This window comes from Phacochoerus africanus, chromosome 14 (assembly GCF_016906955.1).
Source record: "Phacochoerus africanus isolate WHEZ1 chromosome 14, ROS_Pafr_v1, whole genome shotgun sequence".
In the NCBI taxonomy this organism is placed as follows: Eukaryota; Metazoa; Chordata; class Mammalia; order Artiodactyla; family Suidae; genus Phacochoerus; species Phacochoerus africanus.
Window position 1 is genome coordinate 38,999,741 of NC_062557.1, and position 143,464 is coordinate 39,143,204.

At 45.2% G+C, this 143,464-nt stretch overlaps 2 protein-coding genes and 2 long non-coding RNA genes across 7 annotated transcripts; all 4 read right to left on the reverse strand.

The window, feature by feature from the left end:
* Nucleotides 1-19,107: 19,107 nt before the first annotated feature.
* On the reverse strand, nt 19,108-47,800 carry LOC125115104 (uncharacterized). 2 transcript variants are annotated; one of them, XR_007131982.1, is made up of 5 exons: nt 47,675-47,800; nt 46,727-46,809; nt 44,395-44,529; nt 23,341-23,512; nt 19,108-19,709 (listed from the first exon to the last, which is right to left on the reverse strand). It is a non-coding gene; the product is annotated as an uncharacterized LOC125115104 (long non-coding RNA). The 2 variants fall into 2 exon arrangements; XR_007131981.1 differs by having other exon boundaries at nt 46,727-47,790.
* Nucleotides 47,801-49,523: 1,723 nt separating this feature from the next.
* Nucleotides 49,524-90,195, reverse strand: HEATR6 (HEAT repeat containing 6). Of its 3 annotated transcripts, XM_047757245.1 has the most exons (21): nt 90,177-90,195; nt 89,445-89,668; nt 86,940-87,047; nt 84,399-84,539; nt 83,798-83,913; nt 82,864-82,978; nt 80,404-80,505; nt 79,048-79,185; nt 76,916-77,217; nt 75,701-75,878; nt 68,741-68,947; nt 68,269-68,368; nt 61,725-62,080; nt 60,035-60,157; nt 59,589-59,675; nt 57,205-57,339; nt 55,984-56,106; nt 55,171-55,295; nt 54,030-54,126; nt 52,771-52,975; nt 49,524-50,535 (listed from the first exon to the last, which is right to left on the reverse strand). In XM_047757245.1, the coding sequence occupies exons 2-21, from the start codon at nt 89,661-89,663 to the stop codon at nt 49,964-49,966; spliced, it is 3,549 nt and encodes a 1,182-aa protein (XP_047613201.1). In that variant the 5' UTR covers nt 89,664-89,668; nt 90,177-90,195; the 3' UTR covers nt 49,524-49,963. The 3 variants fall into 3 exon arrangements, with proteins under 3 accessions (XP_047613201.1, XP_047613202.1, XP_047613203.1); XM_047757246.1 differs by lacking the exon at nt 90,177-90,195 and having other exon boundaries at nt 86,891-87,047; nt 89,445-89,461; XM_047757247.1 differs by lacking the exons at nt 83,798-83,913; nt 86,940-87,047; nt 89,445-89,668; nt 90,177-90,195 and having other exon boundaries at nt 84,399-84,466.
* A 3,412-nt stretch (nt 90,196-93,607) lies between these two features.
* LOC125114656 (uncharacterized) lies at nt 93,608-98,251 on the reverse strand. Its single transcript, XR_007131868.1, has 3 exons — nt 98,104-98,251; nt 94,840-94,940; nt 93,608-93,807 (listed from the first exon to the last, which is right to left on the reverse strand). It is a non-coding gene; the product is annotated as an uncharacterized LOC125114656 (long non-coding RNA).
* Nucleotides 98,252-108,658: 10,407 nt separating this feature from the next.
* LOC125114655 (WAP four-disulfide core domain protein 18-like) lies at nt 108,659-111,299 on the reverse strand. Its single transcript, XM_047758054.1, has 3 exons — nt 111,155-111,299; nt 109,078-109,226; nt 108,659-108,902 (listed from the first exon to the last, which is right to left on the reverse strand). Exons 1-3 carry the CDS (start codon nt 111,249-111,251, stop codon nt 108,870-108,872), a joined length of 279 nt encoding a protein of 92 aa, XP_047614010.1. The 5' UTR covers nt 111,252-111,299; the 3' UTR covers nt 108,659-108,869.
* Between the last annotated feature and the right edge of the window lie 32,165 nt (nt 111,300-143,464).

Here is a 143,464-nt window from a genome sequence, read left to right on the forward strand (position 1 = left end):
TCTACCCTCGCTGCTGAGAAGGTGAGGTGGAGAGGAAACCAGGTGGATGAGGTTCGTGCCCGTCTTGTTTTCCTTGCTACCTTTTGTGATGGCTTTGGAGCAACTCCTGTGGCAACAGGAGACTTTCCCCTGGGTCCAAACTCCAGCTCCTCTGATTACTGGCTGTCTGTCTTTGGGCAAAGTGGAATCTCATCCCAATGTCCTCATCTAGTAAGAAGAAGATGATAACGTATGGTCTGCCTACTCCACAGGGGAGGTGACAGATCAAGAAATCTGTCTATGCAAATGCTTTGGAAGCCACAAACCTCTGGATAAATAACAGGTTTTATTAATAAAAGATAAAAGTGCCAAACTTCGGCTGTACCTATTAGAACTCCTTATGCTGCAAGTGACAGAAAACCTAATTCAAACTGGCTTAAACCACATGAGGATATTTTGGCTTCCATAACTGAAAGGGGCTGAGGGGGGATGGATATAGGTGAGATTTAGATTCAAACAGTGTCACCAAGGGCCAGAGCCTCCCCATCTCCCACAGTGACCACAGCCCCCATATCTTAACCAGATGCCATCCAGAGGAAGGGTGGTCCTCTTTCCAGCAACTTTTGTTGAAGAGAGATGGGGAGAGAGGAGTGAGGGACCCTTCTCCTTCCAGACATTTCATTGGCTCTCTTTAAAGGATAAGATATGCTGATTGGCTGATGAGGATCAAGGCCCATCCCTGGATATGGGGGCAGGATCATGATGCCAATCAAACCACATTTGGAGGAGTCATTTTATCAGAAGAGTGAGTGGATGCTGAGTTGCAAAAACAATCTATCGAGTACAGTCTGCCCCCTTCGCCTACTCAATATCCACACTCACCCATAGCCCCATAAATATGCCTTCAAATACACCCACTCTTTACACAAATACAAGCAACCTCTTTTCCTGAAAGGACAAGCCAGTCTGGTTCTCCGGAACAGAAACTCATAAATGGAATTTGTGTGGTCCTGTGTGGTCCAGTGAGGCTAAATGGTAAATTGAATCACTGTCACGCACTCAGTAAACAGTAATGGAGAGACCAGGGTAACACAGTACAGGAAACAACTCTCAGTCTCACCTACCCACAGCCCATGTCATTTCTACCAGAAATCACACAGATATCCTGCCCCAGCAGCAAGTATCTATCTCCCCCAGTCCTGGCCTCTGGAAGACTCCCCTTTGCCCTTTGCCCTCTGTGGCTCCTGCTCATCTCTTTGGGAAAATGTCTTCCATGAATTGTCCTTCATGGACCATATGACATGTGCATCGTGGAGGATGGCCCTTCTCGGGGATGCAGTGTTTTAGTGGCTCACTTCCTACGATGTGAGTTTAGGCACCTGGAGATCAATCTCACAGACCACTGCGAGCCAAGTTCGAGCCTTCTGTGGCAAGATGACGCCCTTAAAAAGTTAGCGGGATCCCACTTTATCCGCTTCTGGCTAATGCCATGGTTAGTAATGACAGTCAGAGATCTTTTACTTTTGAATGGATCAGGTTCAGTTTAATCTGCTCTTTCTTGGAAGACCTTGCTGAAGAAGTTATCAGCATACTCCAAAATTTGAAATTTTTGTTACAATATCCTTTCATCTTAAAGCCTTGGGAAGCACACAGTCTGAATCTCAAGGCTTAAGAGGCAACAGGTTAACCAGCTGTTTACTCTGACTTGAAAAAGAATTACTAACTTCTCCTATCAGTTCTTTCCCTTCACCCACATGCCTCTGCTTAGCCTTGCAACATCCCACTTCTGGCATTAGATTCTGTATCTGTTAGGAATCTCTTGGTTGCAACTCAAACTAACTTGGGCAGAAAAGAAATTTAATGTGGGGGGCTAGAGAATTGAAGGAGACCGGTAATCATGGTTGGGAAACCTCAGCAATGATCCCCTTGGAAGAGCTGCCAGGCCAGTGCTTAAGGCACTGCAGCCAATCCCTGCTTATTTATTTGCCCTCTGCTCAAAATTCCAATCCCAGGGAAGGAATGTCAGATTGGTCAAGCTTGGGTCACCTGTCCACCTCATGGCTAGGAGTAGGTAGGACCTATTAGACTCTGTTTGGTGCAGAAGAGATGATTCCAATAAAGGAAACTAGGGTGCTGTTAGGGAGAAGCGATGCAGAGAAGTTCAAATCCTGCAAACTCCCTGTGCCTAGCAACGTTGATCATATGGCACTGTGGCTGCTATTCCAATTCAGTCCTGGCAGGTGGATCAAAATGAGAACAAAGTTGGATACGACGCTTAGAGGAAACCAAATGGCAGTTAGGTGAATGCCAAGGACAGTGAGTGCTCCCAACCAACACTTGTCCTTTGATGTCATCTTCAGGGACAAAATCTCACTTACTCAGGCTCTTAGGGGTTAAAATGTAACAAAACAAAAACATGCTTTAATTGATGTCTGTTCATTGCCGAAATTCGTATCTAAGGAACAAATACAAATGTAGCTGGCTGTCAGCTTATATGATATAAGCTCAGAAGCTAGTGATTTACTCTTCTTATTCACTCATTTAATCAATAATTTAATAAATATTTATTAAGCAGTTTCTTAATCCTGGGCACTATCTAGGAGCTAAGGAGATACGAACGTGGATGACATAGTCTCTGTCCTCAGAGGCTTAATACTATTGTGGTTGATACAAGCAGCAGCAATACTTCGGTCTATTGGAAGGAATGGTTCAATGTGAAGACTCCGAAGTCAGACATAGGAAAGTGCAGCACTGGGTTTAAATCCCAGCCATGTGATCTTGGGTAAGTAACTTAAGCTTCCAAACCTCAGTTTTCTCATTTCTATAATGGGGATAATAATAGTTCCTAATTCAAAGGGTTATTATTCTCCTCCAATTGATTAATAGACTCAATGTAATCCCAATCAAATCCCAGCGTATTTTTTAAATGGAAATTGATAAACACAATGAGCCTGAAATATATATTGAATACAAAGGGTCAAGAAGAGCCAAGACAATCTTGAAGAACAGAGCAGGAAGGATCAGATTTTCATATCACAGGCCCTGTTGTAAGGCTACAGTAACTCAGACTGTGTGATATTTTGGCCCAAGAATAGACAAATAGACTAATAGAATAGTCTAGAACCAGACCAACACATATAGGTCACTTAATTTATTAATTTATGACAAAAACAGACAGTACTGCAGAACAGTGGGGAGAGTTTTTTTTTTTTAGGAACAATATTCTTTGTGTCTGGCTTATTTCATTTAGCATAATGTCTTCAAGTTTCATCCATATTGTAGCCTATGTCAGAGTTTCATTCCTTCTTAAGGCTGAATAATATTTCATTGTACATATATATGTTTTGTTTATTCATTCATTGGTTGATGGACATTTAGGTTGTTTGCCTTTGGGGTATTATGAATAATGTTGCTTTGAACTCTGGTGTACAAATATCTGCTCAAGTTCCTGCTTTCAATTTTTTTGAGTATATATTCTGAAGTGAACTTGCTGGACCATATGCTAATTTCATGTTTAATTTTTTTGAGGAACTGCCATCCATTTTCCATGGCGACTGCACTATTTTACACTCTTGTCAGCATTGCACAAGGTTTCCAATTTCTCATCATCTTTGCCAACACTTATTCTCTAGCTTTGTTTGTTTTTGTTTTTGATAATGGCCATCCTAATGGATATGGTCCAATTTTTAAATTTACTTACTGTACTTCTAAATAAGTGTCTCACTTCAGCTCATCATAGTCACTGGTCACTATCCTATGAAATTTAACAATTAACATTTAATGGGTGCATGTCATAGGCACTGAACTGAGTAATTTATTATCTTATTTAATCCCCACAGTGATTCTTTGGCAAACTTTTAACTGAAAAATAACATATATAAAGGAAAGTGCACAAATCATAAGTGTGCACTTATGACTGATGCACAATCATAAGATTGATGAGTTTTCACAAAGTGAATACAGTGATGTAACCAGAACCTAGATCTAAAGCTAAAACATTACCATCATCCCAGGATTTCCCTTGGTTCTCTCTCCCAGTTTTACCCAGTCCCCCACTGCCCACCCACCCCCAAAGAAAGCAATGGGAATTAATACACTGACTTTTAGAAACCCATGGATTAGTTTTGCCTGTTTTCGAATTTTATAAATGGAATCATAGAATACAAATTCTGTTGTGTATTGCTTCTTTTCCTAAGTATATGTTAAGAGATTCATTCATGTTTCACACATAATAATAGTTCACTTATTCTCTGTTAACCTAAAACAATAAAATAGCTAGTTATTTAACCAGCATAACAGGTTTATTCAGGAGCAGCAAAGAATGGCAATTTGGGACATGCAACTATGGCAGACCACAAGCAAATCCAATAAAGCCAAGCAGAGGAAACCCTTTTATAGAGGAGAAAGGGGAATTTGGGAGGGGCTGTTATAAACAAAAAGTCCATTGGTGGAAACTGGGAGTTGGAAGTATGATGGCTTTTCATTGGCTGGGCTCTGACAGCTCTCATTGGCTGAGCTATTGCCAGTCAAGGAGAAAACCTTTCTCCTGCTGGTGGTAGTAAAGTAGTATCACTTCCTGCTAGAGATGCAAAATACATCTCTTCCTGTTGGGATCTGTATTGAGGTGGAGAGGTACATATGTGAAGCCTCCCCTTCTGACCTCCTGATCCCATTTTTGTGAGGTTTCCCTTTATTAATTTTCACATCTTATTGCTAAATAGTATTCAAATTTATAATTATATCACAATTTATTTATCCATGCTACTGTTGAGGGAGTATTTGGTAGTTTCCCATCTTTTGGTAGTTTCCCATCTTAGGCTATTACTAATAGTTCTGCTGTGAACATTCTTTTGGTAAATATCTTTTGATGAACATCATCAAAACATATGTACACACAATTCTCTTGGGTATTTACCCACCACTGAAACCGCTAAATCATAGGATATGCATATGTTTAGCTTTAGGGCTACTTCCAAAGGGGTTGATAAAAACAGATATCTACCATAGAATATGAGAGGCTGAGAAGCTCTAAACACTTGCTCACATTAGGTATCATTTCTCTTTTCCATTGTAGCCATTTTGGTGAAATGCTATGGCCTGAATGTTTGTGGCTTCCTCAAATCCTCATGTTGAAACCTAATCTCCAATGGGATGGCATTTATAGATGTGGCCTTTAGGAAGTGATTAGGTCATGAGGGCAGAGTCCTCATGAATGGGATTAAAGGCCCCAGAGAGATTCTTTATCTCTTCTAGCTGCGGGGGTCACAGCTAGAAAGCACAGTCTGTGGACCAGAAAGTGGGTCCTTATCAAACATTAAATCTGTGCCTAGACTGTGGGACTTTGCAGCCTCCGGAACTGTGAGAAAAACATTTCTGTGGTTTATCAGCCACTTAGTCTATGGCATTTTGTTACAGCAACCCAAATAGACTAAGACTGTATACATAGTGGCATTGCTTTGTGTTTTTAATTTGCATTTATTTGATGAACAGTGAAATTGAGCCTGATTTTCATATGTGTGTGGGCCACTTGGATATCTTCCTTTGTGCAGTATCTGTTCTTTTGCCTATTTTTCTATTGATTTGTCTTCTCTCATTAAATATGAAAGTTCTTGGTATAGTCTAAAAATGAGTCCTTTGCATATTGTGTATTGCAAATATCTTTTTCTCACTTGCCTTTTCTCTCTTGTAACTATGTCTTTTGATGAGGTCAGGTTTTAAATTTAGTCCAATTTATTGTTTTATTTTAATGGTTAAAACCTTCCATGTGCCTGTTTAAAAATCTTTCATCTTCCAAGGTCATGAAGACATTTTATGTTTCATTCTAGAATATTTTATCAGTTTTTCTTTTACATTTAGATGTATAAGTCATCTCAATAAATTTTTGTGTCTTGCATGAGATAGAAATTTGAGATTCATTTTTTTCCCAATTGAATTACATTGCAAATTGAGCCTAGTCCAAATACTAATTCCTTTCTGAAATATGTCTACAGAATACTAGTTAGAATTAGCTGATCAATTAACGTTTAAAAATTAATTTGCTAGATCTTTTTTGCGCATCTAGTATTTGCTAGTTTAGCTCGGTTGGTAAGGAAAGGCCTCTCAGAGCTGACACTTGAGCTCAGACCTGAGTAATGAAACAATTAAAGTGGAGCTGGGAAAAAAAAAAAAATTCCTGGAAGAGGAAACGAGTCAGTAGGTAGGTCAAAGCTTGATGTGTTCAAGGCACCTGACAGGAAGGCTGCTAAGGCTGAAATACAATGTTCAAGAGAGTGAGAAGCACACGATCATTCTTTCAAATGTGAGATCACAGGAGAGGGAACCAGACTGGCATCTCCAAGGGACAAGGGAGCAGTGTCCACCAAAGTGCTGAGGGCAATGCTCTCTGTCAAGAGTGAGGGCACAATCAAGACATTTCAGGCTCACAAGAACTCAAATTTTCCCTAGAAAGCAAGCTTTCTTGGGACTTTCACACGGTGGTCTACTCCTGCATGGCGAGGACAAGAAGAGGATGCCAGGGGCTGACCCGGAAGACCGAGGAGGGCGCACAGCTGTGAGAGCAGCGCACCTCCCCCTGGGGAGACTGCGCAGGCCACGGCAGGCTTGGAAGAGGTTTGTGAGTATTTTTTGCTTCTGCCTGTGCCCCTTCCAATCCCTGCTCCACAGTGTTGCTCGGGTAAACTTTGCAGAATTTGAGGTTTACTTTCTCCCCTCAGTTTAAAATCCTCCAATGGTTCCCCATAAATCTCAGAATCAAATCCAACTTTCAGCGTGATGGGAAGGTCCCTTTGCTGTGGGCCCCCCCGCCTGTCTCTCACCGCTCTGGATGGCGGCTCACACCCTCAACCTTTTAGGGACTTCTTACAGCTGTGGGCCATTCCGGAGCTTTTGTGTCTGCTGCTCTCTCTTTGCAAGGAAACTCTTCTTCCGCTCTTTTCCCTGGTAGAGGCTTCCTTATTTTTCAAACCTCATTATCTTGGGGGGCACGTCCTTGGCCACCTTGTGCGCCCCTCCTCCCCACTTCTGGTTTCAGTCTCTTGGTTTTACCCCGGATTTCTCTGTGTTACTCACCTCTGGTACCAATCTGTGTCTATTTAATTGTTTATTTATTCTCTGTTCTCCTCACTAGATAATTATCTCCTTTTGAGAATAGTAGAATATTTTCGTCATGGTCGAAGTTTCCAGAAAGGCTTCTCTTTCGTCATCCTGCTTAGGTTAAAATTTCTGCCACATCGCTTGCTCTGCTGTCTCAGGAACTGTGAGTCTCGGTTTCCTCACTTGCAAAGCAATGTGGTCTTTTTGCCTGTAGCACCTGGCACAGAGAAGGCACTCAGGAAGGTGTATGGAATGAATCCCAGCTGATGGGCAGAGTTCCGGGGTGGGAACCTCTCAGGAGGGGAGGGAGGATAACTCTTTCCAGTCAATCTTTTTCTTTTCCTGCTTTATTTTTTTTTAGGGCTGCACGCACGTCTGTGACCTACACCACAGCTCACAGCAACGCTGGATCCTTCACCCACTAAGTGAGGCCAGGGATCCAACCCGAAACCTCACGGTTCCTAGTCGGATTCATTTCCGCTGCGCCACGATGGGAACTCCCACTCTAGTCAATCTTGATTCCTCCCCTCCCAAGGAGGAGCGCTCAGCCTCCTCTCCAGGACCATTAGGCCCTGGGGGTTGTGAGGAAAATCTCAAAAATCCAGCTTGTTTTTTGTTCATCCTTATCCACGTGTTGACCTAAGGAATTCAGGATATCTCAGAGAGCAAAAATTTTCCAAATATGTCACTGTCTGACTATTCTGATGAGGCTGTATAAATATGGTGTTACCTTCGGAGCCAAATTTCCCTCCATGTGGATATCTTAATGAAGGACCACCAGGATGGGCAAAGGCATCAGGAACCCATTCTGCAGATGGAAGACCTCATGATCTTCTCCAAGATCCTCAGAGCCCATGAACTCATATAAGTTGTCACATATCTGCAAGAGGAGGTCCCCGGCTCCCAGGGGTCCCTTCTCCAAAAGTGAATATTCTCTTTTTATTCTTGTGGTGGAAGCAGCGTCCACATAGGACTTCTCTACTCTGAGTTTCTAGAAGCAAGAGAGTTGACCCACCTCAATGTAGTCACAAGATCTGTAGGAGAGTCCATTACGACTGTGAGCTGGTACATAGCAACATTACAACAGCCAAGACAACCAACTCAAATGCCCATCAATGCATAAACAGATAAACAACATGAATGCAGAAAAAGGAATGAAGTACTGACATGCTCCAACATGGGTGAACCCTGAGGACATTATGCGAAGTCAAAGAAGCCAGACACAAAAGACCACATGTTATATGATTCCACTTAGATGAAATGTCCAGAGTAGGCCAACTTCTAGAGTTAGAAAGTAGATTAATGGTTGCTTAGGGCTGGTGGGGACAGTTGGGAGAAATGGTGCCATGGCTGCTAATGGGTAGGGGGGTTCTTTTTGGGGTGAAAGTGTTCTAATATTGATTGTGGTGATGGTTGCACAACTCGGTGAATATACTAAAAACCATTGAATTGCACACTTTAAATATGACTTGTATCCCAATAAAGTTGTTAAAAAGGATAGATCTAGAAAAGAGTTGGGGGGGGGTGAGGAAAAAAGAATTGCTTTTGCTATCTAAGTGTTTTCCCATGTTATCTAGTCTTGCAAACAGTCACCTTGCAGGAGAAGAAGCAAGCTCTTAACAGTGGGTTTAAGACAAATGTCTGATCATTAACCCTTCCTCCCCTACCTCAGCAGAGAATAGTCAGATATCAGAGTAGGCTGTAGCTGGGTAGCCTTTAAGACTCACTTTTGAAAACTCTGAGCTTCTCTATTTCCTTCTTTCTTCTTCTCCTTAGGGACTCAACTGTCATATGGGGAGACCAAGTGGACCAGACGTTGGCTTACAGAACTGGGACAACCAGTCTGTCTGGAAAGTTCATTGGGTGCAGCACTGATTCTGGGGACTTCAAGTGCATGTTGAATCATGTGCTTGTCAAATTCAAGGTTGCCCTGCAGCTTTTCTCTCTGCAGGATGCTGGTCCCTTCCTGGAGAAAGCTTGTGGTCAAGAAGGGAGATTGGCCAATTTGTGTCAAGAAAGAGCTCAGGGATGCAGGTCAAGTTCCTGCTTTCTTCTCGATGAGGTATTCAACTTGAGGCTGGCCAAGGGATGTCAGCTATGGAGGTATGGCCCTAACCTTTTCACGTATGCCACCAAATTCAACATGTAAAACAAACAACCGATGCCATTCTCTGTCAAACTGCACACTGAGATTGTACCCCTCAAAGCAACGTGGGTCCAATTTACTCTAAGAGCTACAAGGCATAGGGTGAGGCCACACTCAAGCCATTGCCAAAGGAAGCAACAGAGTCTGCTGGAGTATTCCAGAACTTTGTCTTGATTAAGACAGATGTAGTGGGGCAGGAACAGCTGGATACATATACTCATGCAGGGCAAACCAGGGTTAACCATTAGTACTTTAGCTCCTGAAGACAGTGTCACACTATGGTTGTCAGGGTAATAAATGCTGGCTGGTTTCACATTACTTTGAGTCTCTTGATCCACTCAAATATGCCACCAAAAATTCTAGTTTTGACAAAGCCGAGAGCCACAGATTACCTACTTATTCCCTAAAGTCCCCCTCTGATTAAGATCATAAGGTAAAATACTGGACCCCCAGTTAAATTTGAATTTGAGAGAAACAAGTAGATTTTTAGTGTGAGCATGCCCCATGTAATAATGTTTATGTGAAATTCAAATTTAATTGGGAGGTTTTTTTTTTTTTTTTTCTTTTTCAGGGCCGCACCCTCGACATATGGAGGTTCCCAGGCTAGGGGCTGGATTGGAGCTGTAGCCACTGGCCTATGCCACAGCAACGCAGGATGCAAGATCACGGCAACACTGGATCCTTAACCCACCGAGCGAGGCCAGGGATCCAACCTGCGTCCTCACGGATGCTAGTCAGATTCGTTTCCACTGAGCTACCACAGGAACTCCAAAGTCTTCTACTTTTTATTTGCTAAATTTGGCAACGGTACCTCTGATTTCCTTCTAGTCACCACATAATGATAAATGCAGCCCCACCTCAGGGCCAACATCTTGTAATGTGCGCCACCTAGTGGTACATGAACAACGAGGAAACCAAGAAACAACTTGAAAACAGGAATCCAGAAAACCGACAAGGAACAACTAACTACGCTTTACTTTTTAAAATTCTTAAAAAAAATTTTTTTTTCTTTTGACTTACTCTTTTGGATGTGGTGTCTGTAATCCTATCAACAGCTTTGCATGTCCAGCGACTATCCGAAATCCCTGGTAAATCAGCCAGTGTTGAAGCAGCAACTCTCACTGGGCTGAGGCCTTGCCTCCTCCATGAACACCTAAAGGCAAATACACAGCCTTGTCCTTGATCTGTTGCGGCTCCTAACATTCCTAGTAGTTGCTTTACAATAAGCACGTGGCATCCAGCCACATCACTCAAGTACAACAAATGTCAGGCTGGTGCAATTTTATTAAACATAACCAGGCCTGTAGGGAGACTTGAGGAAGTTTGCTGTTTCACCAAGAGGGTATCGGCTAAGTGCCAGAGGGAACTGGCCCCATCCAATGGGCTGCTGGCAGCACACTGCAATCACCTGAGTGTTTTTAAAATTACCAGTGCCAGTGCCTCCCCCTCCTCTCTTCCCTTTTCCTCCTTCCCCCTCCCCCTCCTTCTCTTTTTCTCCTTCTGTTTAAATTGTGTGAGTTTATACCTCCAAGTAGTATTACTTTCTAAAGTAGTGCAGCAGGCAGGACTGAAGACAATAAGAGATGGGCACTGAAACTGGACTTCACATTTTTTCTTTTTAGGGCGGCACCCTCAGCATATGGAGGTTCTCAGGCTAGGGGTCGAATCAGAGCTACAGCTGCTGGCCTACGCCACAGCCACAGCCACGCCAGATCCGAGCCGTGTCTGCAACCTACACCCCAGCTCATGGCAGTGCCGGGTCCCTGACCCACTGAGCGAAGCCAGGGATCGAACCTGCATCCTCATGGATACTAGTCGGGTTCGTTACCGCTGAGCCACGACAGGAACGCCTTGGCTTGAAAACTTGAGATGTTTTACGGACATAGTCTCATCCTCAGCATATCCACTGAGACCATCTCTGTGTTCTTTAGTTTTACAGAGAGGGCTGAAAGCTAGAGGTGCTTCCCTGGCTCCAATTCAGTTTCTGTGGTTCTGTGATTTCCCAACAGATACCCATTATGAGATGGTGTAGAAACGCCATTGGCACTTTAGCCCAGGTGAAAATTCTGAAGCTCAGTTTGTTCTTTGAGTAGGTTTTAGAATAAACTGGAGGGTGAGAGAGAGTTTGGGGATGGAAATTTAATTTCAAATACTCTCCAAATTGACAAGGCGTCTCTATAGTTACCACAGTAACAATGATGAAAACAAATACCTGCAATTTCTGGAGGCTCTCTTATTGGCCAGACATTGATCAGGATGCTTCACGCATATTATCCTTTTGAACTCAGAGCAACCCAGGTGGCCAGGGACTACATCCCCATATCACACACGAGCAGACTGAAGCACAGGATTTGCAGCTCCTAAGAGGACACAGGTGGTGAGCGGCATGGCTGTTTTTCACACCCAGCTTTGTCTGACTGCAAAGCCTTTGCTCTTCCTGCTCTGATATCCTGCCAAGACTGCAATGCATAGTTCTGCAGATTTCTTTCTCCTCTGGGCTCGGGCTTGTGATGGAGAGTCCTCTGCCAAGTCACTCACATGTCAATGACACTTCATTGCCAGCCTCAGCCACCCAGCATTATAAGGCCCTTGAAACCAGACTTTAAAAAATATTCACTTCCTTTTGGCTGTCTCAAGAAGTCAAAAAGCAGTTTCCATTTCTTAAGGCACTTACCTCTGGGTAGCTCACCTCGGGGGGGCCTTACTGGGGCTTTGGTAATGATATTAAATCCTCTCTAAGGCTCTATGGAGCCCTCCTTGGAAGGAGGAATAGGAAAACAAACCACGATTTGTGAAAGGAATAGAGGAGCTATACCGACCCAGAAACCGTCTTTCAGAACCAATCCATTGCTCATGTTTTAAGGTCCCTCACACTATCACCTCCTCCGGGAAACCTTCGGGGACCCACTCCCTCGACTTTGGCCCTGGCTCTGTTCTCCTTCTCACACTCCGCGGTTAGACGTTTTGTGGGAGTGTGTGCACTCACACCTCTTTCTTGAGACAGCGAGCTCCCTAGGCGGAGCAGAGTGGGTCCAGACTGGCTCAGCTTCCGCACCGAGTCTGGAGTATCCAAAAGGATGGGGTCCCGGGGAGCAGAGTAGGCAGTGTGTTGGAAGGAGGTGCCCCTGCTGGACTCTACTTGGGGAGTCAGGATCACCTGGATTAGCCACTGGGGAAGGCTTTGAAAATCTTTGTGGCGTTGTGGTACGGTCAGCCTTGTCCATGTCACATGTCACAGCCTGTGGTTTCTCTGGTCCCCTTCAGCTCCTCCTCTGGGACCCCATAACTGTCATAGGACTTGACACACTCAACCTTTCATTCAGCAAGTACTTCTTGAGAGCCTCTTAGGACCGGGCACTGTGCAGGGTGCTGGGAGACAATGGTAAATAAAATTATCAAATAAAATTCCTGCCCCCATGGACCTAACAGACACAGGGGAAAGGCTCATACTCACCTGGACCAAACTGTCTCCCCAGTACACCGGGAGCTCCCTCAAGGTACAGATTAGGTGGTATTTACTTTTAACGTTTTCATTTTATTTTACTTTTTAGTTTATTATGTAACTCACACACCATAAAATGCACCCTTTTAAAGTGGACAGTTGAGTGGTTTTAGCATATCCACAAGGCTGTGTAAGCATCACCACTACCCAGTAGCAGAACATCTCATCCTCCTGGCAGTGAGTCCCGTGCCCATTAGCAATCCCCTGCCATTCCCTTCTCCCAGTCTCTGGAAAATGCTAATCTCCTCTCTGTCCTGTGGGTCTGCCCTTTCTAGGCTTTTCATGTAAATGAAAAGGGATCATGCAATAACGTGGTTCTCTGGAGTTCCTGTTGTGGCTCAGCGGAAACGAATCTGACTAGCATCCATGAGGACGCAGGTTCCATCCCTGGCCTCGCTCAGTGGGTTAAGGATCCGCGTTGCCATGAGCTGGGGTGTAGGTCGCAAACGTGGCTCGGATCCTATGTTGCTGTGGCTGTGGTGTAGGCTGGCAGCTGTAACTCTGATGCAACCCCTAGCCTGGGAACTTCCCTATGCCTCGGGTGCAGCCCTGAAAAGACAATAATAACAATAATGATAATATTAATAATGCGGTCTTCTGTGTCTGGCTTTCACTTAGGGTGCTGGTTCCAAGGTTCATCCACGTAGTGGCATGCATCAGAGCTCTATCCCTTTTTATGGTCAAGAATATACCACCTTCTGCTTACACAACCATCAGGGGCTGGATGGTTACAGTTACTTCTGCCGTCTGTATCTCTGAGTCTCTCGCCCTGGTCTCGCTCTCTCCTGCCTCGCCCTCCTCCATCCCTCCCCCACCGCCTCCCGGTTCCTGCTCTCCTCTCTCAGATGCTTGTTATCCCACACCCGACCGCGGTGTGGACACTGGGAGGCAACATCTCATAAAGGTCTGAGATAAACGGAAAGGCACTGTTTAAAAATGTTTAAATACATGCTTAATGTTAAAATAGTTTTAGATGTATTAAAAAGCTGCCGAGATTGTACAGTTGCCATGCGCCCATCCCCCAGTTTCCCCATTGTTAACATCTTATGGTGACATTTGTTCCACCTAAGGAGCCAGCACTGCTTCCTTGCTATTAACTTCACTTTATTCGGATTTTGCCACTTGTTCCGTCACGGGCCCTTTCCTGCTCCAGGATGCCATCCAGGACACCACCGTGCATTTAATTATCATCGTCTCTGATCTGTGACGGTGTCTTGGGAGAACAGGTCAGGCTCTTGGTAGAATGGCCCTCAGCTGGGGTTTGTGTGGTGGTTTTCTCATGGTTAGATGGGAGTGACAGGTCTTCACAGAGATGAATGAAGGCATCATTTTAAAGGTGCTCTGGAAAGCTCTGGAACTAAGAAGTGAGACCAGATCTTTCAGGATTATTCAGAAAAATCAGGAAAACTTTACTTTGGAGACCTTCAAATGTGGCAGAGTATGGATGGAGTCCCTGGTCTTTTTTCAAAGAGAGTTGTCTGTTGCTTATCTTCACGGTGGTGAAATGAGCCTTTATCTGACATATAAATACCACTTGACATGTATTTCTTCTTTTTGGGGGGGTCTTTTTAGGGCTACACCTGCGGCATATGAAGGTTCCCAGGCTAGGGGTCCAATTGGAGCTGTAGCTGCCGGCCTACGTCACAGCCACAGCAACATGGGATCCGAGCTGCATCTGCCACCTACACCACAGCTCACGGCAATGCTGGATCCTTTTAACCCACTGAGTGAGACCAGGGATTGAACCTGTGTCCTCATGGATGCTAGTTGGGTTCGTTAACTGCTGAGCCACAATGGGAACTTCCCCTATTTCTTCTTTTTTAAAAATAAAGAGTTGCATTACTTATCTAAGGTCCTCTCTTGCTTTTTCTTTTTTTTTTTCCTGCCACATTGGCAGCATGTGGAAGTTCCAGGCCATGGAATGAACCTGAGCCACACAGCAGCGACCAGAGCCAGGGGTGAAAACTCAGGAGCCTTAACTCTCTAGGCCATCAGAGAACTTTCAACATGTGTTCTTTCTCTCCTGTTGCTCTACTGTGTGACCGTGACCCTGAGGCAAGCCCTCTTTCTTGGTGTCTGTAGGATTAGGAGGTTCAAACCAATGCTCTCCAAGCCCTCTTCCCACTGTGAGATGATCCATGAGTCCCCTGAATATCCAGCAAGTTCCACAGTTTGGCCTCCTGTTCTTCCATCTCAGTCCCAGGCTGCTGAATTCTGGTGGCATTTGTCCCCAGAGGATGTGCCCACCTCAGTCCCATTTTAAAACCTTCCTTGCAGACAAACACACTGAAAAAAACAAACCCTAGCCCTTGGCCCTGTGGACCTCCACTTTAAGAAGCCCCGTGAGCATTCCAAAGCAGACGTGCCCAGAGTGAGACCCTGTCCGGGCCTCCCTGCTCCCCTGCTGACACAGCACAAGGGCCGGCGTGAGGAGGGTCACAGGCAGATCCACACACCGCACGACGCTGGACACTCTTTCACCCCAAGGGGCTGTTTTGGTTCAGCAGCTCCTGTGGCTCGAATAAGTTAATCACTGATGACGAGAGATTAATTTGTAACTGGACAGCAGACAAGATAGTTCAGGTTCCGGCGGGGTGGCACTGAACTGTGGCGTGGGCATTTCTCAGAAGACGCCTGCTCTGCAGCTTGGTGCACAGGCTGAGAACTTCAGATCCGCACCAGTTGCTAGAGGCCACTTGATCCAGAGGGAGGGAAAATGTGCCGAGAAGGCTCCCTTCCTGTCCATAGCACAGTCGCTGGACTTAGAAAACCTGCCCAGGCCACAGCCAGCTCAGTAGAAAAGTCCAGTTAAGAGGGAGCGTTGGCTGGCCAACCCAGCTGAGGCCCGTTGACCAAACCGTGTGGGAGGGGAGGAGAGGAGGGGACAAGTAAGGAGAGAGGAGGCCATGGAAAGATGCGGAAGGATGGATGGGAGCCTGGGGCAGGGGTTTAGGAGAGAGAATTCCTACAACCTGAAGCCCCAGCATGTGGACTGCAGCCACTGCAGGGCAGGCAGGTCTTTGAGGGTCTGCCCGCCCATCCCGCGTGCATCCCTCTGTCATTCCCACCTCAGCCCCTGCTCCCCACTCTGTGCCCAGAGAAGACAGGTGAAGACGGACCCGGGGCCTGACCCTTGCACTCCAGACATCATTACTAGATCAAGTAAGATGACCCTTTCCTGCCATACTGGATACACATGGCCTTAGATGTTGGCTGCGGGTGCTGCCATTTTGCCAGCTTCAGCCTTCTCTGACTTCTAGCCAGGATAGTTTGGGATTTTTTTTTTTTTTGCCATATTTATATACTTGCTGAACAATTTTAAAGAAAATTACAGATGTCAAGGTGTCATGGCATCTCACACCTTCATCTGTGTGCATCTCAATAAAAGGTGTTCCTGGAGTTCCCGAGGTGGCACAGTGGAAACGCATCTGACTAGGAACCATGAGGTTGTGGGTTCCATCCCTGCCTTGCTCAGTGGGTCGGGGATCCAGCATTGCCGTGAGCTGTGGTGTAGGTCGCAGACGCGACTCAGATCCCGAGTTGCTGTGGCTGTGGTGTAGGCTGGCAGGTGCAGCTCTGATTCAACCCCCTAGCCTGGGAACCTTTATAAACTGTGGGTGTGGCCCTAAAAAGCCCCCCCCCGAAAGTGTTCTTTTACAAAACCATAATGCCATTATTGTACCCCAACAAAATTAACAAAAATTCACTAATCATTACATAATAAATGTTCAAAATCCCCACAATTTGGGATTCTTAAGTCCAACCTATTTATCAAGGAAGGCCCTGGCAATACTGCCCTGATGGCTCTAGGCCAGGAAGGCTATTCCATGAGGCCACCGTCTCATTAGAGAAAGAAGATAAAGAGAAGGTCAATGGAATCAAAATAGGAACGAAGCCATACGTTCAAAGGAACTTTTCTTGGGTTGCTAAGACGTGGGCTACCTCCCTAGAAGGTTCTGGGAGCTCAGCTGAATAGTGGGTGACTTGTGCTTGATTTTCCACCAGAAGCCTGGTTCCTGTCATCGCGGTTCATTCCCACCGCCCTGGCCCACCAGCGCGGCCATGCAGGGGCCTGTCTCTGTTTTGTTCATGCTGTTCCTTCGATCTGGAATCCCCTTCTCTCCTTTCACTTTGGTCAAGACACAGCTGAGGCATCTTTTCCACCAGAAAGCCTTCCAGGAGCCTTCAGGCTGGCCCTCGGCTCCTCCTCCTTGGTATCGAAGGTTCCTTATACCCACTGCAACCACAGCTGTGGGTTCTCAACCCTGACCTCACCCGGGGCACCTTGTTACACATACAAATCCTGCATGGCCGGATCGCGTGGCCTGAGCTTGGGAAGCTGCATTTGTATTTGTCTTCCTGTGTTTTCTGGATGCCAGGCCAGGGTTGGGGTGTCTTTTCTAATTTCTATCCTGTGGGCCTGAGCACAAGGCTTAGGTCATGAAGACTGCCTGTTTCTGTGTCCAAACTGCCCTCTAGCCTGGTAGGAAGAGCTGCAGAAGTGCAAGGCACAGGCCCTTTCATTCACATAATTTCCATCCACCCCCAGCCCCTGCTTTGTATCTCACACTCTGTGAAGGGGATCCGAGAGCACACAGCAGACAGTGGAGTCAGGGAGACAGAGATGAAGCAACTTACCTGCAAACTTCTCACTGCAAAGTGCAACGTGAACCTGATAAAGGAAAAACAGTGTTCTGAGAACATCTAACAGGACTCCAGCGTTAGCTGGGAGGCCGGGGAAGGCTGAGCTGAGCCCCAAATGAGGGGTGGTGGAGGAAGGGGAGGGGAGGGAAGGTGGGGAGCAGTCCCTGGGTTTTCCCAGTGTGCCTTTGGAAGCCAACTGGATGGACTCGGGGTACAAGCCCCTGCAGAAACTAAGAAGGTCTCCAGATGGAGCTGCTTCTCACACCCACCCCATGAGCTCGCCTTCATTTCTGCCTTTCTGCTGTGTCCTCTTGCCATGAGCCTCTGGGAGACGATGTAAGCAGACCTATTTCTCCAGGCTGAGGGCTGCCTGCTAGCATCAACAGTGCCTTTGTCAGTTCCCAAAAGGTGCACCTCCCTGTGAACTGATGTCATCTCATGCTGGACACTCGGCATGGCTAGTGGAGGGCAGGCAGCCTCCAACCTCCCCGCTCATTCGTGGAGCATGCTTGTGCAGTGAACGACTTGGACAACCGTCTGTGGTGGCCTCGCTGTAGTCTTGAGCAGAGTGTTCTGGCTTCTCGGCTCCCCTTGTAGCTACAAGATTCCTTTATTCCAGGGGGAGACAATTATATCTCAGAAGATGGCCATGGCTCTGGACATTTAGACAAAAATTTGTATGTATTTTCTGGAGGACTGGGGTGTTTTTATTTTCTAAACTGAAAAGAGGATTCTTTTAAATATGATCCAAGAACATTCTTCATATGGTAATTCACACAGTCTGGCTGATAAGCCCCAGACTTGGCATGAGGTTCAAAGCAGAAATTGTGTTCAGATGAGACACACAGATGCTTTCTGAACTGATTTGCTTTTAGCTGCTGACACTGGGATGATTTTGGCCTTTGAGTGGCAGTGGACCTCAAAAACCTGGTAAAGTAAGATATTTTTTTAAAAAGTCCAAACTACCCAGAATGAATGGAAGAATCCTTGTTATGCTTGGGAGCTGGAAAAAGCAGCATGTTCTGGTGGACGATAACTCTCATTGCACGCTAGCCAAGCTGAAGCGGCCCTGGAGAGGCACCTCAGCCAGATCTGTCCTTTTACCAACAGGGAGCCTGAGGCTTGGAGAGAGAATGGCTTAGGTCACATGGCGAGTGGCAGAGCCAGGCTGACCCCTGACACGTGCTTCCTTCTGCACCTGAACCTTGCTGATGGCCAGCAGTTCCCAGTGTAAGGACAGGACTGGCTATGTGGGTGACCGTGTGTATGCGAAGGGGAGAGGGGGACACGTGGGCTGGAAGACAGGGTGTCTCACCAAGTCTGCTGTGGCCCATCCTCTTTCCGACATTGGAAGCTGCTTTTCCTACTGAGGAGGAGTTAGGGATAGGTGTCAGCTATGGGAGAGGACGCCAGGGGTAGTGTGGGAACTGGGAAGGAAAAGAGGAAAATGGATGTTCGTCTCACAGATGCCAAAGGATACACAAGTGGACCACGTGCCACGTCACTGTTCACAAATGACGGTGACATTGATTTGTGATTTGGTGGGGGAGGGTTGAGTGTCAAGGCGACATCCTACCTTGGGTCCCGCATCTTTCACTGTCTAACGTGGGTGAAAACACTTTCAGCTGTGAAGGTAAGATGAGCTAATGGGTGCCTGGCAGCTAGAGGGTGCTCAGGAAGTGGTAGCATCTCTCAATAGAGATCCTGCTAAGGTAGGGGGGTTTTCTGCTTCAGTTCCCCTAACAATACCCTCAGGTGGGGGGTATGCCTCTCCCCCACCTCACAGATGAGGAAACAGAGAGGGTAAGTTCTGCCCAGGTCATATGGCTCAACAGCACTGAAACTGGGCCCCCCCTGCTTCTGCACCATTTCCACCAGGCCGAGCTAGCTCCGCTTAGACCCAGTGTAACTTCCGTGGGCTTCAGCTGGCACTTCCTCTCCTGGCCTCTGGGCCCTGCCATCCCTCCCCAGTGGACACGTGAGCACACACGGTCACTGAACTCGAGTGCATCTGAGGTGTGATGCCTTGTGCATAAGCTCTGATTTGGGAGACAAGTGTGCTGGCAGCTCAAGCATTTGAGAACGCCGGAAATGAGAGTCCCTTTCCCAAAGACGCAGGATCAGTGGGCATTGTGGGACATACCTGGGTTGGTTTCCTTTTTCCACCTTGTTTCCCACAGGCCCGAGCGCCAGCAGCACGCCAGGACCTGTTCTGAGTCCAGCTTCAGAGGTCAGCTCACACATCTCCAGCGGAGGCTGCTCCTCTCAGGCCTACGGGGCTCAGGGACCCCCTTTCCTTTGCTTGTCTCCTGCTTCCTCTGCTTCTGATGAGGCAGCGACAACAACCTAGAACGAAGACCTTCATCATTTCTGTTGTGAGACTGGCCTACAGACTAGGCAACTATGAGTTTTTCATCAATAATCATTTCTCTAGCAAATTACAAGATCTAACTATTAAAAAATAAAAGGTAACATTTCCATCTCCTGTGAAGGGTTTAGGTGAATACGGTTAAGGAAAATTCTGAAAGTCAAACCATCTAACTGTGGGGCACGGAGTTCCCATCGTGGCTCAAGTGGTTAACAAATCTGACTAGGAACCATGAGGTTGCAGGTTCGATCCCTGGCCTTGCTCAGTGGGTTAAGGATCTGGCATTGCCGTGAGCTGTGATGTAGGTCGCAGACACAGCTCGGATCTGGTGTTGCTATGGCTCTGGTGTAGGCCGGCGGCTACAGCTCGGATTCGACCCCTAGACTGGGAACCTCCATATGTCACAAGTGTGGCCCTAGAAAATACAAAAACAAAAAACAAACAATCAAACAAAAAAACCCAAAAAACAACAAAACTGTGGGCCACATGCAGGAGTCCTGACCAGGCTAGGAGTGAGGAGACCTACATTTTGGTTCTGATTCCCTCTGGCTGCCTGAGAATCTTGGGAAAGTTTCTTAACCTCTCTGGGCCTACATGATTTGCTAAGGACTCTTTCAGGCAAATAGTTTATGGTTATAAACAGGGAGAGAATCCTCTCAATAAGGCAGTTTCTTTGTGGTGCTGAGTTTCACACATTCACTATGGCCAAGGATATTGATGAGTTTAGAATATTCTCTTGGTTGGAGAGTGCTTTACAATTCTGGCCCTAAGTCTGTGGGTTTGGTAGGCCCATCAAGCTGTGCAGTCATATGCATTTTATATTTTAAAAGCAGTTCCCATTTGCTTAAAATAAAAAACTTGAGGTGAAATGGTGTTTCCACTGAAACGTGGCCTCAGAACTACAGGGTCAGACCATGTGGTTCAAACTCCTCAGCTTGCAGGTGTGAAGGCCCAGAGTCAGGAAGGAGGTACCCCAGGACTCCCGGCGAGTTTGGGCTGGAACTAGAACCCAGCTGCCGTCATGCCCAGTCTAGTGTCCGTGTCCTCTCTCTGTGCACAAAACTGAACAAAAGCCAAAGGAAGAGTAAAGAATTATATCTTAAGAACAATTTTATGCATGTAAATATAGGCCCAGAGATTTTTATTTATATTTTCAGTTTAACACGCATCAGAACCCTGCCGTCTTCAAACACCACTGTGGACATTTGATTTGCATTTCCTGAAGCCACCCCGGTGAGCAACTCTGAAATAAATTAAAAAGAGTGGTCAAGCCTGAATGCACACCGAGGTTTCCATGTGCTCAGCTCAGCAGATTCAGGTATGACCCCTACAGAGCTTGGACTCTGAACTGGCACTAACATTCTCTACGCTCAATGACCATTTCACACAATGAATTCATCTGTGTAATTGTGCTTAGCTGTCCCAAGATTAACTCCATGTTTGCATGAAGATCAAAATGCTTACTTTTAAAAGTTTGGTTTTCTTCCATTTCTGTCTTATCTGGGGAGGTGTTCATGCCTGGAATTTCTTGGGCTTTTCTTTTTTAAATCTCCTCTAGGGATCGGGAATGTGAGGGCAAGAGTGTGTGTGTGTTGGGGGGGCTGCATTTCCTTTGGTTGTTCTTTTTTTGAAATAACAACTGGCAACCATTCTTCACTGTTTGGATGTCCTCTTGTCAAAGGCAACCCTGGAGCTGGAATCTTAAAGTAGGTCACGGTGTTCTGGATTGCCTCCCTCCAGATCCTACGTCAGTTAGGATTCTAGAATTCTGCTTTATTAAAATGTTCCTCTTTGGGTTGTAACTCACGTGAAGAGAACACATGGCAAGCGTGCATCTTGGAACACTTACGCATGTGCATGTGCTCCTGTGGTGCTTAGACCTTCGGGTATTGTTTGCTGCCACTTGGTAGTGAAATATCTGTTCTGAGTTTTTTCCAAAGACTGTGGCATCCGAGTGGGGAGGAGGCCGACACTGGGAGCTGCTGGAAGGTGGGGGTGGGGGGGTGGGGTGAACCTGATTCAAGTCGAAAGCATTTTCGTGTGCTCATCTTACCTCGCTTGCACCCTAGCCGCAAGTTCTGGGAGGCACGTGGCTCTCTGGCTCGCCATGGGGCTCGCCAGGGAAAAGGGAGATGTTTGAATGGGGCAGGGTGTCTCCACTTAATCATTACCGCTGCTGACATCACTGAAATCCGGGTAATTCGGATCGTCCGCATGGGCACCACGATGAGTGGAAAGGAGGCCGGATCCTGAGCAAGTGATGATGAGGCAGAGGATGGACAGAATCCAAAACCGAGAGGGGGCAGTGGGCTGGCTTGTATTTCATTTACTATTGCTTAAAGGGTCCAAGCTGGCCTGGCTCTTTCAAAATAACGTCAGGAGAGGAGTGGTTGTGTTTTCTAGCACCCCACTGGGTGCCCAGGACACGAGGGAGCCTTGAGAACAAACAGAGTCTTCTTTGAAATAGGAAGCCGACTATTGACTTACGCAAGTAATGCTCTAAAAAGGGCTTTCTAAGTTGAGCTGCAGCTCCTGAGCTTTGGACTGACCCCTAGATTTGTCTCAAAATGTTCCTTCCGGAGGAAGGAACGTCCTGAGGCTCTCAGATTGAGCAGTGGCTCAAACAACAATTTAAATCAAGTAGGGCCTCCACCGTCTCCAAGTCGAATCCGCCCAGGCAAACACCCTCAAGACAGCTTCCCAACAAAGATGACTATCACCTGAATGGGCATCACCACTGGATTTCCAAATGCATTTGGTGAAGTTTAAAAAAAAAAAAAAAAGTTTTGAAAATGAAATTCACCTTTAAATCCCATGATTTTTCATCGTAATCACTTCTTTACATACCCTCGACTCTCTCTCTCTCCCTTCCTTCATCACGCTCCTTTGGCGAAACCACAACCTTGCTTAGATCTGGCTTCCTGCTCCCTTAGCACCTGACCCCATGTAGCTGAACAAGGCTCCAGAAAAACCCACACCAGGCTGGTGGCTCCCACTTTAGATTCACCTCACACCTGGAGGGCTCCAGGCCATCATCCTCTGCATCCCGGGTCAGTACATATTGGCACATCCCACTCAATCTGTATTTGCTGAATGAATGGATTACATAAATACATTTTATTTAGGGTCATACTGATGCTCTTGATGCCAGAGTTGTGCTTGTCCAAGTTTAAAAGCAAATTTTATTTTGTAAAGTTTTTTTTTTTTTTTTTTTTAAGTGAGGGGTTCCTGCTGTGGCGAAATGGGATTGAAGTGTCTCTGCAGTGCCAGGATGTAGGTTCAATCCCCAGTCTGGCACCGTGGGTTAAAGGATCCAGCATTGCCCCAGCAGCACCTTAGGTTGCAACTGTGGCTCAGATCCGAGCCCTGGCCTTGGAACTCCATATGCCATGGGGAGGCCAAAAAAGGGAAAAAAAAAAAAAAAAAAAGGTGAGCACTGGTCTTGGGTCCAGAAGACTTGTGCTCCTGCTGCTTACTAGCTGGGCGACTCTATGCGTGTCTCACTTCCTCCCTGTAGTCGGTCTCTGTGAAGGAGGCAGCTGGACCAGGACACCAACAGATGGAGAGTCTCTCTAGATGTTGGTTGAATGAGTGAGAGGAGGTCCCTACCTTCTGCCGAAGTGCACGAATCCGTGGTTCCTCCTTGAGCCAAGCAAGCCCACGGCGGGGGGTCAATCAGGAGAGCGAGACGTGAGGTCACTGACATTTCAAGGAACCCAGAAGAAACACTTGCAGGAGGACGCTTCTTTTCTTTATTGATCCACGATTTTAGTTTCTGGTCCTAGAAAGGGATTCCAAAGTAAGCAAACCTCTCATGCTAAAAGCAAACAGTGACTTAGGTTTTGAGCAAACTTTAGATGGAGGGCAGTGGGGAGATGACACTGGACTGGGATTCGGGGACCCGGATTCTAACCCAGCTCTGTCACTGACCCTCCATCTCACCCTTCTCTCGGGCCTTGGTGTTCTCATCTGTATAATGAGTGAATTTAAGTGTCCTAAGCTTTTATCTGGCCTCCGCCATTTCCCAGCACTGGTGGCATCTTTTCTCCCTTTTAAACTTGTCTGGCCTGTTTCAGGTCAGAACTGGCACCGCATCAGCAAGTTTATGGTTTTACAAGCCTCCAAACATACTTTGCAAATAAATGATGAAGGTGTTGGAGTCCTGCATGGAAACACCGAGGGCTCGAACAAGCGTGGGGCTTTGGAATTGTAAGAGGAATGGAAAGGCAGTGGTGGTGGAAACACCTGTCCTTGACCTTAAAATCAGCTGGACAAGTAGCCACAGAGTGAGGGAGACCCACTGGGGCTAGGAATACTGTCCAGCACCCTCCCCCAGGATGTGGTCTAGTGGGCAATTTGAGAGCTGCCTGGGCAAATCATTACAAACAAATCAAAATCTCCAGAGAGAAGATCAGTTCAATGATCTTTCAATTTTTTGGATTCCTTTAAGGCATCTGTTGTTGGGCTAGGACATTTTAATAACTCTTAAACCTTTGCTAACCTGTCCCTTTCTCCCTGATAACACTTTCCCCTCTGCCCTTACTCTTTATCAAACAGAGAGAAATAAGGGCTCAAGCTCAGAATCTTTACTGGTCTAGAATGTAATAATATTGTTTTACTCTATTGCATTTGGTTTTTTGCTCTATTGCGTTTATTTTTGCAGTTACTTTCCATGAATGGAAAGTGATATTATTTTTCCATGTAGAGAGTTAAAATTTTATTCTAAAATACATGTATTTAAGTTAAAAAACTGAGTGGAGAAGTTCCCTGGTGTCCCAATGATTAAGGATTTGGCATTGTCGCTGCTGTGGCTTGGGATTGACCCCTGGCCTTGGGAATTTCTGCATGCTGCAGACGTGGCCAAAAAACAAAAACAAACAAACACAAAACCCGAGTGGGTTTCAATAAAATTCTTAAGTAAAAGTGTGTGTTCTACAGAGATACAACACAGGGCAGATTCTCCAGGGGTTTGGTCAGTGGCACTCCCCAGCCCAAACTGGCACCATTCAGAGAGGTGAGGTTCCTCTGACATAACAATAGTGCTTATAATACCATTTAGATTTACTGGTTAAATCAGCTTTTGGTCTTTTTTTTTTTTTTCTTTTCAAATAAGTGTTTACCTTTTCCTGATAACTACTGTATAAAGCGTGGAACTATGCAAAAACATGTAGAATAAAAGAAGATTTTTTTAAAACACATGGAACAGAATGAAAAATCACTGGTATCTCTGCTCCGAAATAACCACTCGATACGTTGGAAAGGTTTTCTTCCTCAGTGCCCAAACATAGCTGTTATTATAATGTATATACTATATTTTTGTGCCCATTTTATTTCCTTAACATTATAACCTAAGTGTGTCTGCACACCATTCAAAACTCTTCATATACATTTTACTTATTTATTTATTTATTTATTTATTTATTTATTTTTTCTTTTTAGGGCTGCACCTGTGGCACACGGAGGTTCCCAGGCTAGGGGTCTAATCGGAGCTGTAGCTGCCAGGCTACGTCAGAGCCACAGCAATGCAGGATCCGAGCCGAGTCCTCGACCTACACCACAGCTCACGGCAACGCCGGATCCTTAACCCACTGAGTGAGGCCAGGGATCGAAACTGCAACCTCGTGGTTCCTAGTCGGATTCATTTTCGCTGCACTGTGATGGGAACTCCTCTTCATATACATTTTAAATGGCCATAAGGTCTTTAACACAGAGAAGCCCCATAGTGGATTTAACCATTCCCCAACTATTGGACATCTGGGTGATTTCCAGTTTTGTCCATTAAAATGTGGTGATGGATAGCTTTATGCATTTCATTTTGCTTACATTTGGGATGGTTTCCTTACAGTAATTCCAGAAGCAAGCATTCCTAGGTGGGAAGATTTTTAAGGCTTTTGGGATACAGATTGCTAATTTTTTCCAAAGGCGTGGGACCTGAAGGTACTCAGACCTGATCCCACACGATGGGACACACTGGGGCTTGTGTATATAAGGTGGGCTTTTTATTGGAAAGAGTTCAGACTTGGCCATTGTGGGCCAGTTACCCAATTTCACTATCTCCTGCTGGTGCAGGTCTGACCAATCCTTCCCCAACAGCAAGTGCTCCTATTTCCATGTAATGAACTCCACCTTAAGTGATTCCCTCTCTGTGTAGAGATCAACAACTGTTTTCTGGAAAATTACTTGTCGCAACAGCCTAACATGTTTTTCTTCGGCTCAGCTATGAGAGGTTTGATTAAACATCTTGACTTTAGGGAAGATGTGTAACAGGCTCCCCCTCTTCCTGGGTACCCGCCAAGTGCCTGCCGGGACCTGCAGGTTTAGCATCTCACTAAATCCCAGCAAACAGATTTCCCCAAAGTCCACTACATAGAACACTGGCTCTGCAGGAAGCAACTTTGCATTCCTTGCAAAGAGGACTCTGTTGCTTGGAAAAGGCTGTGTTCATCAAAGTTAAATGGAGTCTTTTAACAGGTTTCTCAGAGCTTGCTTAGTCTAATGTTATTCTAGAATCCCTAAGATGGGGGTGTGATATTCAAGATTTGCCAAGCTCACTCAACAAGGAAGCCCATCCTCATGCATCTCCTGGGATTGATGTTCCAAAGAACACAGTTTGAGAATTGCAGCTCTCAACAACCTTGCAAGACGATGTCTATCCCGAGTTCCCATGGTGGCGCAGTGGTTAACGAATCTGACTAGGAACCATGAGGTTGTGGGTTCAATCCCTGGCCTCGCTCAGTGGGTTAAGGATCCGGCGTTGCCGTGAGCTGTGGTGTAGGTCACAGACGCAGCTCGAATCTGGCGATGCTGTGGCTGTGGTGTAGGCCGGTGGCTACAGCTCCGATTAGACCCCTAGCCTGGGAACCTCCATATGCTGTGGGAATGGCCCTAGAAAAGGCAAAAAAAAAAAAAAGATGTCTATCCTTATCATTACAAATGAGAAAGCTGGTGCTTAGATAAGTGGACCAGGGTTGCACAGCTAGTAATTCGTGGATTTAGGATTTGAACCCAGAGCCACCTGACCTTAAGCCTATGTTCTGTTCCATTATCCCCTGTGGAGCCTGGGATGGGGATCAGAGCCCAGAGTGCCTCTTACCCAAGTGTTGGGCACATGAAACTGAAGGGTGAGCGTTTCATCAAGATCAGGGTCTGGAGAGACTGCCATACTGAGTGCACTGATCATGGAGACTGGCCAGTGGAAACCGATGCCGCCCTAATAAACCATGGAAATGAGGAAAACTTCTGGTTAGAAGTGTGAGGTGGAGAGTGAGAAAGGAACGCTATTCTACTTGAGGGCTGCCCAGAAGACCCCCTGGTTATCACCCAGCAGCTCTTGACTGTGTAGCTGCTTCATGCCTCTCATTACAAGCCTTTCCCTTGTCTCCTGTCTCCACCACAGCCTCGGCTTGGACCATTTCCTGCAGGGGCTCAGCTCTGACAGCTGCATGCCTACTGCAGGTGCACTCTTCTGGCTTCAGAGGTGTGGAAGAAAAGGACCCTGATAACACAACAGTGTCACATGCAAAGCACTGCCATTGCATGCAGTCAACAGAGAGTCACAAGCCAGGCACTGTTCTAGGCTTCAGGTATGAGTGAACTATCCGGACACAAATCCCCTTCCTGATGGTATAGTCATTCAAGTGTAGAAAAGGGACAATGAGACAGTAAGCCAGAGAAATAATAAAAATGTGAGACAGTGATAAACAATAAGGGGAAAGGGGGGCGGGGGACAAGTACTAGGTGGAATGTTGGGGACTCACTGTTTGAATAGGGATGGACAGAGAAGCCTTACTTTTTAATCCCCACAGCAAAACTTTGAGCTGGGATGGGATCCCACATTTGTTGCACATCTGGTAGATGCCAAGCACTGCACATTTACATATTATATATATGTATTTCTTTTTCAATTTACAGATGAGTAAAATGAGGCTCAGACAAGCTAAGTACTTTTTCCTTGGTCACACAGTAAGAGTATGGAAGAGCCGCAGTTGGCAGTGGGTTCTGATACTGAAAAGCCCAGGTTCTCTCTGCAGCCCCACACACTCCTCCTGAAACAGCTGGGCCAGGCATCATTCACTTCCTTTAGAGAAAAGGAAACAGAGGCCCAGAGAGCCTCAGGGACCTGCAGAGCTGGGACTGGAATTAATGTCACCTAATGCCTATTCCAGTTTCCTCACCACTTCAAAAGACTGCCCAGGGTAATGTATACTGACACTGTCCTTTGTACTTTACTGGGGCACAGAAAGAAATAAAAGACTCAGGGGCTTGTTGAGAACTCTCATGCACATTAAATGACAGAAGCTGAGTTAATGAGAAGGGATAGTGGCTAAATAACTCAGTTACTGCTTTGTTTATTTACTGCTTTTTTTTTCCCCCCAGTTTTATGAGATCTAATTGATAGATATAGCCCTGTGCATGTTTTGGATTTTTTTTTTTTTTGCCTTTTCTAGGGCCGCTTCCACGGCAATGTGGAGGCTCCCAGGCTAGGGGTCTAATCGGAGCTGTAGCCGCCAGCCTACACCACAGCCACAGCAACGCGGGATCCGAGCCACGTCTGCGACCTACACCACAGCTCACAGCAACGCCAAATCCCCGACCCACTGAGCAAGGCCAGGGATCGAACCCACAACCTCATGGTTCCTAGTCGGATTCGTTAACCATGGTGCCACAACAGGAGCTCCAACCCTGTGCATGTTTAAGGTGTGAAACATAATGATTTGCCTTACATACCCTGAGAAATGATTTCAGTTGAGTAAGTTTGGTGAGTATTATCCTCTCGTATGAATACAACATTGAAGAAACATTTTTACCTTGTGATGAGAACTATTAGGATTTACTTCCTTAACTTTCATTTACAACATACAACAGTGTCCATTATTTTTATCATGTTGTATCTTATATTCCTAGTACTTATTTATAATTGGAAGTTTGTTCCTTTTGACAGCCTTTGGCCAAGTCTCCCTCTCCCTCCACCTCTGCCTTGGTAACCACCCATCTGATCTTCTTTTCCATAATTTTCTTTTTCTTTTTTAAAAATAGGGCTACACTCACAGCATATGGAAGTTCCCAGGCTAGGGGTCTAATTGGAGCTGCAGCTGCCAGTCCATGCCACAGCCACAGCAATGCCGGATCCGAGCTGCATCTGTGATCTACAACCACAGCTCGCAGCAACGCTGGATCCCTAACCTACTGAGCAAGGTCAGGGATTGAACCTCCATCCTCATGGATACTAGTTGGGTTTGTTACTGCTGACCCACGACGGGAACTCCTTTTCTACGAATTTGTTGAAGTATAATTGACCTACAATACTGTGTTAGTTCTTGATATATAAGACAGTGACTCAATATTTCCATACATTTCAAAATGATCCCCAGGATAAGTATAGTTGTCATCTGTCACCATACAAAGATATCACATAATTATTGACCATATTCTCCATGCTACATTTCCTACCTGTGATTCATTTATTTTGTAATTGAAAGTTTGTACCTCTTAATCTCCTTCACCTTCTTCTCTCCTCCCCCACGTCCTCTCCTCTGGCAACTATCTGTTTCTTCTTTGTATCTATGACTCTGTTTCTGTTTGGTTAAATCTGTTCATTTGTTTTGTTTTTTAGATTCCACACATAAATGAAATAATACAGTATTTGTCTTTCTCTGTCCAACTTATTTTACTGAGCATAATACTCTCTAGGACCATCTAAATTGTCACAAATGGTAAGATTTCATTCTTTTTAATGGCTGAGTAATATTCCTCTGTGTGTGTGTGTGTGTGTGTGTGTGTGTGTGTGCGTGTGTGTGTGTGTGTGTGTGTGTGTGTGTCTTTATTCATTTGTTTATCCATGGGCATTTAAGTGCTTCCATGTCTTGGCTATTGTTAATAATGCTGCAATGAATATAGGGGTGTATATACGTTTAAAACTACTGTTTTCATTTTCTTCAAATCCATACCCAGGAATGGAACTGCTGGATAGTATGGCAGCTCTTTTAATTTTTTGAGGACTCTCCATACTGTTTTAGTGGCTGCGCAGTTTACACTCCCACCGACAGTGAATGACGATGCTCTTTTCTCCACATCTTTGCTAACACTTGTTACTTGTCTTTTTGATGAAAGCCACTCTTACAGATGTGAGATTGTGTATCACTGTGGTTTTGATATGCGTTTCTCTGATGATTAGTGATGTTGAACATCTTTTTATGCGATTACAGGCCTTGTATATCTTGTTTGGAAAAATGTCTAGTCGGATCCTCTGCCCATCTTTAAATTGTGTTGTTTTCATGCTGTTGAATTGTATGAGCTCTTTGTACATTTTGGATATTAATCCCTTGTCAGATATATCATTTGCAAATATCTCCTCTCATTCAGGAGGTGGCCTTTTCATTTTGTTGACAGCTTCCTTTGCTGTGTAAAAGCTTTTTAGTTTGATATAGTCCCATTTGTTTATTTTTGCTTTTGTCTTCCTTTCCAGAGGAGACATATAAAAAAAATACTGCCTATGTTTTCTTCTAGAATTTTATGGTATCAGGTCTTATATTTAAGTCATTCATCAATTTTGAGTTTATCTTTGTGTATGGTGCGAGAAGGTAGCCCAGTTTAAATTTTGCTCATCCAGTTTTCTCAACGCCATTTATTTAAGAGGCTGTCTTTTCCCCATTGTATATTCTTGCCTCTTTTGTCATAGATTAATTACCCATATAAATATGAGTTCATTTCTGGGCTCTCTATTTGGTTCCATTGATCTATGTGTTTGTTTTTGTGCTAGTACTGCATTGTTTTAATTACTGTAGCTTTGTATCATAGTTTGAAACAGGGTGCATGAAACCATTTTTGTACTTCTAAGATTAATTTGGCTATTCAGGGTCCTTTTGTGGTTCCATACAAATTGCAGAATTATTTGTTCCAGTTCTGTGAAAAATGGCATTGGCATTTTGATAGGGATTGCATTGAATCTGTAGATTGCCTTGGACAGCATTGCCATTTTAACAATATTCTTTCCATCCATGAGCATGGTATATCTTTCCACCTGTGTCATCTTCAGTTTCTTTCATCAGTGTCCTATAGTTTTCCAAGTATTTTTTTCTTTTCTTTTTAGGGCCACACCTGCAGCCTATGGAAGTTCCCAGACTAGGGGCTAAATCAGAGCTGCAGCTGCTGGCCCACACCACAGCCACAGCAATGCCAGATCTGAGCTGTGTCTGGGACCTACACTACTGCTCATGGCAACACTGGATCCTTAACTCACTGAGCGGGGCCAGGGATAAAACCTGAGTCCTCATGGATACTAGTCAGGTTCATTACCACTGAGCCATGAATGGAACTCCACAAGTATGTTTTAATTATTTATTGATCACCTACCATGTGTCAGACATTGTGCTAGGCACTGGGGATACAAAGGTGAATAAAATACTCATGTGTCTCATTGGAAAGGGTGGTATTCTTGCATGTCTAAGTGTATGCATGCAGGGAGAGGTGGGGGATAGACCTGCAGGGATAGAGCTGTCCGTGCCACATGGATCCTGAGGGGTAGGGCGTAGGACTGGTTAAGAAAGGCTTCCTGAAGAATATGGCTCCTGAGCTGTCAGGGAGGCTGAGAAATGCTGCCCACCCCCCAACCCCCACCAAGACCCACACACACTGCAGTGTTTGCCTGGGAAACAGAACAGCAATCAGTTCTTGGCAGAACCATATAAACTGCACAAAAACCAGCTCATGATTTATTATAAAAATTCAGATAAAAGTAAAAATCTAGGAGTTCCTGTCATGGCGCAGTGGTTAACAAATCCAACTAGGAACTATGAGGTTGCAGGTTTGATCCCTGGCCTTGTTCAGTGGGTTAAGGATCCAGCGTTGCCATGAGCTGTGGTGTAGGTCGCAGACGCGGCTCAGATCCTGCATTGCTGTGGCTCTGGTGTAGGCAGGTGGCTACAGCTCTGATTAGACCCCTAGCCTGGGAACCTCCATATGCCTCGGAAGCTGCCCTAGAAAAGTCAAAAAGACCAAAAAAAAAAAAAAAAAAAAAGGTAAAAAATCTAACTTCCACAAAGATCTTCTAGGTTTGCTTTCTAGATTTTTATAAATACACCAAGAGCATCTTATGATTACACCCAGATGCCTTCTGGGATGTGGTTTAGTCTTGATAATTGCCATGCCATATCAGTGAATGTAACGTGATGTAAACTTTTAGGAAAAATAAAAATTTTCAAAAGGGTCCCCAGGGAGTTCCTGTTGTGACTCAGCAGGCTAAAAACCAACTAGTATCTGTGAGGATGCAGGTTCGATCCCCGGCCTCACTCAGTGGGTTAAGGATCCAGCATTGCTGCAAGTTTTGGCCTAGGTTGCAGATGTGGCTCAGATCTGGCCTTTTTTCCTATGTCAAAGTTTTCATGGTCTCCTCAGTGCCAACAGACTAAAATGAAAATCTCCCCACCACAATATCAGAGCCCCTTCCTTTCAACTGGCCGTGCCTTAGATTTCCCATGTTCTGCTCTGGAACATTGGTCACTAAAACAAGTTCTGTGTCCCAAGAAAACCTCCGGTCCCCAAACCCCCTTCTCTCCTTCCCCTTCCAAGCCATCCCTAAGCCATCATCTTTGCCAGCTGTGTTTCACTGTCCCACTTCACCCCCATGCTACCCAACATATTCTGCAATGCTGAACTCAAGTCCCACCTCCTTCTAGCTTCTGGAAGCCAGCACTGGGCTCTGGCATTAAACAGCCTGTGTTCTAACTCCAGTTCTGTCCCCAACAGAGTGACCATGGATATGTTAGACTTTTTGAGCCTCAGTTTCCTAATCTGTAAAAAAAAAAAGTGGGGGGAGAGGGATATTTACTTCACAGTTTTATTTTTTAAAGATTAAATGAGACAATGTGAGGGAGTTCCCATCATAGTGCAGCGGAAACGAATCCAACTAGGAAGCATGAGGTTGCGGGTTTGATCCCCGGTCTCGCTCAGTAGGTTAAGGATCCGGTGTTGCTGTGACTGTGGTGTAGCCAGCAGCTATAGCTCCAATTAGACCCCTAAACGGGGAACCTCCATATGCCATGGATGGGGCCCTAAAAATGGCAAATAATAATAATAAAAATAAAATAAAATAAATAAATGAGACAATGTGAGTGAAAGTGCCTAAAATACAGGAAATAGTCAAGAAATATACTGATTATTGATGGCATTTCCCTCTTGGACAAGATGGAATTACCCTCCCTTTTCTAGAGCATTCTGTAGAGCTCTTCCACTCTTGCCTGGAATGAGAGGTTTCAGTGCTTGTGAGGTGGGGTCAGAAGCTCATTGTACTCATCTTGGTATCTGTCCTGATACCTTTAGCATAATAGTTGCTCAAAAAGCAGAGTTAAATGGAACCAACTCTGTGGGTATTCCTCTCCTTTTTTTCTGTGACACTCATTTCAATGGCCTCCAAGTCCAAGGTGAGCACAGCTGCCAGACTTTTTGGGGGGCTCCAGCCCCACCTGTCTGCTCAGGAGACCTCTCCACATAAAGGTCTCATAAACACCCCAACTCCCTGTACATGCTCTTCCCACAACCTCTAGTAGCGTGTGGTTCTCAATGGAAGCTTTTGGTCATCAGGGGATGTCTGGCGGTGTCAGGAGATGTGTTTTTTTTTTTTTTTTTTTCCAGGGCTGTGCCTGCAGCATATGGAGGTTCCCAGGCTAGGGGATGAATCAGAGCTACAGCTGCCGGCCTATACCACAGCTACAGCAACACAGGATCAGAGCTGCATCTGCAACCTACACCACGGCTTGAGGCATCATGAAATCCCTGACCCACTGAGTAAGGCCAGGGATCGAACCCAAATCCTCATGCATACTAGTTGGATTCGTTTCCACTGAGCCATGACAGGAACTCCTGGTGATGTTTTTGGTTGTCTTACAAGAGTGGAGGGGGTTCTTGCTGGCACCAGTAGGGATCGGGGACACTGCTAAACATCCCATGGGCACAGGACAGACACCGTAATGAGGAATTATTGCTTCCTAAATGTCAGCAGCATCGAGGCTGGGAAACCAGAACTACAGAGCATCTTGTACGTATGGCTGAGACCATGGCACTGCTCTGCTCACACCCTCTCCGGGCTCCTGTCTTCTTCAGAGGAAAATTGGCACTCTTCGCACCTCCCCCTTCTCTCTCTAACAGCTTTATTGAGATTATAATCCACATATAATCCATCCTAAAGTGTAGACTTCAATGGCATTTAGTACTCAGTTGTGTTCTCATCAGTGCCATTGGTTTTAGAATTCTTTCCATCATCCCTCCCGCCAACCTTCCCCCACCCCGGAGCCATCAGCTCCCAGTCTCACTTTCCCCTCCCAGTCCCAGGCAACCGTCAGCCGACTTTCCATTTCTACAGACTTGCCTGTCCTGGACATTTCATATGAATGGAATCAAACAGTAAGTGTGTGTGTGATTCCTTTGCTGCTGACTTCTTTCACTTAGCATGATGTTGTCAAGGCCCAGTCCCGTTGCGGCATGTATCTCTATAGCGTTCCCGTCTCAATGGAATATTACTCTGTCCTAGTGATTTACCACATCTCATTTATCCCTTCCTCAGCTGGGGGACATTTGGGCTGTCTCTACTCGGGGGCTGTCCTGAACAGAGCTGTATGAACATCCGGATACGAGTGTTCTTGTGAGCATGTCTTCATTTCTCTTGGGTGTGTAGCTAAGTTGCTGGGTCATAAGTGACTCTACGTTTAAACTTTTGAGGAGCTGCCAGCCTGTTTTCTCCCTCTTTCTCTATGGAGCCACATCCGACCAACCACCACAGGCTGTGGCTGCTCCTCCTGCACATGCGCCCTCCTCCCTCTCCGGAAGCTGCCCTTCTGCTTCCCACCTGGACTGCCATGGTCCAGGCCTCCTCACTGGGACCCCTCAGCTGCACATCAGTCACAGGGAGAAGGAGCTTCACCACCCCAGGGCCCAGGCCACAGCCCAGACCACTTACTGTAGCCTCTGTGGAGAGTGACCCAGGCATCGGCCTTTTGAAAGCTCCCCAGGTGGTTACATGACAGACGAGGGGGATGGGGGAATTGTGGTGCCTCCTTCCCACCAATCGCCACCTGCCACTTGAGTGCCTTTTCTAAAGCAGATCTGACCATGTTACCGGCATTCATCTGGAAACCGCTCTCTGGCTCCCTCGCCGTGAAACCCGAACGCCCCAGGATGCCTGCCTCCATCTGGCTGCCTCCTGGTCTCGCCTCCTTTCCCCTCCCAACTCAGGGTGCTTGCTAGCACACCCAGCCACGCTGAGCCACACGCACTTTCCTCCCTGTGCCCACTCGCCACACCTCTGTGCCCCTTCCCAAAGAAAAAGGAATGTATACATGTATGTGTAACTGGGTCACCATGCTGCACAGTAGGAAAAAAAACCAAAAAACTGTATTGGGGAAATAACAAAAACAAAAACAAAAGAGCCTTTTCCCACCTTTTCCTCCTCCTCTGTGAAGTGTTCCCTGACTGCCTTCCCTGTGGACCCGGCTCAGAGCTGAGCAAGTCTCTCTTCTGGCAGCCTTCCCTTCCCACACTGACAGTCACATTGTGCACCCTGCTCTCGCGGCTGTGAGCTCCTCCAGGCCAGGGCTGCTTGGTCACTCATCTTTGTATCCTCAGCCTGTAGCTGCCTGATGCACAGAAGAGATGTCTGTCTGTGTTGGTGGGAAGGGGGATGAATGCTGGGGTGAAGGGCTGAAGGCCTGCTGGTCCACGTGGGGCCAGGGACCAGGGAGACAATCCTACCAATTGCCTAGCGGTACCCTCCTGGGTCCCAGGAATAATCCTGGGCACCAGCAGCCCTGCTCAGCACCCCCACCTGGACCATACATCCAACTGCATTTCCCAACTTGAGCCTGGTGTGTTTCATTTCTCTAGCCATGGGCCTGGTACCAGCAGGTGTTGGCAGGTAAGTGGGCACCAGATGGGACAGTCCTTCTGCAGCTAAAGGCAAAGTGCCCCAATGCAGAGATAAATCATACAAATCCACTTTCAAAGGCCCTAGTGGGGTGGAACGTCCCATGTCCTGTCTTTGGCCATGAAACTCCAGGCTCGAGAAGTTAATTGCCCTGTTCTTGAGAAGCTATAAAGAGCTCAGCACATCAACTGTCAGCAGAGAGCACAGACTGAAATGTCCCTCTGGGTGGGGCGCCAGGGGCCCTGCCCGCTCAGCTTTCCTGGCCCTCTGCTCCTGGCACAGGCTGCGCTGTCTCTGGGGGGACTCGCTGGAGGCTGCAGGTGCTGGAGGCTTCCAGGGAGCAGGTGCCCTGTAAATAACCGGGCTTCTTTCTGCTGCTTGGCCTACACTGATGCTGCTTTACGTCCCTGAATAAGAGGAGCATTGAGCAGGGAGTCTGGCTCTGCTGTCAGCCACGTGACTGTGGTGATGCGCTTCCCTCTCGAGTTCATGGTTCTGTGCCTGTGGACGCAGACGTTACCTAGTCAGAAATCGAACCTGCACCACAGCAGTGACCCAAACCACTGCAGTGACCATGCCAGATCCTTAATCCACTGCGCCACAAGAGAACCTCTGGTTCCCTTTGAGGTAAAGGGTGGGGTTGGCGTGAACTGGGTGGCCCTGCAGGCTGCCGTCAGCTCCAGGGTCACAGTTCACCCCACCTGAGTGCAAAGCTGTATGAAGTCTTCCTCTCAGGGCCTGGGTTATCAAGAAAACCACAGCTGGCAAAACTGGATCCAAATATAGCAAAAAGTAACACTTGAGAGTAACTCCTCTTTGTATTTTCATTTCTCCTATACCTGACCTCTGTATACTCCAGAGGACAGCGGTGCAGGAGGAACAGCGTGGGCCAGCGAGCTTCCCAGACGTGAGCTCAGTTCCCGCTCTGCCCCTGACTGGCAGTGCCATCTGGGGCAGGTCACCTTGCCCTCTGGAGGCCTCAGTTTTCTGGCTGTAAAATAGGGGTATTAACACCTCCCCAGTTTATTCACAGACCCTGGCTTACAGCCAAATGTAGGCGTGGCCTGGCACCAGGTTGGCAGGGGGGGAGGGGGGAAGATGGGTGGGGGAGACATGACACCAACTCTCAAGGAGCTCCCAGTCCAGCCGGAAGACGGCACATAAATGGGCGGCTGTGATCCAGTGAGGTCAGTGATAGAAGGATCACAATGAAAAGAAAGGTAAGAGCTGGCCTTGGGTTGGGTCTCCTCGGCGCTTGTCACTCTGCTAGGCGCTTGCGGCATTCAGTCCTGTGCCCACCCTGCGAGCTGACACCATGAACATCCCCCTTCCGCAGTGCTCAGGAAAGGGGCCCAGAGGACACGGCGCATGGGTCTGCCGAGGCCTGCGCTGGGCAGAGGGGCTGGTCAGGCGCAGTCTGCGGGCGGAACGAAGGCCGGGGCACAGGAGCCCAAGTGGGGGCTGGTGATGATGGAGGAGGGGGAGCAGCCATGAAGGCCCTTGGGAGCCATATGAGGGGGCTGATGAAGGGCCCAGAGAACCAGCTTGGTGGCTGGCAGTAGTTGGAGGAATGGGTTGAGCCCGAAGCCCCACAGACCTGCCAGTGATGGAGTGCCCTCCTGGAGACTGTTGTTGCTGTTTCAGGAAGAGGTAAGGGCCTGGGCCGAGGGCTGGAAGTCAGCGGGGACAGATGGCCAGAGCGGTTGACTGTGGGCCATGGGGGTAGAGGGTGATCAAAGCCCCTGAGTCGGGTACCAGGCAGCCTCCTGGAAATGCAGAGCTCATGTCCCAGCATCAGCTCACAGTCTCATTCTCAGAATGACCACTGACCCACCCCTCATCTTAGCTGTCAACACACTGGGAGTGACCCAGAGACAGAGAAGGAGGACCAGGCCTTCCTGACCCGGCAAGAAGTCCACAGAATGAGGATGGCCAGAGCCCAGGCCCGAGAAAGCTCTATGGCTTTATAGAAACCAAACCAAAAAACAGCCTATGGAATGGGAGAAAACAGTTGCAAATGATGCACCTGACAATTGCTTAGTCTCCAAAACATACAAAAAAACTCCAGCAATTCAACAACCAAAAAATCCCCAAATAATCCAATCAAAAAATGAAGAGAAATAGGGAGCTTCCATCGTAGTGCAGTGGAAATGAATCTGACTAGGAACCATGAGGTTGTGGGTTCAATCCCTGGCCTCACTCAGTGGGTTAAGGATCCGGTACTGCCTCGAGCTGTGGTGTAGGTCACAGATGTGGCTTGGATCTGGCACTGCTATGGCTGTGGCTCTAGGCCAGCAGTTGCAGCTCCAAAGAGACCCCTAGCCTGGGAACCTCCATATGCCACAGGTGCGGCCCTAAAAACAAAAAAAAAGAAGAAGAGAAATAGACATCTCTCCAAAGATATACAGATGGCCAACAGGTGCATGAAAAAACGCCCAATATCACTAATTATTAGAGAAATGAAAATCAAAACTACAATAAGGTAACAACTCACACCAGTCAGAATGGCCATCATTAGTAAGTCCACAAATAAATGCTGGAGAGGGTGTGGAGAAAAGGGAACACTCCTGCACTGTTGGTGGGAATGTAAATTGGTACAACCAATATATGGAAAACAGTATGAAGGTTTCACAGAAGACTAAATTACAGAGCTATCATACGATCCAGCAATCCTACTTCTGGCCTTATATCTGGACAAAACTATAATTCAAAAAGATACATGCACCCCTATGCTCATTACAGTACTATTCACACAATAGTCAGGACATGGAAACAACATAAATATCCATCTACAGAAGAATGGGTTAAGAAGATGTAATATATAGACAATGGAATACCATTCAGCCATAAAAAGAACAAAATAATGCCATTTGCAGCAACATGGATGGACCTAGAGATTATCATACTAAACAGAGTGAGTCAGAAAAAGACGGATACCATGTGATATCACTTATGTGTGGAATTTAAAATATGGCGCAAAGACACCTATCTACAAAACAGAAACAGATTTATAGACTAGAGAACAGACTTGTGGTTGCCAAGGGGGAGGGGAGAGCGAGAAGGATGGACGGGGAGTTTGGGTTAGTAGATGCAAACTATTACATTTAGAACAGATAAACAACAAGGTCCTACCGTACAGCACAGGGAACTATATCCAATTGCCTGTGACAGACCACGATGGAAAAGAATATAAAAAAGAATATAGAAATATGTATATATGCATAACTGAGTCACTTTGCTGTACCATAGAACTTGGTACAACATTGTAAATTGACTACAGTTGAATAAAAAATTTTAAAAAAGAAAAAATACTTTATGGACATTCATTAAATGGAAAAAGCCTCTTTTCTTCCTCTTATAGCTTATTTTCATTTCCTCTTACATAGAAGGTGTTTGTTTTAAATGTCAATACTAACTGTGCAGTAACAACTAGCTGCATCTGAGAATCAGTGCATCCCATGTGAAAGGTGGAGGTGAGCCCTGTCTAGTCAAGAAAGCAAGGGCAGAACCTGTCTTGTCTGGTTGGTCATCTGGCTCCTCAACTTCCTGCTACAAAGCCCAACAGTTAAAGAAGTTTGGGACTAGCACGAGGATGGAGGAGCAGTGGGATGAAAAGACAGGAAGCTCCTACTCAGTGCTGCAGGAACATAAGACTGTAGTACCTGAGCAAGGAGGCACATCAAACCCGAGGAAGCACGGCATGATTACTAAATCTGTGGTTCAGACGCCTGGATGACTGCTTGGAAAGGCACCGAGTTGCATCTCTGCCTCATACCACACATCCTGATATAATTCTAACATCTATGAAACAGTGCATATAAAGCAACAAACGATCGGAGGACCATGTCCAAGAGAGAACCGGACACATTATGGAATATCGATACTACAGACTATTATCAGATCATTAAAGTCATATTTCAGAAGGGTATTTAGTGCTCATGATATAGATTTAACTAAAACAGCAGGTCACAAAAAAGGCTGCGGGTTGTGACCACAATTTTGTAATTTCCCACAGTATATCTGGAAGAGTATTCATGTGCACACACACAGAACTGAAGTGTGTGTGAGTCTACCTGCATGGTGCAGACACGTATCGTATGTATCATTTATCATGAAACACATCAAAATGACAGCAGTGATCATCTCAAGTCATTTTTACTTATATATACTTATTTTTTGGGTTTTTTCTAAAGTTCCACAATGAAGATTATTTGTGAAGTATGGAAATATCAATAAATGCTATTTAGAAAATGAACCTATGATGGCTCTAATATTGAAATAATGCAAACGTGTTGGTGAAAGAAAATGGAAAAGCACTGGGGAGCCGACCTCATGAAGGCTCTGGGTCCAGTTGGCTGAGCAGCTTTACTTTTTCTTGATGCTCTGCCAGGGAATGACCAAACATGACTGCAAAGGTCTGGAACCTGACGCCACATGTAGGCTGGGTTTCCCCAGCCCAGTGTTAGGAACCTGCTCTTATGTTACACAAGACAGTCTAGGGGTGGCCCAGCTGATTGCTCCATTTCCAGGAGAAAAATTAAGTTCATGGTTAGTATTTTCTCAATTAAAATGTATCTCCTACAAAATTTTTTAAAACATTTGATGCTCTGATATATATAATTTAGTCCTTAATTATATGTAACTATCTCAAGTTGATACCAACATTTCAGTATATCTGGTTCTCAAAAGTATGAACAGGGGAGTTCGTGGCTTGGCTCAGTGGTTAATGAATCTGACTAGTAACCATGAGGTTGCGGGTTTGATCCCTGGCCTTGCTCAGTGGGTTAAGGATCCGGTGTTGCCGTGAGCTGTGGTGTAGGTTGCACACAAGGCTTGGGTCCGGAGTTGCTGTGTCTGTGGTGTAGGCCGGCGGCTACAGCTCCAATTAGACCCCTAGCCTGGGAAAAAAAAAGAAGTACAAACACTAGAATGGCCTGGGTCTCTGTTTTTCACAAGTTCTCCAGGTGATTCTTTTTGGTTTTTTTTTTTTTTTTGTCTTTTTAGGGCCACACCTGCAGCATATGGAGGTTCCTAAGCTAGGGGTTGAAATGGAGCTGTAGCCATCGGCCTACACCAGAGCTACAGCAACACAAGATCCAAGCTGTGTCTGCGACCTAATACCACAGCTCATGGCAATGCCAGATCCTTAATCCACTGAGCAAGTCCAGAGATCAAACCCGCGTCCTCATGGATGCTAGGTGGGTTTGCTAACTGCTGAGCCATGATGGGAACTCCTCTCCAGGTGATTCTGAAACATGACAGCTTGAAGCCTCCAGTTGGTTCATGTTCTAAAGCAGTGGGTCTCAAACTTTGCTGTAATTAGAATTGCCGGCTCAGTTTTTAAACCTCCCAATGGCGAAAGTACCCCCTAGACCACTAAACACAGGATCTGTATTTTTAAATTCCCCAGGTAATTCCTATGTGCAGCCAGGTTTGAGCACCACTGTTCTAATGAGAGCAGTCTGAAATCCAGATGCTGCAGTTCCTGAGCCTGAGAGTTTGCGAAAAGCCCCGAGTCTGAATCATTTTGTGTTCTCTGTCTCCACCTGCTGGCCATCCTGCTTCATTGCTATAGTTTACAATTTGAGTTTCAGAGACTGGTGCTTTCAAGAATGTTTGCCAACTAGTGAATATAACAAAAAAGAAACAGATTCACAGATAAAGAGAACAAACTAGTAGTAACCAGCTGGAGGAGGAAAGGAGGGAGGGGCAACAGGGATAGGGGATTAAGAGGTACAAATTACTATGTATAAAATAAATAAGCTACAAGGTATATTGTACAGCACAGGGAATAAAGCCAATATTTTATAATAACTATAAATGGAGTATAACCTTTAAAAGTTGTGAATCACTATGTTGTACATTTGAACCTTATATAATATTATACATCAACAATCAAAGAGAACCAAAAAGAGTTAAAAATTTTAATAAAAGGAGCTACAAAATATATTCTTTTTATAACAGTATGGCCTGTTAGAAATGAAATAAGGTAATGCATCTAGGATCTTTTCTGGGCTTGGCAAATAAAAAAGCAGCCAATAAAGTTGATTAGTACCATTATAATTAGGCATAAGATAGAAACCTCCCATATTTTAAACTATATTTTTAAAAATACATTTAGTGCTACGATACTGGCACAGTGCTGGCTGTGTGTACCCAATGGTACACAGATACAGTCTATGCAGTGAGAAAGAAAGATCAAACCTAAATGTCCATTGAGAGAAGAATGAATTAAGAAGAGGTGGTACATATACATACAAGTGGAATACTACTCAGCCATAAAAAAGAATGAAATAATGCTATTTGCAGCGACCTGGCTGCAACTAGAGATTCTCATACTAAGTGGAGTCAGAAAAATAAAGACAAATACCCTATGATATCACTCGTGTGGAATCTAAAATATTCAACACAACAGAAATAAACTCATAGATGAGAGAACAGACACTGGGTTGTTGCCAGCAGGGAGAGGGGAGGGAGAGGGATGGACTGGGAGTGTGGGTTAGTAGATGCAAACTATTATATTTAGAATGGATAAACAACAGGGTCCTACTGTACAGCACAGGCAACTATATAAAATCGCCTGTGATAGACCATATATATATGAGTGGGTCACTATGCTGTACAGCAGAAATTGGTGCAACATTATAAACCAACTACAATTTTAAAAAGAGAGAGATCAAGAGAGAGTATATGTGGGGAGAGGGGAGAGACTTTTTAACAATTAGCGAGTGTAGACTTTGGGGGGAGTATTCTGTTCTGAGTTTCGTCACAGGTAGAGATTTATGTAACTACCACCACAGTCAGGATTCCAAACAATTCTATCTCTCCCCCCACATTCCCTCGAGCCTCCCTGTAGTCAACTCCTGTCCTCATCCAAACGCCTGGAAACCACTGATTCCATTTTCATCCTTATAGTTTTGCCTTTTCCCTAATGTCATATAAATGGAATCATAGTTGGTAACATTTCTGAGAGTGGCTTCTTTCACTCAGCATAATTTTCTTTCTTGTGCTTGCTTTAGGGTTTTTTTTATTTTGTCTTATTTTTCTCGTTTCTTAAGTTTGAAATTTAGGTGATTAAATTGAGACCTTTCTTCTTTTGTAAAATAAGTACCAAATATTATAAATTTCCATCAAAGCCTTGCTTTAGCTATACCTAAACATTTTGATATGCTCCATTTTCATTTTTGTTCAGTTTCAAAGTATTTTCTAAGTTCTAATGTTCCAGTATCCTTTGAGGCGTCTCCCTTTTGACCTATGGATTACTTAGAAGCATGTTATTCGATTTCAAGTATTTAGAGGTTGTCCAGTGATTGATTTCTGGCTTCTATTATGGTCAGAGTTCATACTTTGTATGACTTTAATTCTTTAAAATCTAATCAGATTTGTTTCCTGATACAGAACATGGTCTATTTGTTCAACTGGTTACCGAGAAAGGCGGGAGTACCGAAGTCTCCACCTACAATTGCTGACTCACCATTTCTCCTTTTAGCTCTGTCAGCTTTTGCTTCATATATTTTGAAGATCCGCTGTTTGGTTCATAGCCATTTAGGACTGTTACACCTTCTCTGTGACTTGACACTGTTACCATTATGCAATTTTCCTATTTATTCCTGGTAAATTTTCTTGTTCTGAAGTCTATTTTGTTTGATAGTATATGGCTACTCCAAATTTCTTTCAATTGGTATTTGCACTTTTCCTTTTATTTTTAACCTGTACTATTTATTTAAAACGACTTTCTTATAAATAGCGTATAGTTGGGTCTTGGATATTTTTACACTCTGACAATCTTTGTCTTTTTAATTCGTATATTTAGACCTTTTAAATATATTTTTAATTTTTAAAATTTTTTTATTTTTTTGCTTTTTAGAGCCCACACCATGGCATATGAAAGTTTCCAGACTAGGGGTCAAATCAGAGCTACAGCTGCCAGCCTCCGCCACAGCCACAGCCCCAGGGGATCCGAGCCATGTCTTTGACCTACACCACAGCTCATGGCAAGGCCCGATTGCTGACCCACTGAGCAAGGCCAGGGATCAAACCCGCATCCTCATGGATACTAGTCAGATTCGTTTCCGCTGTGCCACCAGGGGAACGCCTACTTAACTTTTTTCATAGGTTGTTTGGGATTAATATTTTATCACTTCAAGTGAAATGTGGAAAACTTACCACCACATGGATCTCTTTACCCTTTCTCTTTATGTGGTAATTTTCATGTGTATTACATCTACTGAAGACCCCGTCTAGACAATAACTTTTGTTTTAACTGATTATATGTGTTATAAAAAGCTTGAGATGAGAAAAACAGTCTATTTATCCAAATGTTCCCCCTTTCTGTTGCTCTTCCTTCATTCCCAACGTTTTGAATTTCCCTCCAGTGTCATAGCTCTGTTCACAAACTATTACCACATGAATAAGAAGTCAACGAGAAAGCCCAGACATTGAGACAGGAACGGGCATCACACCCTTGCTGTTGGGGCCACACTTCCTGTACTCAGAGACAAGGGCTCCCTCCCTGAAGTTCTGGGCACCTGCCGCAGCGGGATCCTGAGGGGCTGGTGGGGGAGAGGAGACAAGCAACAAACAGGGAGTCTCCTCCCTCTCTGTGCCCTACACGGGCCCTCTTGCCCCATCCTAGGACTGGAAATAGAGCACTTCTCTGGGGCTCTTTCTGCCTGCACAGGCAGGTCCAGGTTTGTCTGCTTGGGGTCCAGGCCAGGAGACACCGAGGGGGAAAAAAACGGTAAACTTACTGCCAGGTTGGTGGTGCCCCGAGTTCTCCTTTTTGTCCATGATCCTCCTGTTCTGCTTTCCTTTCTGAGACAGTTGCTCCCACACTGAGTCCAGGTGCTAGAGCTGCATTCAGTGGGAGACCGGGTGGGCTAGCCCTGCAAGGAGAAGGAGAGGTGGGCTTTATATAACGAGCTGGGCAGAGCATTCACAAAGGCTGGAAATGCTCGCTGAGGGCATCTTAAAGGAGGGAGAAATTCCCTTCCTCTCTCAGTGTGGTGGCTAAAACCCTAGATCGTTGATTTGAACTTTTGCATTCATTTTTCCAGATGAACGTTAGAATTTTGCCATTAAAATATTGTTTTGATTTTGATAGGAATCTAGTTAAGCTTATAGATTCAGAGAGACATGGTCTTTTTATAACATGGAGTCCTTCTATCTAGGAATATGGTATATTGTCTCATTTTTTTTATGTTTTCTTTAATGTCCTTCAAAATTTTTAAAATTTTTCACAAAATCCTTGCATAGCCTTTGGTTAAATTTATTCCTGGGTATGTCATTATTTTTGTTACTATTGACTGTGATGGGATCCTTTTTTTTTTAATTTCTAGTTTTATTTAATTTTTTGTTATTTCCCCAATACAATTTTTTTCTACTGTACAGTATAGTGACCTAGTTACACACACATGATTTATTTTTTTAAAAATCAAAAAAATAACCTGTATAAGGGACTTTTTTTTTTTAACATAAGGAAATCTTATTGGTTATTGTTGACATGTAGAAGAGCGGCTGATTTTGGCATCTTTACTTTGTAAACAGCTATCTCACAGAACTTTTTATTCTATTATTTTATGAGTTGATTTTAATGATTTTCTACAAATAATGATCTGTGAATTCAGTTTTTCAGACTGGTGTTTTACAAATTATGATAATTTGGAATCTATTTGAAAAAATTTTTGAAAAATTCTACTTCTGGTATATTTAGTCGCATTGACTATTAAGTCTTATGCAATGTTAGGTAACAGTAGTGATGACAGGCTTGCTTGTCTAGGTTGTGGCTTTTTTACCAAAGTCACTGTCAAGATAGAAATGATTTATGATTATTAATGAAGCATATTTTTTATTCTTTATTTTTTAAAAGGAATTTTGATCAGAAAAGGACACTTTAAATTTTATCAAATGCTTTTTCAGTATCCATAAAAATGACCATTTGAGTTTTTTTGTTTGAGCTATTAATATTTTGTTAACAGAACTTCTAAATTAAAAAAAAAACCCACCATGTTCCTAGTCAGTCGTAATATGTTGTAGACTAGATGGTAGAGCAGTAATTCTCAAGGAAGGACTTTTTCCACTGATAGCACACTAGCTGCTCCTGTTTAGAATTCTGTCCCCGGAAAAGCTATACCACCACCACCTCGCTCCTGGCCCCTATTAGTGTGAGCTGCTGTTACTGAAAAGCAGGGTGACAGTCCTCAGGAGTGTTGGATGAAATGGCAAATGAATCTCATTAGCTGAGACTTTGGCCCCAACCCTAACACAGCGTCCTCAATTATTGGAGCTAAGCCCTTTAGTTTAGACCTGAGAATTCGAGGTCCATCCTAGAAGCAGACAGACACTCGTTCCCCCAAATCCTCCTCCGATGTTCCCCTTAACTCAAGTCCAGGGAGGGCACTAAACGTAATGAGGGCACCATTACTGAGAACCTGCTCTGTGCCAGCTCTGAGCCAGATGCTTTACACATATGATGTGACCTACACCTGAAACTCTATGAGTAGCCCCATTTTACAGATTACAGGTCAAGTAACTTCCCCAAGGGACATACTTATTTAAGCAGCAGAGTTGTTCTTTAAAAACCAGGGGTGGGAATTCCTGTTGCGGCTCAGCAGTAACGAACCCAACTAGTATCCATGAGGATGCAGGTTCACCCCTGGCCCTGTTCAGGGGGTTAAGGATCTGGCGTTGCGGTATAGGCTGCAGACACATCTTGGATCTGATGTTGCTGTGTCTGTGGCATAGGCTCGAGGCTACAGCTCCGATTTGACCCCTAGCCTCCATATGCCACAGGTGCAGGCCTAAAAAGACAAAAAACATTTTTTTTAAATAAAATAAAACCAGGAGTAATTCCAAAGTTTGCATAAACTGCCTCTGTAATTTCTGGCCCTCAGGGATGGACCAGGAGGCAGAACTAGAAAAGGGGTTACTACTCCCCTGGGAAGCGTATGGTCCTCTTCCACTTGCAGTCTTTTCCCTTGCCTGTCAGGGATCCGTGGAGGCCAGATGGGGGGCTGTTTCTCATTGTGCCCCTCCCACACTGCTGGGTCCAGGTTCCCGAGGCATCCACGCTTAACACCTCACCTAAAAGTGCAGTCGGGGAGTCCAGCTGTTTAACTGGCATCACGAAAGCGCATGGTGTGCTGACGGTGTTTCTGCCTAGCGCTCTGAAAATTCAAGGAAAACAGATATCTGACCTTTACTGAGTACTGAAAGCTGTTCTGAGAACTTTCCATATACTAACAAATTTCAGTGCTACAACATCCTCAGGAGGTAGACACCATTATCCTCCTTTCACAGATGAGCAAACCAGGCACAAGAGAGGTCAACTGACATATTCACAGACAGAGCAGCAGAGCCAGGATACATAAGCCTAGGCGCTTTACCACCGAGGTGAAGGCCGAATGAATCCGAGTAACTAGAACTCACTTAGCTCTCACGTTGGGAAGATGCTGAGGTTCTGCTCCTGGTTTGGATTCATGTACAAATATCAAAATCAGGGAAGTCGCTGCCCTGGTGTTCTGTGGGAGGTTTCTGTCTGCCCTCTGATTACCTCAGGGCACCAGCCCTAGTAGCTCTACTTCCACTAAAGAGGTTACAATGTGTGTCTTCGTCCTGTTCTAGAGTGGGCAGGAATTAGTGGGTTTCACAGGGAAGGTTCAAAGAGGAAGATCAGTGCTATTTCCTAATGCCGTCAGTTCAACTGAATGAAGCTCCAGACATCTGTGCCAAGCTGACCCCTCCTCCAAGGTTTTTCTTTTAAATATCAAGACAAAGCTCAGAACCCGGCAGTCTGCATTCGAATTCTGAATCAGAGCCAGACTTCCTACTGTCTCTGCATCAAGTAAGTTTTGGCCCTTTCTTCTCTGCCTGGCTTCCTTTCACAATGGCAGCTGTACTAAGGCCCCAGCCCGGGTGTCTAGAGGAGCTCCCGGGCTGGGTGTTCACCCAGAAGGCTGCAGGGAGTACAGAGTCAGTATCCCATCGGGAAAGAAGCCCACGCCCACACTTGCAATTTTTAGAAGCACTTACCCTTGATTTTTCCCTGCATATGAACATTAACATCTGTTTTCAGAAACCTGGAGACCTTTATGGAAACAAAAGGTTTGCAAGGAAATTTAGATTTTACGGAGTTCCCGTGGTGGCGCAATGGTTAACTAATCTGACTAGGAACCATGAGGTTGCGGGTTCAATCCCTGGCCTTGCTCAGTGGGGTAAGGATCCGGTGTTGCTGTGGCTGTGGTGTAGGCCGGCAGCTACAGCTTCGAGTAGACCCCTAGCTTGGGAACCTCCATATGCCGCGAGCTCAGCCCTAGAAAAGCCAAAAAAAAAAATGAAATTTAGATTTTATTCAGGGTAAATGAAGGATAAGAGTCAATCATCAAGAGAAACCATCCAAAGTCATTTCACAAATGTTTTATCAAGAAACCCACCAGTTCGGAGTTCCCTGGCAGTTCAGTGGGTTAAGGATCTGGCATTGTCACTGCTGCGGCTTGGGTCCCTGTGGCACAGGTCTGATCCTTGGCCTGGAAACCTCCACATGCCCCAGGCACATGGCAAAAAAAAAAAAAAGAAAAGAAAAAAAAAGAAAGCAATCCACCAGTGAAAGCCCAAAGAACCAACAATAAGTTACATAGGCTATATTTTTACTTTTATGTAAATAAGTAAACAAGCTGCTACTAAGAATATATTCCTTTATGAGAAAGAAGTTCCACGATTCACTATAGGGTCAGTGCAGGTTCAACTCAGTTCCATGGCCTCTATAACAATTCGTGTCCAGAATCATTTTTGAAGGAAAGCAAGTCTAAGGAATGTTCTCTGTGGTAGTTTTTACTGTGCCTATAGTCGAATTCTTTGGAAACTAGTACTCTGCCAAGAGAAAAGCTAGCCTTCAGCTATGCAAGTGCTCCCTTCCCCTGTCTCCATTCAAACAGCATTTTCTGAACAAACAACACAGAGGGAGAAGAGAAACTTAAAGGCAAAGGAGAAAAACCGAGGACATAAGTATGCTCTTAAATACATACTTTAAGCTAAATAGCTACAGTTAAACAATATATTGTCCAAAGCTACTCTATATTATCTTTTTTTTTGTCTTTTTGCCTTTTCTAGGGCTGCTCCCGTGGCATATGGAGGCTCCCAGGCTAGGGGTCCAATCAGAGCTGTAGCTGCCACTGGCCTACGCCAGAGCCACAGCAACACGGGATCCGAGCCACGTCTGCGACCCCCACCACAGCTCACGACAATGCCGGATCCTTAACCCACTGAGCAAGGCCAGGGATCAAACCTGCAACCTCATGGTTCCCAGTTGGATTCATTAACCACTGCGCCATGACGGGAACTCCAAAATCTACTCTATATATCTTGATTTGTATTTATCCCACATTAAATATAAGTGTGGAATCTTTTACTATATATCTCTAAATTCCTGGTTGAAATTCTTTCCAATAAATTGTTTGCACTCAAGAGATGAGGGCAAAATTTAAATGTAAATAATTTTTGAGTGAGAAATTACTTTTAAAGCTTGGGCATTAACAATTTTAAAACCAGAGCTCCTGCTATGGTGCAATAGGTTAAGGATCTAGCATTGTCACTATGTAGCAGCTTAGGTCACTGCTGTGGTGCAGCTTTGATCCTTGGCGCCGGAACTTCCACAGGCTAAGAGTGCAGCCAAAAAGAAAAAATAAATAAATAAAATTAAAAACTCCTCTTGGTATCATCTAAATTAATCAAATAATCCTTTTTTAAATTCAAAGGTAGCAAAACAACCATAAATTGAACATACAGGACCACACTCAGCAAATTCAGATAGAAGTTGATGTTACGGCTCCAATCGCAGCTTTCTGTAAATGCAACTTGATAAAAACAGTAGATTACGAGCACACTGCTTTACATTGTTTATTATAAAAGAACAACAATTCCCAGAGATACAATATACAACATTCTAATTCCTAAATCCTTTTGCTTTTAAAAAGAAAACTCTTCTGAGACCAAACACCCTTCACAAACCTCCAGTCTGCTCAGCCCACACGACAACCCAACTCCCTGGTTCCTGGTTGCACAGGTCAGAGGTTCCAACAACCATGATCACGGCCAAAGCGGTGACACCACTCTCTAAAGCAACTGAGCCCTTGAGAAAAATTTAAATAGCAGCTAACTCTCTAAAGCAACTGAGCCCTTGAGAAAAATTTAAATAGCAGCTAACTCATTCTAAAAAGTCAGTGGCTGGACTGTTTCCAGCCCTAAGATTAAATCCCATACATCTGCTGCTTAAGCGCAGGTCTTCCTGTTACCACGTGACACCTGGAAAGCCTGGTGGAATATTCACCGACTTGTTAATCCTAGGAGTGCTACTTGTGATCCAGATGAGTCAAAATAAACGGTCAGGATATCTTCTAAAAAGCCCATGATGGCCCTTTTGGATGTGTCGCCAGCCAGTGCCTGGACACTGCTGATGTGCTCCAGGGCTGTTCTGACCATCTGGTCTCTTTCCTGCGGGCTGGGGGGTGCTCCGGTGTCATCTCTCTCTGTTCCTGATTTTAAAAACTGTAGGATATAGGACTGGACCATGTCCCCATTCAATTCAAGGGTTTCTTTGATGCAGGACAAGTCTGAGGCGCTGGCCACGCTCAAGAGGTGAAGCAGCGCCTGGCAGATCTGGGTCCGTAGGCTGGCACAGTACTTGAATTCCAAAAAGTCTGTGGTATCTTCGCTCTTCTGTAAAGCAGTGACCAATGCGTTCCAGATCTGAGCATACTGGTCAACAGAGCCATAGTGCTCTCGCTTGCCTGGGATGGAAAGGGCAGCAGCAGATCTGATACGCACTTTGAAGTTCTTGCATGAGGTCACAACTGATGTCAGGGCATTGTAGGCCTGGGAGGTCCATGGTGCTGTGCCTAGAAAGAATCCACAGTCATTAAAATAAATGAAGGCTTAAAAATAAGTGGGGTGGAGTTCCCGTTGTGGCGCAGTGGTTAAAGAATCCGACTAGGAACCATGAGGTTGCGGGTTTGATCCCTGGCCTTGCTCAGTGGGTTAACGATCCGGCGTTGCTGTGAGTTGTGGCATAGGTGGCAGAACGGCTCAGATCCCGTGTTGCTGTGGCTCTGGTGTTGGCTGGCAGCGGTAGCTCTGATTCGACCCTTTAGCCTGGAAACTCCCATATGCCATAGGTGTAGCCCTAAAAAGCCAAAAATTAAAATTAAAAAAAAAAAGTAGGGGGAGAGGGAGAGGGGCAGAAAGAAGCATATACAGAAGTGCTCAAGTTAGTCATTTTATGTTTTCATTTAATTCTCACAATAACCTTGTAAGATCAGGGTGGTGAGTGATAAACTGGGATCCCAGGTAAGCAGCTGAGTTCTGACGCTCAAAGCTCCCTCTTTCCCTAGATAAACCTGCCAGGCGCTCAGGACCTCTGCTGCTCTCAGCAGGGCCTTTGATGACCTGGAAAGAGATTCCTCTGGGAAGATGCTGGTCTGAAGAGGTATGGCTTGGTGGGAGGAGGAGGGTCTGGGTTGGCTGTTTCTGAGCAGTGTGCAAAGTGCACACCTGTATGTCCAGCACTGACCATACCGGCAAAAGAATATTTCATCACCCAGATTAGCATCTAGACTCTGCTCTGGACAAAGCAAGCCACTCATTGCAAGGAAAAAGGAAATACTGTGCAGTGACTAGGAAGCAGAGCACTCAGATTAACTGACCACTCAATGTTCTAATTTTGGAAAGATGATGCTCAGATTTTCTTCTCTCCCTTCCTGTTGGCCCCAGGAAATCAGTGAGCTTTACTCCTCATCAGAGCTACCACTCCCCACTCCATTTGGGAGCTCTTATTCCTAAGATAGGGAACAGTAGAACAGTTTCCCCCGCTTTCCCAGCCCTTCCCAACTTCTCTGCTGCCTCTGAAGACAGGCAGCAAATACCCAGCTCAAAGAGCTCCAACCCCACATATCACTTTAGGCTGTTTCCTCAGTGCAAAAAGCCACAAGGCTACATCTGCAGTCTCCCAGCTGACTGGTCCACCCGCATGCTCTTTGCAGTGAAAGGGAGCTGAGCCAGATTTCCCCAACTGGATGCCTGCTCTGCTGGCCCAGAATAGTTTCACCTCTTCGGGAACAACACATCCTTATGTTTCAAATCTTGTCATAATTATCGAATGATTTAAACTTACTGGCCTGGGGTCCTGGGCAGTGTGCTACGCAATTAAAAGTAAATGGACTACAGACAAATATACAAGGCAAATGCTGGCCTTTCAAGTGAACAGGACTTGGAGGCTGCGATCCAGACACCTTAAGCAGCTGTCGACACTGATGATGTATCAAGGCTCATGGTGTGTCATTTCTCAGAGGCAGATCCCTCCATATATGCAATATTCCACTTCAGTACCAAGGGCTCATATGGGATTTCCATATCCTCTTTCCCCCATGTCAGTTCTTCCCTTTGCTTTTTTTCCTGATTGTTAAAATACATGCTCATTGTAGAACATTTAGAAAAGCAGAAAAAAATCCTACTCATCGTCGCATCCAGACGCAATCACTGTTAATAAGAAGGCTAATTTCCTTTCATCTTTTTTCTACTCATTGAAATTATATTGTAGAAACAATTTTCATATCCCATTTTTTTTGTTGTTGTTCTTTTTAGGGCTGCACCCACAGTGTATGGAATTTCCCAAGCTAGGAGTTGAATCAGAGCTGCACTGCCAGACTATGCCACAGCCACACCAGATCCAAGCTGTGTCTGCGACCTACACCACAGCTTGTGACAACGCCAGATCCTCAACCCACTGAGGAGGCCAGGATCAAACCCGCGTCCTCATGGATACTAATGGAGTTCACTACCATTGAGCCATGACAGGAACTCCTCAAATCCCATTTTAATTTGCTTAACATCAGAAATATTTTCCCAGATTATCAAAGACTCTTTGTAAATTATTTTTAAATGGAAACAAAATATCCTTTTGAATATATATACCATAATTTCTCTCACCATTCCTCTAAACTAGGGTGTCAGTATGTTTCTATTTTCAAAAATACCACGATAAACAATACTGTGGCAAACATTTTAAACATCCATGTAGACTGGTGTTTGCTGTCCAAAGAGGGTCTCCACCAGAGAGAAGATGGGGACATCCTTACCTAAGGGAAGGGCGGGATTTTTAAATACGTTTCCCACTGCATAACAAGCATTCCATCGGACTTTCATGGCAGCCTCAATTAGAATGGTAGAAATTAGGGCCTGGATGGCCTCCTCAATAATTTCAGCAAATCTGGGTTTTTCTATATGAGATGGTTGCAGGAAATGAAGCAAATTTCCAAGGGCCCGGACGGCATTGCTTTTTACCTAGAATAAAATGTAAAAAATCTGTTACGTTCTAATTTTCTAAATTAGAAATCTGTTTTGTTAAAGAGATGTTTCAGAAAGTATTAATTTCAACTTAAAAAAAATCCATGAGGCCCAACATAATGAAAAATGCAGCCTGTAAATGTGCAAGTTCTCAAAGCTCTGCAAGGACTTGTGTGGTTAACATTCTGAGCCATCAGAGAGGTGAGCTTCTAGAGAGCTCCTTGCTCTGATTTTTTCAGTGTTACCCTGGACTTCAGAGAGGTCCATCTTTCTTGTTTTACAGAAATGGTGTGTAAGGCCCAGGGGCAAGAGGACACTGTTGGTTTGCGGCATGGCTTGGAGGAGAAGCTAGGTTTCATAATTCCAGCCCAACACTTTTCTGCTGTTGAGAGTCTAGTTGACTAGAGTCTCAACTTTTGCAGCATACTACAATCATCTGGGGGAGCTTTCTGTTTTAAAAAACAATTCCCAAGTGCTACCCCAGAAGTTCTGATTGAATTAGTCTGAAGGAGGGATTTCCAGGTGTTCAGAACCATTGCACTAAATCAAGCGCTTGGTATGGGTCAGGTACTGTGCTAGGTGCTATAAGAAAAGGCATCCTCAAGCCCAGTGAGGATATGTAATGATGCTCATGTTACAGATGAGGAGACTCACCTCCAGAGAAGTTAAATAATGCACCAAAGGTCACTCAGCTATTACAGGTGGTAAGCCAGGATTTGAACCATGTCTGTCTGACCCTAAAGCCCAGGTCCACACTTTTGCAACTTAATAGAGTAACAGAATATTCACAGCCAAGCTGCTTATCTTTCCAACTTGTCAATTCTACTCAAAGATTTTTGGAAAAAAAATAGCTATACAGACATATCACAGAGTAGTCTTACAAAAGGCACTGATGTTTTACGAGACAGGAAAGAAACTGCACAAGTGTGGCGTGTACCCTATACACCCTGAATATACTCTTAATCTCTGAACAGGGAAAAAATCTGATGGGACAAAACTATAATACACTAGGTATCTAACTGAGAAAGACTAGGCTTTGCTGTTGCTCTACCTTGTCTTTATCCTTGGATGCCTCTATAGCCGACTGCAGCATCTTCAAGAGCAGGAGGCCAGAAAACTCTTCTTGGAAACTTGGGTCTGGTGTTTCCCTGTTCCACCCAAAGCAGGCAAAGCATGTTAAAAGGTAAAACCCACTTAAATATCTACATATGCAAATATATTCATTCAGTGTAACTATAAAAACTTTAGGAGTTCCCTTCCTGGTGCAGCGGAAATGAATCCAACTGGTATCCATGAGGATGCGGGTTCAACCCCTGGCCTTGCTCAGGTGTAGCTGTGGTGAGGGCTGCAGATGCGGCTCAGATCCTGTGATGCTGTGGCTGTGAGGTAGGCCGGCAGCTACAGCTCCAATTCAACCCCTAGCCTGGGAACCTCCATATGCCTCAGTTGCAGCCCTGAAAGGAAGGGGAAAAAAAAACAAAAAACCCCAACCCTTTAGGAAAATAGCTACACAAATCTGTTTAGATTTACCACAAATTTATAGTTTATACTTTTTGACCCAACAGGTCCACATTTAGGTTTGTAACCAGAAAGAGTATCTCAAAGTGGTGACTTCATGAACAAAAATGTTCAAGGCACATAAATGTTCAAATACAGGAGAATGATTAAATGAATCATCACATAGTGATGACTGTGTAATAATAAATAATCATCTATAAAAAGTCAGTGGAAGTCAAGAGAATGCTTACACATAAGACAAAAAGCAAGATACCTGTATGTGAATAAGAGCAGTTGCCTCTCGGGAGGGAAACTAGGGGGAAAGGGCTTTACACTGCATATACCTTTGTGCTGTCTGAATTTTTTTTTTTTAACATGTGAATATATCATTTTAAAAAATAAAAATACAATATGTTAAAAGTAAGGCAACCATTACTAAGGTTTTGGTTTTCCACTTTTATATCTTCCACATTTTCTATAATGTGGATATATTACTTACATCAGCATACAGTATTTTTTACGTATATTTAAAAAGCTTACTAACATTACTTGAAGGAATATAAAACACCACAAAGCAGGAAGACTGACTACATAATACAGGGGAATTACTACTAATTCTTTTACAGTAGGAATCAAAGATAACATCTTAGGACAGCCTCAGAAGTCACCAAGTGGAAATGAGCTGAGTCACCTACATGTTGACAATCAGAGTGTCCGTCAGGTTGCCCAGGGACCAGGCTGCTTTGGCCCGGACGTTAAGAGACTTGTCTTGAAGTGACATCAATATTGCATTTGCTGTGTCTGCAACAAATATGACATCCTATAAGATAAACAAAACACTGAAGTTACTTAAGTTCACAATGCTATCTTGAAAACTCCCAAATTTATTTGCAGTTTATTCTACAAATTTCTATTTGGAAATCAAAATTCATTTACTTAGGCAACTGACTGTTCTTAAATACTACAATTTGGACACTCATGAAAATCCCAGGGGATCCTGGTATGGGCCATGCACCGAGGAGCCTACGGATTTTTCTCTTGGGAACATCTTATAACCTGGCCTGTAACAATCATCTATGGGTTCCGTGCTTAGCTTGATTTTCACCTTAGGAAGAGATGTTGTCAATGAAACATATTTCCAAAACACATCCTGTTCACGTACACACTTCTCAGTAAGATTCAATGACACAAGTAAGAGTGAAGGAGATATTTATTTCCTCTTAGTAAAAACTTTATCAGCTTTCCAAATTATTATCATCATATGGTAATGTCCCACTATTTTCAATTATCCATTAATTTAATTTATTGGCCTGGAGTCCTGGGCAGTGTGCTAAGTAATTACTAGTAAATGAACTATAGGCATTAGCATATTTTAGTAGCAATTAAGGAAACCAGACTACAAAGCAATTTAGTTTCCTTTACTGTCCAATTCAGATTTACATCCACCAAAAAGCATAATAAAATGGACTATGAAGAGGCACAGAAGAGCTACATGGGCTCACTCTGACCTGTCGGAGGCAGGGAAAAAGCACGTAGACCCCCAGGGCCCGAGAGGTCGCAGCTTTCACTAAACGGTTCTTGCTGTCATTCAGCCCCAGCAGCATCGTGATGCACAGGATCTGCCTGTCACTCTGCAAAGAGAAAGGTTGGCCAAGGAAAAGTGCAAATGAGACAACTCTACGTCAATGCCTTCGACAACTGACTGTGACATGTCTGTGTTTGAGTTCACATTCAGGAGCTGAACACAACTGAGACCTTAGCACTAACCTGGCAGAGAACAAAGGTTCAACTCAGATCCAGTTATCATCCGAGCACCCGCTTGGCACAGGGCACACAGAGCATCAAGACTGCATTTAACCTTGACCATCCTGTGAATCAGGTGGTTTCATTCTTCTACTTCAGTCAAGCTGCCTTCCTTATAAAAGCTGATTTATATAAATAAGAACAGGTGCAAAGGCTGTTAAGGACTTAAGGAAGCAGCAGTTTGAATGCTATGTGTGCTGGGCACCCAGCTAAATATTTTCATGTTTCATGTTATTACTCACATTATTCCCATTTTATAGGTGATAAAACTAATTTTTTGAGAAGTTAAGATAAGCGAAGAGGTAGAAAGTGGAAAAGCTAGGACTTAAACCAAGTCTTTCCAACTTTTAGGCTTGAATTCTTTCTGAAATCTGATTTCAAAGCCTCTGCTACTCTCACTCCTCCCACCTGCCTTCTAAGCACAGGGGGGAAATGCTCTCCCAAGACATTAAGATTTAAGTGTGGTTCCCCACGGCCCTCATCCCACACTCAAGTAGAACAAGCACCTTTTCCTCAGAGATGGTATGGAATACTGGTTCAAAATGAAAAAGCATCAAAGCCTAGCGCTCAAGCGCTCATGCTCAGCATCACCAGTTAAAGATGAGAAAATACGCCCAAGCGGAGTTCCCGTCGTGGCACAGTGGTTAACGAATCCGACTAGGAACCATGAGGTTGTGGGTTCAGTCCCTGGCCTGGCTCAGTGGGTTAAGGATCTGGCGTTGCCGTGAGCTGTGGTGTAGGTTGCAGACTTGGCTTGGATCCCGAGTGGCTGTGGCTCTGGTGTAGGCCGGTGGCTACAGCTGCGATTGGACCCCTAGCCTGGGAACCTCCATGTAAAGCCTGGGAACCTCCATGTAAAGCCTGGGAACCTCCATGTAGAAAAGGCAAAAAGACAAAAAGAAAAAAGAAAATACGCCCAAGGTTACCGGCAGATTGCTGAAGGCTTCTGGCAAGATGGACGACAGGGCATCACAGGCGCTGGCCTGCAGAGTCGGATGCTCTGAATTCTGCAGGGCTCTGGGTAAAGGACCATTCAGCATCATCGTCCAGAACATCACCACCTGGAACAGGGGCACCTTACAGTTGCAGCCCAGGAGACAACATGAAACCAGCTTGACACTAAGACTACCACAAATGACCACGGTGCTGAATCCTTGAAGCAGTAACTTACTGTAAATGCTTTTACTACCTCTTCTTCTATAGCAATGAAAAGAACTGTAGAACGCAAAATAATTAAATGCTTCCACTTCATTCATCAGGAAAGTACAGTCTGCAGTAGTGAGGCAGCGACAGTGACAATAATGATGGGCAGGAAGATGAAGATGAGGGTAGTAACCACAGTCAGAGAGGTTCCCATACGCCAGGCATTGCTCTAAGTGCTTTACACATTATCAACTCATTTTTCAGTCTTCAGCCCAACAAAATGAAGACTCTATCATTACCTCCATTTTCACGTAAGGCACAAAGAGATAATGTAACTTGCTAGCAGGCAGCAGAGCTGGCCTAGAATCAGATCAACTGACACCCAGCCAGGGCTCTGGCAGCCTGCTCCCTCGTGGGCACAGGGATCAGGCCCCAGGGCAGCCCAGAGGCCAAAGAGTCCGAAGAGCATGGGATCCACTGGCAGAGCTGGGGTTGAGTCCTTCAGCTGCCGCTTTCTCTCTGCAGCCTTGGGCCAGTCCCTGAACCTAAGCTTTGGTTCCTCTTCGGTAAAACAAGGCAGAGTTTGTGCAATTATAAAATATAAGACTGTGTGTAAAAAGGTCCTAGCACAGTGCTGGGTGCACACTGGAGATTCTTAAATTGAACGGCTGGCTTTGTTTTAAGCACTCTGAAGAATTCTCTCACTTCGAAGCCCCTCCAGGTTGGCATCTGCAGGGCACCCTTAACAGCCTCCTCTCCATGCTTTAGGAAAACCCTGGGCTTTCACGTCCATGTGCGAGTCTGACTGGAATTGTTTTGGTATTTTCACTTCCTGCCCATGGATTTATCTTGAGTTCTGCCATGTACCCACATGCTAGTTCTTTTGCCTCCACAATCCTAGCTCCTGGACACTCAATCTAGATCCCACTAACCCCGAACCAGAAGAGTGTGGGCAGGTGTGCTCGCCAGCGTCCAAGACGGCCCACAGTGATCCTCGTCTCCTAAGAGTCAGGAGGCCATCCCCTCCCACGCTGACTAGGGCTGGCCTGTGTAACTAACAGGGGCTGTGGGAATGACACTGCGGAACTCCCGAAGCCAGATTACAAACACCCTGCAGCTCTGATTTGCTCTCTCTCTTCACCCACTTGCTGTGGAGGAGGCCAGCTCCCATGTCAAGGGAACACTCAGGCAGCCTTCTGGAGAGGCCTGCACAGGGAGGAACCGAGTGAGGCCTGCAGCCAACAGCGAGGACAAACTTGCAAGGGATGTGAGTAAGCCACCTCGGAAGACGATCCTCCGCTCCCATCAAGGCTGGCTGACTGCACCCCCACCCTCCTGTCCGCAACCTCATGAGAGACCTGAGCCAGGACCACCGGCTAAGCTGCCCTCAATTCCTGGCCCCCAGATACTATGTCAGGGAATAAATGGCAGATGTGGTTCTAAACTGCCAAGTGTTTCGGATAATTTAATCGGTCATCAACAGATTTCTTAATTCACTGCAAGGATGGCAGAAATTGTGAAGTGAAAAAGAAGAGGCAACATGAGGGCAGAGGACAAACACATCACCAATGTGGTCTTTACTCTGCTTCAGGCACTAAATACAAGGCTTTTTTGATGGGTTCCTCCTCTAAAGAATAACTGGCACAGTGATGCAATACAAGCAACCTAAGGTTATAGGATTCAATGGGAATAATGGGGGGAGGGGCCTGGCAGTGAGGGAGTTAAGGGAATTAACACTCATTGAGCACCTACTATTTGCCAGCATCTTCACATCTCATTCAGTCTTCCAAAAGTCAAGGATATTTATTCCTCTTTACAACAGGAAACTATGCTCCTAATCCCGTACTCATTAGATGGTTTAATCTCACGCTTTCTGATTCTAAATCCCTGGCTCTTCCCACCATTCTAGTCTGCCTCTCAGGCACGCTGAGGTTTTGTGCAAACAAAACAAAACTGTTCTTCCATTGCTGGCTGTGTTACACATAATCCTACCACCAAATTGTGAGCAAGCTGAAATGCAAATAAAATCTATTTATCCTAGATTATAAAACGTAATGTCTGACACTGGAAGAAACCATACTCTCTGCTTCACTTTATCACTGAGCCTCAAAATAAAACTGACTGAAGCACTAAGAAAAAAGAAAACCATGAACATGCACTGACTTACCAAGGCGACTGGCACTCTCTGACTGGGTGCTATGTTAGAATCCGGTTTATACTGCTGTATTAAGCCTGAACCCAATTCTTCGAGAAGCTGCCAAAATAAGAGAAATAGATTATCAGAGACGAGTATTAGAACTATTGAGGTAAAAAAATCACTTCCATTAGAGATAACTTAAAATCAAGGGGAAAAATAATTTCCAACTGACTTTCTTTCTTTCCTCAGTAACTGTTATCTCTGAGGCATTCTTTCCGGGAGCAAAATCACCAGGTATGTACTGTTAATTTACTCCCAAATATATTCTTTGGGTTTATATGTACAGCTGAAAAATGAGCTATGTATCACTTCCCTACCTGAAACCTCCTGAAGAAACAGAAGTGATGGACATGCAGCAGAGGGAAGAATGTAAAAGGGAGAGAAGAAAAAAGCACGTGGTTTTTAATGAAAATGACCTTTGCTCCATGAAGCTGGACAGCTGGATCTGCCTCTCCCAGGCACTTGCAAATCACCTCTCCAAGCTCCATCAAGTAGACTTGAGTAGTTGAAAAGTAGCCCCTTGCCAGATGGGCCAACACCTGTGAAGAACATAGGGGATTAACCCCAAAACCTGCATGCAGGACTATCATAACATCCAGAAAAGTGTTTCAGTATTTCAGAAATTACTCATACTCAAAAAGTAGCTGAGATCTGATGTAGAATGAAATGAAGAACAACCACAGTCTTTATTTAATGAGTAAAATCAATTAAGTATATTGTATAATTGTATGGTGATAAGTCTATAGTTTACAAAATGTGTTTCATTATCAATATTACCTCATTTAAGCCTGGGAAATTTTTCCCAGGTAGGTATATTAATTGAATGTTTCAGCTAAAGAAACTGAGGCTGAAAAAGTTAAATGTTAAAGAGGTTTAAAGGACATATTTTGTCTTTTTTGTCTTTTCAGGGCAGCACCCGCGGCATATGGCGGTTCCCAGGCTAGGGGTCAAATCCGAGCTGCAGCTGCTGGCCTATGCTAGAGTCACAGCAACGTGGGATCCGAGCTGAGTCTGTGACCTATACCATAGCGCACGGCAACACCAGATCCTTAACCCGTTGAGTGGGGCCAGGAATCAAACCAGTAACCTCATGGTTCCTGGTTGGATTTGTTTCCGCTGCGCCACAATGGAAACTCCCTAAAGGACATGTTTAATATTAACCAGATAATTAACAGCAGACCCCAGGACCCAACCTGTGTCTTAGATCATATTTGAGTATAGAAAAAGCAATTTTTTTTTTTTGGTCTTTTTGCCATTTCTTGGGCTGCTTCCGTGGCATATGGAGGTTCCCAGGCTAGGGGTCCAATCGGAGCTGCATCTGCAACCTACACCACAGCTCACGGCAATGCCAAATCCTTAACCCACTGAGCAAGGCCAGGGATCGAACCCACAACCTCATGGCTCCTAGTCGGATTCATTAACCACTGAGCCACGACGGGAACTCCAAAAAGCAAATGTTTTAATCTAAAGTGGTTTTCTTCTTCTAAAGGGGCAAATATTTTGTTGCGTCTACGCAGATAATAAAACCAAAGAGAAGTTTATAGAAAATTAAACATTTAACTTTCTGATCAGAAATCAAAGATTGATTGCATACTTTCAGAATTATTATATAATCTATTATACCCACCTGCCATACAATACCTGAGGTGACTAAAATGGCTTGTAAGAAAAAGGGACATATTGCCTTTGGAATGGATTGGCAATGAGATCCTGCTATGTAGCATTAAGAACTATGTCTACTCACTTATGATGGAGCATGATAATGTGAGAAAAAAGAATGTATACATGTATGTGTAACTGGGTCACCATGCTGTACAGTAGAAAAAAAAATAATCATGTATTGGGGAAATAAAAAAATATATATATAAAATTCAATTCAATTAAATTAAAAAAAGGGACAAATTTGACATTTTACAATCAAGCCCCTCCACCTAACCCCCCAAACAAACCAACAAAGCATTCACACCTAAACTATAACTCCCATCAACACCAATGACACATGGCTTGGTTTTACATTATTGCCAGACTTACCCCTCAGGAAGTAGTCACCCTATGAAGGAAGACTGATTACTTTTACTTCAGAGATGAGGAAATGAAACCTCCTACCTGTAAGGCCTCCAATCGCATGGGGAATGGTTCATAGGTGCTTCCTCCTGCAGAGCCAGCATCGCTACCTGAACAGGAATCCTCCTTGGGTAGAACAACAATGGAAATGCAAAGGCGAATGAGCCAGCAGGGCTCAGAAGAGCCCTTCAGCGTGTTAACCGATGCCTCCTCCAGAAAGGGTCCTGCCGGGGCTTTCTTCCACCAGTCAGGAGGGCTGAAGAGCGGAGTGGATGAACTGCTATTGCTGAGTCCAGAAGAACAGGGCTGTTGCAAAAGCAGCTGGACTTCAGGTAAAGGTGCGTGAGTGGACACTATGGCTCCCAAGAGTGTCAGACTTGACACACGAACATTAACATCTGTCAACAGCAACAGTAAGAACCTATCATCATGGGAACAGTTATCATAAGGATAATAATTATCACTGTAGGAAATGAAGAATTACAGCTTCCCTGGGAGTTCCCATTGTGGTTCAGCAGGTTATGAACCTGACTAGTATCCATGAAGATGCAGGTTCGATCCCTGGCCTTGCAAAGTGGGTTAAGGATCTGGCATTACCGTGAGCTGCGGTGTAGGCAGAAGATGCACCTCAGGTCCCGCCTTGCTGCGGCTGTGGTGTATGTAGGTCAGCAGCTGCATCTCCAATTTGACCCCTAGCCTGGGAACTTCCATATGCCATAGGTGCAGCACTAAAAAGTAAAATAAATAAAATAAAATAAATAATTATGGCTTCCTTGCTTTTAACCTGAATCTAATTAAACCTCTAGCCCTAACTTCCAACTTATAGGAAACACATGGGACAGAAGTATAAGTTAACATTGTAAAGAAAATATCCAACAGTAAGATATCTGGAAGACAACTGACTTGGACCCTTCCAAAATCAGTATCATAAAGAAAAAAAAAAAAAAGGGTGGTGGACTACCCAAGATTCAAAAAGGCTAATGTGAGGAGGTAGGACAAGATGGCACAGTAGGAAGATGCTGAGCTCATCTTCTCCCAGGAAATGCAGGAAAATAACAACTGAATACAGAGCAACTATCTCTGAGAATGACCCCAACTCTAGCAGAAAAAAATTTCCCATAACTAAGGATAAAGTCATAATGAGACAAGCAGGAAGATCAGAGACATGGTCTGGCATGGCACCCTGAGTGCTGAAAACACAGGCAGGAGGAATTTCACAGCCTCACATCCTCCCGAGGAGCAAGGGCTCTGAATCCCACACTGGGCTCCGCAGCCTAGGGGACCTGCACCAAGAAGATGAGCCCCCATAACATCTAGCTTTGAAAACCAGTGGGACTTATATCTAAGAGAGAGCCAGAGAGCTGTAGAGAATGCAGAATCCACTCTAAAAGGATGTACACAAAACCCACTTGCTCCAGGTCCTAGTGCAGTGACAGCAGTTTGAAAAGCACCTGATCACAAATGAAGGAGATTCAGTGACTAATTTTAAGCCTTGAGCCTGAGAGGGGCAGGGATCTGTTGGAGCCTTCTCTGCATACTAAGAAGATGGCAAGTGCTACTTAAATTTTTTTTTTCTTTGGCTCCCTTTCTACCTAGCTGGCCAGGCACTGGCAGGCACCATTTCTGACTCCACTGTACCACATATCCTACCTTGGGTCCACCTGAGGACTCTATCCAGCCAATGCTAGTCTAATGTGGTCCCCACTTAGAGCCAGCTATGGTGGGAGCCAGCCCCCTACACTAGCACACTTGCAGAAAGCCCAGCCCAGCTACAACAGAAGGGCACAAGCAACCCTCATGGGGAACAATCCTGGAGCACCTGGCCCTGGTAATCAGGGGAAACTTTAACACTGCACATATATCAATGGATAGATTATCCAAATAGAAAATCAGTAAGGAAACACTGGCCTTAAGTGACACATTATACTACATTCCACCCTAAAACAGCAGGATACACAGTCTTTTCAAGTGCACATGGAACATCCTCCAGGAGAGATCACATGTTAGGCCACAAAACAAGTCTCAATAAATTTAAGTAGACTGAAATTGTATCAAGCATCTTTGCAGGCCACAGCCTATGAGACTAGAAGTCAACTACAAGGAAAAAAAAAGAAAAAAAAAACAAAACAGAAAAGACACAAACAAGTGGAGTCTAAACAACATGCTACTAAACAACCAAGAAGTCAGTGAAAAAAATCATAGTGGAAATCTAAATATATCTTCAGACAAATGAAAATGTAAACACAGCATTTAAAAATCTATAGAACACAGGCAAAGGCAGTTCTAAGAGGGAAATTCATAGCAGTACAGGTCTACCTTAGGAAACAAGAAAAATCTCAAGTAATCTTACCTTTTACCTAAAAAAACTAAAAACAGAAAAACAAAACTAAAAGTAGGAAGAAAGAGAAAATTAGAGTGGAAATAAATGAAATAGATACTAAGGAGTTCCCATTGTGGCTCAGTGGGTTAAGAACCTGACTAGTGTCCATGAGGATGCAGTTCGATCCCTGGCCTCATTCAGTGGGTTAAGGATCTAGCATGGCTGCAAGCTGTGGCAAGAGTCAAAGATGCAGCTCAGATCTGGCATTGCTGTGGCTGTGGCATAGCTAGCAGCTGTGGCTCCGATTCAACTCCTAGCCCAGAAACTGTAGATGCAGCCCTAAGAAGAAAAAGAAAAAGAAAAAGAAGAAAAAAAGAAATAGATACTAAGAAGATAGCAGAAAACATCCATGAAACTAAAAGTTGGTTCTTTGAAAAGATAAACAAAATCAATAAACCTTCAGGCTCATCAAGAAAAATAGAAGGCATCAATAAAATAAAATAAATAAAATTAATAAAATCAGAAATAAGTTATAACTGACATCACAGAAATACAAAAGATCATAAGAGATTACTGCAAATGGTTACAAACCAATAAACTGGACTAGAAAAAATTTCTAAAAACATACACTCTTTCAAGAATGAAATAAAAAATCCGAATAGACCAAATACTAGTAATGAAATCAAATCAAAAATAAAAAAAACTCCACCAAAACAAAAGTCCAGGACCAGATGGCTTCAGAGATGAATTCTACTAAACATTTAAAGAAGACTTAATACCAATTCTTCTCAAACTATTCCAAAAAACTGAAAAGGAAATAATGCTTCCAAATTCATTTATGGGGCAAGCATTAAAATGATAGCAAAACCACTTAAAAACACTACAAAGAAAATTACAGGCCAATATCCCTGATGAACACAGATAGAAAAATCCTCAATCAAATTCAACAATACATTAAAAGGATCATACAATGTAATCAAGTGAGATTTATCCCAGGGATGCAAGGATGGTACAATACCTGCAAATCAATTAACCTAATGCACCACATTAAAAAAAAGGGTAAAAATCATATATCATCTCAATAGATGCAGAAAAAGCTTCTGACAAAATTCAACATCCTCTTACAATAAAAAACTCTCAATAAAGTAGATACAGAGGAACATACCTCAACATAATAAAGGTCATATATGACAACCCACAGCTAATAAACTCAACAGTTAAAAGCTGAAAGCATGTCCTCTAAGGTCAGGGACAAGACAAGGATACCCACTCTTGCCACTTAAATCCAACATAGTATGAGGAGTCTGAGACACAGCAGACAAGAAAAAGAAAAGTCATCCAAATTGGAAAGGAAGAAGTAAAACTGTCACTCTTTTTTTTTGTCTTTTGTCTTTTTTGTTGTTGTTGTTGTTGCTATTTCTTGGGCCGCTCCCGCGGCATATGGAGGTTCCCAGGCTAGGGGTCCAATCGGAGCTGTAGCCACTGGCCTACACCAGAGCCACAGCAACGTGGGATCCGAGCTGCGTCTGCAACCTACACCACAGCTCACGGCAACGCCGGATCGTTAACCCACTGAGCAAGGGCAGGGACCGAACCCGCAACCTCATGGTTCCTAGTCGGATTTGTTAACCACTGCGCCACGATGGGAACTCCAAAACTGTCACTCTTTATATATGACAAGATACTATACATGTCATATAGTATACACATGTCATGATACTAAAACCCTGAAGACTCCACCAAAAAAACTATTAGAACTAATAAATCAGCTCAGTGAAGTTGTACAAAATTAATATACAGAAATCTGCAGCATTTCTATTCACTAATAACAACCCATCAGAAAGAGAAATTAAAACAATGCCGTTTATAATTGCATCAAAAAAAACCCACCTAGGAATAAATTTAATCAAGGAGGTGAAAGACCTATATTCTAAAAACTATGAGACATTGATGAAACTGAAGACAACACAAATAAATGGAAAGATATACCATGCTTGTGGATTGGAATAATTAAAATTGTTAAAATGTCCATACTACCCACAGCAATCTACAGGTTCGATGCAGTCCCAATAAAGACACTCACGGGAGTTCCCGTCGTGGCAGAGTGGTTAAAAAATCCGACTAGGAACCATGAGGTTGTGGGTTCGATCCCTGCCCTTGCTCAGTGGGTTAACGATCCGGCGTTGCCATGAGCTGTGGTGTAGGTTGCAGACGTGGCTTGGATCCCGCATTGCTGTGGCTCTGGCGTAGGCTGGCGGCTACAGCTTCGATTAGACCCCTAGCCTAGGAACCTCCATATGCCGCAGGAGTGGCCCAAGAAATGGCAAAAAGACCAAAAAAAACCCCACAAAACACTCACGGCATTTTTCAGAGAACTAGAACAAATAATCCTAAACTTTGTACAAAACCATAAAAACACCTGAGTAGCCAAAGTAATCTTGAGAAAAAAAGAACAAAGCTGGAGTTAGCATATACCCTGATTTCAAACTATACTACAAAGCTATAGTAATCAAAACAATGTGGTATGGGCACAAAAACCAGACACATAGATCAATGGAAGAGAAGAGAGAGCCCAGAAATAAACCCACTCTTATGTGGTCAATTTATCGACGACAAAGGAGGCAAGAATATGCAATGGGGAAAAGAGCCCCTTCAATAAACGGTGTTGGGAAGCCTGGACAGATACATGTAAACAATGAAACTGGACCACTTTCTTATATCACATACAAACATAAACTAAAAATGGATTAAAGACTTAAATGTAAGACCTGAAACCATAAAATACCTAGAAGAAAGCAGACAGTATACTTTTTTTTTTTTTTAAATGGCTGCACATATGCTGTAGCTGTAGCAATGCCAGATCCTTTAATCCACTGTGCTGGGCCAGGGATTGAACCCATACCTCTGCAGCAACCTGAGCCGTTGCAGTCGGATTCTTAACCTTCTGTGCCATAGAGGGAACTCCAGCACACTCTGATGTCAGTATTAGGAGCATTATTTGGGATTTGTCTCCTCAGGCAAGGGAAAGAAAAAGCAAAAATAAATAAGTAGAACTACATCAAGCTAAAAAACTTTCACATAGTAAGGGAAATCAATAAAATAAAAAGGCAATTTACTGAATGGTAGAAGGTATTTTCGAATGATATATCCAATAAGAGATTAATATGCAAATAATATAAAGAAATCATACAACTCAATAGCAAAAAAACTAAACAATCCCATTAAAAATGGGCAGAGGGCCTGAATAGTCATTTCTCCAAAAAAACATACAAATGGCCAACAAACGCCTAAGAAGATGCTCCACATCACTAATCATTAGGGAAACGCAAATCAAAAGCACAATGAGCTATCACCTCACAGCTGTCAGAATGGCCATCATCAAAAAGATAAGAAACAAAAAATGTTGGCAAGTATGTAAAGAAAAGGGAAACCCGGAGTTCCCGTTGTGGCACAGTGGTTAACGAATCTGACTAGGAACCATGAGGTTGCAGGTTTGATCCCTGGCCTTCCTCAGTGGGTTAAGGATCCAGCGTTGCTGTGGCTGTGGTGTAGGCCAGCAGCTACAGCTCCGACTGGACCTCTAGCCTGGGAACCTCCATATGCTGCAGGAGCAGCCCAAGAAATGGCAAAAAGACAAAAAAAAAAAAATCCAGGCCTCCTTCAAGTTCTACTATTCTAACTAAAAACTCAACTTATCAGAATGTGGTCTGATCCAGAAGCTCACAAACAAAAGGAAAACAAATGTTCTACAGGTAAGCACGTACATATTATATGAGGGAGTGTCAGGAAATAAGACTAGTTAGCGGTGATTTGAGGTTCTGGAATTTTATTCCAACTTTAGAGGAGATAATGTTAAAAGACGTTAAGTTTGATATTCCACTTTTTCTTTCCCAAAAGAGGATGATGTCTGTCTATCTGACTGGCCATCCATCCTCTACCTATATCTAAAGGGTATGAATTATTTCACACTAGAGCGGGACCCCAAATCCTTCACTCAATCCTAATTCTAAAGGGATACTCTGCTCACTGCACTGATGCATTGAAGAGGCATTAAACTTTACAGTTAATTCTCCAGGTCACGTCTTTCCAGTGGTGCCTCCTTGGGCTTGAGGGGTCAAAAGTGAGGTTCTAGCAATAGTTCTCACCAAACCCTGACGAGAATAAACAGAGATATCTTAGAGCTATAAAAATGCTCTGAATATTTTTAAACTAATTATCTAGATTTGGTTGATACAAAAAAGCAATCAGTTTTAAACTATCACCAACCTTTGTGGCGGATATAAGGCTTTATCTGGTTCCAGACTTTGGTCAGCAGGCTGAGTTTCAAACGATTATAAGGTGAATTTGATACTAAGTTTGCAAGGCACTGCAAAACACAAAAAGCATAGTTCAATGGGCCTGACTGAGCCACAGCATAGAGATAAAATTTTAGAGCATTTAATTAAAAAACAAAAGTCTACTTAATATGAAAAATAAGCACCCCCCACTCCCAGGAATAGCACTGTAATCTCATTGGTACAGCTTAATACTAAAGATAAAGGAGTATTTTAAGGAAATCATTTATTTGGACATACAGAGATTGTAGGTATGATCAGACAAGTAGCAACAGACTTCCAAATAGTATATCTTTAATTAAAATCACTACTTAGTTATATTCTTACTCTGGGGCAATATAAACATTACACAAATTTAAACAGAGAAACTGCCTCTGGAACTCACGCTAACTTGGCACATTTACCTTAATTATCTGAGTGAGGGTCTGTGAGGATGATTCAGCCACCAAAGCTAACAAAAGACATCTGTGCAACTCTTTAATGCTGGAAGCAACCATTACAGAAAAGGGAGTAAAAGCCCTTCTGTGGTCACTGGTATCTTCGGCAATGGAAAGAAACTGCTTTGAGCCTTCTAAGATGGCAGATAAAACTTGCAGGGCACAGGCACGGGTCTGAAATTTCAGGATAATGCACATTAGTTAGTTAAAAATCAGAAGTTGAATCTCCTTCTTCCTATATATATTTTTTATTTTAAAAGTATTTAGGATCATTTTAATTAAGAAGAATGAAGGCAATCAGATTATCAGGTCCTAAAAGTAGCTGTGAACTAAGTCACTCACACCCCTACCCCTACACTTTTAAAAAACCAAAAAAACCTTAAATCACATTCCTGTTAGGTTTTCTTACTGTAAGGAATAAGTCTAAGCTACACCATAGTATAAAAACCTGAAAATAAAGATGAGAGGCCTAGGTTATTCAAGCATAACATCAACTGAAAAGAGAATTAAACAGCCTGAGGGGTAGAAAAAAAATACACACACCTAGAGTCTGTTTCATATCACAGTTCCTGAGGACATTCTGATTTACAGTCCACCCTGAAGCATCCATGAGCGCTCAAGGTTAATGAAATAGGATATGAGGAACCTTGCACATACTCAGCTTGGCAGGCACTATTAATGACCCAACTTTTAGGAACATTCTTAGGTATAGGAAATAACCCTACCTGAATAAGAATCTTTGCTAATCAAAGAAATACTATTAAATATAACCCTATGGATGGAAAGGGAAATACCTGCACCTTTATCAATGGACTGCTGTGTATGACAGGAAAAGTGCCACTGCATCTATGTTTTCTTTATAAGATTAAAAGATTACTTTCAATTGGTACCATGATGATTTTGGGGTATTAAAAAATCATAAAAGAAATGAAAAGAAAAAAAGCCAATTTAACCAAAATGAAATATAGGTGATAAATGCAGGACTTACGAAATAATACTGTACCCTCTTTGGCCAGTTCACCCAAAAATGCCAATTAAATCTTTCAGTCAGATTTTTAAAAAGTAAGGAACTTACACTATGGAATGTAATCTAAACATTTACTCAATACGAAGCAAATCTTAGATGGATATGAAAAATCACCAACTGTATCTCCAAGTAATCAAGAAATAAATCATTTCTACAAGATGTTTGTAGAGTGGAATCCAAACAAAAAACTAAATATTATTGTTTTGAGAACTTTATAGTACAGTATAATATATATAGTATATATATTGTAGTATGGCTTGATTTTTTGTAATTAAGCAAAAACACTTAGGTCAGGAAGTTGGCCATGCTCTTGCACAAATCAGTTGATCCAAGAAGTAGTTAGATCAGGGGCTAGCAAACCTTTTCTGTAAAGGGCCAGTAGTACAAATTTTATTTGTGTGTGTGTGTGTCTAATTTTTTTTTGGCCATGTCTGCCGCATGCAGAAGTTCCTAAGCCAAGGATCAAACCTATGCCACAGCAGTGACAATGCCAGGCCTTTAACCCATTGAGCCACCAGGGAACTCCCAAATTTTATTTTTAAAATTATAGTTGATTTACAATGTTGTGTCAATTTCTGCTGTACAGCAAAGTGACCCATATATACTAAATCTTACTTTTTTCGACTTTGCAGGCCACGGGTCTTTGTTGCAACCATTCAACTCTGCTACGTTAGCATAGATACTGTATAAAGAAATTAAATGTGACTGTGTTGAAATAAAATTTTACTTACGGACAGTGAAATGTCAATTTCATGTACTTTTTACATATCATAAAATATTACTTCTGATTAAGAAAAAAACACTTAAAAGCATAAAAAACATGTTTAGCTCATGGGTCATACCAAAACAGGTAGTGGGCCAGATCTGGTTCATAGGCCATAGTCCACCAACCTCTGATTAGACGGCTAGCTGATCTTAACTGAAAAAGGCAGATGTTATGGTAAACCCTCATTTATTTAGAACATAATTAAATATCACAATTCTAGCAGCTCACAAACCAAATAAAATTAAGAGCCAAGATGTAGAAAAAAATGAATACTCAAAAGTAAAAAATTTTCAGCTCGATTAACTTTGGTACCCTAAGAGAGAAAAGGCATTCATGACTATCACAGATGAAAAACAAAAGGAATCTCAATGAAAGCAGTTCTTTTTTACTGTCAAGGTATAAAATCTTTATGGAAATATGATACTATATCAAGTTATACTTCTCATGGTTCTGATTTATTTCCTCTAAATGATATTTAATGAATCTTTGTTGTTATAAAAATACTATTTATGGCACTAAATCAGGCCCAGATTCCACTTCATTTATTCTTATATCAATTTTCTATATATTGCTAGAGTTCCCATTGGGACTCAGTACTAACGAACCCAACTAGTATCCATGAGGATGCAGGTTCAATCCCTGCCCTCGCTCAGTGGGTTAAAGATCGAGTGTTGCCATGAGCTGTGGTGTAGGTTGCAGACGTGGCTCAGATCTAGCATTGCTGTGGCTGTGGCATAAGCCAGCAGCTGCAGCTTCAATTTGACCCCTAGCCTGGGAACTTCTATATGCCATGGGTGTGGCCCTAAAAAAAAAAAAATTACATATTGTTTACATTCTAATAATCAGCACTTCCAGCAGAAAATTCCTGATTTATGGCAAACCATAAGAGGTGCAGCTCTCTAGAGAGCTCATTTTAAGTTTTTACTGTTTGAGTATTTACAATGGTGGATGAAAGGTTTCTTAATCTTATCAACATCAGTGTGCTCAGTTTCACTAGAGGGTAGCTCTACCTCATTCAGCCCAAAGGCTTGCTCAAGGTAATGAAATAAGAAAGCACTTTTCCTTTTTTTGCTACTTAAGAATATAGTAGAAAGTTTTGCTGAGGTGGCTCATTCAATCTTTATTTTTTCCTTTTTGGTGTATGTTTGGTCTCAGAATATTCCTGGGAGTGTGATAAAGAGGTCACTGCTGGAAGTGGGTACTGCTGGGGTTTCAATGCAAGGTACCTGGCAGTGCTTGTCTTCGGTTTTATCCAAGTACTAATTATTCTTCACATATGTTCAGGGTTAATTTCACTTAATCACAACCCCAAAGCTGGGTGCCTTTTAGGTGGAGCCATGTGAATAATGTGTCAAGGTCTCTAGATCTGAGACATTCAAGCAAGGGTCACCTGTTCTTGGTTGGCCATATAAGAGAAAACCTGATTTCCTACCATTCTATGATAGTTAAAAATTTCAACCCTTTATTCCCTTCCCTAGTTATGCTATCTATTATCCAGATTTTGATTTGTTTCCACATTTCATAGCTCGATAAAAAAATAATCATCATGGAATCTGAAAATGTGGTTAATTCTCAAGGTACCAAGAGGAAGGTCTGCCCTGCAGTCTATCTATCCCTTAGATCAAGCCTTGCCGTTATGTACCCACAATATACCTTTGTAGCACCTGAGTAAATCATATGGAAGAAACTCAAATTAGTTGTGTTGTTATACTGACTGCTCCATGCTGCCTGCAAACACAGGATGTGCTTTCTGAAGCACATTTCCAGCATGTAAACAGATGACGATTTCCCAAGTACCTCCACCACTAAAACCTAGTGAAATTTCTAAGTGTTTCTCCTTCTCAGTGAACCGTTCTAGCATTTTACATTCCTGTTTCCTAAAAGTAATCTCTGTCATTGTGGGTGTTTTGAATAGAGTAGTCCAATCACCTTGCCTTCCGTCCATTTCTCTCTGGGGAATTTCTGAGTATATTACTGATGATTGTGTTTCCAACTGAATTTACCATAGGTCATATCAGAGCTGCCATGAACTGAAAATCATCATCACTGTGCACTCCAATAAGGGGATACACTACTGTTGCCTTGTCTTTTCCATCCTGGTGAAGAGAAACTTCAAACTATCCAACTCCATACTCAATGAGCCCCTGAGAAGATGACCAGTTTTATACGTGGTGGCAACTTTTAACCTAGCTCTGATCAATCCAGAATGCTGCTACATGAACCAGTAACTGTAATTTTTGCACATAATTTTCTAGAAGTCTTTCTAAAAAGCCTCTCTCGCTGACATCATCTACAAGACACTTTCTTCTAGCATGGGCCTTGGCTCACAAGGTGTGCACCAAAGCCCATTATGGACAATTATCACAACACTTAGGCATTAGCAGAGTTGCACAGCGGAAACGTGCTGGGCCCATATCACAACACTTATTTACATCCTTCTAAATCTAGTATCTGCTAAAAATCTACTGAATATAATCATTTCACTTACCATTACACTAAACTGAAAAATTTTAACCATTACTTTGTTCTTTTAAAAATCTTTTTTAAAAATGATGATTAGTTGGTACAACCACTACGGAAAACATTATGGAGGTACCTTAGAAAACTAAATATAGAACTACCATATGACCCAGCAATCCCACTCTTGGGCACATTATCTGCACAAAACTTTCCTTGAAAAAGACACATGCACTGGTATGTTCAGTGCAGCTCTATTCACAATAGCCAAGACATGGAAACAACCTAAACATCCATCAACAGATGACCAGATTAAGAAGATGTGGTATATATACACAATGGAATACTACTCAGCCATAAAAAGAACAAAATAATGTCATTTGCAGCAACATGGATCAACTAGAGACTCTCATACTAAGTGAATTAAGTCAGAGAAAGATAAATACCACATGATATTACTTATCTGGAATTTAATATATGGCACAAATGAACTTTTCCACAGAAAAGAAAATCATGGACATGGAGAACATACTTGTGGTTGCCAAGAGGGAGGGGGAAGGAGTAAGATGGACTGGGAATTTGGGGTTAATAGATGCAAACCATTGCCTTTGAAATGGATAAGCAATGAGATCCTGCTGCCTAACACTGGGAACTATATCTAATCACTTATGATGGAGCATGATAATGTAAGAAAAAGAATGTATATATGTATGTGTGTGACTGGGTCACCTTGCTGTACAGAAGAAAATTGACAGAACACTATAAACCAGCTATAATGGAAAGAAATAAAAATCATTAAAAAAAAAATGATGACTGGTTTTTCGTTTCTCCAGGACCTTTGTGTGGCTTTTGCACTGGACCTAAGACATCTCCAGAAGGAAGGTCTACATATGTATACTTTTTTTTTTACTCAGCACATTTCCTACATTCAATGAAGTTAAACAGCAAAAACATATCTAAGAAGTACCCAAATCAAGGAGGAGCACTTTGCAATAAGGGGAATTTCTCATGGTAAAGTCAGATATAAACATTTGAAAAATATAAAGACAAAAATATCATGAAAATTATTTCAATCTACTTTCTTCAGATATGACCCTATAACCTCCCTATACTCAAATCCCCTTATCTGGGCAGCTGCAGTGCGGGTGGCTTACTTGGCCTGCTACTTGCCCCATGGCACCACCTCCATTTCCTTAGCTACTTACAACTGCTCCACTCAGCTGGAGAGTCTTCAAAAATATAAATATCTATCTATCTATATATTTTTTCCCAACCTTTATAGCAGTTTTCCTTCCAACTGCTGGAATAGCCTCATTACTTATTTATATGCCACCATCATTTTCCATTTTTCTCCTAGGTTCTCATTCACTACTGATTTAGTCAATGTGAAAGATTTCTACTGGTTTAACTATTTAGGATACTGGGTTTTTGAAATACCCTACAAGACATTTTGAGGGAATATATTTGAGGCTAGTTTATTTTTCTTTGCCCTGTAAAAGCGCTGAAGGGTCCTTTAGAAATTTCCTTATATAGTAATTAGCTAGTCAAGAAGATGATCCAAGAGCGTTCCAATGCAGTACGGATTGCTAGCCCTCCTCCCTGCTTTTAAGGGAAAAAATCTTAAAACTAGAAACAAAATACTAAGTGGCCTAGTTGAAACTAGTCACTTTGAGAGCATAGGCTGGTGACCTGAGGACACCAGATGCCATTCAACATGCATTTTTAATGTTAAGTATTGTAACAGGAATCTAAATACTAAACTACGTCCTTATTTGGGTAAGAAGCTAACTTCTGGAGAAGAGTTAATATACCCAAGAAGAGGCAAACACTTCAGCAGCCACAGCTACCTTACTGCAGCTACCCATGACTACCAAGTTATTTTTTCTTCTTTTTTAAAAATAAGTTTTTCTGGAGTTCCTGTTGTGGCTCAGAGGAAAGGAATCCGACTAGCAACCATGAGGACACAGGTTCAATCCCTGGCCTTGCTCAGTGGGTTAAGGATCCAGCATTGCCATGAGCTGTGGTGTAGGTTGCAGATGTGGCTCAGATCTGGCGTTGCTGTGACTGTGGCACAGGCCAGAGACTACGGCTCTGATTTGACCCCTAGGCTAGGAACCTCCATATGCCACGGGTGCAGCCCTGAAAAGACGGAAACAAAACAAAGAAAGAAACAAAAAAGTTAAAAATAAGTTTTTCTCACTAAACTATGTAATACTATTACATGTGATTTGAAAAATATAGAAAAATTGGAAGAAAAAACTGTTAGGATCATATAATTCTATATCCTATACTTTCATAAAACATCATTAGCATTTCCCTAAGCCTTACACACTTTTCATAACCATTATACACCATGATATTCCAGTGAGTACTTAAGCTATTTTTTTCTATTATAAACACCATGATAATCAACATTTTTATAAAAACAGAAGCACAGCTGCTTCAGCAGAGCTCAAGGAGAACATGGAAGCAAAAACTCAGTGGACTCTCCCTCAACTTGTTATTCACATTAGTCCATTTCCTAGCCTCCTGCCCATCTATCTAGTGGTTCTCAAGTCATGCCTGAGTCAGTATCAGTAAGACCCTTGTTCAGATAAGATCAACAGGGCAGAGAAAACAAGAAAGACCTGTAAAGCTTTTCTTCCTCATAAAATACTTAGAATGTAAATGCTCTTACCTTTGGAGAGGGATCTTTTAACGTCAGAGTCATCAAGGACACAGACTGTGGGCTTCCAAGCTCAGGTGTATCAGGAACAAAGGCTGACCAGTAACCATAAAGAACTTTTTTTTCTATTGATTTTATAGTAGAAAGAAAGCAAGCTAATGCTCCTTGGCGAACTTTGGCTTGATAAGACCTTTAAAAACCAAAAGAAGGAAGAAAAAAGTCTTTTAATTATTTTAAAAACATTAGCATGAAATGCTATTTATTCCAGCCACCTGAAATGATATAGTGAGAAATTCAACATTCCAAATAAGTCTGAAAGATGCCAACATTTTAAAAATTATTTCAAAATGCAATCAAAACATTTTAAAACAGGAGTTCCTGCTGCAGCTCAGCAATAACGAACCCAGCTAGTCTCCATGAGGATATTAGTTTGATCCCTGGCCTCGCTCAGTGGGTTAAGGATCCGGTGCTGCCTATGAGCTGAGGTGTAGGTTGCAGACACAGCTCAGATTCGGTGTTGCTGTGGCTGTGGCGTAGGCCGGCGGCTACAGCTCCAATTCAATCCCTCGCCTGGGAACATTCATATGCCATGGGTTCGGCCCTAAAAAGAAGAAAAAAATGTTACAGCAATTTATTTATATAGCAAATTAATAAAGTCAGCAACTAAAAAACACAACTAGATAGGGAATAGGAGGGCAAAATTTTGTTATTAGGAAATCAGTATTAAATGAGCTACTACAGAGTATCCATCCATCCAACAAATAGTACTAAGAATCCTTATGTTTGTGCCAGGCACTGTGCTGAGGTTGGCAGACATAAACTCAGCCCTGTCCTTGTCAGGCTTATTGAATAGCAGAGACAGACCTTTAAGAGATACTTACAACACAGTATGATCAACACTAAGGCAAAGGTAAGTCACGTAGGAGAGTACCTAAGCTGGAGCAAGGGATCAGAAAAGCCTCAGAGCACACGATTGCTGAGCTCATACTGGAGATGAGTAGTGTTAACAAGGCAAAGGGCAAAAAAAAGTAAAAGAAAGACTATTTCAGGCAGAGGAACCACATGTACAAAGGCAGATCAAGAGAACATGGCAAATGCAGAGTAATGCAAAGTCCCACATAAATGAGAATCTTCACAAATCTCATGCAACAGATGTTGAAGCAAGGTTATAAATTTATAAACGCAACTTGGAAGATGAGGCATAAAAATATAACAAAATACTACTACCTCACTTTACTCTGCATGCCTCCTTCAGCATCAGAATAGTCTGACTCACTACTGCTGACCCTTTTCCAACTGGAAGGACTGAAGGGTGAGGAGACTCGATCTTTTCCTGCAGCTCCGCTTGCAGCTAATGGCAAACTCTGAACCCCCTGGGAGGGGGCGCACTGAGCATCCCCTTTATGCAGGTTCCGTCTGCCTGAGCCAGAGACTGGGGCCACTTCTCTTTCACCACTGGATTCTTCTTCCTCCTCCTCCTCTCCTTGCTGGATTTTCTTCGGTTTTACTTTTGATTTTTTCTTTTTATTCTGATTTTAGGAGCAAATGAAAACACATATATATGATAGCTATTGGCAACTTCTCATTTGATAATTAATATGTAGTCTGAATAAAGAAGAGGAGAAGAGAAAAAAGTGGCACTTACTGGATACTCTATGTGTCAGGCACTATGCCAAATGCTTACGTACACACTACTGGACTCTAAGAAACAAGGTGCGGAATACATGGGACGAAGCAAAACTTATAGCTTGGGTTTAAAGTCTACCTCTGTGACCCTGGGCAAATCATTTAGCCTTTTCTTCATCTGTTTAAGTTGGGCTAATGCTACTTGCCTTACACAGTGGTGAAGGCATTCAGTCTTCTCAGCTGGGGTTCTGCAGGAGAGTAAGGTCTACAGAATATGACGTGAGTGAATACTTTCTTGGTTCTCCCAAGTAGGACCCACAGCTAGCACCACTCTAGATGCATAGGAGAGACGCTCATCACATACAATCCATGTTTTGGGGCGCTGAGGCTTTGTAGATAAAGCCAGTTTCTTTCTTTTTTTCCTACTTTCGTCTTCTGGACACCCAAACATCTTCGGAATCTGTACCCTTTTCTGCATTCTCCACGTCCCTGACCTTGAGGACGGAAGGTGCTCATCAATTCTACCTGTGATTACGAAGCTCCCAGCTCACACCCTCTTACCTGCTACCACAGTGATCGTTCTGAAATACAGATTGGATCACACCACTTCCCTAGATCAGATTCTTGCCTTCTACCACCTCTAAGATCACAATAACTTCTTAGCATACCATGTAAGACTCTCAGGATTTGGCCTCTGCTACATACTTGCCCCACCTCCCCCTCCACACACCTGACACTCTAGTCTGCTGGTTGACACATGGGCTGTGTGCACTCACATTCGCTATGCCTGTGTACCTATTGTTCCTTCCAAATAAAACATTCTGCTTCCTTCTCTGTACTATTGTTCATTCTTGAGATTCAGGTTAGCCACCACATCTGTTAAAAAGCACCCCCTTACTCTTCTATTGGTTGCCCTGAAGTGTTCCTCAACTGGGTGCCTAGAATGTGTTCCCAGAGTAATCTGTGAATATTCTGACAAAAGAAATCAAAATACTGCACTGTAGATGTCTATTTATCCATTTTTGCCTTCTCCCCCAAATTCCTAAAGCCAGAGTCTATGTTCCTCATATTTAGCACAATGTCTGGGATATAGCAGATGCTCAATCAATGTTGAGAAAGTGAGTAAAAAAAGTTCTAATTATAAGTGTTTTTACTAGACATTACATTTCTAGGTGCGATACCTCAGCCATACATCTGTATGCTTTAGGTTCTCTGACAGAAACACAAGGGAGATGACAGCTGACTGGAAAGAATGGGAAATTTGGCAGTGGCAACAGAGACCTATAATATTTACCAGCTGGCCTCTTTTTTTTTTTTTTTGGTCTTTCCTCTTTTTAAGGTCCCACCCACGGCATATGGAGGTTCCCAGGCTAGGGGTCAAATCAGAGCTATAACCACCAGCCTACACCACAGCCACAGCAACGCCGGATCCTTAACCCACGGGGCAAGGCCAGGGATTGAACCGGCATATTCATGGATACTAGCTGGATTTGTTAACCACTGAGTCACGATGGGAATTCCACCAGCTGGCCTTTTGGAGAAAAAGTCTGTTCACCTGTGGTGTTAAGCCTCTGGGGGATGAAGATGCAATTAAAAACAATCCACAACTTAAATCTAAATAGATGTTAAGAGTTTCCTTGCCTGCTCACTGGCATCTCTCACAAGTGTTCCATCCTAATAAATCTATTTCTTGCCTATCAAAAAATAAATAAATAAATAGATGTTAAATGTACCACAGTTGGTCGAGAAGAGCTGGATTCTGACTGCTGCGGTTTGATGGGTGGTAGTCCATCGTACTGAGGAAGTGGAGTGGGGTATAATACCGTGGGCATCTCTATGTTTAGTCCAGGGAGTCCATGGAACATGGATTTCTAATGACGATGATTAAGGAGACACACACACACACGAAACAAATCATAAAGCAAAATTATTCACGTTCTGGATCACAGAGATGAACAGATTCATTTTTAAAAGCGTTATTAAGGAAACTAAAATGGGACAGAAAATAGATACCCTGAAGGTTTAGAGCTTAAAGAAGAGTTTAATCTCATTTAGACCAGAGGGATCTGTTTTGGCCAGATTGGGTTAGGTTTAACTTTAGATTTTAGTTTATTTACTTACTACTTTCACTTATTAATTTAAAAAGTTTCTCCAATCAGTCTTATCCAATTATTTTATCTATAATTTTTTTTGACCAATCTATCATTTTTATTTAGCATATCCATGTCCAAATCTAGCTCTCTATTTGGGAGTAGGGGGGATGGTACTGGAAAAGAATTAAAATTTTAGTTCATGATAAAGCTAGGTTTTCATACATGGCTTTGATCTGAGTCCAGCATAGAGTTTCCTGGCTGAACTGAAGACACAGCTGGATCCCCAGAGAGGCTGACATGACTTTCCCACTGACTGGCAGGCTCAGAAGCCAAAGGATGGCAGCCTCATGACACATGCCTTGATTGGCCTGCCTACTACATGAGAGTGAGAGCAAAGAAGCAGTGCTGGTTCTTCTTTCAAGTCCAAACAGGGTCAAGATAATCTAAACTTAAGTTATCTACAGATCATGCTTTATAACCTATTATCTTCCTAACTCACTTCATAGATAAAATTTTAGAATTTTGATGCATTTTTTTTCTTTCTATGGCCGCACCTGCAGCATATGGAAGTTTCCAGGCTAGGGGTCAAATCAGAGCTGCAGCTACCAGCCTATATCACAGCCACAGCAATGCCAGACCCGAGCTGTATCTGTGATCTACACCACAGCTTGCAGTAACACCAGATCCTTAACCCACTGAGCGAGGCCAGGGATCAAACCCCCATCCTCACAGACATTATGTCAGGTTCTTAACCTGCTGAGCCACCACAAGAACTCCCAGAATTTTGATAAATTTACTAAAGCAAGATTTATTCTTTTCAGTTCTTAATGTTAAATTTTATGTTCAAATATAAACATTTAATTCTCCTCTCTTAAAATACAACACCCTAAAGCTAGCCTTGCAGTAGTGATGGAAAATGGTCCTTGGGTCTGGGGTATAAATAGCAAAGACGCTAACCACAGTGAGGACTTGGGGTTTAAACAGGCAATGCCTTACCTTCAGCACAGCTAAAAGAGCTCCAAGTTCATCAGTCTGTGTCAGCTTCATTTTCCCACCATTTAGAAGAGACTGTATACCTTTTAATGAATTTTGTAACAACTAGAGGGGAAAAAGGAGACCAAGTTAAAAGGTAAATGAAATTTCGTTATCCAGGGATCGACTTTCTAGTATCATGCAGGATAGAGAAATCTTTTTTTTTTTTTTTTTTTGGCTGCATCCACAGCATGTGGACGTTCCCAGGTCAGGGATTGAACCCACACCACAGCAGTGACAGTGCCTGATCCTTAACCTGCTAGACCACCAGGGAACTCCAGAAATAGTCTTGAGATGATGGGGAAAAATACTTTAAACAGAGGAGTGGGAAAAAAAAGAAGCGAAGATGAGGATTCAGAGAAGAGAGCTGATGAGCTACTACTAATTATTTTCTGGAAGAACAGAGTGCTCCTATTGAGTAAGAGTAGTCTTTTTGTACATGTTTGTAAATGAGCATGTACTAATGGTGAGCAAGAAAAAAAAGAAATGCTTAGTGGGAAGAATATGATGGGAATAAAAATGTGGCAGCAGACACAGGAAACAGGAACTCTCTATCATGCAGTAACCTTAGCAACTCTTAAAGGCAAAGGAATGTATGTGCGAGCAGGTTTCTGGTGGGTAAATTCTGATCAAGATTAACTTCTTTTTTTTTTGTCTTTTTGTCTTCTTTTGTTGTTGTTGTTGCTATTTCTTGGGCCGCTCCCGCGGCATATGGAGGTTCCCAGGCTAGGGGTTGAATCGGAGCTGTAGCCACCGGCCTACGCCAGAGCCACAGCAACGCGGGATCTGAGCCGCGTCTGCGACCTACACCACAGCTCACGGCAACGCCGGATCGTTAACCCACTGAGCAAGGGCAGGGACCGAACCCGCAACCTCATGGTTCCTAGTCGGATTCGTTAACCACTGCGCCACGACGGGAACTCCAAGATTAACTTCTTGAGCAATAATCTCATTTCTAGGATTCTGTTCTTAATATTCCCCATATGGAAAAGATCTACAGCCTTCTCCATAGCAGAAACGTTGAAAAAAAACTTTAATTCTCCATCAATTATGACAATGATTAAAAAGCTAACCCTCTACTACATATGAAACTTACAATAATAGCAAGCACTTTCCAAAGCACTTTAAATGAATTTCAGTTCACATGCACCTTATAAGACCTCTACAAGGTAATTACATTTGTCCCACTTCAGAGTTGAGGAGCATGTAGGCTCAAGAAGTGAAGGAACTTGGCCAAGGTCTCCCAGCTACAGCAGTGAGAAAGCATGAGGTACAACAGTCATGAAAAGATGTCTGATGAATAAATATATATATATATATTTTAGGGCTGCACCTGTGGTATATGGGAGTTCTCAGGCTAGAGGCTGAATCAGAGCTGCAGCTGCTGGCCTACACCACAGCCACATCGACACCAAATCTGAGCTACATCTGTGACCTACACCACAGCTCAGGGCAAAACTGGATCCTTCACCCATGAGCGAGATCAGAGATTGAACCTGCATCCTCATGGACACTAGTTGGCTTCATAACCTGCTGAGCCACAGTGGGAACTTCTGATACATTAACTTTAAAAAGAAGAGAGAGTAGCAAAATAGCATATTAAATATGGTCCCATTTAAAAATTATAAATATACTCATTTTTATATAGAAAAAAAATCCGGAAGCATGTAGAACAAATTGTTCCCAGTGGTTTTATCTAAACAGGGGACTATGAGAAACTTCTGCCATCTCTGATTAGTAATTTTTGAAATGGGTCACTCTGAACTTAAATCTTTTAATAAACTGTCATATTGGCATCAAATTTTTTTAAAAAGAAATAAAATATTGACGATATTGTTGAAATCCACTCCCTTCCCTTCCATCTAAAAGACAGTTGCTAGTCTGAAATTGTACTGCTTCTATAGTCAAGAGGGAAAAAATAGTTTTCTTTAAGAACCTAGGATTGCAAAACACAAACAATGGCAAAACAAAACAAGCAAAAACAATTTCTTGTAATTTAAACCTGAAAGATTTGGCTTCAGTCTTTTTGGGTTATAAACATTCCCCTTATGCCTATATCTTTAAACAAAACTAATACAGCATCCAAATTTAACTCTTTTTTTTTTGGCTTTTTAGGGCCACACCTGAGGCATATGGAGGTTCCCAGGCTAGGGGTCGAATTGGAGCTACAGCTGCGGGCCTACACCACAGCCACAGCAACACCAGATCCAAGCCCTGTCTGTGACCTATACCACACCTCACGGCAACGCCGGATCCTTAACCCACTGAGCGAGGCCAGGGATCGAACCCGAAACCTCAGATTTGTTTCTGCTGCAACCACGACAGGAACTCCCCAAATTAAACGCTTTAATAAACCACTTTTATTCCACTGCTGCTTCTAGACCCATCTGTAACAATCACAAGATTAGTGCTAGTCTCACCTACCATGCAAAACGTGATGTCATCTATAGCAGATGATTTGGGAGCCTGTAAAGTAGTCAAGAAAGCTTGGAAGCAGATGTTTTGGTAGGGCTCCTCCAAGTACGGCTGTCCTGGCACACTAAAACACAGAGAAAGCAACCCAAACTCAGTCACCTTTGCAATGGGCCTCGCAAAAGAACAGGAATTAAAAGTAGCAGTACTGCTGACTAATGGAGTTGGAATATACCCTTGAATGAACCTGTATCATAGAAGACGGTGCACCTGGATTAATTAATTATCGCTGTGGACAGGCACGAGGCTGGAATAAACAGCAGAATGCTTTTCACAGGGGGAAGTTACCGAAGTTTGTAGTGAAACAAGGATACAGAAACAGAAATCTTTTTTCTTTGCTTTTCGATTCTTAGAGGGAAATAATGCAGACAGGTGCTGTCAAGCTAGAATCACACAGCTGAACCTGCCCTCCTAGCCACTGGACAACACTGCAATGGAGACCGCACACATCAACGCTGTGCCAATCATTTTCTATTGCATGAATCCAGATCTGGGCAGCTGGAACCAGTTCTCTTTTGGTAAAAGAAATTTGCCTTTCTTTGTTGAGATATACCTCAACAAAGCTTAAAGTCATATGAATATATCCTTCTAAAAGACTTACTAGGGTTGGAATTTACACCAATAGAGAACAAAACCTTGACATACTGCACATATATCACTTTTACCATTTTTTTAGCAATAAGGTCCTAGTCTATTATTTCTTCCATTTTTTTATGAGCTTTCTTTACATGCTACATTAAAATTTAAACAATATCAGATGATCTTATTAGCAAAGACCATGAGAAATGCAAAGTAGGTTATTTTTCTAATTTGGCTCTGGCTTCAAACAGATTGAACTGTAATTACTACCTAATTACAACTGGGAAATCTGACTGATTCCACATACCTGAGACATAAGTTTGCCATACAATGCACTGCAGCTCTCCTAACTTCAGGGTCTGACTGAGCCAAGTCACTCAACTTCATCAAGATTCCACCCTTGCCAAGCAAGTCTGGGAGGTACTAAAACAAAATAACAGCCCATGTCAGCTGAAAAAAAAGCTTCTAGAAAAATACTACCTTTTAGACAGATTTTGTTAAATTTTTTTAAAGGAAATATAAGTTCTGAAAGAGTAGCTGCTAGGTAAATCCTTCAAAAAGGCATGCAAAAATATGCCAAAAAAAAAAAAAATCAGTAAGGATTAGCACTCCCAGCCTCAGTTGTTGCTGAAGCTCTTTCATCTTGGCTGCAGAGCTGAAGGATAATGACAATAATAATGATAATTAACATTTACCAAATGCCAAGCACTTTACAAGTGGGACTACATCCTCAGAAGTCTCATGAGGAAATGAGGCTCAGAGTAATTAAGGGTGACTCAAGGTTACACATCTAATTAATGACAGGACACACCTAATTAATGGCAGGACAGAAACCTGAACACAGACCTGCTGGTTCAGAGCCTGCACTCCCAACCTCTCAAATGAAAGACAGAACACAGTTTAACTACCTTTTGACACTTTGAGCCATTGCAGTAAACCAGAGCTGCCAGAGCTTGAAGAATCTGCATGTGTGTCCAGGAACTACACTGCTGAATAGCAGAAATAGTATATGCCAACAGGAAATCCAGGTTCTGTTCATCAACAATTACCTATCAACAGAGGAAAAATATATTTATGATCCAATTTCTAAAACCATATTTTCAGACATGAATGCTCACCTGAATCAAGCTATGTAAGAGAGAGAGCACATGTGTGTCCACCTTTTTGTGTCAAAAAGATCACCTTTAAAGACCCTGAAAGTTTGACTGAGAGGACCTTCTCCTTGCCCCAAGGCCTTGCTCAATTCTTCCCCTTTACTCCCTCCACTCAAAGTAGAACCTGGCAAAGTCCTTATAACTTTTCCTTGAACTAACCAGACAGTGGCAGCTGTAAATACACAGACAGTAAGACTCAATCCACTGAAAAATGATAATTCAACTAAATTTCCTTACACATAGTAAATGCTCAACAAATACATTGAGACTAAACACGTCTGCTACACAGCTACTATGTCTCTGCCATGACGTGGAGAGTACAGCAAGAGATGGCATACTCCTGTCCTTCAGGAATTTATAATTTCATTAGGATAAAGTAGGCTATCCAAGTCCCAATTCATGGACAAATGAAATAAACTGTCATCAAATGCTTGAAAGTTGATTAAGGGCTTTGGGTGTCATAGGTGATCAGGAACTTGTCCAAACTGCCAGTATTAAAAAGACGATATATGTGAGAAGAGAAAGCATTCAGAAGCCACCACATCAGTTTGAAAAATCCTAAATTTCAAAATAGCCCTATTTCATTTAGGAAGTCACATGTTGCAGACACTGCTGCCAGCATTCATCTCCTTTCCTTGCTGGTAGAGCACTGATCTTATCTGGGTGCCCACCTCCCCACATGAGACCTAAAGGTAAATCCTAATTCTGCTAAGACAATGGTTCTTTACCAGGGGCAATTCTGTCCCAGGGAACACTTGGCAGTGTCAGCAGACATTTTTGATAATCACAATTGCAGGGATGTCACTGGCATCTAGTGGAGGCCAGGATGCTGCTGAACATCTTCCAATGCACCCCAATCCCGCATCAACAGTGCTAAGGTGGAGAAACCCTGATGTAAGGGCTGAGCTGCAGACTGTAATCACCCAGGGAGCTTAAGTCCTCCAGGTGATTCTAATTCTTTCGGTGAAAGTTGAAATCCCTGGTTTAAGCCATTCATGGTAATTCCCTTCTGATCAGGCTGCTGTAGAGGGGTTCTCCTATGAGCTAGGTCTCTTCAGCCTTATATCGGGGAAAGTCTGCTAGAGAGTCTGTGGGGCAAGCTTCCTCATGCTTAAATAAAATGGACAGAAAATAGTTTTTTTGCTTCTGCTGGCTGTTATTTATTTTGCATGGGGAGCCTGGATTTTAGGCATCTTACAACTGAGAGATGCTAGCTGAGAATAACCCAACCATGGAGAATGGCAGAATGGAAAGCTGCCAGAAAGTCTCTTAATTATTAAGCATCCCTAAAGCTGCATCCCTTGGGGCTTGAAATGTAAGATGTATACATGTGTGTGTGTGTGTATATATCTTAGCTGTTCAGCTCTTCTGAGTTGACTTTTCTATTTCTCGCAGCCAGAAGCATCTTAGATTACAAAATGCTAGTTGATAAGTTTTGTGCTAACTACCTTAAAACACTCATGTGGTACATTATAGTAACAGCCTCAATTTTTGAACTGTTTCTAAAAGACACTAATTTAGCAAGTTGGAAAAGATTCTGAAGAGAGGAGAGCTACAATACAGACTGATATAAATAAAAGGATCTTTTATCTAGTTGTCTCCTTGCCCCCAACATACTTCTTATGTTTTATGAAGACCAAAAGTAGATGACAAAAAAATGGTAGGTTTGGGAAAGGGGGAAAAATATTGGTAAGAAAGAGGTAGGGACATTTCAATTTACTTTTAGGTATATCCTAGTTAAATACATCTTTCCTAAAAAATTCTAAGACCTGGGGGCTGGAATGATACTGGTTTCCTGAACCAAACAGAAAGGAATACCTCTGATGGACAAACCTGCAGAATATTTATTTTGGTCAGAGTTATATTTGTTTTTTTGTTTTTTGTCTTTTTGTCATTTCTTGGGCCGCTCCCGTGGCATATGGAGATTCTCAGGCTAGGGGTCGAATCAGAGCTGTAGCCACCAGCCTATGCCAGAGCCACAGCAACGTGCGATCCGAGCCGCGTCTGTGACCCACACCACAGCTCACGGCAACGCCGGATCGTTAACCCACTGAGCAAGGGCAGGGATCGAACCCGCAACCTCATGGTTCCTAGTCGGATTCGTTAACCACTGCGCCACGACGGGAACTCCTTATATTTGTTTTAATATCACTCTTCTTAAAGCATTTGTTTTTTGCATGTGCATAGTTTCCCCAAAGACTGGCATTACATATCTACCACAAATGTAGTATTTCAAAGGTACTTACTTATTCTCAAAATTCATGATGTGACTTCACATGTTACCTACATGATTACCTGTAATGTGTTAAGCAAGTGGTGGATAAGCTGACACAGTTTGCTGACAAGATGATTCTGATTAAGAGGTACCAGCCGGCAAGCTTGGACAAGAAGAGCACTGACATCCTACCAAAAAAAAAAAAAAAAGCCAATGAAAAGGTAGTATACTTATTAGTCAACTGAAGATACCCCAACACAGCCAAATGAGAAAATAAAAGTGAACATTCAGACTCAAAATGGGGAAAGATGAAATTTGAGGCAGAAAGTAGGATGATAACATAAAAAAGCATGCGCTAAAAAAGAAGGAAACAAATCAAAATGATTTTTGCCAGGCTAAAGACCCCAGAGTTTCCACACAGGTAGAGACAGTACAATTAAATAACCAAAGAAAGGATTCCAGAGCATAAAAGCACACACTGAATTGAAAAACACTAAAGAGAAAGCAAACTAAATTTGCAGTGCCGCCGCAAAAATCAGAAATGACACTTGTATGAATTTAATGTAAAATTATAAACTGTTTATTTAAAAAAAAAACCTATTTGCAAATCACACTATTTATTCATCTATTGATGTTTACTGAATTAAAAGGCTCTGAGCACCTGCTCTGTACCAGGTAGCAGGCTGGGTCTTTGGGCTCCAAAAGTGAACAAACATACTTCTGAACTTCAAAAGGGCACAATCCAGTGAAGGAGACAGAAATACTGCTCACAATTATAGTGAATTTCTTGCTGAAAGAATTAAGCAAGAAACTCTGTGGGGAAACAGTAATTAGGGAGGTGTTGAGGAGGTGATTTTTAAGCAGAATCTGGGTGTGAAGGATGAAAACTCTGCCAGACAGGCAAGGCAATGAAAGACACGGTGAAGGGAATGGAGTCGGCAGACCTGAACACCCACGTTTTACCGGTGAAACACTTGAGGAACAGCAAGTTTTAAATGATGGCACATGGGGCACAAAAGCAGGAATGACAAGACAGAAGACTGGAAAGGCACGCATTGTACAAATAAAGCAAAAGTCCCGACTCTTCCCTTAATTCCACACTACTCCTAGTGACACATGCTATTATTCCGTTGTAAACCTTTCCGCAGGTGGTTTTGAACTCTTTGTATTTATCTATAAAGGTACCTATGATGTCAAGCCCTTCCCACCCTATTATTTCACACTGTAACTTGCTTTGACCATTTACAAGAATGTATTGAAGATCTTTCCAAATCAGAGATTTACTTTTCTAATTGATTTTTTTTCCCCCACTAAGGAAAAGATCACTCTAGCAGGAGAACAAAGAATGGTTTGGGATAAGTTAAAGGAGACCCAGTGGAACAGTCCAGAAGATTCATCTTGCCAATGCACTGGCCGTGGGAATAGAAAGGAGGGGATGGACTGAGAAATATTTCTGAGACTAAGACAGATTCTTTTTTTTTTTTTTTTTAGGGCCACACCCAAGGCATATGGAGCTTCCCAGGCTAGGGGTCAAACAGGAGCTGTAGCTGCCAGCCTACACCACAGCCACAGCAACGCTGGATCTGAGCCGCGTCTGCAACCTACACCACAGCTCAGGGCAATGCAGGATCCCTAACCCGCTGAGAGAGGCCAGGGATGGAACCTGCATTCTCATGGATACAGTCAGATTCGTTTCCACTGAGCCACGACGGAAACTCCCTGAGACAGATTCTGAAGAATCTAGATTAGAAAGGATCTAGAAGGAATGAAATCAAAATGTTTTTTGTCAGGCTAAAGAAGAAGAAAGGGGAAGAACCAATGTCTGTCCCTTTGCCGCTAAGCAGACAATGTGTGTGTGTTGGCGGGGGGCGGGGGCGGGGGCGGGTGGGGGATGCAGGGTGTGTATGAAGATAATGAACTAATTTTAATAAATGTGAGGTTTAAGGTGCCTCTGGGCACCAGATGACAGTGGTGTGACTGAGTCAGTAAGGAGTATGCAAAGTCTGATGTGAGTGAATATTAAAGTACTTTCAAAGAGGAGGCAGAGAGGATGGAGCTAGCATGGAGAAACAGAAAATGGCTGGGACTTTGGGAGACTTAGTTCCAGTTCTAGCCCTGCCTTTTGCCAGCAATATGAATGACACTGAACCTTTGTTAGCCTCAGTTATGTTTATCAGTAAAACAGAACTAGTAATACACACTAAAATCCCTGCAACCCTGCAAGGTACAACAGAGTATATGGCCCGTGTACCACGTACTCAAGAACTGGTAATAGCAAATTTTATACACAAAGTGTTCTGAACAAGGGGAATGAAGCCGGGAAGGGAACGGGAAGGTAGCACCAGGGATGACACCTCTGATGTTATCAGAACAGAAGTCACCGAGTTGGCTTTTGAGATATGTACGTTTGCCAGGCGCTGCAGTGTCTTTCAGAAAGAGGAGGGCAAAGAATGTATCGCGGTCGGAGGGAGAAAAAGAGCCTGGAACTAAGCACTGCAAAGGGAGGATGGGAAAAGGCCAGAAAGGCAGGGCGAGAGCCCTTAGCTAAGGTTCCTGAAGGATGGGGTCGGGGCCCGCGGGCCTACCTCCGGGGCCACGCCGCTGCCTTCGCTGTAGTTCTCGGAAATGAGCTGGTCGAAAAGCAGGTGTATCTCAGTGCGGCCGGAGCTGCTGTCATCTGGGCGCAGGGCGCAGAGCCTGGCGGACAAGCGGCGGAACCCACTACCTTGCTCGAGGGGTGGTTCCCGAGGCGTCTCTCGCGGCGGTCCGCCCAACAGAGAACCCGCGACCTGCACCGCCGCCATCTTTCCTACGTAAGACAACAGGGAAGTGCTTCCGGGGCATCCCTCGTCTCCGCGCGCTAGTTCCGGAAATGCCTCCTTCAGACCCGAATCTGATGTGGGAGGGGTTTTGAGACTACTGGACCTATCCTCGGTCTAGTACGCCGCAGATACATATCATGTGTGAGACTTTTTCGCCTGCACCTTTCCTTGAGCCCTGACTGAAAACCGGGGACTCTCTTTGTCCTCCCAGAGAGTTTGTTACTGGGCAGGGCTGAAATTCATGTTTAGAACTAAACGTTTCAGATTGGGGCTGGGGTTGAAAGTGGCAAACGCTGCTAGTTCGACATCCTTTTCCTCTTCTCACATGGTATTAGAACCCCTAATTTTTTCCCCCAGGCACAAAACCACCGTGAAATAATAGCTGCGTTCCCCGGGATTCTTTGTGGCTGGACCTAAATCCTGTGGGTTGTGAAGCCCCTCTCCACATGCAAGTAATATGGGAGTTCAAATTGAACCTTGTGAAACACAACGTACCTGAAGGTGACCTGGTTGAGATTGGACACCCCAAGATTTACTGAAACCTTAAAAGCAAAAAGCTGGAAAAGAAAATAGCCATTTAAAAAGGTTGAACAGTTTTCAGTCACCCAGGAGGTGAAGGCTTGAAGTTTACATTCTGGCCGACTGGGAAAACCATCTCTACGGCCTTCCTTTAAATTATGTAAATATAAAGCAAATTCTCACCCATGACTCTTAGGGAAACCCTTGAAGTCACCTAAATGTACATGTTTTATCCTGAGAATAAAACACTTCTGTTTAGCAATGAAAAGTGAGAGTATGCTTTGGGAGAGCTAGCTCTCTGAAGACTTTGAGATTCAGAAAGAATTTTTCCCAAAGTATTTCAGGGAGAAATACTTCTTTACAGTTTAATTTAGATTTCATTATGCTTGTATATTGTTTTGTCTTAGGATTCATGTATACATATGTGTGTGTATTTGTGATATTCAAACATTTGCTCAGAGAAAATCGGGAGCTGAGAACTAGTCGCTGCTGTTTTAGTTTGAATGGTAAGTCAGAGCCACAGGTTAGGTTCATAGGTGAGGGAGTTACTCAGGAAAAAAAGGAGAATCAATACAAATATCTGCCATGAAGTTGGCCTTTGCAAGGGGTGAGTGATTGCTCAATCCTCAGGACTTTCTGAGAGACCTTATGGAATGCTCTTGGGACCCTGTCCTGAGGAATGGAAGGGGAAAGCATATACTTGCCAGCCTTTGACCTCTATTTTCAAGTGTTGCCCCACCAAGCATTAATTCTTCAGTGCTTCTTCTTCTTCTTCTTTTTTTTTTTTTTTGGTCTATTTTCGTCTTTTCTAGGACTGCACCCACAGCACATGGAGGTTCCCAGACTAGGGGTCTAATCAGAGCTATAGCCACTGGCCTATGCCAGAGCCACAACAATGCAGAATCCGAGCCATGTCTGCGACCTACACCACAGCTCATAGCAATGCCAGATCCTTAACCCACTGAGCAAGGCCAGGAATCAAACCTGCAACCTCCTGGTTCCTAGTCAGATTCGTTACCACTGCACCATGATGGGAACTCCTTCAGTGCTTCTGAATTGAGTGTGCATGGGTGTGTGGTAGTTCCTGTAGGAGCCTCTTGTTGCATAGGCAGAGAAGTCCTGAGGCAAAAGTGAGAGGTGTGGGCTACTAGGGTTCGAGTATGAGGCAAGGCTCTGACAAGTTTGGTCTGCTGAGTTAGTAGATGCAGAAGATAAACTGGTTGCTATGGCAACGATTAGGGTAAGCTTGTAAGGCCAAGAATATTTGAAGTATTGTGTAGTAGATATCCAACACATTGGGCTAGAAGGCTGTGAGGCCTGGCCATCGCCACATGAAGGTGGTGTGAAAGAAACTGTGGAAGGGACCTGGGTTTGGTGTGGCTCATTTTAGTCTGAAATATGGATGACTCACACTTAGTGTTATTCCAGACTGAAGAGTTCAGGTATTGTAAACTATACCATTTGTTGAGTTCTGATGTATCCTTGTGGATGGCAGTGTGATTTTTCCAAGGAAATGAACATTCCTACTTCATAGTGATCACCAGCTGAGGGAAGCCTCTATCAAGCTCTCAGGGAGATCTTTAAAGTTCTCCCTATTGGCTTATATTTAAACAGTAACCTCCAAACTGTGGAAACTCACAGCTCGGCAAAAGCTCTCCCAAGAAATTCTCCTCACACATCCTTCCCTTGCCCCATTCTCAATATTTTTATAATATAGCCATGACTGAGGTGCTTTAAATGATGCTAAGTAATTTCGCAGTCACTTCCTTTTATAAATTCTGCATAAGGTGATCTGGAGTCTTACTCTGGAATTTCACTTCTTTCATGTTTTGGAACCCTGTCAAGACTTCATTTTTGTCACCTCACTGGGGTCTGGATCATCCTAACTAAAGCAGTCTTTACTGCCCCCCTTCCTTTTAATTCACATTCTTATTTATTTCCTTTAGAACATTGACCATAATGTATCATTATCTCCATTACTCATTTACTTGTTTATTATTTATTTCTTCTTTGTGAGCTTTGTGAAGGCACAAATGCCATCTGTGTGGTTCACTATTATGTCCCCAGTGCTAACACAGTGCCTGGGATGTGACAGGCAACCCACCATACCTGTGGACAGAATGAATGAATTCATGCTTGTATATTCAGAGCCCTGCATTTACCATCTGTTGGTTGATGTGAAAAGCAAATGGTATGTTCATGAAAATGTTCTGTAAACTGTAAATTTCTATAAACCTTAGGATCCAAATGAGGTAGGTAGCTATTATCATTCCCCCCCTTTTACAGGTAAGGACAGTTTAAATGGTTGAAGAAGTTTAAACAGTTTAAATGATTTGTCAGGGGCTACAAAGGCAGTAAATTAGTCAACATCAGATTACAACCTGGGCCAGCTGAATCTTAAGTCTGTGATTGTGAAAAAGCTGAACAAGAATTGCAGCTCTCTTTTAACTTCCTACACCTTTCAATGGTGAAAACCAGGAAAGAGGTGCTGGATTTTAGTATCCAAATGAACTATGAGAGGCTAGGAAGGAGGATTAGCCTTGGGTTCAGTTCTGGAGTCTTAGACTATTAGGACTTAGGGTCATCAGTCCATCAATTTGGTAATAATAATAATAATTTAGTTATCATTTATTGAATGCTTCCTATGTAACACTATTCCAAGCACTTTATATGAACTAACCTCTTTCATATGGGCAGCTCTATGAAGTATATACTGTTATGTAGATGAGGAAACTAAGCACAGAAAGGTTAGGACCTCGCTGAAAATCATACAGTTGTATGGTGGGCCTGGATTCGAAATTCAAAGTTGGATTCCCCTAACCCACTATGCTATAATGTATAGGCCTTAGAGTTTGACATGGAATTATACTGTGAGCCACACAGGAAGTCCTTGACATGGAATTATAGTTAAGGCTCTGATACTTATTTGCTATATGACTTTGAGAAAATTACTCATGTTCTCTAAACTTTGGTGTCCTTGTATATAAAATGGCCATGATAATAAGCATAGTTACAAAGTTATTATGAAGATAAAGTAGATGATTCCATTTTTTTTGTCTTTTTGCCTTTTCTAGGGCCACTCCCATGGCATATGGAGGTTCCCAGGCCTCCATAGGCACAGCAATGCCAGATCCGAGCTGCATCTGCAACCTACACCACAGCTCATGGCAACACCGGATCCTTAACCCACTGAGCGAGGCCAAGGATTGAACCCGCAACCTCATGGTTCCTAGTCAGACTCATTGACCACTGTGCCACAATAGGAACTCCCAAATTAGATGATTCTTATGGGGCATATAACACAGTCCTTGTTGCATAGCAAGTGATCAACAAATGTCATTTATCCCCCAACTTCTCCTCTTCCTCCTCCTTATCCCCTCCACACCAAATAAATCGAGTAGCATGGATACTTTTAGTGATGCTGATTTATTAAAAGGAACAATTATTTTCCTTCCTCATCACATCCCCTGTCTTCTCCAGACACGGGCCCCATTTTCATCTGTTTTCCTGGGCAAGGAGCTTCAAATCATCACATCTTTGAAGATAGGAACTCCAGGAAAGGATGAGCAATGATTACAGAAGGATGGTCTTTAGGATAAATCTTCCTCTGAGAAATGGACAGAAAAAATTATGCATGAGACCTGTTGTTTGGGGGATCTCCATCCACAGAATACAACTGAGAGGCAAGAGTTCCCATTTCTGGGAATCAATAAGAACCTGCCTGGAGCCAGCAAGGCCACAAGTACCCTAAAGACAGAGGATAGGACAAGTAATACATTTGGAACACAAATGGCTTATTTTAAAAGTATGTGTTGGTTCTGTGGTGTTTGATACAACTTGATTTATAATCAAAACTGAATCCTGGTAGCATTTTATTTTGCATTTTTTTCAATCAATGGCTACTGAACATAAAGCAACTATCATGTGAGGCCCCTGAAATCTTGTTAACTAAAAGGGATTCTTATAGTTTCATATGGCAATGTGCATCCAAGCCTTAAAATAAGCATATTCCTTGGTCATCAATTATATGCCTTAGAATTTTTTTCCAAGGAAATTAATAAGGGCATGTACAGCCATACTGATAATATAAAAAAGAAACATATTAATGTGTATTAATGGAGGTTGCTAAGTATATGACCATGCATGATAGATGTACATAGGAAGCACACAGGAAGATTATTGAAGATGATGATATACAAGATTATTAAAGATGATGATATAGAAGCATTAGTGTTGATGTTAAAAGTTGTTCACTAGCTATTTCTAAGTGAAGTAATCAAGAAATCAAAATAAGTGCAGGATCATCTCATTTTTATGTAAATACCCTGTGTGTGTGTTTACAATATGCACCAAAGTGTTAAGCAAATACCATTTGGGGATGGGGGATTATGGGGAATTTTTCTTTTTTTCTGCTCAAATAGTCTGATTTTTCTCTAGGACATACCAGATAATGAAATTATTTTAAAGATTTAGAAACCACCATCCTATGACAGATGCTTCTTAGGAAGTGTGGGTAAAGAGGGAGAGGCCAGAGAGCTTCTGTTCCACTTATTTCTGGTAAATCCCATTAAGGCCAAGTGTACTGCTTGCCTGGCTTGTACAAGGTTTGAGGAAGCAGGAAAGGGCGTGATATTTTTACCTGTCTTTAGTCTGAAACACAGATGTGGCCACAACCATTGCTGACACAGCGTTCTCCTGAATCACAGTCCCAATCACCATGGCAGAGATCAACACAGGAGCCTACGTGAGAACAGACCAATTGAAAACCACCGGGCTTTAGGCACAAGTACTAAAGAGGCCAACCCTTGATTAAGGAGCCAATTCCTAGTTCTTCATTTAGTCCAATACATAATATAATTTATAAATGATTACTTGCAGAATCATACTCATTAGCATTCATGGATTTCAGCTAAAAACAATGCATTCACACAGTCTCAACAAAGCAAGACCTATCCTAAAGAAGAAGATAATTGTGTTTGTGGAGGGGAAGTGCAAAGAAGCCCACTTAAAATGTCCTCTCTCTTCAGGGAAAGGGCAAAGAAGGGGAGGCTCACATTTACCGAATACCATCAAGGGTGCCCTGCCATCACCCGATGCAGTGACTCTGACTGGCCCCATTTTATAGGTGTGGCAGCTGGGGCACACAGAAGTGACTCACCTACTAGTAGGTACAGAAATGGAATCCAACCCAGACCTGCCAGGCTCCCAGGCCAAACTTCATCTGCCACCCCAGAGAGTGAAACTGACCCTGACATGAAGAGGTGACCTCCAGATTTGAAGGAGTCACTCCTGAACTGAGTGGAGGCTTCTCACGTCCCTAGATCCTCAGGAAGTAAGTCTTTGTGGGCCAAGGAATTAGATTCAAAAAGCTGGTTAAGACCCCACAAGGGTTTCTAACAAGACATGTGCAGAGCTCTGGATGAATGTGGACTGTGCTTGGTTGGGTTGGTTACTCAGCTGTGGTCAGGAGATTCCTAGCTGAGTCTGCCTCTGAACTTCTCTGGGCCTTTGTTTCTTCATATATAAAAGGAAGCCCTTGAATCCAGCAGAGCTGGATGAAGTTCACTCTCCAGTGTCAATGCCAATCAATAGAGATGGCTTTTTTTCCTTTTTGCCTTCTAAGGGCTGCACCTGTGGCATTTGGACGTTCCTGGGCGAGGGGTCCAACTGGAGCGTAGCTGCTGACATATACCACAACCACAGCAACATGGGTTCCGAGCCGTGTTTGTGACCTATACCACAGCTTAAAGCAATGCTGGATCATTAACCCACTGAGCAAGGCCAGGGATCAAACCCACAGCCTCATAGATACTAGTCAGGTTCGTTATTGCTGAGCCATAATGGAAACCCTGAGATGGCTCTTCTGAGGCTATGTTGGGAAGGCTGAGATGCCTTGTCCAGGCTCAAGAGAGAGAGAGAGAGTGCTGTGAATGATTAGCAGTGTCTGAGGATGGAAGTCAGGGGCCTGGTGAGATGTCTACAGTGTATTTGCAGACCTCAGAGAAAATCGACATGATCCCTCCAGGCTTTTATTAGCTGTTCTTGGTTTACAGTGAAAGAACTGAAGACATCTTGTTTCCACTCATAGCAGTTTGGTCACTCATTATATCTGTTGATTTCTTACCATATACAACACACAGAGGTAAGTTATTTAGGAAGTACAAAGATGTAACACAAGGTCGGTACCTTCAGGCCGCTTAGAGTCTAACGATAAAGATTTGTGTTTAAAGTACTAAAAGCATCCTACTGCATTCCTATATCACGGGGAACTATATCTAATCTCCTGTGATAGAATATGATGGAAGATAATGAGATAAAGAATATGAGTCACTTTGCTGTACAACGGAAATTGACACATTGTAAATCAACTGTGAGATGGCTCTTCTGAGGCTATGTTGGGAATTAAAATTAAAAAAATAAAGAACTAAATTAAACAAACTTAAAAAATAAAGAACTAAAAGCAAACCAGTATGTGACATGTGTCCTGACAGAGGTTTATCCAAAGGACTAAAGGGGCTCAGAAAAGAGAAAACATTACGTCCAATTAGATGAATCAGGAAAAGTGAGTCTTGAAGTACAGGAATCTTTTTAAAACAGAATTGAGGTGGGGGATGGTAGAGTCATGAAAAGAGAAAAGAAGTATGAGAGAAAGTTCACAAGGGGGAAAATGGACCAGGGTAGAACTAGGGAGAGGTATGGGGGGGACCCAGGGCACAAATGTAAGGAGGCACTTGCTCATCCTTGAAGATAAGCATCTCATGAAATTTTGCAACTGAGGTGCCCCATCTCCTCACTCTTCACCCTGAAATAAAAGGAATAAAAGAAAAATAGCAAATGACAGGCTGGATACTTAGGGAGCAGCTGGAAGTCTGGCAGGAAAGATAAGCAAGGGGCAAAGATAAAGAAGGCAGATCTTGAAGACCTGAGGAGTGGGGATTTCATGTGGTAGCTCAAGAGAGGGATAGGATGGCTGTTTACTTATGACGATTTTTCTAGGGTGAGAGCATAGACTGGACCAGGATTCAACAAGCAAGCAAACTTCAGAAGGAAGAGAGAGACAGGGAGAGCTTTCAGGCAGCTGTTGCAATGGCCCAAGCATGGACTAATCAGGGCCGGAGATGTGTGGCAATGGAGGTTGGAGAAGAAGGCACGTGTGTAAGAAGCAATTGCAAAGAAGGAGTGGTATTTGGCAACCGGTTCATTAATTGTAGGGGGAGGTGAACAAAGAAGAGAGAGGAGGAAGAGTGGAATCCAGTGATACCTTGGGAGGAGACGAAGAGACAGTGAAGAGAACCCAAGAGGGAAGAAAGTCGGAGGGTTGATGGGGTTGATGGGGTGGCAAATAGTGTCAAGTGCTGCAGAGGTTAAAGACTCTGGCTACTGCAGAGAGTCAAGAGATTTGTCCAGAAGGTCCAGGCGAGGGATGGGGGCAGCAATGGAGACTATCGTCAGTGTGCAAGGGATGGAGGAGTGACTTATGGGGAAGAAAGGGCAGAGAGTTAAGATTGCTCCTTTGAGGATGGTGGTGGTGAATGCAAAGAGGAAATTGGAAAGATGAATGTTTTGTATAGTCAAGACAATGTTTTTTGTAGGCGGTCCAATGTATTGGTAGCAAGAAACAAAGAAAGTGATGGAGCGAGATTCTGAAGAGAGAGAGGGGGGCTGATGAGGGGGCAAAAGTCACCCCTTTTGGAGAGTTCAGATGGCGGGGTGACCTGGGGACAGAGAGGGAAAAAGCAGCAGAGTCTGCTGTCAAGATGGGCGCCAGCAATGGCTCCTTACCTGGAATATCTTGCCCTCTCCCCCTTCTTCCCCTCCTAACCCTGCAGTCCCTGGTCCCTGCGGTTCTGCTGTCTGAAGCTCTCACTGGAAGAAGGATGGACTGCCTTCTGCAGAGACTCACCTGGAAATTTCACTGGTCTCACTGCAGCCTGCAGCTCCTGCACCTCCGAGCTGAGCATGAGCAGGGCCACAAGGAGGAGGAAGCCTCCCAACTTCATGCTGCTGCTGGAGTCTTTGGCAAGCATGCAGCAGGGCTGAGAACAGCTGAAATTTATTCTCTTTGGCTCGCCCGTGAGCTGCGTTGAGAGGCCAGGGGTGGGGCTAGGGGCTGTGGGAGCCTAAGCCCTGCCCAGAAGCTGGCATTTCCAGAGAACACACACACCACGTGAATGTACCTTGGGTAACACCACATTGTTCCCTAAGCAAGTCTCTGACCCAAGGGAACATCCTTCTCTGATTGAGAAATAAGAAAGCAGTGAGTGGCTGAGAAAGGGGGTGAATCGGGGTGGGGGTACTCTCATCCACCTCATTCGTTTTTCCACCCAAGTATCAGGTGTCTCCCCTGGGCCAGGCCTCTGCTAGGCATGGGGAATATGTCCTTAGAGTGAGGACAGCGTAGACACTGGGTGCTAGCTAGTGGAGGTGCTAGCTGCTCTCTCATTCACCCCTCCCTGCTCTGGGCCCTGGTATCTCTGGTACTGCGGGCAGGGAGGGGCAGTGGGACGGCCAGCAGGGGTGCTCCTAGGCCACCTGCTCGTGGGATGGAGGCCCCTCCGGTCTCCTCCTTTCTTGGTCTGATTCTCTTGACGGCTGGGTATCTCGGCAGGTGCGGTGCTCTTTGCCAACATGATTTGTGTGATTTTCTTGGGGTGGAGTTCCATCTCATGTTGTCCACCTTCATTTCTGAGACCCCAAACTCTTGACATACATGTTCCACTCTTCCAGAATGTCTCTCATCGTGACGCAGTGGGGTGGGAGTGCGGTGGGGCTGCCGTAAACCACCAGCTAGGGAGTGAGATTTCATTTCCTCTCTGCTTGTAGACACTCATCTGGAGAGGTGACCCTCTGAAGGGGATTCCCCTTGGTTTCTTGGAGGGCTATGTACTCTCCTCTCCCCAGTGGCAGGGGGCATGGGGGAGGCCTGTATCCCTGTGACCATCAATACAGTCTCCATAGGGGAGTTTCTGGGGTGGCACAGCAGAAACAAATCCAACTAGGAACCATGAGGTTGTGGGTTCGATCCCTGGACTCGCTCAGTGGGTAAAGGATCCGGCGATGCCGTGAGCTGTGGTGTAGGTCTCAGATGCGGCTCGGATCTGGTGTTGCTGTGGCTTTGGCATAGGGCAGCGGCAACAGCTCGGTGGGAACCTCCATCTGCCGCGGGTATGGTCCTCAAAAGACAAAAGACAAAAAAAAAAAAGAAAAGTAAAGCAAAAGAAAATGCTGTCTCCATAGGATGTCTCCCTTAACGGGAGGTGAGGGTGACTGGGCTAGTTGGTGATGGCAGGACCACTTTGCCTGCCCTTAATGAAGACCTGGCCTGCAGATGGTTGACTTCTCTTTAGAAAGTGGAGGACTTGATGTTTCACCAGGGGCCCTGGTTCCTAATTCTGGGGCGGACCCGTTAACGCTCCACTTGTCACGGTTCCCCAAATCCACCAGTTAGAGGTGCTTTGGGCAAACACCTGACCTCATAAATTGCTAATACCCCTAGGTGGGTTGAGGGGTACATTTATGGGTTACTCCTCAAGCAGTTTTGCAGATCAGGCCTTGATTCAGGCCTGCCTGTCCCACAGCTGAGATAGACTGGTGTCTAATTTCTCTAGGAGGGTCAGAGCCAGAAGGACATTTTTAGAGATGCTAAACCCTGGACAGACTGTCACTGCATATGTAAGTCTAGATCTTAAAAAGCAGATCTTTCCAGAGTGCACAAAACTCCACGGACTGTGGAAATTCCATTCCCTTCTTTTTCGATGTCCTCTCTTTTGTGATTTTATTTTGGGGCTGTCTCGCCGGTACCTTAAGCACATGCCCAGTTTGTCCTTTTGGTCACTCAGAGCTGAGTGGGGCCTTCAGAGCCTTGCTGATGGGTCCCCAGTCTGCTCCCCTCCCTCCTCCTGCAGTCTCTAACCACCCAGGCATGTGGCCCTGCTCTGGCTGCTGCCTCTCACCAAGTGCTTCATGCTTCTGTAAAGCAGTTCAGGCGGTTCCTTGAACTTGGAATTCCATTTTCTCTTCTTTCTCCGCCCTATCCCACAAGGGTCAGCACAAACGTTACCTCTGAAACTTTCTGTAGCTCCTACCCTTGGGAGAGTTAACCTTTTTTTGCATACTTACTTGGCCGTAGTACTTAGCACACTATATCATAATTAATCATCACTATTGTTAAACATTTATTTCCTGTGACTATCCTGATGGCTAGAATGGGGGAGGGGAGGCTTGCTTTCCTTTTTTCTTTTGTTTTTCTTTTTCCTTCCATGCTGAACAGTGGCTATTTATCGTGCTCAAAAATTATTACATGAGCCCAGGATGGAGAGGAGGGTGCGTGGATCAGCGTTTGGACTGAAGGGTGGGGGTGGTGAAGATCGGTACAGTGAACACCTGAGGGTGAGGGTGAGTCTACACAGGACCCATAGCAGTGGCAGCTTTTAGTTGCTGGGGTGGAAGCTCCATAAAGACACAAACAGCAGAAAGGACACAGCTTTGGAGCTGGAGGACCCTCCGTTGAATCCCTCCCTGGGGCCACTTCCTGGGTATGTGACAGGGACTATAAAATTGCATTCCACTCTTGGAAAAATACTTACTGAGCTGCTGCCACGTGCCACGCCCTGTGTCAAATGTGGGGGGTGTGGTGTGAACACGGCTGGCTTGCTCTTCAAGGGCAGGGGGCGAACGAGGCGATGCTGGGCGGCACCCGGGTGATGTGGGACCCTGCTCTGCTCATACACACGTGAAGTGGAAACCAGCTACCGTCTGGCTTCCTGAGGCCCGTCCAGGAGAACCCCACTGGCACTGAAACGTGGTGGGGCTCCCAACTTGCCCAGGACAGTAGCAGGGACCCTGCAAGGGTTCCCAGGGCTTGACGCATCACTCTCTTCCCTGGGTTTACCTTCAGGTGCAGCTCTTTGTTGTGGCAGTTGGACATTAAAGCCTTACTGGTCTATAAAGCTTAAAGAAAAAATTTGATCAAGTATAATTTAAAAAAAACTGAAAAAGAAGAAGAATTTGTCTTGTGACACAAAAAACTGTATCTCAGCAAGACCTGCATGTGAAGAGCATGCCGCCCCAGATAGGAGTGAAGGGCACAAGAAGTCACAGATGCCACTTATTGAGCTCTTGCTTTACAGGCTCGGCTCTTTACAGACCTCTCCTCGTTTCATCCGAACGAGGCTGTGAGGCGGCTTGGTGGTTAGGATTCCCATTGCTGACAGGGGGAACCTGGTTTGAAAATGCACAGGTGTCATCTCTGCCTCGCCCTCACGTCTACATCAGTTTTCTTTCTCTGCCGATCCTCTCCCTCCGTTTCTCAAACCCTGTGCTTGGGAGACTGTGACCTCCCCTGAGCCCTCGAGTTCGAAATGAGTCCTAGAGACAAAAGGACTAGATGTTCTCAATCCCACATCGGAAATGCCAGAGGAGAGAAGTGGCTAGCCCTCCCGTGAGTCAGGTGTCCTCCCTGCCCCGAGGCGGATAACACCAAGTTGCTGAGGGCTCTGGGTGTGGGAAGGTGCGTGCGAGCCACTGTAATGAGGAAGGCACACCACATAGTTTCCAATACAGACAGGATTACTGCCATTTTACAGACGGAAAACTAAGTGCCAGAGCGGTCTAGTCATTGACCCCAAACAATAGCTAAATGCAGACCCAAGATCAGCCTCCAAAGACAGGGCTCTTAACTAGAACGCATTACTGTCAGGTTAGGTCCAAATTCTTAGGAAATATCTTGACTCCTGTGTGGCCCAGAAAGATGAGCTTCTGAGGACACAGAACTCCCACTTCATCTAGCATGGCACCCATTGTCAAGAGCTCATTAGCAGAGCGCAGGTGCTTGGAGCTAAGGCACTGGCTAGGGAGGATTCTGAGCCCTCAGTCAGGTCGAAGGGAGGGCTCACCCACCTAAAACTGTCACTTTGGTTTTAGGAGAGTTGAGGAACAGCAGGTGGCTCTTAATTCTGGCTGCTTGCTAGGGCATTTCGAGGTTGTGAAAAGAAGACCGATGCCTGTCCAGCACAGCAGAGAAGGGCGAGGACTCTGGAGGGGGACAGGTTGGCTTACCGCTGGCTCCCCTCCTTGCTAGCTTGTGTGTGACCTTGGGAAAATTCATTTCCCTCTCGGAGCATCCCTTCTTCATCAGCTAAGTGGGCATACTTCCTACCTCATAGGGTTGTTGGGCAGACAAGTGTATATGGACACCTATACACACATGCCTATCCTGGCAGAGTCCTCAACACACTGAACTTGCCCCTCACCAAGTGCTTCATGCCTCTGCAAAGCAGTGTGGGGAACCTGGATGAAGACACGGATAATTGAACGTTGATAGGCGGCTGACCTTTCTGGATGACAGAAACCTGGAGCTAACATTGAGCCATGTTGGATTTGCAAACAAGCTCTCTGAGCCAAAAGACACAGCTTGTTCCACCTAAAAATCAAGAGTGCCAATTACCCAGGACATTTTTCACAGAACTAGAACAAACAATCCAAACATTTTATGGAACAACAAAAGACCCAGAATCGCCAAAGCAATCCTGAGAAACAAAAACCAAGCAGGAGGCATAACTCTCCCAGACTTCAAGAAATACTACAAAGCCACAGTCATCAAAACTGTGTGGTACTGGTATCAAAACAGACAGACAGACCAATGGAACAGAATAGAGAATCCGGAAATCAACCCTGACACCTATGGTCAATTAATCTTTGACAAGGGAGGCAAGAACATCAAATGGGAAAAAGAAAGTCTATTCAGCAAGCATTGCTGGGAAACCTGGACAGCTGCATGCAAAGCAATGAAACTAGAACACACCCTCACACCATGCACAAAAATAAACTCCAAATGGCTGAAAGACTTAAATATACGACAGGACACCATCAAACTCCTAGAAGAAAACATAGGCAAAACACTCTCTGACATCAACCTCATGAATATTTTCTCAGCTCAGTCTCCCAAAGCAATCGAAATTAGAGCAAAAATAAACCCATGGGACCTCATCAAACTGAAAAGCTTTTGCACAGCAAAGGAAACCAAAAAGAAAACAAAAAGACAACTTACAGAATGGGAGAAAATAGTTTCAAATGATGCAACCGACAAGGGCTTCATCTCTAGAATATATAAACAACTTATACAACCCAGCAGTAAAAAAGCCAATCAATCAATGGAAAAATGGGCAAAAGACCTGAATAGACTGTTCTCCAAAGAAGATATACAGATGGCCAACAAACACATGAAAAAATGCTCAACATCGCTGATTATAAGAGAAATGCAAATCAAAACTACCATGAGATATCACCTCACACCAGTCAGAATGGCCATCATTAATAAATCCACAAATAACAAGTGCTGGAGGGGCTGTGGAGAAAAGGGAACCCTCCTGCACTGTTGGTGGGAATGTCAACTGGTACAGCCACTATGGAGAACAGTTTGGAGATACCTTAGAAATCTATACATAGAACTTCCACATGACCCCACAATCCCACTCTTGGGCATCTATCTGGACAAAACTCTACTTAAAAGAGACACGTGCACCCACATGTTCATTGCAGCACTATTCACAATAGCCAAGACATGGAAACAACCCAAATGTCCATCGACAGAGGATTGGATTCGGAAGAGGTGGTATATATACACAATGGAATACTACTCAGCCATAAAAAAGAATGACATAATGCCATTTGCAGCAACATGGATGGAGCTAGAGAACCTCATACTGAGTGAAATGAGCCAGAAAGACAAAGACAAATACCATATGATATCACTTAGAACTGGAATCTAATACCCAGCACAAATGAACATCTCCTCAGAAAAGAAAATCATGGACTTGGAGAAGAGACTTGTGGCTGCCTGATGGGAGGGGGAGGGAGTGGGAGGGATCGGGAGCTTGGGCTTATCAGACACAACTTAGAATAGATTTACAAGGAGATCCTGCTGGATAGCATTGAGAACTTTGTCTAGATACTCATGTTGCAACAGAAGAAAGGCTGGGGGAAAAATGTAATTGTAATGTATACATGTAAGGATAACCTGACCCCCTTGCTGTACAGTGGGGAAAAAATAATAATAAATAATTAAAAAAAAAAAGAAAAAAAAAAGAGTGCCAAAGAATGGAGGTCACTCAAGGTGACAGAGGGAAAGGAGGTGGGAAGAAAGGGACCTGGGATTTACTGGGCGGGCACTTCAATGTGCCAGGTTTTACAAACTCATGCACACACTAAGACACACATATATGTATTTTAAATATATACACCTAAAGCAAGCGCGCGCGCGCACACACACACACATACACACACACACATGATCTCCACTCGTTTTTTAAATGCCAAAACACTCCCAGGGGTTCTCTCCCCCTCACACATGAGGAGATAATAACTTCCCCAGGTTTCCACAGCTTCTTCGTGACCCAGGTCTTCCTGGCTCTAAATCTCAAGCTCTGTCCTCCAACCAACACGGTTTATGCCCTTTCCTTCACAGTCCCCCCCGCTGGATTCTAGACCCAGGTATTAAGACCACAGGGCTCGAGGCTGGCCTCGCAGTGTTAATGACCATCCCCTGGTCTTTTCCCCCCACTGCCACGGAACCCTCTGGGATTCCTCCCTGGGTCACACACCTCACCTGCTAACGACTAGAAATTCTCTTGGGGAGGTGATAAGGCTCCTGCTCTGTTCAGACGGAAGGAGAACTCCATTGCTGAGTCTAAATGGCTTTTTTCCTCCTTCCACCCTGCACAGACTCCTCCAGCCTCTTCTTTTTACACCTTCTCGGAAAAGCGGATCCAGCTTTCACATGTAAGTTTTCATTGCAGCTTTCCTAAAGCTGTTTGGGAGAACATTTCTTTCACAAGGATGGCTCTCTTTGACCATTAAGGGCGAAGAGCGTCAGACTTACCGGGGAAATGACTTTCCCAAACTTGTTTCTTCTTCCTGAGAACACAGTCGATTAATCACAGTGCCCAGCTTTCCTTGCAGTTTTCCATGGCCGTGGGGCAGGTGAACAGAAGAGATGTGCCCCTCTTCTGGGGCGAGGTTCCGACCGCCCCTCCCAGACCCATGCCCTCCATTCTCCTTCTGAATGGGTTAGTCTGAAGCACACAGACAAGTGGTCCTGGCAGCCAAGTGTTGACGTCAGGGAACACCAGCGAATGGGAGGAGCCCGGTCCCCAAACCACCACTTGGAGGAAAGCTGCCTGCTGTGCAGGAACATCCATGCTGGCAGTTCCTCTTGTGGCTCAGTGGAAATGACCCTGACTCGTATCCATGAGGATGTGAGTTCCATCCCTGCCCTTGCTCAGTGGGCTAAGGATCTGGTGTTGCTGTGTAGGTTGCAGAAGGGGCTGGATCTGGTGTTGCTGCGACTCTGGCTGTTGCCTGGCAGCTGCAGCTCCGATTGGACCCATAGCCTGGGAACTTCCGTATGCTGCAGGTGTGGCCGAAAAGAACAAAAAAATGCATCAGTTTTGGATTCTACGCCAGAGAGCGTAAACCTGAACTGAGTGAAGCCAGTAGCATTTGGGGGGTTATTGGTTACAGCTGCTAATTCATACAATGTGAGCTCTAATTACTCACGTCACTTTTGACAAATCCGCCTGATCTCTTGCCCCTATATACAGCCCCCACTGACACACACACACTTCACCCCTAAAGAGAATGGCAACTTTGTGGGGGGACGGTTGGGGGTGGTTCCAGTTTCCTAAGTCAGTATTAATGTTTCCTGAATTATTGTGGCCATGCTCTTGTCCTGAAATACTTTGGGTTTTTATTTTTATTTTTATTTTCTTTTGCCTTTTTGTCTTTCTTAGGGCTGCACCTGTGGCATATGGAGGTTCCCGGGCTAGGGGTCTAATGGGACCTGTAGCTTCCAGCCAACACCACAACCACAGCAACGCCAGATCCGAGCCAAGTCTGGGACCTACACCACAGCTCATGGCAACGCCAGATCCTTAACGCCCTGAGCAAGCCCATGGATCGAACCCACAACCTCGTGGTTCCGAGTCGGATGTGTTAACCACTGAGCCACGGTGGGAACTCCAGGAAATACATTCTTATTGCGCTTAAGGCGTGTCAGCCTATGCTGTAATTCAGATGTAATTTCACTCTTTCCTGACACGCTGGCGAGGCTCCAGGGCTTTGGGGTGACCCCACTGTGCATTTCTCTGGCATAGGAGGGGGAATGTCAGTGAGTCCTGGGACTCAGCATGAGACTGAGAAAGTGAAGTGCAGTGAAGAGGAGAAAAGGGGTAAGGCGGACAGGCATTTTGGAGTTGGACTAGCCGGAAACAAGTACAGATTTCTGGGCCACATGTGACTCTTTATTGCACGGATCCAAATGTACTGGCCAGAAAGCAGCTGCTTCCCCAGGCAGCGTCGTGTAGCCGCTAGACTCTGGGGGACAGCAGTCCACTCAGGGTGAGATGGTGCTATTCTCACAACCCAACCTTAGAGGGTTCCTCTTTACCTCTGCAAGTTTCGGGACCACCCAGCACCCACAGCCTCTCTTTTAGGGGCTGTTAAATCAGCTCGGCACAGAGACTATTTTGTTTTGCTTTTTATGGAAGTTCCCAGGCTAGGGGTTGAATCAGAGCCCCAGCTGCCAGCCTACACTACAGCCACAGCAACACGGGATCCAAGAGACATCTGCAGCCTACACCACTCTTCACAGCAAGGTTGGGTCCTTAACCCACTGAGCGAGGGCCAGGATCAAATCCTCATGGATCCCAGTCGGGTTTGTTAACTGCTGAGCCACAAAGGGAACTCCCTGGTCCAGGTCTTTCAAGCTCCTGGTTGCCCAAATGTTAACCCAGATCTGTAACAACTCACTAACCAAGTATTAGGAAACCCTTCAGGGTCAAGTGCTTCCCACTGTGGGAGAGGAGTGAGTACAAAGCTTACAGAGTGATACAGCTGGAGTTAAATGTCTAGGTATATATCCTGTGTTTTTATTTTTGGAGGTAGTATAAGAAAAAGAGGACGTTTTGGAGTCACGAAGCTCTATTTAAATGCAGGTTCAACTACAACCTGGCCGTGTGACCTTGACAATGAATTTCTTTAGGTTTCCTCATCAGGCGTTAGAGGCTCTGGAGTTCCCTGGCGGTGTAGCAGGTTAAGGATCCAGTGTTGTCACTGCCATGCCTCAGGTGGCTGCTGTGGCACGGGTTCAGTCCCTGGCCTGGGAACTTCCCCATGCCACACATGCAGCCAAAAGAGGAAAAAAAAAAAAATCAAAAAGCTGCAGGCTCAGTCTCCTCAACTCGTGCGGCTGATGTACGGATAAGGAACTAATGTGGGGAAACTATCTCACATGTAGCAATATATCAACATATTTTCCTACTGCTGTAAATGGATCCTTTCCCTTAGTTGGGTTTTCAGTTCCTAAAGGCAAGAGGCTATGCTTACCTTTACAACGTTTACGGAGCTTTGGTACCACGAAAAGAACCACAACTTAATTGCCACTCTGTTGGGCATCGTCCTCCAGATCAGGGGCCCTCAGCTCCTCTGCTATGTCCTGAGAGCTCTCCGTTTGGGGTGTGCTAGCTTTCCATTCCTTATGTCCTGCTCAGAGGGTCTCAGGAGGAGGTGACGTTCAGGAGGTGTTAATGCATGGGTGGCCTTATCCAAGTTTTGGTGTGTGGGGTAGACCCCGGGCATTATCCAAGTTTTGGTGTGTGGGGTAGACCCCGGGAAGCTTGGTTAGAGTCCTGGAATGAGGGGGGAATGGGGTTTGGAGCCAACCACAGGGAAGAGGGAAGTGTGCTCTGTGAGGAGAGAATAGGCAGCGTCGGAGGCAGTGGCCAGGAAGCAGAGAAGTCAATACAGACAGACACTGATATCTGGAATTCCAGCTGTGGAGTGGGTGGTAGCTAGGTTGCAACATGCAGTCCAGGCACAGGTGTATGTCGGGTGGGGTGATCCAGTAACAGGGGAGATGTCTCTGTTCCTGGAGGTGATAATTAAGGGAAGTGAAGGCTGTGATTGGAGAGGAAGGCAAAGGCATGTTATCCAGAATGTAAGTGGAGGGGCTGGACTTAAGTAGGAGTAGGTTGTGTTTTTTCCACTATTACGGGGGATGAAGCAGAGTCAGTGGGTACAAATACAGGGGGACAGAAGAGGAGGGACTTTTTGTTGACTTGCACCCATTTTCTCAATGAAGGATGTGGTGAGATAGGTGGTGAGACTTGAACGGTGGAGGCTGGAGTGAAAGGTGCATGAGATGGAGCTTTGAAGACAGAGAACTAGGAAATTGCCATCTTGGTTATGGGGAGAGTGAATTTTCACAGGGAAATGAGGTTAAATTCCCAGGCAGTGTTGAGTGCCTGGGCTGCCTAGTGTTCCCGGGAGAAAGGAAGCAAGAAGGGTCATGAGTGGCAATGGTGATGAAAAAGAGAGAGGACCGGAGTTAAATACTTGTGGAGGTGGAGCTACTAAGGTAAGTGAACCAGAAACCTTACCCAGAAATAATGACCCAGGTTGGATAATGCCAGAGAAGTCGTTTTATTCAGAAGCAGGATCCTTTGGCAGCAGTATTCCTTAAACAATTGCCAGAATGCAACCCTTCAACCAAGTTATGCTAGAACCTCACCCCATGATCCTGGGGTTCCTGGCAAAGGTGGAGTTCCTGGAAAAGCCCAACTCTTCAAATAAAGGTGACATGTGGGAACAATTACTGAAGGAGGCCAAGGTTCATCAGTCATCCAAACGGATAGGGAAGTTTTTCTCCTAGAATACAAAGGTCATGATGTCACTTTCCCCAAATTCCTGCTCCTTGCTACCAACCAGCTTTCTCCACGTGCCACCCAGATTTCAGGGAGCAGAGGGGTGGCTGGGGTCCCTTCTGGGCTGGCCGAGGCCAGTGGGGACTCATCCTCCCCACCAGCAGCTATCTTCTACTCACGTCTGGAACAGCAGTCTGGCAAGAGTGTCCACAACCATTGCTGCAGCACTTCTGTCCGCTGGGACAGGAGTCATCCCCGGAGCAAAATTCAGCACAAAGTCCAATCGTCCCTTTTGGCAACACTGGACACTTTCCGGGTCTCTGTTCAACTGAAACACAAAACAGTCTTTCCAGAAACCCAGGCTGGCTCTGTACAAGGGAGTAGAGCTTGGTGCCAAGAAAGAGAGTGATGGAGTTCCCATGGTGGGGCAGCGGAAAGGAATCCAACTAGGAACCATGAGGTGCGGGTTCGATCCTTGGCCTCGCTCAGTGGGTTAAGGATCTGGCGTTGCCATGAGCTGTGGTGTAGGCTGGCAGCTATAGCTCCTACTCAACCCCTAGCCTGGGAACTTCTGCAGGTGTGGCCATAAAAAGCAAATACATAAAAAAATAAATAAACAAATAAAATCCCCACCTTGACACTAAAAAAAAAATTAAAAAAAAAAAAAAGAAAAAGAAAGAGAGTGCTGAAGTGTCTCAGTCCCTGATGGCCCCTTAGCTTCTGCCCTACTTGATGCCCCAAATCTTCAGCCCCTCCACCTTGGAAGCAATAGTACCATGTCGTCCATGGGAAAATGCACCGATGACGAGCAGGTGCAGCATCTTGGGAGAAGAGGACAGAGCACTGCTACTAACCTCCTTCTTTTTGTCACCTAGACCATTAAATCCCAGGTGCCAGGCAGAGCCAGCTTCCCACCAATTCTGTGCACCTTCAGGTGCCAGTGAACACTGAGTCCCACAGCCTGCCACCTTTCAACCTGAGAGAGAACCTCAACCCAGTACCTAGTGCTACTCAAGCTCAGTCTCATGAACCAGTAGGATGAGCATCCTGCAGGAGCCTGGAGAAACTCCGATTCTTAGACCTAACCAAGAAACAGGAATTCTGGGGCACGGGTCCAGCAATTAGGACTATAGAAAGCCTCTCAGGTGATCCTTAAGCAAGCTGATGTTTCAGAACCCCTGCTGCGTCTCCTCCCAAAACCAGCCTACACTGTCGAGTTGGGGGGACGGGAAATGCAAGTTGGATAGTACCCTTATGCATCAAGTGGAATACATCTGAGGAATGTTGAGGAGTGGGGATTTCAAGCGGTAGCTCAAGAGAGGGATAGGATGGCAGTTTACTTATGACGATTTTTCTAGGGTGAGAGCATAGACTGGACCAGGATTCAACAAGCAAGCAAACTTCAGAAGGAAGAGAGAGACAGGGAGAGCTTTCAGGCAGCTGTTGCAATGGCCCAAGCATGGACTAATCAGGGCCGGAGATGTGTGGCAATGGAGGTTGGAGAAGAAGGCACGTGTGTAAGAAGCAATTGCAGAGAAGGAGTGGTATTTGGCAACCGGTTCATTAATTGTAGGGGGAGGTGAACAAAGAAGAGAGAGGAGGAAGAGTGGAATCCAGTGATACCTTGGGAGGAGACGAAGAGACAGTGAAGAGAACCCAAGAGGGAAGAAAGTCGGAGGGTTGATGGGGTGGCAAATAGTGTCAAGTGCTGCAGAGGTTAAAGACTCTGGCTACTGCAGAGAGTCAAGAGATTTGTCCAGAAGGTCCAGGCGAGGGATGGGGGCAGCAATGGAGACTATCGTCAGTGTGCAAGGGATGGAGGAGTGACTTATGGGGAAGAAAGGGCAGAGAGTTAAGATTGCTCCTTTGAGGATGGTGGTGGTGAATGCAAAGAGGAAATTGGAAAGATGAATGTTTTGTATAGTCAAGACAATGTTTTTTGTAGGCGGTCCAATGTATTGGTAGCAAGAAACAAAGAAAGTGATGGAGCGAGATTCTGAAGAGAGAGAGGGGGGCTGATGAGGGGGCAAAAGTCACCCCTTTTGGAGAGTTCAGATGGCGGGGTGACCTGGGCACAGAGAGGGGAAAAGTAGAAGAGTCTGCTGTCAAGATGGGCGCCAGCAATGGCTCCTTACCTGGAATATCTTGCCCTCTCCCCCTTCTTCCCCTCCTAACCCTGCAGTCCCTGGTCCCTGCGGTTCTGCTGTCTGAAGCTCTCACTGGAAGAAGGATGGACTGCCTTCTGCAGAGACTCACCTGGAAATTTCACTGGTCTCACTGCAGCCTGCAGCTCCTGCACCTCCGAGCTGAGCATGAGCAGGGCCACAAGGAGGAGGAAGCCTCCCAACTTCATGCTGCTGCTGGAGTCTTTGGCAAGAATGCAGCAGGGCTGAGAACAGCTGAAATTTATTCTCTTTGGCTCGCCGGTGAGCTGGGTTGGGGCTAGCAGGGGTGGGGCTAGGGGCTGTGGGAGCCTAAGCCCTGCCCAGAAGCTGGCATTTCCAGAGAACACACACACCACGTGAATGTACCTTGGGTAACACCACATTGTTCCCTAAGCAAGTCTCTGACCCAAGGGAACATCCTTCTCTGATTGAGAAATAAGAAAGCAGTGAGTGGCTGAGAAAGGGGGTGAATCGGGGTGGGGGTACTCTCATCCACCTCATTCGTTTTTCCACCCAAGTATCAGGTGTCTCCCCTGGGCCAGGCCTCTGCTAGGCATGGGGAATATGTCCTTATAGTGAGGACAGCGTAGACACTGGGTGCTAGCTAGTGGAGGTGCTAGCTGCTCTCTCATTCACCCCTCCCTGCTCTGGGCCCTGGTATCTCTGGTACTGCGGGCAGGGAGGGGCAGTGGGACGGCCAGCAGGGGTGCTCCTAGGCCACCTGCTCGTGGGATGGAGGCCCCTCCGGTCTCCTTCTTTCTTGGTCTGATTCTCTTGACGGCTGGGTATCTCGGCAGGTGCGGTGCTCTTTGCCAACATGATTTGTGTGATTTTCTTGGGGTGGAGTTCCATCTCATGTTGTCCACCTTCATTTCTGAGAACCCAAACTCTTGACATACATGTTCCACTCTTCCAGAATGTCTCTCATCGTGACGCAGTGGGGTGGGAGTGCGGTGGGGCTGCCGTAAACCACCAGCTAGGGAGTGAGATTTCATTTCCTCTCTCCTTGTAGACACTCATCTGGAGAGGTGACCCTCTGAAGGGGATTCCCCTTGGTTTCTTGGAGGGCTATGTACTCTCCTCTCCCCAGTGGCAGGGGGCATGGGGGAGGCCTGTATCCCTGTGACCATCAATACAGTCTCCATAGGGGAGTTTCTGGGGTGGCACAGCAGAAACAAATCCAACTAGGAACTATGAGGTTGTGGGTTCGATCCCTGGACTCGCTCAGTGGGTAAAGGATCCGGCGATGCCGTGAGCTGTGGTGTAGGTCTCAGATGCGGCTCGGATCTGGTGTTGCTGTGGCTTTGGCATAGGGCAGCGGCAACAGCTCGGTGGGAACCTCCATCTGCCGAGGGTATGGTCCTCAAAAGACAAAAGCCAAAAAAAAAAAAAAAAAAAAGAAAAAGAAAAGCAAAAGAAAATGCTATCTCCATAGGATGTCTCCCTTAACGGGAGGTGAGGGTGACTGGGCTAGTTGGTGATGGCAGGACCACTTTGCCTGCCCTTAATGAAGACCTGGCCTGCAGATGGTTGACTTCTCTTTAGAAAGTGGAGGACTCGATGTTTCACCAGGGGCCCTGGTTCCTAATTCTGGGGCGGACCCGTTAATGCTCCACTTGTCACGGTTTCCCAAATCCACCAGTTAGAGGTGCTTTGGGCAAACACCTGACCTCATAAATTGCTAATACCCCTAGGTGGGTTGAGGGGTACATTTATGGGTTACTCCTCAAGCAGTTTTGCAGATCAGGCCTTGATTCAGGCCTGCCTGTCCCACAGCTGAGATAGACTGGTGTCTAATTTCTCTAGGAGGGTCAGAGCCAGAAGGACATTTTTAGAGATGCTAAACCCTGGACAGACTGTCACTGCATATGTAAGTCTAGATCTTAAAAAACAGATCTTTCCAGAGTGCACAAAACTCCACGGACTGTGGAAATTCCATTCCCTTCTTTTTCGATGTCCTCTCTTTTGTGATTTTATTTTGGGGCTGTCTCGCTGGTACCTTAAGCACATGCCCAGTTTGTCCTTTTGGTCACTCAGAGCTGAGTGGGGCCTTCAGAGCCTTGCTGATGGGTCCGCAGTCTGCTCCCCTCCCTCCTCCTGCAGTCTCTAACCACCCAGGCATGTGGCCCTGCTCTGGCTGCTGCCTCTCACCAAGTGCTTCATGCTTCTGTAAAGCAGTTCAGGCGGTTCCTTGAACTTGGAATTCCATTTTCTCTTCTTTCTCCGCCCTATCCCACAAGGGTCAGCACAAACGTTACCTCTGAAACTTTCTGTAGCTCCTACCCTTGGGAGAGTTAACCTTTTTTTGCATACTTACTTGGCCGTAGTACTTAGCACACTATATCATAATTAATCATCACTATTGTTAAACATTTATTTCCTGTGACTATCCTGATGGCTAGAATGGGGGAGGGGAGGCTTGCTTTCCTTTTTTCTTTTGTTTTTGTTTTTTCCTTCCATGCTGAACAGTGGCTATTTATCGTGCTCAAAAATTATTACATGAGCCCAGGATGGAGAGGAGGGTGCGTGGATCAGCGTTTGGACTGAAGGGTGGGGGTGGTGAAGATCGGTACAGTGAACACCTGAGGGTGAGGGTGAGTCTACACAGGACCCATAGCAGTGGCAGCTTTTAGTTGCTGGGGTGGAAGCTCCATAAAGACACAAACAGCAGAAAGGACACAGCTTTGGAGCTGGAGGACCCTCCGTTTGAATCCCTCCCTGGGGCCACTTCCTGGGTATGTGACAGGGACTATAAAATTGCATTCCACTCTTGGAAAAATACTTACTGAGCTGCTGCCACGTGCCACGCCCTGTGTCAAATGTGGGGGGTGTGGTGTGAACACGGCTGGCTTGCTCTTCAAGGGCAGGGGGCGAACGAGGTGATGCTGGGCGGCACCCGGGTGATGTGGGACCCTGCTCTGCTCATACACACGTGAAGTGGAAACCAGCTACCGTCTGGCTTCCTGAGGCCCGTCCAGGAGAACCCCACTGGCACTGAAACGTGGTGGGGCTCCCAACTTGCCCAGGACAGTAGCAGGGACCCTGCAAGGGTCCCCAGGGCTTGACGCATCACTCTCTTCCCTGGGTTTACCTTCAGGTGCAGCTCTTTGTTGTGGCAGTTGGACATTAAAGCCTTACTGGTCTATAAAGCTTAAAGAAAAAATTTGATCAAGTATAATTTAAAAAAAAACTGAAAAAGAAGAAGAATTTGTCTTGTGACACAAAAAACTGTATCTCAGCAAGACCTGCATGTGAAGAGCATGCCGCCCCAGATAGGAGTGAAGGGCACAAGAAGTCACAGATGCCACTTATTGAGCTCTTGCTTTACAGGCTCGGCTCTTTACAGACCTCTCCTCGTTTCATCCGAACGAGGCTGTGAGGCGGCTTGGTGGTTAGGATTCCCATTGCTGACAGGGGGAACCTGGTTTGAAAATGCACAGGTGTCATCTCTGCCTCGCTCTCACGTCTACATCAGTTTTCTTTCTCTGCCGATCCTCTCCCTCCGTTTCTCAAACCCTGTGCTTGGGAGACTGTGACCTCCCCTGAGCCCTCGAGTTCGAAATGAGTCCTAGAGACAAAAGGACTAGATGTTCTCAATCCCACATCGAAAATGCCAGAGGAGAGAAGTGGCTAGCCCTCCCGTGAGTCAGATGTCCTCCCCGCCCCGAGGCGGATAACACCAAGTTGCTGAGGGCTCTGGGTGTGGGAAGGTGCGTGCGAGCCACTGTAATGAGGAAGGCACACCACATAGTTTCCAATACAGACAGGATTACTGCCATTTTACAGACGGAAAACTAAGTGCCAGAGCAGTCTAGTCATCGACCCCAAACAATAGCTAAATGCAGACCCAAGATCAGCCTCCAAAGACAGGGCTCTTAACTAGAACGCATTACTGTCAGGTTAGGTCCAAATTCTTAGGAAATATCTTGACTCCTGTGTGGCCCAGAAAGATGAGCTTCTGAGGACACAGAACTCCCACTTCATCTAGCACGGCACCCATTGTCAAGAGCTCATTAGCAGAGCGCAGGTGCTTGGAGCTAAGGCACTGGCTAGGGAGGATTCTGAGCCCTCAGTCAGGTCGAAGGGAGGGCTCACCCACCTAAAACTGTCACTTTGGTTTTAGGAGAGTTGAGGAACAGCAGGTGGCTCTTAATTCTGGCTGCTTGCTAGGGCATTTCGAGGTTGTGAAAAGAAGACCGATGCCTGTCCAGCACAGCAGAGAAGGGCGAGGACTCTGGAGGGGGACAGGTTGGCTTACCGCTGGCTCCCCTCCTTGCTAGCTTGTGTGTGACCTTGGGAAAATTCATTTCCCTCTCTGGGCATCCCTTCTTCATCAGCTAAGTGGGCATACTTCCTACCTCATAGGGTTGTTGGGCAGGCAAGTGTATATGGACACCTATACACACATGCCTATCCTGGCAGAGTCCTCAACACACTGAACTTGCCCCTCACCAAGTGCTTCATGCCTCTGCAAAGCAGTGTGGGGAACCTGGATGAAGACACGGATAATTGAATGTTGATAGGCGGCTGACCTTTCTGGATGACAGAAACCTGGAGCTAACATTGAGCCATGTTGGATTTGCAAACAAGCTCTCTGAGCCAAAAGACACAGCTTGTTCCACCTAAAAATCAAGAGTGCCAATTACCCAGGACATTTTTCACAGAACTAGAACAAACAATCCAAACATTTATATGGAACCACAAAAGACCCAGAATCGCCAAAGCAATCCTGAGAAACAAAAACCAAGCAGGAGGCATAACTCTCCCAGACTTCAAGAAATACTACAAAGCCACAGTCATCAAAACTGTGTGGTACTGGTATCAAAACAGACAGACAGACCAATGGAACAGAATAGAGAATCCGGAAATCAACCCTGACACCTATGGTCAATTAGTCTTTGACAAGGGAGGCAAGAACATCAAATGGGAAAAAGAAAGTCTATTCAGCAAGCATTGCTGGGAAACCTGGACAGCTGCATGCAAAGCAATGAAACTAGAACACACCCTCACACCATGCACAAAAATAAACTCCAAATGGCTGAAAGACTTAAATATACGACAGGACACCATCAAACTCCTAGAAGAAAACATAGGCAAAACACTCTCTGACATCAACCTCATGAATATTTTCTCAGCTCAGTCTCCCAAAGCAATCGAAATTAGAGCAAAAATAAACCCATGGGACCTCATCAAACTGAAAAGCTTTTGCACAGCAAAGGAAACCAAAAAGAAAACAAAAAGACAACTTACAGAATGGGAGAAAATAGTTTCAAATGATGCAACCGACAAGGGCTTCATCTCTAGAATATATAAACAACTTATACAACCCAGCAGTAAAAAAGCCAATCAATCAATGGAAAAATGGGCAAAAGACCTGAATAGACTGTTCTCCAAAGAAGATATACAGATGGCCAACAAACACAGGAAAAAATGCTCAACATCGCTGGTTATGAGAGAAATGCAAATCAAAACTACCATGAGATATCACCTCACACCAGTCAGAATGGCCATCATTAATAAATCCACAAATAACAAGTGCTGGAGGGGCTGTGGAGAAAAGGGAACCCTCCTGCACTGTTGGTGGGAATGTCAACTGGTACAGCCACTATGGAGAACAGTTTGGAGATACCTTAGAAATCTATACATAGAACTTCCACATGACCCCGCAATCCCACTCTTGGGCATCTATCCGGACAAAACTCTACTTAAAAGAGACACGTGCACCCGCATGTTCATTGCAGCACTATTCACAATAGCCAAGACATGGAAACAACCCAAATGTCCATCGACAGAGGATTGGATTCGGAAGAGGTGGTATATATACACAATGGAATACTGCTCAGCCATAAAAAAGAATGACATAATGCCATTTGCAGCAACATGGATGGAGCTAGAGAACCTCATACTGAGTGAAATGAGCCAGAAAGACAAAGACAAATACCATATGATATCACTTAGAACTGGAATCTAATACCCAGCACAAATGAACATCTCCTCAGAAAAGAAAATCATGGACTTGGAGAAGAGACTTGTGGCTGCCTGATGGGAGGGGGAGGGAGTGGGAGGGATCGGGAGCTTGGGCTTATCAGACACAACTTAGAATAGATTTACAAGGAGATCCTGCTGGATAGCATTGAGAACTTTGTCTAGATACTCATGTTGCAACAGAAGAAAGGCTGGGGGAAAAATGTAATTGTAATGTATACATGTAAGGATAACCTGACCCCCTTGCTGTACAGTGGGGAAAAAATAATAATAAATAATTAAAAAAAAAAGAAAAAAAAAGAGTGCCAAAGAATGGAGGTCACTCAAGGTGACAGAGGGAAAGGAGGTGGGAAGAAAGGGACCTGAGATTTACTGGGCGGGCACTTCAATGTGCCAGGTTTTACAAACTCATGCACACACTAAGACACACATATATGTATTTTAAATATATACACCTAAAGCAAGCGCGCGCGCGCGCACACACACACACACACACACACACACACGATCTCCACTCGTTTTTTAAATTCCAAAACACTCCCAGGGGTTCTCTCCCCCTCACACATGAGGAGATAATAACTTCCCCAGGTTTCCACAGCTTCTTCGTGACCCAGGTCTTCCTGGCTCTAAATCTCAAGCTCTGTCCTCCAACCAACACGGTTTACGCCCTTTCCTTCACAGTCCCCCCCACTGGATTCTAGACCCAGGTATTAAGACCACAGGGCTCGAGGCTGGCCTCGCAGTGTTAATGACCATCCCCTGGTCTTTTCCCCCCACTGCCACGGAACCCTCTGGGATTCCTCCCTGGGTCACACACCTCACCTGCTAACGACTAGAAATTCTCTTGGGGAGATGATAAGGCTCCTGCTCTGTTCAGATGGAAGGAGAACTCCATTGCTGAGTCTAAATGGCTTTTTTCCTCCTTCCACCCTGCACAGACTCCTCCAGCCTCTTCTTTTTACACCTTCTCGGAAAAGTGGATCCAGCTTTCACATGTAAGTTTTCATTGCGGCTTTCCCAAAGCTGTTTGGGAGAACATTTCTTTCACAAGGATGGCTCTGTTTGACCATTAAGGGCGAAGAGCGTCAGACTTACCGGGGAAATGACTTTCCCAAACTTGTTTCTTCTTCCTGAGAACACAGTCGATTAATCACAGTGCCCAGGTTTCCTTGCAGTTTTCCATGGCCGTGGGGCAGGTGAACAGAAGAGATGTGCCCCTCTTCTGGGGCGAGGTTCCGACCGCCCCTCCCAGACCCATGCCCTCCATTCTCCTTCTGAATGGGTTAGTCTGAAGCACACAGACAAGTGGTCCTGGCAGCCACGTGTTGACGTCAGGGAACACCAGCGAATGGGAGGAGCCCGGTCCCCAAACCACCACTTGGAGGAAAGCTGCCTGCTGTGCAGGAACATCCATGCTGGCAGTTCCTCTTGTGGCTCAGTGGAAATGACCCTGACTCGTATCCATGAGGATGTGAGTTCCATCCCTGCCCTTGCTCAGTGGGCTAAGGATCTGGTGTTGCTGTGTAGGTTGCAGAAGGGGCTGGATCTGGTGTTGCTGCGACTCTGGCTGTTGCCTGGCAGCTGCAGCTCCGATTGGACCCATAGCCTGGGAACTTCCGTATGCTGCAGGTGTGGCCGAAAAGAACAAAAAAAATGCATCAGTTTTGGATTCTACGCCAGAGAGCGTAAACCTGAACTGAGTGAAGCCAGTAGCATTTGGGGGGTTATTGGTTACAGCTGCTAATTCATACAATGTGAGCTCTAATTACTCACGTCACTTTTGACAAATCCGCCTGATCTCTTGCCCCTATATACAGCCCCCACTGACACACACACACTTCACCCCTAAAGAGAATGGCAACTTTGTGGGGGGACGGTTGGGGGTGGTTCCAGTTTCCTAAGTCAGTATTAATGTTTCCTGAATTATTGTGGCCATGCTCTTGTCCTGAAATACTTTGGGTTTTTTATTTTTATTTTTATTTTCTTTTGCCTTTTTGTCTTTCTTAGGGCTGCACCTGTGGCATATGGAGGTTCCCAGGCTAGGGGTCTAATGGGACCTGTAGCTTCCAGCCAACACCACAACCACAGCAACGCCAGATCCGAGCCAAGTCTGGGACCTACACCACAGCTCATGGCAACGCCAGATCCTTAACGCACTGAGCAAGCCCATGGATCGAACCCACAACCTCGTGGTTCCGAGTCGGATGTGTTAACCACTGAGCCACGGTGGGAACTCCAGGAAATACATTCTTATTGCGCTTAAGGCCTGTCAGCCTATGCTGTAGTTCAGATGTAATTTCACTCTTTCCTGACACGCTGGCGAGGCTCCAGGGCTTTGGGGTGACCCCACTGTGCATTTCTCTGGCATAGGAGGGGGAATGTCAGTGAGTCCTGGGACTCAGCATGAGACTGAGAAAGTGAAGTGCAGTGAAGAGGAGAAAAGGGGTAAGGCGGACAGGCATTTTGGAGTTGGACTAGCCGGAAACAAGTACAGATTTCTGGGCCACATGTGACTCTTTATTGCACGGATCCAAATGTACTGGCCAGAAAGCAGCTGCTTCCCCAGGCAGCGTCGTGTAGCCGCTAGACTCTGGGGGACAGCAGTCCACTCAGGGTGAGATGGTGCTATTCTCACAACCCAACCTTAGAGGGTTCCTCTTTCTCCCTGCAAGTTTCGGGACCACCCAGAACCCACAGCCTCTTTTAGGGGCTGTTAAATCAGCTCGGCACAGAGACTATTTTGTTTTGCTTTTTATGGAAGTTCCCAGGCTAGGGGTTGAATCAGAGCCCCAGCTGCCAGCCTACACTACAGCCACAGCAACACGGGATCCAAGAGACATCTGCAGCCTACACCACTCTTCACAGCAAGGTTGGGTCCTTAACCCACTGAGCGAGGGCCCCATGGATCCCAGTCGGGTTTGTTAACTGCTGAGCCACAAAGGGAACTCCCTGGCCCAGGTCTTTCAAGCTCCTGGTTGCCCAAATGTTAACCCAGATCTGTAACAACTCACTAACCAAGTATTAGGAAACCCTTCAGGGTCAAGTGCTTCCCACTGTGGGAGAGGAGTGAGTACAGAGCTTACAGAGTGATACAGCTGGAGTTAAATGTCTAGGTATATATCCTGTGTTTTTATTTTTGGAGGTAGTATAAGAAAAAGAGGACGTTTTGGAGTCACGAAGCTCTATTTAAATGCAGGTTCAACTACAACCTGGCCGTGTGACCTTGACAATGAATTTCTTTAGGTTTCCTCATCAGGCGTTAGAGGCTCTGGAGTTCCCTGGCGGTGTAGCAGGTTAAGGATCCAGTGTTGTCACTGCCATGCCTCAGGTGGCTGCTGTGGCACGGGTTCAGTCCCTGGCCTGGGAACTTCCCCATGCCACACATGCAGCCAAAAGAGGGAAAAAAAAAATCAAAAAGCTGCAGGCTCAGTCTCCTCAACTCGTGCGGCTGATGTACGGATAAGGAACTAATGTGGGGAAACTATCTCACATGTAGCAATATATCAACATATTTTCCTACTGCTGTAAATGGATCCTTTCCCTTAGTTGGGTTTTCAGTTCCTAAAGGCAAGAGGCTATGCTTACCTTTACAACGTTTACGGAGCTTTGGTACCACGAAAAGAACCACAACTTAATTGCCACTCTGTTGGGCATCGTCCTCCAGATCAGGGGCCCTCAGCTCCTCTGCTATGTCCTGAGAGCTCTCCGTTTGGGGTGTGCTAGCTTTCCATTCCTTATGTCCTGCTCAGAGGGTCTCAGGAGGAGGTGACGTTCAGGAGGTGTTAATGCATGGGTGGCCTTATCCAAGTTTCGGTGTGTGGGGGTAGACCCCGGGCATTATCCAAGTTTTGGTGTGTGGGGTAGACCCCGGGAAGCTTGGTTAGAGTCCTGGAATGAGGGGGGGAATGGGGTTTGGAGCCAACCACAGGGAAGAGGGAAGTGTGCTCTGTGAGGAGAGAATAGGCAGCGTCGGAGGCAGTGGCCAGGAAGCAGAGAAGTCAATACAGACAGACACTGATATCTGGAATTCCAGCTGTGGAGTGGGTGGTAGCTAGGTTGCAACATGCAGTCCAGGCACAGGTGTAGGTCGGGTGGGGTGATCCAGTAACAGGGGAGGTGTCTCTGTTCCTGGAGGTGATAATTAAGGGAAGTGAAGGCTGTGATTGGAGAGGAAGGCAAAGGCATGTTATCCAGAATGTAAGTGGAGGGGCTGGACTTAAGTAGGAGTAGGTTGTGTTTTTTCCACTATTACGGGGGATGAAGCAGAGTCAGTGGGTACAAATACAGGGGGACAGAAGAGGAGGGACTTTTTGTTGACTTGCACCCATTTTCTCAATGAAGGATGTGGTGAGATAGGTGGTGAGACTTGAACGGTGGAGGCTGGAGTGAAAGGTGCATGAGATGGAGCTTTGAAGACAGAGAACTAGGAAATTGCCATCTTGGTTATGGGGAGAGTGAATTTTCACAGGGAAATGAGGTTAAATTCCCAGGCAGTGTTGAGTGCCTGGGCTGCCTAGTGTTCCCGGGAGAAAGGAAGCAAGAAGGGTCATGAGTGGCAATGGTGATGAAAAAGAGAGAGGACCGGAGTTAAATACTTGTGGAGGTGGAGCTACTAAGGTAAGTGAACCAGAAACCTTACCCAGAAATAATGACCCAGGTTGGATAATGCCAGAGAAGTCGTTTTATTCAGAAGCAGGATCCTTTGGCAGCAGTATTCCTTAAACAATTGCCAGAATGCAACCCTTCAACCAAGTTATGCTAGAACCTCACCCCATGATCCTGGGGTTCCTGGCAAAGGTGGAGTTCCTGGAAAAGCCCAACTCTTCAAATAAAGGTGACATGTGGGAACAATTACTGAAGGAGGCCAAGGTTCATCAGTCATCCAAACGGATAGGGAAGTTTTTCTCCTAGAATACAAAGGTCATGATGTCACTTTCCCCAAATTCCTGCTCCTTGCTACCAACCAGCTTTCTCCACGTGCCACCCAGATTTCAGGGAGCAGAGGGGTGGCTGGGGTCCCTTCTGGGCTGGCCGAGGCCAGTGGGGACTCATCCTCCCCACCAGCAGCTATCTTCTACTCACGTCTGGAACAGCAGTCTGGCAAGAGTGTCCACAACCATTGCTGCAGCACTTCTGTCCGCTGGGACAGGAGTCATCCCCGGAGCAAAATTCAGCACAAAGTCCAATCGTCCCTTTTGGCAACACTGGACACTTTCCGGGTCTCTGTTCAACTGAAACACAAAACAGTCTTTCCAGAAACCCAGGCTGGCTCTGTACAAGGGAGTAGGGCTTGGTGCTAAGAAAGAGAGTGATGGAGTTCCCATGGTGGGGCAGCGGAAAGGAATCCAACTAGGAACCATGAGGTGCGGGTTCGATCCTTGGCCTCGCTCAGTGGGTTAAGGATCTGGCGTTGCCATGAGCTGTGGTGTAGGCTGGCAGCTATAGCTCCTACTCAACCCCTAGCCTGGGAACTTCTGCAGGTGTGGCCATAAAAAGCAAATACATAAAAAAATAAATAAACAAATAAAATCCCCACCTTGACACTAAAAAAAAAATTAAAAAAAAAAAAAGAAAGAGAGTGCTGAAGTGTCTCAGTCCCTGATGGCCCCTTAGCTTCTGCCCTACTTGATGCCCCAAATCTTCACCCCCTCCACCTTGGAAGCAATAGTACCATGTCGTCCATGGGAAAATGCACCGATGACGAGCAGGTGCAGCATCTTGGGAGAAGAGGACAGAGCACTGCTACTAACCTCCTTCTTTTTGTCACCTAGACCATTAAATCCCAGGTGCCAGGCAGAGCCAGCTTCCCACCAATTCTGTGCACCTTCAGGTGCCAGTGAACACTGAGTCCCACAGCCTGCCACCTTTCAACCTGAGAGAGAACCTCAACCCAGTACCTAGTGCTACTCAAGCTCAGTCTCATGAACCAGTAGGATGAGCATCCTGCAGGAGCCTGGAGAAACTCCGATTCTTAGACCTCTCCAAGCAACAGGAATTCTGGGGCACGGGTCCAGCAATTAGGACTATAGAAAGCCTCTCAGGTGATCCTTAAGCAAGCTGATGTTTCAGAAGCCCTGCTGCGTCTCCTCCCAAAACCAGCCTACACTGTCGAGTTGGGGGGACGGGAAATGCAAGTTGGATAGTACCCTTATGCATCAAGTGGAATACATCTGAGGAATGTTGAGGAGTGGGGATTTCAAGCGGTAGCTCAAGAGAGGGATAGGATGGCAGTTTACTTATGACGATTTTTCTAGGGTGAGAGCATAGACTGGACCAGGATTCAACAAGCAAGCAAACTTCAGAAGGAAGAGAGAGACAGGGAGAGCTTTCAGGCAGCTGTTGCAATGGCCCAAGCATGGACTAATCAGGGCTGGAGATGTGTGGCAATGGAGGTTGGAGAAGAAGGCAACCTCTTCTCCAACCTCCAATTGTGTAAGAAACAATTGCAGAGAAGGAGTGGTATTTGGCAACCGGTTCATCAATTGTAGGGGGAGGTGAACAAAGAAGAGAGAGGAGGAAGAGTGGAATCCAGTGATACCTTGGGAGGAGACGAAGAGACAGTGAAGAGAACCCAAGAGGGAAGAAAGTCGGAGGGTTGATGGGGTGGCAAATAGTGTCAAGTGCTGCAGAGGTTAAAGACTCTGGCTACTGCAGAGAGTCAAGAGATTTGTCCAGAAGGTCCAGGCGAGGGATGGGGGCAGCAATGGAGACTATCGTCAGTGTGCAAGGGATGGAGGAGTGACTTATGGGGAAGAAAGGGCAGAGAGTTAAGATTGCTCCTTTGAGGATGGTGGTGGTGAATGCAAAGAGGAAATTGGAAAGATGAATGTTTTGTATAGTCAAGACAATGTTTTTTGTAGGCGGTCCAATGTATTGGTAGCAAGAAACAAAGAAAGTGATGGAGCGAGATTCTGAAGAGAGAGAGGGGGGCTGATGAGGGGGCAAAAGTCACCCCTTTTGGAGAGTTCAGATGGCGGGGTGACCTGGGGACAGAGAGGGGAAAAAGTAAAAGCAGCAGAGTCTGCTGTCAAGATGGGCGCCAGCAATGGCTCCTTACCTGGAATATCTTGCCCTCTCCCCCTTCTTCCCCTCCTAACCCTGCAGTCCCTGGTCCCCGCGGTTCTGCTGTCTGAAGCTCTCACTGGAAGAAGGATGGACTGCCTTCTGCAGAGACTCACCTGGAAATTTCACTGGTCTCACTGCAGCCTGCAGCTCCTGCACCTCCGAGCTGAGCATGAGCAGGGCCACAAGGAGGAGGAAGCCTCCCAACTTCATGCTGCTGCTGGAGTCTTTGGCAAGAATGCAGCAGGGCTGAGAACAGCTGAAATTTATTCTCTTTGGCTCGCCCGTGAGCTGGGTTGAGAGGCCAGGGGTGGGGCTAGGGGCTGTGGGAGCCTAAGCCCTGCCCAGAAGCTGGCATTTCCAGAGAACACACACACCACGTGAATGTACCTTGGGTAACACCACATTGTTCCCTAAGCAAGTCTCTGACCCAAGGGAACATCCTTCTCTGATTGAGAAATAAGAAAGCAGTGAGTGGCTGAGAAAGGGGGTGAATCGGGGTGGGGGTACTCTCATCCACCTCATTCGTTTTTCCACCCAAGTATCAGGTGTCTCCCCTGGGCCAGGCCTCTGCTAGGCATGGGGAATATGTCCTTAGAGTGAGGACAGCGTAGACACTGGGTGCTAGCTAGTGGAGGTGCTAGCTGCTCTCTCATTCACCCCTCCCTGCTCTGGGCCCTGGTATCTCTGGTACTGCGGGCAGGGAGGGGCAGTGGGACAGCCAGCAGGGGTGCTCCTAGGCCACCTGCTCGTGGGATGGAGGCCCCTCCGGTCTCCTTCTTTCTTGGTCTGATTCTCTTGACGGCTGGGTATCTCAGCAGGTGCGGTGCTCTTTGCCAACATGATTTGTGTGATTTTCTTGGGATGGAGTTCCATCTCATGTTGTCCACCTTCATTTCTGAGACCCCAAACTCTTGACATACATGTTCCACTCTTCCAGAATGTCTCTCATCGTGACGCAGTGGGGTGGGAGTGCGGTGGGGCTGCCGTAAACCACCAGCTAGGGAGTGAGATTTCATTTCCTCTCTCCTTGTAGACACTCATCTGGAGAGGTGACCCTCTGAAGGGGATTCCCCTTGGTTTCTTGGAGGGCTATGTACTCTCCTCTCCCCAGTGGCAGGGGGCATGGGGGGGGCCTGTATCCCTGTGACCATCAATACAGTCTCCATAGGGGAGTTTCTGGGGTGGCACAGCAGAAACAAATCCAACTAGGAACCATGAGGTTGTGGGTTCGATCCCTGGACTCGCTCAGTGGGTAAAGGATCCGGCGATGCCGTGAGCTGTGGTGTAGGTCTCAGATGCGGCTCGGATCTGGTGTTGCTGTGGCTTTGGCATAGGGCAGCGGCAACAGCTCGGTGGGAACCTCCATCTGCCGCGGGTATGGTCCGCAAAAGACAAAAGACAAAAAAAAAAGAAAAGCAAAAGAAAATGCTATCTCCATAGGATGTCTCCCTTAACGGGAGGTGAGGGTGACTGGGCTAGTTGGTGATGGCAGGACCACTTTGCCTGCCCTTAATGAAGACCTGGCCTGCAGATGGTTGACTTCTCTTTAGAAAGTGGAGGACTTGATGTTTCACCAGGGGCCCTGGTTCCTAATTCTGGGGCGGGCCCGTTAACGCTCCACTTGTCACGGTTCCCCAAATCCACCAGTTAGAGGTGCTTTGGGCAAACACCTGACCTCATAAATTGCTAATACCCCTAGGTGGGTTGAGGGGTACATTTATGGGTTACTCCTCAAGCAGTTTTGCAGATCAGGCCTTGATTCAGGCCTGCCTGTCCCACAGCTGAGATAGACTGGTGTCTAATTTCTCTAGGAGGGTCAGAGCCAGAAGGACATTTTTAGAGATGCTAAACCCTGGACAGACTGTCACTGCATATGTAAGTCTAGATCTTAAAAAACAGATCTTTCCAGAGTGCACAAAACTCCACGGACTGTGGAAATTCCATTCCCTTCTTTTTCGATGTCCTCTCTTTTGTGATTTTATTTTGGGGCTGTCTCGCCGGTACCTTAAGCACATGCCCAGTTTGTCCTTTTGGTCACTCAGAGCTGAGTGGGGCCTTCAGAGCCTTGCTGATGGGTCCGCAGTCTGCTCCCCTCCCTCCTCCTGCAGTCTCTAACCACCCAGGCATGTGGCCCTGCTCTGGCTGCTGCCTCTCACCAAGTGCTTCATGCTTCTGTAAAGCAGTTCAGGCGGTTCCTTGAACTTGGAATTCCATTTTCTCTTCTTTCTCCGCCCTATCCCACAAGGGTCAGCACAAACGTTACCTCTGAAACTTTCTGTAGCTCCTACCCTTGGGAGAGTTAACCTTTTTTTGCATACTTACTTGGCCGTAGTACTTAGCACACTATATCATAATTAATCATCACTATTGTTAAACATTTATTTCTTGTGACTATCCTGATGGCTAGAATGGGGGAGGGGAGGCTTGCTTTCCTTTTTTCTTTTGTTTTTGTTTTTTTTTCTTCCATGCTGAACAGTGGCTATTTATCGTGCTCAATAATTATTACATGAGCCCAGGATGGAGAGGAGGGTGCGTGGATCAGCGTTTGGACTGAAGGGTGGGGGTGGTGAAGATCGGTACAGTGAACACCTGAGGGTGAGGGTGAGTCTACACAGGACCCATAGCAGTGGCAGCTTTTAGTTGCTGGGGTGGAAGCTCCATAAAGACACAAACAGCAGAAAGGACACAGCTTTGGAGCTGGAGGACCCTCCGTTTGAATCCCTCCCTGGGGCCACTTCCTGGGTATGTGACAGGGACTATAAAATTGCATTCCACTCTTGGAAAAATACTTACTGAGCTGCTGCCACGTGCCACGCCCTGTGTCAAATGTGGGGGGTGTGGTGTGAACACGGCTGGCTTGCTCTTCAAGGGCAGGGGGCGAACGAGGCGATGCTGGGCGGCACCCGGGTGATGTGGGACCCTGCTCTGCTCATACACACGTGAAGTGGAAACCAGCTACCGCCTGGCTTCCTGAGGCCCGTCCAGGAGAACCCCACTGGCACTGAAACGTGGTGGGGCTCCCAACTTGCCCAGGACAGTAGCAGGGACCCTGCAAGGGTCCCCAGGGCTTGACGCATCACTCTCTTCCCTGGGTTTACCTTCAGGTGCAGCTCTTTGTTGTGGCAGTTGGACATTAAAGCCTTACTGGTCTATAAAGCTTAAAGAAAAAATGTGATCAAGTATAATTTAAAAAAAACTGAAAAAGAAGAAGAATTTGTCTTGTGGCACAAAAAAACTGTATCTCAGCAGGACCTGTATGTGAAGAGCATGCCGCCCCAGATAGGAGTGAAGGGCACAAGAAGTCACAGATGCCACTTATTGAGCTCTTGCTTTACAGGCTTGGCTCTTTACAGACTTCTCCTCGTTTCATCCGAACGAGGCTGTGAGGCGGCTTGGTGGTTAGGATTCCCATTGCTGACAGGGGGAACCTGGTTTGAAAATGCACAGGTGTCATCTCTGCCTCGCCCTCACGTCTACATCAGTTTTCTTTCTCTGCCGATCCTCTCCCTCCGTTTCTCAAACCCTGTGCTTGGGAGACTGTGACCTCCCCTGAGCCCTCGAGTTCGAAATGAGTCCTAGAGACAAAAGGACTAGATGTTCTCAATCCCACATCGAAAACGCCAGAGGAGAGAAGTGGCTAGCCCTCCCGTGAGTCAGATGTCCTCCCTGCCCCGAGGCGGGTAACACCAAGTTGCTGAGGGCTCTGGGTGTGGGAAGGTGCATGCGAGCCACTGTAATGAGGAAGGCACACCACATAGTTTCCAATACAGACAGGATTACTGCCATTTTACAGACGGAAAACTAAGTGCCAGAGCGGTCTAGTCATCGACCCCAAACAATAGCTAAATGCAGACCCAAGATCAGCCTCCAAAGACAGGGCTCTTAACTAGAACGCATTACTGTCAGGTTAGGTCCAAATTCTTAGGAAATATCTTGACTCCTGTGTGGCCCAGAAAGATGAGCTTCTGAGGACACACAACTCCCACTTCATCTAGCATGGCACCCATTGTCAAGAGCTCATTAGCAGAGCGCAGGTGCTTGGAGCTAAGGCACTGGCTAGGGAGGATTCTGAGCCCTCAGTCAGGTCGAAGGGAGGGCTCACCCACCTAAAACTGTCACTTTGGTTTTAGGAGAGTTGAGGAACAGCAGGTGGCTCTTAATTCTGGCTGTTTGCTAGGGCATTTCGAGGTTGTGAAAAGAAGACCGATGCCTGTCCAGCACAGCAGAGAAGGGCGAGGACTCTGGAGGGGGACAGGTTGGCTTACCGCTGGCTCCCCTCCTTGCTAGCTTGTGTGTGACCTTGGGAAAATTCATTTCCCTCTCGGAGCATCCCTTCTTCATCAGCTAAGTGGGCATACTTCCTACCTCATAGGGTTGTTGGGCAGACAAGTGTATATGGACACCTATACACACATACCTATCCTGGCAGAGTCCTCAACACACTGAACTTGCCCCTCACCAAGTGCTTCATGCCTCTGCAAAGCAGTGTGGGGAACCTGGATGAAGACACGGATAATTGAATGTTGATAGGCGGCTGACCTTTCTGGATGACAGAAACCTGGAGCTAACATTGAGCCATGTTGGATTTGCAAACAAGCTCTCTGAGCCAAAAGACACAGCTTGTTCCACCTAAAAATCAAGAGTGCCAATTACCCAGGACATTTTTCACAGAACTAGAACAAACAATCCAAACATTTATATGGAACCACAAAAGACCCAGAATCGCCAAAGCAATCCTGAGAAACAAAAACCAAGCAGGAGGCATAACTCTCCCAGACTTCAAGAAATACTACAAAGCCACAGTCATCAAAACTGTGTGGTACTGGTATCAAAACAGACAGACAGACCAATGGAACAGAATAGAGAATCCGGAAATCAACCCTGACACCTATGGTCAATTAATCTTTGACAAGGGAGGCAAGAACATCAAATGGGAAAAAGAAAGTCTATTCAGCAAGCATTGCTGGGAAACCTGGACAGCTGCATGCAAAGCAATGAAACTAGAACACACCCTCACACCATGCACAAAAATAAACTCCAAATGGCTGAAAGACTTAAATATACGGCAGGACACCATCAAACTCCTAGAAGAAAACATAGGCAGAACACTCTCTGACATCAACATCATGAATATTTTCTCAGCTCAGTCTCCCAAAGCAATCGAAATTAGAGCAAAAATAAACCCATGGGACCTCATCAAACTGAAAAGCTTTTGCACAGCAAAGGAAACCAAAAAGAAAACAAAAAGACAACTTACAGAATGGGAGAAAATAGTTTCAAATGATGCAACCGACAAGGGCTTCATCTCTAGAATATATAAACAACTTATACAACCCAGCAGTAAAAAAGCCAATCAATCAATGGAAAAATGGGCAAAAGACCTGAATAGACTGTTCTCCAAAGAAGATATACAGATGGCCAACAAACACATGAAAAAAATGCTCAACATCGCTGATTATAAGAGAAATGCAAATCAAAACTACCATGAGATATCACCTCACACCAGTCAGAATGGCCATCATTAATAAATCCACAAATAACAAGTGCTGGAGGGGCTGTGGAGAAAAGGGAACCCTCCTGCACTGTTGGTGGGAATGTCAACTGGTACAGCCCCTATGGAGAACAGTTTGGAGATACCTTAGAAATCTATACATAGAACTTCCATATGACCCCGCAATCCCACTCTTGGGCATCTATCCGGACAAAACTCTACTTAAAAGAGACACGTGCACCCGCATGTTCATTGCAGCACTATTCACAATAGCCAGGACATGGAAACAACCCAAATGTCCATCGACAGAGGATTGGATTCGGAAGAGGTGGTATATATACACAATGGAATACTACTCAGCCATAAAAAAGAATGACATAATGCCATTTGCAGCAACATGGATGGAGCTAGAGAACCTCATACTGAGTGAAATGAGCCAGAAAGACAAAGACAAATACCATATGATATCACTTATAACTGGAATCTAATATCCAGCACAAATGAACATCTCCCCAGAAAAGAAAATCATGGACTTGGAGAAGAGACTTGTGGCTGCCTGATGGGAGGGGGAGGGAGTGGGAGGGATCGGGAGCTTGGGCTTATCAGACACAACTTAGAATAGATTTACAAGGAGATCCTGCTGAATAGCATTGAGAACTTTGTCTAGATACTCATGTTGCAACAGAAGAAAGGCTGGGGGAAAAATGTAATTGTAATGTATACATGTAAGGATAACCTAACCCCCTTGCTGTACAGTGGGAAAAAAATAATAATAAATAATTAAAAAAAAAAAGAGTGCCAAAGAATGGAGGTCACTCAAGGTGACAGAGGGAAAGGAGGTGGGAAGAAAGGGACCTGGGATTTACTGGGCGGGCACTTCAATGTGCCAGGTTTTACAAACTCATGCACACACTAAGACACACATATATGTATTTTAAATATATACACCTAAAGCAAGCGCGCGCGCGCGCACACACACACACACACACACACACACACACACACACATGATCTCCACTCGTTTTTCAAATTCAAAAGCACTCCCAGGGGTTCTCTCCCCCTCACACATGAGGAGATAATAACTTCCCCAGGTTTCCGCAGCTTCTTCGTGACCCAGGTCTTCCTGGCTCTAAATCTCAAGCTCTGTCCTCCAACCAACACGGTTTATGCCCTTTCCTTCACAGTCCTCCACCGCTGGATTCTAGACCCAGGTATTAAGACCACAGGGCTCGAGGCTGGCCTCGCAGTGTTAATGACCATCCCCTGGTCTTTTCCCCCCACTGCCACGGCACCCTCTGGGATTCCTCCCTGGGTCACACACCTCACCTGCTAACGACTAGAAATTCTCTTGGGGAGATGATAAGGCTCCTGCTCTGTTCAGATGGAAGGAGAACTCCATTGCTGAGTCTAAATGGCTTTTTTCCTCCTTCCACCCTGCACAGACTCCTCCAGCCTCTTCTTTTTACACCTTCTCGGAAAAGCGGATCCAGCTTTCACATGTAAGTTTTCATTGCAGCTTTCCTAAAGCTGTTTGGGAGAACATTTCTTTCACAAGGATGGCTCTGTTTGACCATTAAGGGCGAAGAGCGTCAGACTTACCGGGGAAATGACTTTCCCAAACTTGTTTCTTCTTCCTGAGAACACAGTCGATTAATCACAGTGCCCAGGTTTCCTTGCAGTTTTCCATGGCCGTGGGGCAGGCGAACAGAAGAGATGTGCCCCTCTTCTGGGGCGAGGTTCCGACCGCCCCTCCCAGACCCATGCCCTCCATTCTCCTTCTGAATGGGTTAGTCTGAAGCACACAGGCAAGTGGTCCTGGCAGCACGTGTTGACGTCAGGGAACACCAGCGAATGGGAGGAGCCCGGTCCCCAAACCACCACTTGGAGGAAAGCTGCCTGCTGTGCAGGAACATCCATGCTGGCAGTTCCTCTTGTGGCTCAGTGGAAATGACCCTGACTCGTATCCATGAGGATGTGAGTTCCATCCCTGCCCTTGCTCAGTGTTGCTGTGTAGGTTGCAGAAGGGGCTGGATCTGGTGTTGCTGCGACTCTGGCTGTTGCCTGGCAGCTGCAGCTCCGATTGGACCCATAGCCTGGGAACTTCCGTATGCTGCAGGTGTGGCCGAAAAGAACAAAAAAATGCATCAGTTTTGGATTCTACGCCAGAGAGCGTAAACCTGAACTGAGTGAAGCCAGTAGCATTTGGGGGGTTATTGGTTACAGCTGCTAATTCATACAATGTGAGCTCTAATTACTCACGTCACTTTTGACAAATCCGCCTGATCTCTTGCCCCTATATACAGCCCCCACTGACACACACACACTTCACCCCTAAAGAGAATGGCAACTTTGTGGGGGGACGGTTGGGGGTGGTTCCAGTTTCCTAAGTCAGTATTAATGTTTCCTGAATTATTGTGGCCATGCTCTTGTCCTGAAATACTTTGGGTTTTTTATTTTTATTATTTTTTGCCTTTTTGTCTTTCTTAGGGTTGCACCTGTGGCATATGGAGGTTCCCAGGCTAGGGGTCTAATGGGACCTGTAGCTTCCAGCCAACACCACAACCACAGCAACGCCAGATCCGAGCCAAGTCTGGGACCTACACCACAGCTCATGGCAACGCCAGATCCTTAACGCACTGAGCAAGCCCATGGATTCGAACCCACAACCTCGTGGTTCCGAGTCGGATGTGTTAACCACTGAGCCACGGTGGGAACTCCAGGAAATACATTCTTATTGCGCTTAAGGCCTGTCAGCCTATGCTGTAGTTCAGATGTAATTTCACTCTTTCCTGACACGCTGGCGAGGCTCCAGGGCTTTGGGGTGACCCCACTGTGTATTTCTCTGGCATAGGAGGGGGAATGTCAGTGAGTCCTGGGACTCAGCATGAGACTGAGAAAGTGAAGTGCAGTGAAGAGGAGAAAAGGGGTAAGGCGGACAGGCATTTTGGAGTTGGACTAGCCGGAAACAAGTACAGATTTCTGGGCCACATGTGACTCTTTATTGCACGGATCCAAATGTACTGGCCAGAAAGCAGCTGCTTCCCCAGGCAGCGTCGTGTAGCCGCTAGACTCTGGGGGACAGCAGTCCACTCAGGGTGAGATGGTGCTATTCTCACAACCCAACCTTAGAGGGTTCCGCTTTACCTCTGCAAGTTTCGGGACCACCCAGCACCTACAGCCTCTCTTTTAGGGGCTGTTAAATCAGCTCGGCACAGAGACTATTTTGTTTTGCTTTTTATGGAAGTTCCCAGGCTAGGGGTTGAATCAGAGCCCCAGCTGCCAGCCTACACTACAGCCACAGCAACACGGGATCCAAGAGACATCTGCAGCCTACACCACTCTTCACAGCAAGGTTGGGTCCTTAACCCACTGAGCGAGGGCCAGGATCAAACCCTCATGGATCCCAGTCGGGTTTGTTAACTGCTGAGCCACAAAGGGAACTCCCTGGTCCAGGTCTTTCAAGCTCCTGGTTGCCCAAATGTTAACCCAGATCTGTAACAACTCACTAACCAAGTATTAGGAAACCCTTCAGGGTCAAGTGCTTCCCACTGTGGGAGAGGAGTGAGTACAAAGCTTACAGAGTGATACAGCTGGAGTTAAATGTCTAGGTATATATCCTGTGTTTTTATTTTTGGAGGTAGTATAAGAAAAAGAGGACGTTTTGGAGTCACGAAGCTCTATTTAAATGCAGGTTCAACTACAACCTGGCCGTGTGACCTTGACAATGAATTTCTTTAGGTTTCCTCATCAGGCGTTAGAGGCTCTGGAGTTCCCTGGCGGTGTAGCAGGTTAAGGATCCAGTGTTGTCACTGCCATGCCTCAGGTGGCTGCTGTGGCACGGGTTCAGTCCCTGGCCTGGGAACTTCCCCATGCCACACATGCAGCCAAAAGAGGAAAAAAAAAAAATCAAAAAGCTGCAGGCTCAGTCTCCTCAACTCGTGCGGCTGATGTACGGATAAGGAACTAATGTGGGGAAACTATCTCACATGTAGCAATATATCAACATATTTTCCTACTGCTGTAAATGGATCCTTTCCCTTAGTTGGGTTTTCAGTTCCTAAAGGCAAGAGGCTATGCTTACCTTTACAACGTTTACGGAGCTTTGGTACCACGAAAAGAACCACAACTTAATTGCCACTCTGTTGGGCATCGTCCTCCAGATCAGGGGCCCTCAGCTCCTCTGCTATGTCCTGAGAGCTCTCCGTTTGGGGTGTGCTAGCTTTCCATTCCTTATGTCCTGCTCAGAGGGTCTCAGGAGGAGGTGACGTTCAGGAGGTGTTAATGCATGGGTGGCCTTATCCAAGTTTCGGTGTGTGGGGTAGACCCCGGGCATTATCCAAGTTTTGGTGTGTGGGGTAGACCCCGGGAAGCTTGGTTAGAGTCCTGGAATGAGGGGGGGAATGGGGTTTGGAGCCAACCACAGGGAAGAGGGAAGTGTGCTCTGTGAGGAGAGAATAGGCAGCGTCGGAGGCAGTGGCCAGGAAGCAGAGAAGTCAATACAGACAGACACTGATATCTGGAATTCCAGCTGTGGAGTGGGTGGTAGCTAGGTTGCAACATGCAGTCCAGGCACAGGTGTAGGTCGGGTGGGGTGATCCAGTAACAGGGGAGGTGTCTCTGTTCCTGGAGGTGATAATTAAGGGAAGTGAAGGCTGTGATTGGAGAGGAAGGCAAAGGCATGTTATCCAGAATGTAAGTGGAGGGGCTGGACTTAAGTAGGAGTAGGTTGTGTTTTTTCCACTATTACGGGGGATGAAGCAGAGTCAGTGGGTACAAATACAGGGGGACAGAAGAGGAGGGACTTTTTGTTGACCTGCACCCATTTTCTCAATGAAGGATGTGGTGAGATAGGTGGTGAGACTTGAACGGTGGAGGCTGGAGTGAAAGGTGCATGAGATGGAGCTTTGAAGACAGAGAACTAGGAAATTGCCATCTTGGTTATGGGGAGAGTGAATTTTCACAGGGAAATGAGGTTAAATTCCCAGGCAGTGTTGAGTGCCTGGGCTGCCTAGTGTTCCCGGGAGAAAGGAAGCAAGAAGGGTCATGAGTGGCAATGGTGATGAAAAAGAGAGAGGACCGGAGTTAAATACTTGTGGAGGTGGAGCTACTAAGGTAAGTGAACCAGAAACCTTACCCAGAAATAATGACCCAGGTTGGATAATGCCAGAGAAGTCGTTTTATTCAGAAGCAGGATCCTTTGGCAGCAGTATTCCTTAAACAATTGCCAGAATGCAACCCTTCAACCAAGTTATGCTAGAACCTCACCCCATGATCCTGGGGTTCCTGGCAAAGGTGGAGTTCCTGGAAAAGCCCAACTCTTCAAATAAAGGTGACATGTGGGAACAATTACTGAAGGAGGCCAAGGTTCATCAGTCATCCAAACGGATAGGGAAGTTTTTCTCCTAGAATACAAAGGTCATGATGTCACTTTCCCCAAATTCCTGCTCCTTGCTACCAACCAGCTTTCTCCACGTGCCACCCAGATTTCAGGGAGCAGAGGGGTGGCTGGGGTCCCTTCTGGGCTGGCCGAGGCCAGTGGGGACTCATCCTCCCCACCAGCAGCTATCTTCTACTCACGTCTGGAACAGCAGTCTGGCAAGAGTGTCCACAACCATTGCTGCAGCACTTCTGTCCACTGGGACAGGAGTCATCCCCGGAGCAAAATTCAGCACAAAGTCCAATCGTCCCTTTTGGCAACACTGGACATTTTCCGGGTCTCTGTTCAACTGAAACACAAAACAGTCTTTCCAGAAACCCAGGCTGGCTCTGTACAAGGGAGTAGAGCTTGGTGCCAAGAAAGAGAGTGATGGAGTTCCCATGGTGGGGCAGCGGAAAGGAATCCAACTAGGAACCATGAGGTGCGGGTTCGATCCTTGGCCTCGCTCAGTGGGTTAAGGATCTGGCGTTGCCATGAGCTGTGGTGTAGGCTGGCAGCTATAGCTCCTACTCAACCCCTAGCCTGGGAACTTCTGCAGGTGTGGCCATAAAAAGCAAATACATAAAAAAATAAATAAACAAATAAAATCCCCACCTTGACACTAAAAAAAAAAATTAAAAAAAAAAAAGAAAAAGAAAGAGAGTGCTGAAGTGTCTCAGTCCCTGATGGCCCCTTAGCTTCTGCCCTACTTGATGCCCCAAATCTTCACCCCCTCCACCTTGGAAGCAATAGTACCATGTCGTCCATGGGAAAATGCACCGATGACGAGCAGGTGCAGCATCTTGGGAGAAGAGGACAGAGCACTGCTACTAACCTCCTTCTTTTTGTCACCTAGACCATTAAATCCCAGGTGCCAGGCAGAGCCAGCTTCCCACCAATTCTGTGCACCTTCAGGTGCCAGTGAACACTGAGTCCCACAGCCTGCCACCTTTCAACCTGAGAGAGAACCTCAACCCAGTACCTAGTGCTACTCAAGCTCAGTCTCATGAACCAGTAGGATGAGCATCCTGCAGGAGCCTGGAGAAACTCCGATTCTTAGACCTCTCCAAGCAACAGGAATTCTGGGGCACGGGTCCAGCAATTAGGACTATAGAAAGCCTCTCAGGTGATCCTTAAGCAAGCTGATGTTTCAGAAGCCCTGCTGCGTCTCCTCCCAAAACCAGCCTACACTGTCGAGTTGGGGGGACGGGAAATGCAAGTTGGATAGTACCCTTATGCATCAAGTGGAATAGATCTGAGGAATGTTGAGGAGTGGGGATTTCAAGCGGTAGCTCAAGAGAGGGATAGGATGGCAGTTTACTTATGACGATTTTTCTAGGGTGAGAGCATAGACTGGACCAGGATTCAACAAGCAAGCAAACTTCAGAAGGAAGAGAGAGACAGGGAGAGCTTTCAGGCAGCTGTTGCAATGGCCCAAGCATGGACTAATCAGGGCCGGAGATGTGTGGCAATGGAGGTTGGAGAAGAAGGCACGTGTGTAAGAAGCAATTGCAGAGAAGGAGTGGTATTTGGCAACCGGTTCATTAATTGTAGGGGGAGGTGAACAAAGAAGAGAGAGGAGGAAGAGTGGAATCCAGTGATACCTTGGGAGGAGACGAAGAGACAGTGAAGAGAACCCAAGAGGGAAGAAAGTCGGAGGGTTGATGGGGTTGATGGGGTGGCAAATAGTGTCAAGTGCTGCAGAGGTTAAAGACTCTGGCTACTGCAGAGAGTCAAGAGATTTGTCCAGAAGGTCCAGGCGAGGGATGGGGGCAGCAATGGAGACTATCGTCAGTGTGCAAGGGATGGAGGAGTGACTTACGGGGAAGAAAGGGCAGAGAGTTAAGATTGCTCCTTTGAGGATGGTGGTGGTGAATGCAAAGAGGAAATTGGAAAGATGAATGTTTTGTATAGTCAGGAAAGTGTTTTTTGTAGGCGGTCCAATGTATTGGTAGCAAGAAACAAAGAAAGTGATGGAGCGAGATTCTGAAGAGAGAGAGGGGGGCTGATGAGGGGGCAAAAGTCACCCCTTTTGGAGAGTTCAGATGGCGGGGTGACCTGGGCACAGAGAGGGAAAAAGTAGAAGAGTCTGCTGTCAAGATGGGCGCCAGCAATGGCTCCTTACCTGGAATATCTTGCCCTCTCCCCCTTCTTCCCCTCCTAACCCTGCAGTCCCTGGTCCCTGCGGTTCTGCTGTCTGAAGCTCTCACTGGAAGAAGGATGGACTGCCTTCTGCAGAGACTCACCTGGAAATTTCACTGGTCTCACTGCAGCCTGCAACTCCTGCACCTCCGAGCTGAGCATGAGCAGGGCCACAAGGAGGAGGAAGCCTCCCAACTTCATGCTGCTGCTGGAGTCTTTGGCAAGAATGCAGCAGGGCTGAGAACAGCTGAAATTTATTCTCTTTGGCCCGCCCGTGAGCTGGGTTGAGAGGCCAGGGGTGGGGCTAGGGGCTGTGGGAGCCTAAGCCCTGCCCAGAAGCTGGCATTTCCAGAGAACACACACACCACGTGAATGTACCTTGGGTAACACCACATTGTTCCCTAAGCAAGTCTCTGACCCAAGGGAACATCCTTCTCTGATTGAGAAATAAGAAAGCAGTGAGTGGCCGGGAAAGGGGGTGAATCGGGGTGGGGGTACTCTCATTCACCTCATTCGTTTTTCCACCCAAGTCTCAGGTGTCTCCCCTGGGCCAGGCCTCTGCTAGGCATGGGGAATATGTCCTTAGAGTGAGGACAGCGTAGACACTGGGTGCTAGCTAGTGGAGGTGCTAGCTGCTCTCTCATTCACCCCTCCCTGCTCTGGGCCCTGGTATCTCTGGTACTGCGGGCAGGGAGGGGCAGTGGGACGGCCAGCAGGGGTGCTCCTAGGCCACCTGCTCGTGGGATGGAGGCCCCTCCGGTCTCCTTCTTTCTTGGTCTGATTCTCTTGACGGCTGGGTATCTCGGCAGGTGCGGTGCTCTTTGCCAACATGATTTGTGTGATTTTCTTGGGGTGGAGTTCCATCTCATGTTGTCCACCTTCATTTCTGAGAACCCAAACTCTTGACATACATGTTCCACTCTTCCAGAATGTCTCTCATCGTGACGCAGTGGGGTGGGAGTGCGGTGGGGCTGCCGTAAACCACCAGCTAGGGAGTGAGATGTCATTTCCTCTCTCCTTGTAGACACTCATCTGGAGAGGTGACCCTCTGAAGGGGATTCCCCTTGGTGTCTTGGAGGGCTATGTACTCTCCTCTCCCCAGTGGCAGGGGGCATGGGGGAGGCCTGTATCCCTGTGACCATCAATACAGTCTCCATAGGGGAGTTTCTGGGGTGGCACAGCAGAAACAAATCCAACTAGGAACCATGAGGTTGTGGGTTCGATCCCTGGACTCGCTCAGTGGGTAAAGGATCCGGCGATGCCGTGAGCTGTGGTGTAGGTCTCAGATGCGGCTCGGATCTGGTGTTGCTGTGGCTTTGGCATAGGGCAGCGGCAACAGCTCTGTGGGAACCTCCATCTGCCGCGGGTATGGTCCTCAAAAGACAAAAGCCAAAAAAAAAAAAAAAAAAAGAAAAGCAAAAGAAAATGCTATCTCCATAGGATGTCTCCCTTAACGGGAGGTGAGGGTGACTGGGCTAGTTGGTGATGGCAGGACCACTTTGCCTGCCCTTAATGAAGACCTGGCCTGCAGATGGTTGACTTCTCTTTAGAAAGTGGAGGACTCGATGTTTCACCAGGGGCCCTGGTTCCTAATTCTGGGGCGGACCCGTTAATGCTCCACTTGTCACGGTTTCCCAAATCCACCAGTTAGAGGTGCTTTGGGCAAACACCTGACCTCATAAATTGCTAATACCCCTAGGTGGGTTGAGGGGTACATTTATGGGTTACTCCTCAAGCAGTTTTGCAGATCAGGCCTTGATTCAGGCCTGCCTGTCCCACAGCTGAGATAGACTGGTGTCTAATTTCTCTAGGAGGGTCAGAGCCAGAAGGACATTTTTAGAGATGCTAAACCCTGGACAGACTGTCACTGCATATGTAAGTCTAGATCTTAAAAAGCAGACCTTTCCAGAGTGCACAAAACTCCACGGACTGTGGAAATTCCATTCCCTTCTTTTTCGATGTCCTCTCTTTTGTGATTTTATTTTGGGGCTGTCTCGCTGGTACCTTAAGCACATGCCCAGTTTGTCCTTTTGGTCACTCAGAGCTGAGTGGGGCCTTCAGAGCCTTGCTGATGGGTCCCCAGTCTGCTCCCCTCCCTCCTCCTGCAGTCTCTAACCACCCAGGCATGTGGCCCTGCTCTGGCTGCTGCCTCTCACCAAGTGCTTCATGCTTCTGTAAAGCAGTTCAGGCGGTTCCTTGAACTTGGAATTCCATTTTCTCTTCTTTCTCCGCCCTATCCCACAAGGGTCAGCACAAACGTTACCTCTGAAACTTTCTGTAGCTCCTACCCTTGGGAGAGTTAACCTTTTTTTGCATACTTACTTGGCCGTAGTACTTAGCACACTATATCATAATTAATCATCACTATTGTTAAACATTTATTTCCTGTGACTATCCTGATGGCTAGAATGGGGGAGGGGAGGCTTGCTTTCCTTTTTTCTTTTGTTTTTGTTTTTTCTTCCATGCTGAACAGTGGCTATTTATCGTGCTCAATAATTATTACATGAGCCCAGGATGGAGAGGAGGGTGCGTGGATCAGCGTTTGGACTGAAGGGTGGGGGTGGTGAAGATCGGTACAGTGAACACCTGAGGGTGAGGGTGAGTCTACACAGGACCCATAGCAGTGGCAGCTTTTAGTTGCTGGGGTGGAAGCTCCATAAAGACACAAACAGCAGAAAGGACACAGCTTTGGAGCTGGAGGACCCTCCGTTTGAATCCCTCCCTGGGGCCACTTCCTGGGTATGTGACAGGGACTATAAAATTGCATTCCACTCTTGGAAAAATACTTACTGAGCTGCTGCCACGTGCCACGCCCTGTGTCAAATGTGGGGGGTGTGGTGTGAACACGGCTGGCTTGCTCTTCAAGGGCAGGGGGCGAACGAGGTGATGCTGGGCGGCACCCGGGTGATGTGGGACCCTGCTCTGCTCATACACACGTGAAGTGGAAACCAGCTACCGTCTGGCTTCCTGAGGCCCGTCCAGGAGAACCCCACTGGCACTGAAACGTGGTGGGGCTCCCAACTTGCCCAGGACAGTAGCAGGGACCCTGCAAGGGTCCCCAGGGCTTGACGCATCACTCTCTTCCCTGGGTTTACCTTCAGGTGCAGCTCTTTGTTGTGGCAGTTGGACATTAAAGCCTTACTGGTCTATAAAGCTTAAAGAAAAAATTTGATCAAGTATAATTTAAAAAAAAACTGAAAAGAAGAAGAATTTGTCTTGTGACACAAAAAAACTGTATCTCAGCAAGACCTGCATGTGAAGAGCATGCCGCCCCAGATAGGAGTGAAGGGCACAAGAAGTCACAGATGCCACTTATTGAGCTCTTGCTTTACAGGCTCGGCTCTTTACAGACCTCTCCTCGTTTCATCCGAACGAGGCTGTGAGGCGGCTTGGTGGTTAGGATTCCCATTGCTGACAGGGGGAACCTGGTTTGAAAATGCACAGGTGTCATCTCTGCCTCGCTCTCACGTCTACATCAGTTTTCTTTCTCTGCCGATCCTCTCCCTCCGTTTCTCAAACCCTGTGCTTGGGAGACTGTGACCTCCCCTGAGCCCTCGAGTTCGAAATGAGTCCTAGAGACAAAAGGACTAGATGTTCTCAATCCCACATCGAAAATGCCAGAGGAAGAGAAGTGGCTAGCCCTCCCGTGAGTCAGATGTCCTCCCCGCCCCGAGGCGGATAACACCAAGTTGCTGAGGGCTCTGGGTGTGGGAAGGTGCGTGCGAGCCACTGTAATGAGGAAGGCACACCACATAGTTTCCAATACAGACAGGATTACTGCCATTTTACAGACGGAAACTAAGTGCCAGAGCAGTCTAGTCATCGACCCCAACAATAGCTAAATGCAGACCCAAGATCAGCCTCCAAAGACAGGGCTCTTAACTAGAACGCATTACTGTCAGGTTAGGTCCAAATTCTTAGGAAATATCTTGACTCCTGTGTGGCCCAGAAAGATGAGCTTCTGAGGACACAGAACTCCCACTTCATCTAGCACGGCACCCATTGTCAAGAGCTCATTAGCAGAGCGCAGGGTGCTTGGAGCTAAGGCACTGGCTAGGGAGGATTCTGAGCCCTCAGTCAGGTCGAAGGGAGGGCTCACCCACCTAAAACTGTCACTTTGGTTTTAGGAGAGTTGAGGAACAGCAGGTGGCTCTTAATTCTGGCTGCTTGCTAGGGGCATTTCGAGGTTGTGAAAAGAAGACCGATGCCTGTCCAGCACAGCAGAGAAGGGCGAGGACTCTGGAGGGGGACAGGTTGGCTTACCGCTGGCTCCCCTCCTTGCTAGCTTGTGTGTGACCTTGGGAAAATTCATTTCCCTCTCTGGGCATCCCTTCTTCATCAGCTAAGTGGGCATACTTCCTACCTCATAGGGTTGTTGGGCAGGCAAGTGTATATGGACACCTATACACACATGCCTATCCTGGCAGAGTCCTCAACACACTGAACTTGCCCCTCACCAAGTGCTTCATGCCTCTGCAAAGCAGTGTGGGGAACCTGGATGAAGACACGGATAATTGAATGTTGATAGGCGGCTGACCTTTCTGGATGACAGAAACCTGGAGCTAACATTGAGCCATGTTGGATTTGCAAACAAGCTCTCTGAGCCAAAAGACACAGCTTGTTCCACCTAAAATCAAGAGTGCCAATTACCCAGGACATTTTTCACAGAACTAGAACAAACAATCCAAACATTTATATGGAACCACAAAAGACCCAGAATCGCCAAAGCAATCCTGAGAAACAAAAACCAAGCAGGAGGCATAACTCTCCCAGACTTCAAGAAATACTACAAAGCCACAGTCATCAAAACTGTGTGGTACTGGTATCAAAACAGACAGACAGACCAATGGAACAGAATAGAGAATCCGGAAATCAACCCTGACACCTATGGTCAATTAGTCTTTGACAAGGGAGGCAAGAACATCAAATGGGAAAAAGAAAGTCTATTCAGCAAGCATTGCTGGGAACCTGGACAGCTGCATGCAAAGCAATGAAACTAGAACACACCCTCACACCATGCACAAAAATAAACTCCAAATGGCTGAAAGACTTAAATATACGACAGGACACCATCAAACTCCTAGAAGAAAACATAGGCAAAACACTCTCTGACATCAACCTCATGAATATTTTCTCAGCTCAGTCTCCCAAAGCAATCGAAATTAGAGCAAAAATAAACCCATGGGACCTCATCAAACTGAAAGCTTTTGCACAGCAAAGGAAACCAAAAAGAAAACAAAAAGACAACTTACAGAATGGGAGAAAATAGTTTCAAATGATGCAACCGACAAGGGCTTCATCTCTAGAATATATAAACAACTTATACAACCCAGCAGTAAAAAAGCCAATCAATCAATGGAAAAATGGGCAAAAGACCTGAATAGACTGTTCTCCAAAGAAGATATACAGATGGCCAACAAACACAGGAAAAAATGCTCAACATCGCTGATTATAAGAGAAATGCAAATCAAAACTACCATGAGATATCACCTCACACCAGTCAGAATGGCCATCATTAATAAATCCACAAATAACAAGTGCTGGAGGGCTGTGGAAGAAAAGGGAACCCCTCCTGCACTGTTGGTGGGAATGTCAAACTGGTACAGCCACTATGGAGAACAGTTTGGAGATACCTTAGAAATCTATACATAGAACTTCCACATGACCCCGCAATCCCACTCTTGGGCATCTATCCGGACAAAACTCTACTTAAAAGAGACACGTGCACCCACATGTTCATTGCAGCACTATTCACAATAGCCAAGACATGGAAACAACCCAAATGTCCATCGACAGAGGATTGGATTCGGAAGAGGTGGTATATATACACAATGGAATACTACTCAGCCATAAAAAGAATGACATAATGCCATTTGCAGCAACATGGATGGAGCTAGAGAACCTCATACTGAGTGAAATGAGCCAGAAAGACAAAGACAAATACCATATGATATCACTTAGAACTGGAATCTAATATCCAGCACAAGTGAACATCTCCTCAGAAAAGAAAATCATGGACTTGGAGAAGAGACTTGTGGCTGCCTGATGGGAGGGGGAGGGAGTGGGAGGGATCGGGAGCTTGGGTTTATCAGACACAACTTAGAATAGATTTACAAGGAGATCCTGCTGAATAGCATTGAGAACTTTGTCTAGATACTCATGTTGCAACAGAAGAAAGGCTGAGGGAAAAATGTAATTGTAATGTATACATGTAAGGATAACCTGACCCCCTTGCTGTACAGTGGGAAAAAAATAATAATAAATAATTAAAAAAAAAAAAAAGAGTGCCAAAGAATGGAGGT

Bases quoted from the DNA above. Each gene is read 5' to 3' on its own strand.
- HEATR6 (XM_047757245.1), bottom strand. From the start codon at position 89,663: ATGGCGGCGGTGCAGGTCGCGGGTTCTCTGTTGGGCGGACCGCCGCGA. The intron at 68,948-75,700 runs GTAAGAGCATTT...CTGAAATTTCAG, and splicing joins TAAAAGATCCCTCTCCAAAG to ACCCGTGCCTGTGCCCTGCA. The intron at 68,369-68,740 runs GTAAATGTGCCA...TGTGTTTTGCAG, and splicing joins CCCTCACTCAGATAATTAAG to TGCCTTGCAAACTTAGTATC.
- LOC125114655 (XM_047758054.1), bottom strand. From the start codon at position 111,251: ATGAAGTTGGGAGGCTTCCTCCTCCTTGTGGCCCTGCTCATGCTCAGC. The intron at 109,227-111,154 runs GTGAGTCTCTGC...TTTGTGTTTCAG, and splicing joins GAGACCAGTGAAATTTCCAG to TTGAACAGAGACCCGGAAAG. The intron at 108,903-109,077 runs GTGAGTAGAAGA...TTTGTATTCTAG, and splicing joins GCCAGACTGCTGTTCCAGAC to GAGAAAAACTTCCCTATCCG.